The 144,179-nt window shown below is 42.7% G+C and overlaps 1 protein-coding gene and 2 pseudogenes across 1 annotated transcript; 2 read left to right on the top strand and 1 right to left on the bottom strand.

Annotated features, from left to right (window-relative positions):
• The first annotated feature begins 27,557 nt into the window (after positions 1–27,557).
• LOC123628168 lies at positions 27,558–28,025 on the top strand (annotated as a pseudogene).
• A 53,487-nt stretch (positions 28,026–81,512) lies between these two features.
• KIAA1210 (KIAA1210 ortholog) lies at positions 81,513–125,242 on the top strand. Its single transcript, XM_045537818.1, has 14 exons — positions 81,513–81,573; positions 87,250–87,421; positions 93,950–94,073; positions 94,394–94,519; positions 97,713–97,868; positions 111,124–111,324; positions 114,063–114,153; positions 115,931–116,800; positions 117,005–117,556; positions 117,773–118,182; positions 118,612–120,025; positions 121,109–121,272; positions 123,030–123,135; positions 124,971–125,242. The coding sequence occupies exons 1-14, from the start codon at positions 81,513–81,515 to the stop codon at positions 125,165–125,167; spliced, it is 4,644 nt and encodes a 1,547-aa protein (XP_045393774.1). The 3' UTR covers positions 125,168–125,242.
• A 14,245-nt stretch (positions 125,243–139,487) lies between these two features.
• On the bottom strand, positions 139,488–143,847 carry LOC123628166 (annotated as a pseudogene).
• Between the last annotated feature and the right edge of the window lie 332 nt (positions 143,848–144,179).

The following is a 144,179-nucleotide window of genomic DNA, read 5'->3' as shown; positions in this document are numbered from 1 at the left end:
ATTACAAAACTGCAACATTTAAAACAGTGTGATAGTGGTGCAACAAGAGACAGATCAATGGAACAGAACAGACAGCCTAAAACAAAACAAAGCAAAAATATGTGTATGTACACATGTATATGTACATATATGTGAATTTATAAGACAAAGGAAAGATCACAATTCAATGGGAAAGAGAAGGAGTATTCAACAAATCATGCTAGGATGATTTGTGATCTGGGAAAAAATAATCACATAATACACTGAAATAAATTATCATTTAATTCTCCTAACTGCAACTTTGTACCCTTTGACCAACATCTCTGCATTCCCAAACCCCCCTCTACCCCCAGCCTCTGGTAACCACCATTCTACTCTCTGCTTCTATGAGTTTGTTTTGAACTCCACATATAAGTGAGAACATGTGGTATTTGCCTTTCTGTGCCTGGATAGCAAAGATGTTTTTAAAATCATGACCCTAACGCACTTTCATACTAGTGAGGAGGACAGATTGTTCTGGCCTTCCTGGATGGCAATTTGGCAAGATGTATCAAGAGCCTTAAGAAAAGTTTAAGCCTTTTGTTCGAGAAATATCACATCTAGGAATTTTTCTTAAGGAAATACTAGTAATACTGATGGAGATTTGACTACAAAGATATTATTCATTTCAGCCTTGTGAATAACCAGAGGAGAACCATTAGGAGAATGGTTAAATAAATTATAGGACAGCCATATAATAGAATGTTTTGTAGCCTTCAAAAATGATGTTTACAAAGACTTTTTACTGACACAGGAAAATATAATAAATTAGATAATCTAGATGAAATGAATAAATTCCTAGAAACACACATATTACCAAAACTACCTTAAGAAGAAATAGAAAAGCTGAACAGATCTATAACAAGAGATTTAATCAGTGATCAAAAACCTCCCCTTATCACACATGCAACCCTTACTCCCCATCTGCACCTTTTATAAAGAAGAGTCATTTTGTGATGAAACAAACTATAAATAGTTTGAAGTTCAGGTTCTGGACCAAGGCAACACTGGAGGTGGGTAACGTTTGTCTTCACCTTCCCCTTTATATGCTGTTGATTATCTCAGGGGTACTGTTTTTTCTGTCCAATGGCCTCCTGGTATCATCACTTTCCCCTCCAGCAAAAGTTTCTCTAAGGCAAAGAGCAAGTAAATTAATTTATACTCTATTGTAGTTGCCTGATAATATATACTTTTTCCTAGGAATATATACATGTTAATAGAGGCCAAAGCTTTAGCCAACAGAATAAATATCTACTGGCCTGGCATTCAAGGATATTCACTATCTCCCCCACCAGTCTTCTATCTCACTGCTCCCCTATATAAACTGAGCTACAGATACAGTCTCTTGCTCTTCTAGACAAATGACTCTACTTTCTGTCCCCTGTGCCCTCCATCCCGCTCTCCAGCTTCTCAGGTTTCTCAGGATTTCCCTCCATTTAGAAGCTTTCTTGCCTACCTACTCAACTCTTACCCATCCTTCGGGCCCACCTAAATCCCACATCCCCCTGAATTCTTCTTTTTATTTATTCATTAATTCCATGACTATTTATTTTTTTCTCTCTCTTTAAAAAAATTTTTTTTCTTTTATTTTCTTTCTTTTTTTTTTTTGCTGTTGTTTTTCATCCATAAGAAGCAACCATGACTATTTCTTGAGCACCTACTATCTTCGTGGCACTGTTCCAAGGTACAGGAGATATAGTGGTGGCTAAAAAAACATGGGCCCTGGCCTCATGGAACTTAGTTTATTGGGAAACATTGACATCAAATAAGTAAACAAATATATGTAATAATTACACATTGTGACATGTGCACTGAAGGAAAAGAACAGGGTGCAATGAGAGAGAATAATGAGGTCAGAGGAAGCAGCTGCCTTGAGTAGCCCAGCTGTTCCCAACTTCTTTCTAATTTAAACCCCTAAAGCCTTACTGTGTTCAGATACCCACTCAAATTTGTATTTGGTATCCTCTATGTGCCAGGCCCTGTGCAATAATGATACTAGGTACCACTGATCGAGCAACTGCTATATGTCAGGCACTGTGCTGTGCAATATATGTATATATTTTGTCATTTAATCCTTAAAATGACTCTTTGAAAGGAGTATTATTAATATTATTATCCCAGTTTTACAGATGAGATGACTCAGTCACACAGAGGTTTAGGTACTTTCTCAAGGTCATTCATTTAGTGACAAAGCTGGGACTCAAACCCAGGTTGTCTGAATCCTGAGTTCACCCCTTCACGACAATACTTTATTGTACTCTGAGATATGTACATGCGGTGTATATTTGTGTTGGGGAGGAGACACGGTTGAAGAGATTAGCCTAGCTAGGGATCTACCACGCACACACTGACCACATCATCCCAGGCAGAAAGGGAAAGAAATCCACTCTTCTGGGAGGAGGTAAGTGGGGTGCATGGGCAATAGGGTTCACAAGATGGATCTTGGCTGAATTTGTATTTGTCTGATGGAGCAGAGAAAGGACACGAGAGGCTTTGAGAACAGCCTGTCCAGAGACACGGAGATGGAAAAACCATGATATATTGGAAGACTGGGCAGTCTACTGTGACCATGCTTGGGGCTAGGGCTAGGGCAGCAGAGGAGGGAGGCCGGGCTGTGCTTAGTTGGCTTCTTCCTTCTATTTTTGGAAATATGTATCCTCTTTCCCCAGAGAAGGTGACCATTTCTTCATGTTGAAGGCAAATCCTGGCATTGAGGAGGCACAGAGACAGAAGGTCACATGCCACCCCTCTGCTTTCCAGAGAAGTAAAAGATGGTACTTGTAGGAAGCATGATAAAATTGTTAAAGGCATTCTCAATCTCCTACATAAATAGTGAGAGACAAGTCATGGCTGTCTTTGTTAGGGGACAGTACAAAAATTGAAAATTTGTCCTCAATTAATGGAAAATGGAAACTTACCACTAGTGAGCAATCTGTACCCCGCCTCGGCTCCTGAAAATCTTTTTAGTGACTTTATCCTGGATACTTGACATGATTTTTGTTAACAGAACTGTTCCAGATTTTAGGGAATATACTGTCCCATGACTCTACTTTCTGGTATCTTCCCCCACAATAGTTTCCACAGATGTGCTGAGCACACACTAGATGCCTCAATTTCCTCATCGGCAGGAGATTAAATGGGATATTGGAGGGAAATAGCAATAAACATTTGTTAGCACAGAGCCTGGCCCGCAGTAAGCCTCCCTTCATTAGTGTTAACATGATTACGGAGATTTGTTGGTTGGGCTGGGTTTGTTTGGTTTGATTTGGTTTGGTTTTGCAATAGCAAGCTGGGAAAAGAGGTATTTGATGGGGTTGGGGCGGGGCAGGGGGAAGGAATCTTCCTGTTCCCAATGCTCCTAAACACACACAGCTTCTAAGGTCAGCCTCACTGGGGTTACTTTAACCATTATGAACTTAAGAAACGTTCCTAACCAGACACTGAAACAACAGCCATCTCCCCTGGCTTGCTTCTTAATCCAGGACAAGCATAAGTACCCTCAAATCACTGGCTTATTTCTCTGTGGAAATCAGCCTATATACACTTAAAACTGAACCGGCCACACCTTCTTGCTTCCTGGCCCTTTTTTCTTGGCCTCTGGAAGTATCCCACTGATTCTAGATCCTGGTCTCACCATTAACCTCCTCCTGGCCCTGCTCTTCTAAGATGATACACCTCATTAGCTATGGTTCCATAAACTATAAGATGACCAAACTGGAAAGAGCCTTCCATAACAATCAGTCACACCACTTCTCTCCCTCATTTTACAAAGGAGAATGCACTAGAAAGGAAGGGGGCTGATTTAGCCAAGGTCATACATTGAGTTTGTGGCAGAGCCCTGCCTAGGGCCTGGAGGCTTTGCAAATACAGTACCGCATGAGTTCTCTAGGTTCATGAGGCAGACAGCCCCCAGTGTTGACAGCAGTGTTGAAAAGATTGGCTAGGCACATCTCCTGGGTATAAATTAAAACCAAGTCATGAGGGTGGCCAAGCACGACTATGAACTATTATCCCACTATGACTATCCCATAGAGGTGTTTCAGGATTCCCAGCCTGACCCCACAGCACAGCTAACCTTGGACAGGAATGAAGCCTGATTTTGCATGTGCTCATAACACCTTTCCCTTTTCACTGGAGGATTTTGGCACCCAATAAACATGGCTCAGGAGAGTAATTACACAGTTGGGGGAGAAGACAGCCTGAAGAGCTGTTTTGTTCTTCCATGATGCCTTGTGCGTGGTAGGTACTCGATAAATATTTATTGAACTAAATTGCATATAGCTCTGAGAGGACATATTCACCATAGTGTGGATGAAGATGTGTGTTGAACTGTGCACTGAGAACACCCTTGATGCTCATTCAAAATGGGGAGGTGAATTCAGTGTCTTCCAGATGTTGAGGAAAGACATGCTCATGAATCCCAGGGAAATAAGAGGAGCACAGTTCATCTTTACGTCAAGGTTCCTCAGCAGTACTGCCAAAGCCAGTGACACCTTAGGTTATCTGAAATGTGTACACCAACACTTTCATGGGATTTGTTGGGCTTTTGGTTTTGTTTTGGTAGGTTTAATTTAAGCCTTTTTCTCTCACCCTATAGCTTCATCATCAGAGAAAATAGCCTTCTACCCACCCACTTTTGCCCCATCATCAGGGTTTCTTAGTTTTAGCAAAGGATTTAGAAAACCTAAAAGCTATTGCTAAATATATTTGACAGTGAAAATGCAGCTACCCCTCAGTGTGTATACATATTTATGGGCTCTGTATGAGACATGAATGCAGAAATCTCCCTGATCATTTTTAAGATAACAGTTTTACTGAGATATAATTCACATACCGTTGAGTCCACTCCTTTAAAGTATATAATTCAGTGGTTTTTTTAATATATTCACAGAGTTGTTCATCCATCACCACTGTCTAATTTCAGAATGTTTTTATTGCTCCAAAAAGAAGCCCTGTACCCATTAGCAGTCACTCTCCATTCCCTCCTCCCCAAACCCCTGGCAACAACTAATCTGCTTTCCATCTCGATGAATTTACCTATTCTGGAAAACATGTGGTCTCTTTGATCTCTGGGTCATGTTCCAGTAATGAGCCCTCTGTGTTTTCTTCTGAGCACTTTCGTCCACATCATCTTCTAGGCAACAAGCACAAGAGAAGCTGCCATCAGGACACGGGAGCTAGGAATGTACCCAGAATAATGAAGACCTGAGAAGTTGGTATCACAAAGCTCATCACTCTCTCCCCCAATCCAGGCTTCAGTGCTCAAGCAGAACTGGGATGGTGGAGTCATGGTGCAGCCCTCAGGGCTAGTGATTACCAGGCAGTGTCATGTAGCTGAGGCCTTCCAAATCTATTCCCATATCCCATCTGGGTGCAGCTGCAGGTATATCCCTCAGACTATCAGGCAAACAGAGCTATTCAGACCCTTTGTTAGCAGGCAGTGTAAAGGCACATAACCTGAAGATACGGTTGACGGTAAAAGCATCACGTTCCTCCTGGTTACCATGGCAATCTAGACAGTCCCTAATCTCAAGTAAACATTTAAAGTCACGCTCTGCTTCGCCCTCTCTCCTTTAAAGCAGATTTCTTCTGTTGAAAATGCTGGAGTCTCCCATATAGGATTTCAAAAGAAAAAAACAAAGAAAATGCTGGAGGATGAGAACACTGGGGAGCTGGCCCAGTGTGATCTACCCAATCTCGGGATCCCCTACGGGTATTGAATCTTTCCTTTTATTTACAGGAATCAGTCTCAAGCCACCTACTCCAGTTGAGTGTTTTGCTTCACTTAGGTGTCTTGCTGTCCCAAGGACACAGCTGGTACATACCTCCTTTTCTCTCCCCTCCAAACTGGGCCCCCGTCTTGTTCTTTCTCTTAAAGGCAGTATCATAGCTCCAGTTTCCCTGGCTGGAAACTCTTTGGTCACCTTTAACTCATTCTTTCCTTTATACCCAACAAGGTAGTTCTCAGAATCTGTCACCTTGATGACAGTCCTTACTGGACTCCCTGCCTCTAATTCTGCCTCTTTACATACGAGCCCCCACACTGCTCCCGGATGAATCCTGTCAGACATTGCTTTTAGTATGTCATAATCATGCTCATACACTGACAAAGATCCCCCACCCCATTTCCTGCCTTAGCAGTCAGCTGGGAAGCTCAACCCCATGGATTCAGCATCAGCTAACATGTGTCAGTAAAGCCTCCATCTTGTCCCTCTCCCTGACCCCTCCCTGCTCATGTTCCTTAGAGCTTGTGGACCTGTCAATACCCCTCCTCCCATCACACACACAAACACCCTACAAATGCACACACGTGCATGGTATCCTTGTGGCCTTAATTTTCATGTAGTTTCTCCTACAAAAAGTACAATCAACCCACTTACTAAGCACCCACTGTATGCCGGGTGCTGCATCTTCATCATCTCATCCAATCCATGGTAGCAAATGATACTCTTATATTACAGAGGAAGAGAATGAGGTTCAGAGAGGTTAAGAGAATTGATCAAGAACCAGAGTTGACATTGGAGCCAAGATCTACTCTGACTTCAAAGACATTTAACCACCAGGTTACTGAAGACCAATAGTATTGAGGTCAAACTTCTCCTGGCGTTGAAAATTTTCTGTAAACTAGTCCCATGAATCCTCAATGGACTCCATCTGCTCTAGTCATTTGTTTCAGATGGGTAGTCTTGTCTCCCTAACTAACAAAGAGGTTTTCTCAGGGAAGTGACAAAGGCTTTATTCAGCTTGGGGTCCCTGACAGGGCCTAGAGCAGGATGCAAAGCATTAGTTCTTGTGGGATAGAATCAAAATGCTTCAAATGCAGTCCAAGAGATGGCAAGCCTTGCAGAGCAGTGCTTTGTAAACGAAAGACCTGTTCTGTGACCTCTGATTACAAGCGAAGCGCAAGAACTTCTGTGTTTGCAGGAACAAACTAGAAATCCTGCAAAAAAAAAAAAAATCCCAATCCAAACTTTGAGAGGAGGCAATAAAACAGAGTATCAGTGGAAGGATATAGAAGAAACTGGTTAATAGTGCTTGCCTCTGGTGAGGGAACCTGGGTCGGGACAGACATGGAGGGAAGATATTCCCTGAATGCATTTTTGTACTTTTTGAGTTTTGAACCATGGAAATACCCCAATAATTTAAAAAGTAAATGAAAATAATTTTTAAAAAGGAAAAGTGCATAGCTGAGTGAGATGTAGGGTGGTATGGTTTTCAGCTCTTGTCCTGAAGTGGTTTTATTTACTATATAAAAAGGATCCCATTGTGCCTCACACGGCTCCAGGATCTGAGGCCAGTACCCCAAGGTGAAAGGAATATGTCTCAAACATTCCAGGGCATCAGAGTATCCAGCTGATTCCCCCCAACTTGACCACAGTCTTTGTTTATCCTTCAGAGCCACTACAGCACAGAAATCTGTAGGTGGTAAAAGACATGGGCAGGAATCTGATGTAATACCCAAAGAATCTACAGGAAGATGGATACTTCTGTCACCTCCAGAAGTACCTCCAAGCCCCAGGAGCTGGAACCACTTGTGTCCAACTATCTGGGAATCTGGGTCTGAGCAGCAGTCTCATGCCTGGGACAACAGTTGCTGAATGATCTGGACATGGCAATGGGAAGAGATAAATGCAAGTCTGGCCCTGGATCTCACGTAGCCACAATCCTTGGGATCTCCCTGAAAAAGTGCTTACCAGGCTGACAGATGAGATGGAGCAGGAGGGCTGAGTCAGGTTTTTTGTTCCCTTTGCCTGAGAAAACAATCAAAGGATTTTCTTGGTTGAGAGACCCAGAGATTTATCAGTTAAAGGGTATAAAGTAAGTGACATCATAACATGATCTGTTTTGATCTTGAGGTCTACTACATTTCCCCCATGGGGTAAATATAAGTTACCTAAACAGGTATTCAGACTGCCTACCATGCCCTCTTTTTCTCCCCTCACCACCCAAGCCCAATACACTTGTAAGTGTTCTAAGTTCCCTTGATGCTACAACCAAGTTCAAGTGTGCAGCACACTTTCACCCTTACTACTTACCCCTATATCTTACTTTGCATAAATCTGCAGCCACACAAGTTACCCTAGTCATCACACTCCATCTCTAGGCATAATGATACCCAGAAAACCAATCCCCAGAACAGCCCATATGGCTAAGGACTGGAAGCACAAATTGATGAGCTAAAACGTGTGCTGAAGGACATGAAACTAAGAGAAAGAATCATTCTTTGGTGATCAAGGGCTAGGTAAATATCTAGTGTTATGGCCTTACTGTCTGGCTACTGTCATTTGCCTTTGGATATAACAATAAGAAATAATCTAACCACTCAAGAAGACAGAGGGGATGCTTTGGAGATTAGAGAGAAAAGAGGCTTTCTGTCATTTGAAGGGGAAGAAGGACAGATAATTTGCCACTTCCTCTGATTCAGAGGTTCTTAGAGTCGGGCCCAACAACTGCTCCTTGGGAGTTACAAGCACTCCCAAAACTGAAGCCATAACTGTGGGCCCATCTGAAGGGCATTTTTTTTTTTGTCTGAGAAGATCCAAAACTATTTTATGAAATTCCCAAAGGGCTCTAGGATCGATTGATGCTTAAGAACCACTGATTTTGACTACTTTATTTTCTTTCCCCCTCCCACTGGGCCCCCTTAGAAGTCCCTAGCTTGATCCAGCCATAATTTGGGAGGTGGGGGCAGGAGAGAAGAATGAGGAGATCTGGCTGAGAGAACCTGGGTTTCTCTACACATCCCCCACCCAGTTCCTTGTGCCTTCACCTCACCCTGCTGCTCTGAGGGAAAACTGCAGCTGGGGGTGCAGGTTTGGGGTCACACAGGGCCCAGGCACAGGTGTAGGCAGGAGGAGAGGCCAATGTGCTCCTCGCTCCGATGGAGCAAACAAACATTAGTAAGAAATGGTGGTCCTTACTGGCACTGCCCCAGGGAAGAAAGAAAGGCAGATGCCATCCTCCAGATCAGTTATCTTCGAGGCTGCCTGGCCCCTAGGAACTGTACCCAGATGAGCATGGGGCTGGGCAGGACCAACCTGAGGCAAAGGTGTGGGCTGTCTCAGTCAAGGAACTTCAAGGTTTCCTTCATCCCCATGTGTCCTATAGGAACTTCCAGCATTCTGCGAGCCTTCATGCCAGGCTCCCACAGGCCCACAGAGCCAGGGGCTGGGCCTAGGCAAAGTTGTAATAGAAACAATTATAATGCTTCCCCTGCTTGTGCCTCATCCCCATCAAAACTCTCTTACAGACCAACCTATCTCAACATCCTGCTCTGTGGGTGGAAAAGACATAATTAGCTAAACATATCTATTCCAGATGCCTCCTCCCAGAGAACATGGAGCTTGAGGTTAGTAGAAACCCTCAAGTTCTACACATGTGTATGGGAGAGACTTGAAGTTAGGGACCCAAATCAGATTTTCACCATCCGCTACTCAGTCCCCAGAGCAGCAGGTATTAAGTGAGGGCTGCACTTCATTTCCCCAAATCTACTTTAAAATGTAGATGCCTGCGACAAAGTCAGCAAGGGTTATAGGTAAACTCAACATCATCAACCAAGTGAGATCTAATTGACATTTAAAGGACACAATCTACTATAGCAAAATACATATTCTTTTCAAGGGTGCATGGGACATTCACCAACATAGGCCATATCCTGAGTCCTTGTAGTAGTCTGTTTTTTGCTGCTATAACACAACACCTGAGACTGGGTAATTTATAAGGAACAGAAATTTATTTCACACAGTTCTGGAAGCTGGAAAGTCCAAGATCAAGGCACCAGCAGGTGTGGTGTCTGGTAAGGGCCTGGTCTCTGCTTCCACGATGGTGCCTTGAACTCTGCATCCTCTGAAGGGTGGAACACTGTTCCTCACATGGCAGAAGAGCAAGGAGAGAGGGCAAGAGGTAGCTGAACTTGTCCTTTCATAAAGGCATTAATTCCACCAGGATGGCAGAGCCCTCATGGTCTCATTGCCTCTTAAAGGTCCTCCTACCTCTTAATACTGTTGTAATGGCAATTAAATTTCAGGCCAGGAGCAGTTGCTCACGCCTGTAATCCTAGCACTCTGGGAGGCCGAGGCAGGAGGATCACTTGAGCTTGGGAGTTTGAGAACAGCCTGAGTAAAAGCGAGATCCTGTCTCTACCAAAAATAGAAAAAAATTAGCCGGGCATGGTGGCGCGTGCCTGTAGTCCCAGCTACTCAGGAGGCTGAGGCAGGAGGATCACTTGAGCCCAGGAGTTGGAGCTTGCAGTGAGCTATCATGATGCTACTGCTTTCTACCCAGGGCGACAGAGAGAGACCCTGTGTCAAAAAAAAAAAGACTTCTAATCCATGAACACAGGATGTCTTTTCATTTATTTGTATTTTCTCTAAATTCTTTTAGAATTTGTTTTTAGTTTTCAGTGTATAAGTCTTTCACTTCCTTGGTTAAATCTATTCCTGAATACAAGTATTTTCTTCTTTTTGATGCTATTGTAAATGGACTTGTTTTCTGAATTTCCTGTTTGGATTGTTCATTGTTAGTGCAGAGAAACATAACTGATTTTTGAATGTTGCTTTTGTATCCTAAAACTTTGCTGAATTTTTTAATTATTATAATTCTAACTCTGTCTCAAAAATAATTTCAACATGAATTTTGGAGGGGACAAAAATTCAAATCATAGCAGTTATAAAACAAGCCTCAACAAATTTAAAAGAATTGACAGCCAGGTACAGTGGCATGTAGCTGTAGTCCCCAGCTACTCAAGAGGCTGAGTGGGGAGAATCACTTGAGCCCAGGATTTCAAGTCTAGCCTGGGCAACATAGCAAGACCTCATTCTTTAAAAAAATTATATATATATATATGAAATTTAAATTATAGAATATATTCTCTGATTACAATAGAATCATGCTAGAAATCAATAACAGAAAGATAACGAGAAAATCTCCAAACACTTAGAAAGTAAACCACACATTTCTAAGTAATCCATGGGCCAAAAAGAAGATTCAAGGGACATTAGAAAATATTTTGAATGAAAATGAAAGTACAACATATCAAAATTTGTGGGCTGCAGCTCATGCAGTTCTGAGATGGCAATTTATACTGTTGGGGTTCAGGAAACAATTCCCCACAGTATGGCACTTAGGCATGCTGAATGCTTTGAGAATTAAAGACCTCAGAAACAAGCCTCAGAGTCAAGATTTCTCTCTAACCTCCTCACCCTCACCATCTCCATGTCTCTCTGATCCTCTTTCACAAAATACTTGGAGGGACTTACTCTGGAATTTCCTTATCTGACCAAAAAAGATTCTTTCCAAAAGAAATGCAATTGTCTTAAGACCCCACCCCTAGGAATCTCATCAAATAACCAGGAAAGACCAACTACCAGAGAAGAGAAGAGACTGGGAGTCATCACCATGCCCAGACAGACTTTTCATCTGTTCTTCTGAGGGCAGCTCCAAGAAATTACCTGGGGGACTTTATCTGCATAGTAAGACAACCTTTATTCCTGTGCAGTTCTGCCCCTCATCTTCCCAAAGAGAATCATTTATTAACCATTGTCTGAGCATTGGATCTATCTATTCCCCCACTTTCCTCTCCACTATGAAGAAGGAATTTAAGCCTCAACCGTCTAGCCCCTCTTTCAGTTCATATTTTGTATGAGTCCCATGTACATGTGTGCATGTAATAAATTTGTTATGCTTTTCCCTTGTTAACCTATTTTTTGCTACAGGGGTGTCAGCCATGATCTTTTATAAAGGTGGAGGAAAGAGATCAACCCCTTTCTGTCCCTACAATAACATTAAGTGCTTATACAAGAAAGATCTCAAATCAATAATCTAAGCTTCTCACTGGAGTTAGGTGATATCTCATTGTGGTTTTGATTTGCATTTCCCTGATGATTAGAGATGTTGAGCATTTCTTCATATGTTTGTTGGCCATTAGTCTATCTTTTGAAAAGTTTCTGTTCAGGTCCTTTGCCCACTTTTTGATAGGGTTGTTTGTCTTTTCCTTGCTGATTTTCCCGAGTTCTATATAGATTCCGGTTATCAGCCCTTTATCAGATGTATAGCACACGAATATTTTCTCCCATTCTGTAGAATGTCTGCTTGCTCTCGTGATAATTTCCTTGGCTGTGCAGAAGCTTTTTAATTTGATCAGGTTCCATCTATTTATTTTTGTTGTTGATGTGATTGCCTTTGGGGCCTTCTTCATAAATTCTTTGCCTAGGCCGATGTCTGTAAGAGTTTTTCCAACATTTTCTTCTAGAATTCTTATAGTTTCATGCCTTAGGTTTAAGTCCATTACCCACTGTGAGTTGATTTTTGTGAGAGGTGCAGATCCTGTTTCAATCTTCTACAGGTGGCTATCCAGTTTTCCCAGAATGATTTATTGAATGAGGATTCTTTTCCCCAGTATACATTTTTGTCTGCTTTGTCAAAGATTAGATAGCCATATGAGGATGGTTTTATTTCTGGGTTCTCAGTTCTGTTCCATTGTTCTATGTCTCTGTCCTTGTTCCATTACCATGCTGTTTTGGTTACGATAGCCTTGTAGTATAGCTTGAAGTCTGGTAAGTTGGTGCCTCCCAATTTGTTCTTTTTGCTTAAGGTTGCTTTGGCTATATGGGGTCTTCTCTGGTTCCATATGAAGTGCAGAATTATTTTTTCTAGATCTGTGAAAAATTATGTTGGTATTTTAATAGGGATTGCATAGAATCTGTAGATCACTTTGGGTAGTATAGACATTTTAACAATGTTTATTATGTCAACCCATGAGCATAGTATGCTTTTCCACTTGTTTACATCCTCTGCTATTTCCTTCCTCAGTGTTGCCTTTATCAAAAAGTCCCAAAACAGTAAATGTTGGCATGGATGTGGAGAGATAGGAACACTCATATACTGCTGCTGGGACTGCAAACTAGTACAACCTCTGTGGAAAGTAATATGGAGATACCTCAAAGAGCTACGGGTAGAACTGCCATTTGATCCAGCAATCCCATTACTGGGTATCTATCCAAACGAACAAAAGACATTCTATAGAAAAGACATCTGCACTAGAATGTTTATAGCAGCACAGTTCACAACTGCAAAAATGTGGAAGCAACCCAAGTGTCCATCAATACACAAGTGGATTAATATAATGTGGTATATGTATACCATGAAGTTCTACTCAGCCACAAAAAACAATGGTGATCTAGCACCTCTTGTATTATCCTGGATAGAGCTGGAACCCATTCTACTAAGTGAAGTATCCCAAGAATGGAAAAACAAGCACCACATGTACTCACCATCAAATTGGTATCAACTGATCAGCACTTATGTGCACATAGAGTAGTAACATTCATTGAGTATTGGGCAGGTGGGAGGGGGGAGGGGGAATGGGTATATACACATCTAATGGGTGCGGGGTGCACTGTCTGGGGGATGGACATCTTTGAAGCTCTGACTCGGATGGGGCAAAGGAAATATATGTAACCTAAACATTTGTACCCCCATAGTATGCTGAAATAATAAATAAATAAATAAATCTAAGCTTCTACCTCAAAAGCTATAGAAAGAAGAGTAAAATAAACCTAAAGCAAATGGAAAGAAGGAAATAATAAAGAGCAGAAATCAATGAAATTGAAAACAGAAAAATTATAGAAAAAAGCAATGAAAACAAAAGCAGTTTCTTTGATAAAGATCAATGAAAATAACAAACCTCTAGTAACACTGACAAAGAAAAAAAACAAAAGACACAAATGATCAATATCAGGAATGAAATGGGATATCATTATAGATGTTATAGACATTAAAAATACTAAGGGAATATTTCCAACAACACTACACATAAATTTGACAATTTAGATGACATGGACCAATTTCTTAAAACCACAAACTACTAAAACTCACCCAAGATGAATTACATAACCTGAATAGTCCTATAATTATTAAAGAAATTGAATTAGTAATTTAAAACATTCCACAAAGAAAAGCCCAGGCACAGGTGGCTTCATTGGTAAATTCTACCAAACATTTAAAGAAGAAATAACACCAGTTCTACATAATTTGTTTCAGAAAACAGAACTCATTTTATGAGGCCAGCATCACCCTGATATCCAAAACCGACAAAGCCAGTCCAAAAATCAGTGAATTAATCAAACTACAGACCAATATCCTTCATGAAAATAGACTCAGAAGTCCTCAACAGTATATTATCAGATAGAATTCAGCAACTTATAAAAGGAATAATACACCATGAAAAAGTGGAGGTTATTCGGTGAAGTTTCTAGGGGTGCTTCAAGATCCACAACACTTCAGGATAAAGAATGCCATTATTAACTTGGTGTGTAAAGCTTTCACGAGCAGGCCTCAGCCTAGCACTCTGCTCCCATTGCTTATTGTTCTTGTCCTGAAGCTAGGGAAATACTCAACAGCTTGGGGTTACCACTGCCCTCCACACACAGACAATGCTGTCCCATCTATCTGTTCCAGACCCCTCTCCTCCATTGTAGGAGGCTGATTGGAGGTTTATTTTGAACCTCCTCCTTCCAACCATGCCTTGGTTTTAGGCTGCCCTTTCATCTGCATGGAGGCAGCAATAGATTCCAGATGACTCTTTATTATCTATTTTAAGGAAGTGGGGAAGGAGAAGCAAGAGAGATTAAAAGTGCAAGCCATTCAGCAAAACTGGGGGATTAGAACAGTGATTCTCAGCTGGGTGTTTTTGTCCCCCCCCAGGGACATTTGGCAAAGTCTGGAGACAATTTTGAGTATTATGACTGGGAGAGTGGTTGTGCTACTGGTTTCTAATGGGTAGAGGGCTAAGGATGCCTCTCAACATCCTACAATGAACAGGACAACGCCTCCCATAGCAAAGAATCATCCAGGCCAGAATATCAATAATGCCAAGGTTGAGAAACCCTGGATTAGAGACGTGTGAAGGGTGGGTCCCAGAACTGCCCTGAATGGTGAAGAGATGTGCTATGGTCTGAATGTGTTCCCCAAAAATCATGCCTTGAAAGCTAATCCCCAATGTGATAGTATTAAGAGGTGGGGCCTTTAGGAGTTGACTAACTCATGAGAGCAGAGCCTCATGAATGGGGTTAGCCTTGTAAATGAGGTTACAGGGAGAGCCCTAGCTCCCATTTACCCCCTTTGCCCTTCTGCCATGTGAGGACACAGCATTTGCCTTTTCCACTGTGTGAGGACATGTGAGGCGCCCTCTCCAGACACCATGCTGGCATCATTATCTTGAACTTCCCAGTCTCTGGAACTGTGAGAAAACAAATTTCTGTTCTTTATAAATTACCCAGTCTCAAGTATTTTGTTACAGTAGCAGAAACAGACTAAAACAAGGTGGTAAATTACTTTGCTATTAATAAGATGGCCTGAATAACTGTATTGACTCATGTGCCTTTGCGTCATGAATCAAGTGGAGCCCTCTGATGGTATGTGATGGTCTTGCTGTTTCTAAGCCATTAGCAGGTAAAGGCCCCCTACAATAGTAAGAAATCGGATTCATAGGCTCTTTAAAAGTAAGTTATTTTCAAATAAAACAGTAACCTCAACTAATGCCAAACAGGATGTAACTAAGTAGAGGTTCCCTTGACCTTTGTTAATGAATAGATAAGGTAAAGTAATTAGCACATAATTAGCACGCAAACTGATGCTACATTTAAACTAGTTGAGCTGTCTCCCAGCCATTTTTATTCCGGTGATTCATCTTCATAGCGTGCTCTTTTTTTATAGTTGGGGCAAAGGTAAACTTCAGCTGCCTGTAATGGTACTTAGCAGATATTGTGAATTGTGGCTTTTTCAGTTAATGAGACTTCACTCTGTCTTTCAGAAGCCCAACCAAGGATCCATTTTAATGTTAAGAGTTTAAAACTAAGACCAAAACATGTAGAAAAAAGATATATGTGTGTGAAATACATCTATCTACCTATCACACACACGTGCTCAACAGTCTCCAGCAGCAAAGAATAATACACACTATGGGGAACCATGGGCATCTCAAGGAGAGTGTTAGAAAGCACTTATTATAGGATTGGGGCTTGTGTTTTGTGGTTTTGGAAGGGTTTAAGGAAGCTGGGGTTTGCTCTAGACTGGATGCTGTTAGCAAGCACAGCCAATTCTGTGATTGGGTATTTATTTTAGTAAATCTTATCTAGAGAGAGGGCAAGTAGTGAGGCTAAACCTGTAATTGGCAAAAAAAAAAAAAAAAAAAAAAAAAGCAGCAAAGAGGCAGCAGTCGCTCTTATTAGCCAGGAGAGGGAGATATTCGTTTATTTATATTGTTTGGACAATGTCCATGTTTAGTCTGTTAGAACAGTATTATGGGATTATCACTGGCAATCTGCAGATGCAAACAGGAAAAAGCAAAACCAGGGCATTCACATCACCCCAAACTGGTGGGTAGTGGAATCCTTTTGGCTCTTTCTCTCAATAAAACTGGGTTATTCATCTTGTGTGGCAACAAAATATGTTGTCTAGGCAGAGAAAGACAGTCTCTAAAAAATAATATTTATTATGAAATGAGCAATGCAAAGGGAATACGTACAGGCATTTTCAGGGAGGTAAAGGAAGACAAGGGTTTTGAAAGGAAAAAATGAGGAGGATTATGTAAGTTGTAGCATAAAAATCATCCTTGGCTATAAGGATCAATACCAGGGTGGCATCAGTCCAATGTTGGACAGATTCTGTGATCTTGTTTTTGCCTTTGTTGATCATTATCACAGAGTGGCCCTGTCTGATGTTCCTGTTTTGTGAGATTGTTCATGCTCAACAGGAGATCACCATGGCCCAGCTGTAAGTTCAGGGCCAACTTCTGGCAACATCAAAGTCTAAATGATAGCACTAGGCCAGCTCCTAGATGTCAGGGGATGCCTCCCTTTCTTTTTATATATATTATTGTACTATATTATATTCATATATGCATATATACGCACATACACAGCCATATTCCCATAACCCAGAATCAACTACAATTAATATTCTTCCTTCCTATTCATTTTTTCAGTGCCAGGTTCTCATTTATTGGTTTTCTTTGCATCAGAACTTTAAGGCTGTTGTTTGGCTACCTCAAGAAACACTGATTTTCCCCTCGGAAACATCCACAAAATTAGTACATTCAACTGCATCCCCCCTGTCATTCCTCATCCCTGCCCTCATCCTATGATAGTCTTTCTCCCTGGCAACTTGCCCAACTCTCTTTATCTGCACATCTATCAAAAGCTTCTGTACTACTTGAGATTCACTGTGAGAGCACTATGGCATGCAGTCTCCCCTGGAGAGGTTTGCATTTGGGCAGCTTAGAGGACCTAGCAGGTCCATACCCCACACAGGAGACAAATGGGCCTTAAGCTAAAGGAAGGATGGAAGTTCCAGTATAGCAAATGAGGGGAGTGGTAATCACTGAATCTACACTGTGCAGATTTTAGGCCTCCTGTGTTTGTGGGTGAGGGGTGGTGGGTGCCCAAAGTGATGGAACAGGTTTGAATCCAAACACTTGACCAAATTGGGGTTCTGATCATCCCCTGGCTCTTTATCTGATCTTCATCTTACTGCCCGTCACCAGGAAAACGGGAGCCTAACAGCTGTGTGTGAACAAGAGCTGGTTGACTCCTGAGGAAGGAGAGAGTGCCTTTCCTGACTCCTCTGTTGGATGAGGTCCTCCCTATTATGGTCTCTTTCAAAGTGAACATTTGGGGCAAGACTAGACCTGGGTTCTTAACCCAGCTCTGCCAAGCTTCTTGACCTCTCTGAAGCTGTTTCTCCATCTTTAGAGAGGTGCTAAAAATACTACCTTCCTTGTAAGATTTGTTGTGAAAATTAGAGAAAATGTATGCATAGTTCCTGGCACGTAGTAGGTACTTAAAACAGGGTAGCTCATATCATCTTCATCATCGGCTGGCCTGCTCTGCCCTGCTGAACTGAGCTCTCAGCAATGAATAAGAAGGGTGAAGGATATGTCCTGACATGATAAGTTGTCCACACAGGCCTTGGTAGACTTACACAGAAAGGAGAGACTTCTTCCTCTTCTTACCCATGTTCCCTTATTCCCTCACCTAAGAGCTGTTATAGTTTCACCCTATGAAAATCTATTCTTAGATAAGATTAGGGTTGTAACAGCGGGTCTGACCTTAAGATGGAGGACAGAAAATCTAAGGGGGAAAGGCCAAGAATCAACCAGTGGATGGGAAAGAACTGGATGAGGAATTATTAGCCTCAGTGTCCCCCAAATCCCAGCCTACTCTATACACAAGAAAAAAGCGAGTTTGGGGGCAACTTCCTCAACATGATAAATGACATATTAAAAACAATCTTAATGGTTAGAAACTTGAATCTTTTCTGCTAAGATCAGGAACAAGGCAAGGATGTCCCCTCTCACCATTGTTTATCATCACGTACCAGAAGTCCTAGCTAATGCAATAAGATGTAAAAAGGAAATAAAAGGTATACAGATTGGGAAGGAAGAGAAAAACTGTCTCTGTTTCCAGATGACATGATTGTCTATATAGAAAACCTGAAACAATCTACAAAAGTTCCTGGAACTAATAAGTGTTTATAGCAAGGTTGAAGGATACAGGTTTAATATACAAAAATCAATCACTCTCCTGTTTACCAGCAATGAGCAAGTAGAATATGAAATAAAAACACATTATTTACATTAGCACCCCCCAAAATGAAATACTTAGGTATAAATTTAAGAAAATATGTATACAATATATATGAGGAAAACTATAAAACTCAGATGAAAGATATCACAAAGAACTAAATAAATGGAGAGATATTTCATCTTTATGGATAGGAAGACTCAATATTAACAATTTTCCGATTCTTCTCCACTTGATCTATAGATTCAGTGCAATCCCAATCAAAATCCCAGGCAAGTTATTTTGTAGATATTGACTAACTGATTCTAAAGTTTATATGGAGAGGCAAAAGACCCAGAATAGCCAACTTAACATTGAAAAAGAACAAAGTTGGAGGACTGACACTATCTGACTTCAAAACTAACTACAAAGTAATCAAGACAATGTGGTATTGGTGAAAGAATAGACAAATAGATCAATGGACTAGAGTAGAGAGGCCAGAAATAGACTCATAATAAATATAGATAACTGGTCTTTGATAGAGGAGTAAAGGCAATACAATGGAGCAAAAAAATAGTCTTTTCAACAAATGATGCTCAAACAACTGAATATTCACATGCAAAAAAATGAATCTAGACACAAACTTTATACCCTTTCACACAAATTAACTCAAAACAGATCACAGACCTAAATGTAAAGTACAAAGCTATAAAACTCCTAGAACATTACATAGAAGAAAATCTTGATGACCTTGGGTACAGCAATGACTTTTTAGATACAAAACCAAAGGCATGATCCATGAAAGAAGTAATAAACTGGACCTTATTAAAATTTAAAACTTCTGCTCAGGGAAAAACATTGTTAAGAAAATGAGAAGACAAGCCACAGACTGGGAGAAAAATATTTTCAAAAGACACATCTGATAAAAGACTGTTATCCAAAATATAACAAGAATTCTTAAAATGTAACAATGGAAGGAACAACCCAATTTTAAAATGTGCCAAAGATCTTAACAGACACCTTACCAAAAAAGATATACTGATGGCTAGTAAGCATATGAACAATGCTCAACATCATATGTCATTAAGGAATTGAAAATTAAAAAACAATGAGATATCACTGCACACCGGTTACAGTGGCCCAAATTCAAAACACTGACAACACCAAATGCTGGTGAGGATGTGGAACAACAGGAACTCTCATTCATTGCTGGTGGGAATGCAAGATGGTACAGCTGCTTTGGAAAATAGTTCGGTAGTTTCTTAAAAACTAAAAGTAGCAACATTTCATCGAATGCTTTCTACATACCAGGAACTGTGTTTAATCTCTTTTTTCTTTCAAATTTTGAAAAAATTTTGGAAAAAGTGTAGGTTCACAGGAAATTTTGAACATAACATAGAGAATTCCCATGTACCCTTCACCCAGTTTGCCCTGATGGCTAAATCTTATACAACTGTAAGGGGACTTTAAAAAGTTCATGGAAAAATGGAATTAAAAGATAAAAATAAAAAAATATAAGCTTTATTTCTCCATCAAGTTCAAGACACTTTTGTAAATGATGACACCAGCCATTTAGTCCATCCCTAAATAACTGAGGTTCCTGGGGATTTAGCCATGTTAATACAGTCTTTTCTACATTATTAACAAGAAAAATGGGTGCCCTTTACAGGTTTTTTAAGGTTAGGAAACAGAAAGAAGTCAGAAGGAGCCAAATCAGGACTGTAAGGTAGATGGCTAATGATTTCCCATCGAAATTCTTGCCTAATTGCCCTTGTTTGATGAGAGAAATGAGCAGGAGCATTTTTGTGGTGGGGAAGGACTCTCTGGTGAAGCTTTCCTGTTTTGTTTTGTTTTTTTACAAAAGCTTTCACTAGCTTTCTGAAAACACTCTCATAATAAGCAGATGTTATCATTCTTTGGCCCTCCAGAAAGTCAAGTAAATGCCTTGAGAATCCCCCAAAACTGTTGTCATAACCTTTGCTCTTGACTGGTCTGCTTTTGATTTGATTGGACCACGGCTACCTCTTGGTAGACATTGCTTTGATTGTGCTTTGTCTTCAGGATCATACTGGTAAAGCCCAGTTTCATCTCCTCTTACCATTCTTCTAAGAAATGCTTCAGGATCTTGATCTCACTTGTTTATAATTTCCACTGAAAGCTCTGCTCTTGACTGCAGCTGATCTGGGTGCAACAGTATTGGCACCCATTAAGTGGAAAGTTTGCTCAACTTTAATTTTTCATTCAAAATTCTGTAAGCTGAACCAATTGATATGTCTATTGTGTTGGCTATTGTTTCTGCTGTTAGTCATCGGTCCTCTTCAATTAGGGAACAAACAAGATTAATCTTTTCCTTGCAAATTGATGTGGATGGTCTGCTGCTGCAGGCTTCATCTTCAACATCATGTTGTCCCTTCTTAAAACAAGTTAGCAATTTGTAAACTGCTGATTTCTTTGGGGGAATTGTCTCTATAAACTTTTCATAAATCATCAATGATCTCACCATTCCTCCACCCAAGCTTCGCCATAAATTTGATACTTGCTCTTCCTTCAATTTGAGCAGAATTCATGTTGCTCTGACAGGGGCTCTTGTTGAACTGATGCTTTATCCTTCTTAGTGCCTCAAACTGGATCCTGTTCAGATGTGTTATAACAAGTTTATTTTGGTACAGAAAATTTTTGAACTCCATGCATAGTTTTTTCAAAATATGCATTTTCCATGAACATTTTGAAGACCCCTCATATAATACAATATCAAAAGAAGGAAATTGACATTGGTTTAGTGTGTATGTGTATAGTTCTATAACATTTCATCACATGTGTAACCACCTCCACAATCAATATACAGAACTATTCCATCACCACTAAGATCTCCCTTGAGCAACTCCTGTATAGTCACATCCACCCTCCTCCCTTCACCCTAATCCCTGACCCGTGGTAACCACTAATCTGTTCTCCAGCTCTATAATTTTGTCGTTTCAAGAATGTTGTATAAATGGAATCACACAATACGTAACCTTTGGAGGTCAGGTTTTTGCACTCTGCACAACACCCCTGATAGCCATCCAAGTCTTTATCAAGCCCTCAGTTCAGAATATTTTCTCCTACATGTTCTCAGCCCCACTCTAGAGAATGGGAATGAATCCTCCCTTCCCTGAAGATCCACAGGGAATCCATCCCAATGTCCTATTGATTCCATTTCCTAAATGTGTCTGGACTCTGTCCACTCCTCTCCACCTTCACCACGCTACACTAGAAGCTTCTGTCATCATCTCCCACCTGGATAACCGTGGCAGCTTCCCAGATGTCTCCCTATTTCCACTCTGGCCTGCTTCCCAAAGTCAATGCAAACCTCAACTGGCCTCCTGCCCAAAGCCCTTCAGTGGCACCCCAAAGTTCTTAGCATGCAACCCAAATTCTTTTTTTTATTGATACATAATAATTGTACATATTCATGGATTACATGTTACATCTTGATACAAGCACACAACATACAATGATCAAATCAGGGTAACTGGGACAAGATTCACCTGAAACATTCATCATTGCTTTATGTTGGGAGCATTTGAAAACTTCTAGCTAATCTGATATACAGTAAACTGTCGGCAACCATAGCTGCCCCATTGTACCACTGAACATCAGAACTTCTTCCTTCTAGTAAACAGAATTACCCCTTCACCAACATCTCTTCATTACCCCTTCCCACCACCCTGACCAATCTCTAGTAGCCACCATTCTATTCACTACTTCCTTGAGATCAATTTTTTTTTAGGTCCCATATTTGAGTGTGAAAATGAAATATTTGTCTTTCTGTGCCTGGTTTATTTCACTTAAAATGATGTCCTCCAGATCTATCCATGTTTCTGCAAATGACAAAATTTCCTTCTTTTTCATGGCTAAATAATATTCCTTTGTGTACATACACCACATCATTTTTATCCATTCATCCCTTGATAAACCCTTAAGCTGATTCCATAATTTAGCCAATGTGAATAATGCTGTAATAAACACTGAAGTGCAAATATCTTCTGGTTACATTTTATGACTTTGCCTCACCCAAGTGAGGTTTAGAGGCATGCCCTTCCCCTCTACAATGCTCACTGTGTCTGTGACCCTTAGTTGTGAGTTTGTCCCCCCCCAACCACCTAATCCCTGGAGAATATTACTACCATGTGAGCACCATAGTGTTGATCAGTTAGTACCAATTTGACGGCGAGTATATGTGTAGACTATTCCTCTGATCTTGTGAGACCTCACTGCGGATAATGGGCTCAAGCTCAATCCAGGAAAATATAAGAGGTGCTAGATCACTGTCATTTCTTATAATTGAGTAATATTCCATTGTATACATATACCAAATTTTAGTAATCCGCTCATGAATTGACGGGCACTGGGGTTGTTTCCAGATCCTTGCAATAGTGAATTGTGCTGCCATAAACATTCGGGTGCAGATGTCTTTATTATGGAATGTCTTTTGATCTTTTGGGCAGATGCCCAACAGAGCTATTGCTGGATCAAACGGTATTTCAACTCCCAGCTCTTTGAGGTATCTCCAGATTGTTTTCCACAGAGGTTGCAGCAATGTGCAGTCCCACCAGCAGTGTAAGAGTGTGCAACCCAAATTCTTATCATGGCATGTGAGGCCCTGCCTTTGGCCCCTCTATGCCTCTTTCCCAGAACTCATGTTGAGCGTCTCTCCTCCTACCTCACTCAGCCCCACCCCCTGGCCTGCTCCATATTCTTTCCGAATACCCCACCATCTGGCCTCTGGGCTTCCACATGCTGTGTCCTCTGTGAGACAGTACTTTCCACATCCTACCTTCTCACCTGGCCAAATCCTGCTCATCCTTCAGGTCTCAGCTTTATTTATTTTTTAAATTTTTATTTTGTTTTAGAGACAGAGTCTCACTCTGTCACCCAGGCTGGAGTACAGTAGTGCAATCATAGCCCACTGCAGCCTTGAACTCCTGGGCTCAAGCGATCCTCCTGCCTCAGCCTCCCCAGCAGCTGGGACAGGCATATGCCACTATGCTTGGCTAACTTTTTTTTTTTTTTTTTTTTTTTTTAGGGACAGGGTCTCACTATGTTGCCCAGGCTGGTCTTAAACTCTTGGCCTCAAGTGATCCTCCCTCTTCAGCCTCCCAAAGTGCTGAGATTATGGGGATGAGCCACCACACCCGGCCCACTCTCAGCTTTAGATGTCACCTCCTTAGGAAAGCCTTCCCTGGCCCCTTCATTGAGTGAGGTCCTCCCTGTTATAGTCTCCTTCAAAGTAGTTAACACAATTGTAATTAATTAGTTATTCATGCAATTAATTAATCTCTGTCTCTCCCATTGACTAGACTGTAAGCTCCCAAGAGGCTCTGGCTATCTAGTTCACCCTTGAATCTCCAGCTTCCAGAGAAGCGTCAGCTCTTTGCAGCCGTTCAGTAAGATTCTTTTTGAGCACAGGAATGAAGGAAAAGTAAAGCCTAGTGGTCCTAAGTCACTGTGCCTTTAAGACAGGGAGGAACTCTAGGAGCTGTAGGGAGTAAGGGATTACTGCATGACACACTGACAGAACAGCTGGGTGTTCCAGAGCCCTCACTGCAACGTCCCTCCTCCTTCCCTGTTCAAACCTCCCTGTGTGCTGGTGAGAGGCCTTGCAAGGGGGAAGGTTTTTACGAGGTGCTAGGGACCCATTTTTGAGTCTTGCATGTCTGCAAAATGTTGGCAGTTTCTTCAGGATGCTGTTCAATTTTGGGTTTGGCAGCGCTAACTGGAAAGCAGCCGTGGATCTTTAAGAGGAAACTCTTACAGTGTGACTTCATAGTAATGAGAGGCTTGCTCCCTATCTAAAGGAGCCCTCTCACCCCTTCCTTACCTGGGTCTTCTCCCCCATTAGGCTGTAAGCTCCAGAAGGGCATCATCACTGTATCTCCAGGGCCCACAGCACATAATAGGCACTCCATAAATATTTATCAAGTGAAGGAATGGTCAATGGGTGAATGAATGAATGAACAAATGCATGGTTAGGCCAGTTGCTGAGGGTCCCACAAGTTGACTGGAAGCCAAAACTAACAGGCCTGAGTATATGCTCTTGGCATCGTACCTTTTGCCTCATGTCCCCTCTGGGAGCTCTGTCCCCACATCTGAGAGCAACTGGAGGGCAGAAGCATTGGCCCCGGGGACACAGCACGGGGCCAGACACAGGGAAGGCGTCAGTAAGGGATTGCCAAATGACTTGCTGACTGAAAGGCTGAATGCTCCTGACCTCTCACAGCAGCCTCAACCCCCCTCCTCCCCCATTCAAACCGTCCTGACCTCAGAGCTCCTCTCTGCTTTCCAAATTGGCAACCTACAAATGGATGAACTAATCGGAGGAAATGGCTTCTGATACTCCCCCCTGCCAAGCGGCATTTGCATTTTCACATTTCTGTTTTATCCCAGAGCTCTGGTGGGGGCAAGCAGTGGAGAGATGGGGCCCCTGGGGAAAGCATCCTGGCCCTGGTGGGGACAGGGTGTGAGGCAGGGGGATGCTACCTCCTCCTCAGCCTGCCTTCCAGGGAGGCCCTGACTTGGTTCTCTTCTGTCTCTGGGGAGTCTCCTAGAACATTCTGGGCCTTCAGGGACAGGTGAGAAGAAGAGCTGCTCTCCCTACCCCACCTGCAGCTGTCACTACTGAGGAAAGGCTGGAAGAGCATATTAAGGCCAGGCCTCAAGGTATCTTTATTTTAAATTTGATGCAGTTGCTACTACGAAAAAGCTGGCCTTCTACAATTTCCAGGAAGCCCCTGTTGAGATATAAATGAAAGGTGGAGTAATATCAGTGCCTCCACTACCACTGACACCTCAGCAAGGATTACTATAGCAGGGCACAAGAGAAGGGGATAAGGAAAGGCCCTGGAGTGCCTGTTCTGGAGAGACCCAAATCCCAAACTTGTCTCTCTGCCGTTAAGTAGGTCACTGAAAGCTCAGAGCTGGGAGGGAGAGAAGCCCTCTCAGGCAGCACCCCAATACTTCTAGCCTGCTGTGATAGCAGCTCCTTCAGACAGGAGGTTGTGTGGAGAGGCCTGGCTACAATTCCCTGGGGAGAGGCTCTGCGTAGGGGCAGGGGAGGGCTGCATTTTCTTTGTCTGAGCTTTTCCATCTGGACACCATCCGCGCTGTGGGAAATATCTGGCCTGTGAGTCTGGCCGTAGCTGTGCCATTGATTCATTTACTGTGTGAACCTTGGGCAAGTCACAGCCCCGTTTAGCATCAGTGTTTGCAAATGTAGAAGGGGGATGATCCATGCATGCTGTGCCTGCCTTGGGAGAATGGAGAAGAGCAGAGGAGATAATGGATACACAAGTTCTTGGTCAAAGTGAGAAGCTTTTTTCTGCTCGCCATTCCTGTTTGGTCCCCCAAACTGGCAGGTGGCCTGTTCCACGGCCCCTGGCTCTCGGTTCCATGATGTTTTTGAGTGAAAGCACAGGGCAGGGAGGGAGCTGTCTACATGGGGTACTACGAAGGGCTCTTCAAAGTTTCACCACTAGAGGCTGAACCTTCCTTCTGTTAGAGCCAAGCCCTGGCTTTAAACCTGCCATTATCAGCATTAACAAGCACTGTTAGTAAGCACCTCCTGGGACTGAGGCTTGGGCTAAGCCCTGGGGTTACAAGAAGGCCTAGGACACAATCCCTTCCTTTAGCCAAATTAGTGAGGACTGGAAAGGAGGAAGAGAGGGGAGAAGACCTTTCTTTTGTGTACTGCTTTACAATTTACCAAGTGTTTTCACTTAACACTCCAAGTTTTTTACAGGTGGATGATAAAATGAAATCTCAGAGAGGCTAAGCAATTTGTCCAAGGTCACAAAGCATATTAAGGCCAGGCCTCAAGGTATCTTTATTTTAAATTTGATGCAGTTGCTACTACGAAAAAGCTGGCCTTCTACAATTTCCAGGAAGCCCCTGTTGAGATATAAATGAAAGGTGGAGTAATATCAGTGCCTCCACTACCACTGACACCTCAGCAAGGATTACTATAGCAGGGCACAAGAGAAGGGGATAAACAGAGGAACAGAAAGACCTTTTCTTTTTTAATTAAAACTTTTATTTGAGTCAGGTTCACATGCAGTTGTAAGAGAGATCCTATGTACTCTTTACCCAGTTTCCCCCAATAATAAAATCTTGTAAAACTATAGCACACTATCACAACTAGGATATTGACGTTAATACAATCAGATGCAGAACATTCCATCACTATAAGGATCTCTCCTGTTGCCCTTTCAATAGCCACACCTACTTCCCTCCTACCCCATCCCCTCTTTAACCCTTGGCAATTACTAATCTGATCTCCAGTTTTATAATTTTGTCATTTCAAGAATGTTATATAAATAGAAACATATAGTATGTAATCTTTTGGGATTGGCCTTTTTCACTCAGCATGATTCCCTGGAAATTCATTCACGTTGTTGCATGTATCAATACTTCATTTTTGTTGTTGTTGCTGAGTACTAACTAGTCCACGGTATGGATGTATCACAGTTTGCTTAACTGTTCACCTGTTGAGGACCATCTGGCCTGATTCTAGTTTTTGGCTATTATGAACAAAGCTGCTATGAACATTTGAGCACAGATTTTTGTGTGAACATAAGTTTTCACTTCTCTGGGATAGATGCCCAAGAGTGTAATTGCTAGATCATATGGTAGTTATATGTTTTAAGAAACACACTTGGCCTTTTTAAAATTTTATTTTTAGAGACAGGGTCTCACTTTGTCACCCAGACTGGAGTGCAGTGGTGGGATCATAGCTCACTGCAGCCTTGAACTCCTGGGCTCAAGCGATCCTCCCGCCTGAGTCCATGTTTGGCCTTTTAAAGAAATGGCTAAATAGAGCTGTCAGAGACGAGCTAGGGGAGGACGTGGCCAGCGTGGCTCTCTCCTCCCCCTCAGCCTGAGCCAGGGGAGGCTGGGTGGCCCGGGTGGGGAGTCCGCTGCCTGAGAACCACAGCATGAAGACTCTTCAATCACCGGGAACACAAAGGTAGGGCTGGATAATGCAGAGAAAACTATGACCCTTTTCCAATTTGCTATGAATAAAGTTGTACATACATCCCCTATAATAGGAAGTAATATAGAAGAGATAATGATTAATAATATATCTCTCTCAATGTGGAATATTGGTGGCCAAGAAGCTCTTCGTCCTTCCTGGAACACTTACTATACTAACGGAGTTTGCGACAGTTGTGGACGGTACAGAGAACATTTCTGTAACTAGAGAAGAACTCTATGTAATGTTAGTACACGAGGACTTAAGGAAAGCTGGATTGCTGAGTTTTGTTAATAAACAAGATGTTAAAGAATGCATGACTGTAGCAGAAATCCCCCAGTTTTTGAAGCTAACTGCCATTAAAGATTACTTACTAGTGGCATAGACAGGCCTGCTGTGCTCTTACAGGCGAGGGATTGTGCCAAGGCTTGAATGAGTGATGCTACGATTTAAGATTAGGTGATCTCTACTGACCTCATAGACTTTATATAAATAAAGTGCTGGACTCGACCTGAAAGCTGCAAAAATTAATGGTCTAGGTATATTTATAATAAACTGATTTAAACTTTTTCTGTAAGAAGAAAAATTAAGACCACGTATTTGGAAACAAAGGAGAAATTTTGCTTTCTTATTAGTCCCCTCCAAAGTAAGTTATTAAAGCTGTGAATAACATTTTGCTCATAGTGAATCCTCTCAGGACGCTGTAGACTGTTAAATACAAAGGGAGAGGAAGACATTTGAACTTTAAGAGATGTATTACCCTCGCTAGTTGAATGTTGTTCTCTTCTTATTCCATTAGTAAGTCAAAATACAATTGACACAGATATTCCGTTTCCAGTATTTTAAAATGTAATGTTACTTATGAAAAGTATTGTGTATGTATTGCATATATGCCTAAAGTTCAAGATAATGGCTGTGATTTATGTTCTAAAGAAAAGCAAATAACACAAAAATTAATAATATCCTTAGTTATAACCATAATGAGACAAGTACTGGCATTGGTGTTGTGACATTTTGTACTTTGCCCCATGTTCTTTAGACTGTTTGTACTAACCAGATCATTGAGCTGCTCTAAAAAAAAAAGGAAAAGGAAAAAGCTTGACATTTTGTACCTGTTTTTTTGTTGATCAATAACACATGGAAGCATGTAACCCAGTTGAGTGGAATATCTATCAAATTCTTAGCTCAGTATTACTAATGGGCAGAATTGCACAATGAGCAATTACCGTAATATTCCTTTTATTGGTCCTTATGGCATTTACATTTCTGAATAAATTACTAATTCATTAGTCAGTCATAAATTGTGATTAAAATTATCAAGTCATTTCACCTCACCATTCATTGAAAACTGTTGTGTGAAACACATCTACCCAGAGAAGTAACACCCTATACATATTATTAAATAATTTAGCTACAGCCTTTTTTAAGTACTAAATTAGATGTAAAGCAGTTAAAATGAATTTTAGAGTAAAAGTAAGCCATATTTTCTAAGCAATGTTGATAATTTCTTTTTTTTCACTTAAAGAGCATGTTTATTTGATCTTTAATATACAATATTACCTTTCATTTATAAAAATCACACAATGGAGGACAAACTGAAAACCAGTTCAGGAGTAGCCAGTGGGTACCAATTTAGGAGGTTATACTTACCCCAATTAATGTAACTGTAACATTTAATATCTGTCAGCATGTTTTTACAAAAATAAATCCTAAATTACTAAGCTGCATTCATATGTTCTCATACTTCTAAAAATCACTATAAGGAATTACTTGTTGTATATTAAAAATTCCCTTAATCACCCACCCCACAAAAAGAATAAATGGCCAAACTGTTTTTCAGAGTGGCTGTATCATTTTATATATCCACCAGCAACATATGAATGATCCAGTTTCTCCAAATCCTCACTAGCATTTGGTGTTGTCACTTTTTTTATTTTAACCTTTTTGATAGGTATCTCATTGTAGTTTTTTTTCTTTATTTCAGAATATTATGGGGGTACAAACATTTTGGTTACAAGTAATGCCTTTGCCTCGTGCAAGCCAGGGCTAGAGGTGTGCCCTTCCCCCATACAGTGTACTCAGTATTTAATATACTTATTTGCCATCTATATATTTTCTTTGGTGAAATGTCTGTTCATGTCATTTGGTCATTTTCTAATTGGAATGTTTTTCTGTTGTTAAGTTTGAGAGTTCTTTATATATTCTAGATACTAGTCCTTTGTTGGATATGTGGCTTGCAAATATTTTCTCCCATTCTGTAGCTTGTCTTTACATTCTCTTAACAAGGTCTTTCACAGAGCAAAAGTTTCTATTTTGATGAAGTACAATTTATCAATTTTTCCTTTTATGGATTTGAGCTTTTGGTGTCAAGTCTATGAACTTTTGCCTAGCCCTAGGTCCTGAAGATTTTCTCCTATGGTTTTTCCTAAGTCTTCTAGTTTTACCTGTCACGTTTAAACCCACCATCCATTTTGAGTTATTTTACCTTTTTTAGCCTATAGATAGATGCCCATTTGTTCTAGCACCATTTGTTGAAAAGGCTATCTTTCCTCCATTGAATAGCTTTTTTGCCCCAGCATATTATGGGGGTACAAAAGTTTAGGTTACGTACAGTGCCCTTGCCCCTCCCCTGAGTCAGAGCTTCAAGCGTGTCCATCCCCTCGACGGTGCACATCGCACTCATTATGTATGTATACATGCGTCCCCTCCTCCCCCAACTGCCCGACACCCAATTAATGTTATTCCTATATGTGCTCTTAGGTGTTGATCAATGAAACCAATTTGATGGTGAGTACATGTGGTGCTTATTTTTCCATTCTTGGGATACTTCACTTAGTAGAATGGGTTCCAGCTCTATCAAGGAAAATACAAGAGGTGCTAGATCACCATTGTTTCTTATAGCTGAATAGTACTCCATAGTATGCATATACCACATTTTATTAAGCCACTCATGTATTGATGGGCACTTGGGTTGTTTCCACATCTTTGCAATTGTGAATTGTGCTGCTATAAACATTTGAGTGCAGATGTCTTTTTTATAGAATGTCTTTTGTTCTTTTGGGTAGATGCCCAATAATGGGATTGCTGGATCAAATGGTAGGTCTACTTGTATTTCTTTAAGGTATCTCCATAATGCTTTCCACAGAGGTTGCACTAGTTTACAGGCCCACTGGCCGTGTATGAGTGTTCCAGTATCTCCGCATCCACACCAACATTTATTGTTTTAGGACTTTTTGATAAAGGCCATTCTCACTGGAGATAAGTGATATCTCATTGTGGCTTGATTTGCATTTCCCTGATGATTAGAGATGTTGAGCATTTTTTCATGTTTGTTGGCCATTGTTCTGTCTAGAATAGCTTTTGCACCTTTGTCAACAATCAGTTGGGCATATTTTTGTGGGTCTAGTTCTGGCTTCTCTATTTTGTTCGTTAATCTATATGTCTATCCTCTGGTAATACCACACTGTCTTGATTACTGTAGCTTATATAAGTCCTGAAATCAGATAAACATTCCTTCTGCTTTGTTCTCTTTCAAAATCATTTTATCCATTCTATTAATGGTTCCTCTGCCTTTTCATATAAATTTTAGAATAAGCTTGCTGGGATTTTGCATTAAACCTATACATAATTTGGGGGAGAATTGACATCTTTACTATGTTGAATCTTCCAATTCATGAACATCTATATGTCTCTTCATTTATTTAGATATTCAGTTTCTTTCATCAGCACTTTATAGTCTTCAGCAAGCAAGTTCTGTATATGTTTTGTTGGATTTATGTTTAAGTATTTTCATTTTTGCAAGATTGTAAATAGTATTGTGTTTTAAAATTTTGTGTCCATGAATTCATTGCTAATATACGAAAATAGAATTGATTTTTCTATGTTCTTGTATCCTGTCACCTTGCTGAACTCACTTATTAGTTCTAGGAGATTTTTTTGTAGCTTGCTTGGGATTTTCTATGTAGAGGATCATGTCATCTACAAATAGGGACAGTTTCTCTTCTTCCTTGTAGATCTGTATGCCTTTCTATGTGGCCTCCATTGACATCTTGGGACAGAGGGACCTCATTACTGCTGGGCTGCAGTGAAATTCCTCATTTTCCAGTAGGACTCCTCTGACACCACCCTGGTGAGAGGCGGGAGGACCTCTTACACCTTCATGAGGGTGGAAGTCGAGGCACCCCTCTAGAACTCTGCTGGCAAGGGTAGGGGTTGGAGCCATAATTTTTATGTGGTGTTTGGCTAAAGTAGAGCAATTATTTTAAAAATTCTGTCTTATGGACTTCCCCTTTTTTGGTCCTTTGCCTAGAGAAAGCAGGCTTTTCTCAGGGCTTTTTGTGACTGCATCTCTTGTCCTTTCTCAGTTGTTGGCTTGTTTAGCCCAAAGTCTGAGATACATGAGGCAAAAAGAAAATCCAGGGAACGCACCACTGTTGTTGTTCCTTGTGTCCTGAGATCCCTAGTCTGCCTTCTTCTCTCCACCTTTGAATCTTATTTTTTCTTTCTCTTCTTTTTTTAAAAAGTAGGCCGGGCACGGTGGCTCACACCTGTAATCCTAGCACTCTGGGAGGCTGAGGCAGGTGGATTGTTTGAGCTCAGGAGTTCGAGACCAGCCTGAGCAAGAGCCAGACCCCGTCTCTACTAAAAATAGAAAGAAATTATCTGGACAACTAAAATATATATATAGAAAAAATTAGCCGGGCATGGTGGCGCATGCCTGTAGTCCCAGCTACTGGGAGGCTGAGGCAGGAGGATCACTTGAGCTCAGGAGTTTGAGGTTGCTGTGAACTAGGCTGATGCCACGGCACTCACTCCAGCCTGGGCAACAAAGCGAGACTCTGTCTCAAAAAAAAAAAAAAGTAGATAATATATGTAATATATATACTGTCCAGCATCCTTATTTGTATTTAGTGGGAGGAATGGGGAAAAGTACATCTCTTCCATCTTCCTGGAAGTGGAGGCCTTCACAGGAAGGCTTTGTTTGGGAAGGGAGAAGGGAGAGGAAAAGATCCAGAGTGCAGATTTTACAACCCTGCCTATGTATGGCATCAGGTACCACCACAGGTCCAGTTTAAAGTCATCCCACGGGTCCTGCCTGCCTGAGGTAAGAGGCGTTAACAGAGATGCATAAAGGGGCAGGTGGGAGGCCCCAAAACATGGCCCAGACCCTGGTCACCCATTAGGATTGCAATGAGGCTCCAGGAGGCTTGGGGAGGCCCTACAGCAGCAGCCTTGGCCAGGATTCTTAAGTGCATCAGCCAGACTCTCAGCAGCCTGTAGGTGGCACCTGGCATCAACAAATTCAGATGTGTGCCTTCCAGGCAGCCCAGTAGCTGTGGCCAAGGCTGGATGATCCCAAGGGTGAGCTTAGCTGGTTCAACCAGTTCTTATTCTTCTAAGCCCACAGGGCTCCACAGTGAGACTGAGCCCCTACCTCAGAATGCAGTCAGTGACTACCCTGGACATGGCTGCTCAGAAAGTGGTAGGTTCTCATGAAACTTTCTTGGGTAACTAGTGGGCAAGAAGAAACAGCTTTTTATTTCACTTTCTGTGAAGGTTCGTTTGAGGAATATTCTGGTTCATTGAAAAGTAACTCATGGAGCATCACGAGTTTTTGGTGCTGGCCACCATTCATTCATTCATTAGCTATTACTGTGGACCAGGCATAGTTCTAGGAATCATGGGTATAAAATCCCTTCTCCCAAGGAACTTTCTAGTGGGATTATTTTTGGGAATCTTTCCCTTCCCAATGAATAGCACTTAGAATAGGTTTGGTGGTTGGAGCAATGTTAGAGGCCTCAGGGTGGGGGTTCTGAATTACTGTAATCCAGGGGTTTTCAACTGGGCCTGTGTTTCAGAATTCCCTGGGGAGGGGGACACTTGTTAAAAATGCAGTTTCCTGGCCCTTATCCAAGATCTACTGAAACTAACTCTCTGGGCCTTCTGTCTGTCTGTCCTTCTGCTCTTGAATGAATCAAGTACATTTTGATCTCAGCAGGGTCTCTGCACTTGCTCTTCTTTCTGATATAACGCCTTTTCTGATATAACGCCCCGTTATATCTTTCTGATATAACGCTCCTTTTGTCCATTCAGGTCTCAGCTGAATGTCACCTCCTCAAAGAGGCCTACCCTGATTACCCTCTCTACAATCACAACCCCACCCTGGTCTCTCCATATTATATCTACTTCATAGCACTCATGGATACCTGCAATTACCTTCTTTCTTTCTTTCTTATCTTGTCCACTAAATTGTAAGCTTCTTGTGGACAGGAACCCTGTCTTTTTCACTGTTGAAAGCCTAGTGCCTACAAAGTGTCTGGCACATAGTAAGTGTTCCCTGAATATTAGTTGACTATCCAGTTGAGTGACTGGAAATGAGCTTGGGACTATTCCTGTTAAGCGAGCACCCCAGATGACTCCTGTGTCCATTAAAGTTTGACAACAAATGACCAAGAGCCAGAGATAGAGAAGTAGAGACTGGGTTGAGTGTGATGCGCTCGAAATGTTCCCACTTCAAAATATTTCTCACTCTCTTGTGATTGGCTCATTTTCCTATAAGGGGCTGAAGCAAGGCAGAAGAAAATTGCTGGTTATTTGGGGTCACCTATCGAGAAGGTTCAAGTTCATTGAGGTTCAGGTCTAGCTCCAAAGGAATTGAAATATTTTTATATTTCAGCCTTAAAGGTGATTACAGCACATCTATCTGTGCCTTTTCAATCCATTTCTGACACACTCATAATAAAAACCAGTGTGAGCTCCCTGTGTGCACAGCAGTTAGCAGTAGAGATTTGGGAGTCAGAGTGAAGCCAATCTAGAATTGTTGTTTTTAAAATTCATCACAGCAATCAGCAAAGCATATGATTCCCACATGCCTGAGGAAAAATGGACTTTGCTGCATTTCTTGTCCAGCTCTGTGCCCTCCCTCATGACCCCCGCATTCATAGCTGGATCCAGATTGCCCAGAGGAACAAGCTGCTTTGCTAACATGTGGATTCCAGGTTCTGTCCCACAAGCATGGCTACTGCTGTGGCATCTGGCATTAGGCTGAGGGTAGAGCAGCTCTGACATCCAAAGGGATCCAGAGGCATTGGACTGCCCAGTGGTAAGTTGGTGGCAAAGGGGCTCTTTGGACAATTCCTCAAAAGGCAGGGTCCTGCTCTGCTCCTGTGGTGGTCAGATGGCTGGGTGCTGAATACCCCTGCTGTGATGGCCTCCATAAGTGTGGGCCACAGTGCATATGCCACCATTTCCCATTTGTGGTTTCTCACAACTGAGTCTTGTGAGCCAGAGCCTGTACCTGAAACCCTGGCCCTGGGCAGACCAATGGGACCAGTAGAAAAATAGGGCCGGTGTTAGCAAGAAGGGCCATTGTTGGAGAGATATTAACAGGCTCTTTGGACTCTTGTCCCCCACACAATTTGTTATCTGTTGACCCCTGCTTACCAGGCACCCAAAACCTGTGGCTCTTTGCAGATGTGGTCTCCAGGGTCCTGGAGGAATGTGGCTGTGACCAATGGCACCAGAGGTTTGTTTTGTTGAGTAGCTATACTTGCCCTGAGCTTGCTAGTTACTCTCCTTATGGTTTTTGTTACATCCAATAAAGAAGGATTTGTTTTTATTTTAAAAACTTTATCCAAGAGACATTCAAGATTCTATTTAGGGAAAATCAAATTTTCCATGTTGCTCATTTACCAGGAGTTCTGGAGGTTTCTTTTGGTCTTGTTTGTTTAGGTGCTACTCAGCCGGCATCCTTATTAAGTACCACTTGCAGAATACCAAAATAAGGAGCAGGGTGTGTGCTTAAGAGCAGATTACAGGGCTCCCCTTACAGTGTTGTAGACTGGCTGGACTTCAGAAAGCATCCTTTAGAGGGCTGGACTGGTTAAAAATGCCTTCATGCCCTTCTGGATAGAAAAATTGTTTAAAGAAATAGCCAAAGTTATTATAAAAAATTAATTAAAACAAGAGAATAGAGGAGTAGGTATTGGGAAGGATGGCCACCACTTCTCCATTTGCTGCTAACATGATGCTAAAAGTAGGACTTCCATTTGGAGATCAATTACCCTTTGAGTAATGAGGAGCTGACTCAGTGTAAACCATTAGAGGTGAAGTCATTCCTCTTAATGTTAACAAATCAATGGCCAGCCCTGGGTGAAGACTGGAGGAGGGCATCACACTCTGTGGTCACTTCCCCTGTGGCCTAGTACACATCCAGATGAAATCTGGGGAGAATGCACATCGAGGACAGTCATAGAGCGGAAAAAGAAGGCATGGAAATGTTACTAATGGGGATCAAGGAAAAGAGAGGCTGGGCAACCCACACTAGTGTGTGTGATTGGACAGAGCAGACTTCTAGGTCTTTCTAAGCCCAGCTAAATCTCCACTGCCTTCTTATCTCCACCTCCCTTCTACTTTCCCCTCCCAACCTGCTGCCCCCTAGATGGCTTTAGCAGCCTAGTCCCATGTAAGCCCAGTAGGAGAGGAAGGGGCCAGATGGATGCTGTTGGCTATTGCTCTGCTATATTCCAAGGAATGGCCTGGCTTGTACTGCAGTGATCCAAAAAAAACAACATGAATAAGAATAACATTTACTGAGAGCTCACTGTGTACCGAGGCCCTGTTCTGAGGTCTTTATCTGGAAAATCTCATTTAAATCTCACATCAACCCTCTGAAGCAAGGACCAATGTTACTGCCATTTTACAAAGAAGTTACAGTGGCAGAGGGACATAAACTGTAAAACAATGAAGGTGTGATTAGGCCAATTCTGCAGATGGCTGTAGGTTTAGTCACTTCCCAAGCAAGGGTCACAGTGTTCTGGGGGCTCATGGGAGGCCCTTCAGAGCAAGAAGGGAGGAAGAGGGGGCCTCTTTGAAGATGTTTGCACACAAGCAGGGATGTCACTCTTCACCCTTCACCCCCATATCCCTCTGTATAGAAAACCTGTTTGATTATTCCAGAGTCTGTCTTGCTAATGAACCTCATTACCAATTGCTAGTTTTAAGAACTGTTTCAGGCCAAGCGTGGTGGCTCACGCCTGTAATCCTAGCACTCTGGGAGGCTGAGGCAGGTGGATCACTCGAGGTCAGAAGTTCGAGACCAGCCTGAGCAAGAGCGAGACCCTGTCTCTATGAAAAATAGAAAGAAATTATCTGGCCAACTAAAAATATATATAGAAAAAATTAGCTGGGCATGGTGGCGCATGCCTGTAGTCCCAGCTACTCGGGAGGCTGAGGCAGGAGGATCGCTTAAGCCCAGGAGTTTGAGGTTGCTGTGAGCTAGGCTGACACCATGGCATTCTAGCCTGGTAACAGAGCGAGACCCTGTCTCAAAAAACAAAAACAAAAACAAAAAAAACCCAAAATTGTTCCCTTTAAAATCCATTCAGGAAACATCTTTTTTAATTCTAAGCTTTAAACATCAGGGAAGTAGGCCTGTTAATGGGATCTCTGATACTTTTTTTTTTTTGAGACAGAGTCTCGCTGTGTTGCCCGGGCTAGAGTGAGTGCTGTGGCGTCAGCCTAGCTCACAGCAACCTCAAACTCCTGGGCTTAAGCGATCCTCCTGCCTCAGCCTCCCGAGCAGCTGGGACTACACGCATGCACCACCATGCCCAGCTAATTTTTTCTATATAGATTTTTAGCTGTCCAAATCATTTCTTTCTATTTTTGGTAGAGACGGGGTCTCACTCTTGCTCAGGCTGGTCTCGAACTCCTGACCTTGAGCGATCCACCCGCCTCGGCCTCCCAGAGTGCTAGGATTACAGGCATGAGCCACTGCACCTGGCCCTCTGATACTTTTTTTTTTTTTTGCTTCTTGAGAGGGTATTGGTAGCTTTCAGTTAAGTGTCTCTTTGTGAAGTGCTCTGAACATGGAATGTAAGTGATAATTATCATTATTGTGCTATTAGCAGAGTAATGCCTATTATTAGAGGCAATTAGCCCTTGTGCATAGGGCCCTTCATATATAGCAACTAGTCTTCTCAACTCCCCAACGAGGTGATCTGCCATCTTAGTAAGACTAAGAGGTTTTGACTAACTGTTGTGACTTTGAGGAACAGCAGGCAGGACAGTAAATGATTCTCTCTTGGCCTTTAGTATATGTCAACTGGCAGATTTAGGCAGGTCTAGATAGTGAGGTTAATTTTTTAAAAAGCAGCCTTATTGAGATGTTAAATAAAATATATAGAAGGCCATTGGTTTGGACTGAGCTCCTGCACTAGGCCCAACAGACCAAACCAAAATGGAGTCACTCATGCTAAAGTTCCATGTCATCAAGCCAAAACTAAATTGTTTATCTTCCCTTCTGAGAAATCAGGAGAGAGAGAGAGAGAAACATAATAGCCAAATCCCCAAACAGACCAGTTTTAGCTGGAATGATAAGGAAGTCTCTTTGTTTTCACCTTTACAAGGAAAGTAACTTTTAAATCTGCTTTTTGTTCTCTGTTTCTGCTTTCCTCAGCCCTTTTCTGTCTGTAAAACCACCCTCCTCCGCTCAGCTCATTGGAACACTGATTCTATTTTATGGAGGTGCTATCCAATTCTAGAATTGCAAATAAAAGCCAGTTAAGATCTTTAAACTAAATTTGCTATAATTCTGTTTTTTTGACAGAGATATAATTCACAATTCATATACCATGCAATTCACCTTAATTTTTTTATAACTTTTAATTATGGACATTTCCAAACATACACAAAAGCAGAAAGAACAGTAGAATCGATTCCCATGTGCCCATCTCCCAGCTTCAACAATGATCAATGCATGGCTAATCTTATCATTTGTATACTGCTTCTTCCAATGCCCCTCATCCCCTCATATCTGGGAGTATTTGCAAACAAATCCCAGACAACATGTCATTTCATTTGTAATACTCCTGTATGCATCGTTTTTTTTTTTTTTGAGACAGAGTCTCACTCCATCCCCTCTGGTAGAGTGCAGGGGCATCACCAAAGCTCACAGCAACCTCAAACTCCTAGGCTCAAGCAATCCTCCTGCTTCAGCCTTCAGAATAGCTGGGACTACGGGTGTGTGCCACCATGCCCAGATACTTTTTCTAGTTTTTGTAGAGACGGGTGGCGGGGGGGGGGTGTCTTGCTCTTCCTCAGGCTGGTCTCGAACTCCTGACCTCAAATGATCTTCCTGCCTTGGTCTCCCATAGTGCTAGGATTATAGGCATGAGGCACCCTGCCCAGCCCAGTATGCATCTTTAACATGGAAAGGATTAGGAAACAACATAACCACCTAACTTGATTTGTGCTCATAGTTTCATGAAGGGGCTTCAGAGGATCTACGTACTCCCTGAAAATATATTCAAAAGGTTTTACGTGTATTTTGTGAGGGAGGCCACTGAAGGAGTGTGAGCCTCTGTGTGTATGTGTCTGTGTTGTGGGGAGGCAAGATCCAGAGCTTTAAACAAATCCCCAAACCCATAAAGGCTAAGAGTTCCTGGTTTAGATGAAGGAACTCAGCTGTCCTGGTCCTGCTAAGAGTCCTGATTTTCAATGACTAGACCCAGGTGGCAGATTTGCTGGGAAAATTGCTGAGCAGTGTCCGGCCTGGCACGGAAGCTCTAGCCATTCTAGGTGGCACTGTATGCCGAACTCAGGAGGCCACATAGTGTCACCAGGGCCCTAAAATTTCTGAGTGCCACAGAACTCCCTGTTGTGGTGTTAAACATGGATTCCTGGGTCCCAACTTTCAGGATTCTCAGGTGGGGCCTGGGATTCTGCTCATGTTTACCAAAATCCTGGTTTAAGAAACACAGCCGCAGTGGTTAAGAGCGTGAGCTTTGGGTTTGAACCTAGACTCTGTGTCACATTAGCTGTATGACTCCAGGCAAGTCATTAAACCTCTCTGTGAAGTGGGCCCACTTATAGCACCTCTGCCTTAGGGCTGTTGTGAGAATGAAGTTAGGTAGTTTAGGTAAAACACACACATCATGCCTTGAATGAAGAATAACACTCAATAGGATGGTAGTTCTTTTACTCTTGTTAAAAATGTCCCAGGGTGACAGACCGTGAAAGGGCTCCACTTCCCTTCCTCCAGGATTATAAAAGTTTATTGTCCTCGTGGAACTGTAGAGATTTTTAAAGTATCAGAAAGTTAATATGATTCATGGATCCTCAGGGCTCCACTGACTTCAGCTAATAGGAATAAAGTTCAGAAAACTGATGGGCTTAGATCCTATCATCAAGCTGTATAAGCTGGGATGAAACTGGAATATTTCTTTCCTTAGGTGTCATCAGGCACTGGCAGTCAAGTTTTATCAGTTGTTTGGAACATGGTGCATCAGTCTGGAAACTCTTGATAGTGAAGCCAGACTGATTTAGCAAATATATTTCCTTAGCCACACTGAAGACTGGATGAGAGAATGTAGCTGACTCAGGGTCGGTCCATCTCACATGTAGGAAAACAACTCAAAGCCCATATCCAGCCAGTGGGGGAATACGGAGCAGTGACACCTTCCCACATACAGGAGGGTCCACTCTAATAAAATGACCTTTTCTAGCTTCAACACTGTGGTGGCCTTTGAGGACCCGAGGCTGGGAGACACCAGTGGTAGGTCCGGATTTCCTTCCTTACATGAGGGAGAGGCCCTGCTAGACTACAAACGTCCTAAGGGGAAGGTCTTGTCAAGGGCCCGCCATAAAACTGTAGCATCCCTCCAGGGCCCCATGGCTTTAACTGAGAATGATCTGCCCATGACCCTGAGGCCTGTGGTTATGCCTCAACTCCCCACCCCTTCCCCCTACCAAGGTAACTGGACTTTCTCACTTTGCTCCCACCCTTGTTTTTCAATCCTGCCTCCATTCTAGTGTCTACCTGGTATCTGACTTTTCAGGTCTTATCTCTTGTTTCTGGCTCTGCACTAACCCTTGGAAATTAACAACTGAGTGTGATCTTCCCCACACTGACCCTCTGGTCTCTCAGGAAACAGCTTGTACTTTTGGGCTGACTTCAGGTAATTGTCCTGCCTGAGTATATTCAGCCCTCAGGCATCGTGCTCAGGGGAGCTTGCCTGGTTGCTTTGATCCCCAGAGGGGTGACAGGACAAGCTATGTATGCAAATGAGATTAATGGGCTCTACAGAGGACTTGCTGCCCAGGCCACTGTGAGTGGGATGACTAGTGACACAAGTGAACAAGTGAGCAACTAACCCTTCCTTCCTCTAACCGGGGCTCCTGCCTGTCCTTCTGAGCTCAAAGATTCAGGGACAGGGAAGTGGCCTTTCAGTATCAGAAAGAATTTGAGGGCCAGGCTGGGGCTGATTCTGTGTCTGTTCTCTGATAGGTAACAAGCATACAGGCCACTTTTCTTCCTAGAGGATTCTGGTTGCAGGGACAGTGGAGTCAGTGGGGAGCTAGGCGTGATGTATAGATATCTCTGGCCTTCTCAGTGGAGCAGAATTGTAGCTGGTCAGAATATTGGGGGAGGGTCCTAGTGGGAATTTCTGAGAAACTAAGGCATAAGCAGAAAGCCTATTTTGTCATCCTCCTTGTTGGAAGAGTTACCAAAATGTCTGAGGCTACCTTTCTTCCTTAATGAGCTCAGCCTAGTGACAGTAGTGAATCTTTATGTGGTGGCTGATCTTGATTATCTAGGATTGCTGCCCAGGCTGGGGATAGAAACCAACAAAGTGTAAGATTCATAGCAAATAGGTAAGCTGCAAGACATATAGTAATCAACCTGGCCAAAGTCAAAATGAAGGAGAAAATTCTGCAAGCAGCAAGATGAAAGCATCAAATAACCTACAAGGAAAACTCATCAGGCTAACTACAGTCTTCTCACTGGAAACTTTACAAGCCAGAAGGGACTGGGGCCCCATCTTCAATCAACTTAAACAGAACAACTGCCAGCCTAGAATTCTGTATACTGTAAAACTAAGTTTCACAATCAATGGAAAAATTAAGTCTTTTCCAGACAAGCAAACACTGAGGGAATTTGCCATGACCAGACCTGCCCTGCATGAAATACTCATAACAGCATTGTATACAAATCAGCACAACAGATACCCACCAGTGTAAAATCACCTAAAAAAAACCCCAAACTCACAACTCTTATAAAATGGTAGAACAAGAAGTAAAACAAAGCAATAAGGGACTACCGAACAGGATGAACAGACCAACATCCAACATATCAATGCTATCAATTAATATAAATGGACTGAATGCTCCTCTCAAAAGACATAGGCTGGCTGAATGGATGAAAAAACACAACTAAAGTATCTGCTGTCTCCAGGAAACACATCTAAACCACAAGGATCCACACAGACTCAATGTAAAAGGATGGAAAAAAATATTCCACACAAATGGAAATCAAAAGAGAGCAGGCGTAGCCATTCTGATATCAGATAAAATTGACTTTAAACCAACAAAAGTATAGAAAAATAAAGAGGGTCATTATATAATGGTAAAGGAAGCAATTTAACAAGCAGACACAACAATCCTAAATATATATGCACCCAACACAGGAGCTCCCATATATGTACAGCAAATTTTACTACAGCTAAGTAAAGAAACAAATAGCACCACTGTAATTGCCAGGGACCTCAATACCCTACTGTCAGAGCTTCATAAATCATTAAAACAGAAAATAAATAAACAATGGACTTAAACCAAACTCTAAATCAAATGGACCTAACAGACATTTACAGAACATTCTACCCCAAAACTACAGAATATACATTATTCTCAGCAGCATGTGGGACAGTCTCTAAGATGGATCATATCTTAGGCCACAAAACAGGTCTCAATAAATTCAAAAAAATCAAAATCGTAGCATGTAACTTTTCAGAGCACAGCGGAATAAAACTAGAGATTAATCACAAGAGAAACTCTCAAACCTACACAAAGCCATGGAATTTAAACAACCTGCTCCTGAACAATCCTTGGGTCAAGAATGAAATTAAGATGGGAATCAAAAGATTCCTCAAACTGAATGACAAAGGGGACACAAGCTATCAAAATCTATGGGACACAGCAAAAGCACTCCTCAGGGGAAAATCTATAGCCTTAAACGCCTACATCAAAAAGACAGAAAGATCAGAAAGATCACAAATTCACAATCTAATGTCACACCTCAAGGAAATAGAAAAGGAAGAACAAAGCAAATCCAAAGGCAACAGAAGAAAAGAAATAATGAAGGTCAGAGTAGAACTAAATGAATTGGAAAAAAAATACAATGAATTAATGAAACAAAAAGTTGGTCCTTTGAAAATAAAATTGACAGACCTCTTGCTAGATTAACCAAGAACAGAAGAGAAAGTACCCAAATAAGCTCAATCAGAAATGAAAAAGGTGCCATTACAACTGATAGCCCAGAAATACAAAACATCATCCATGAATACTATGTAAATCTCTGTGTACATAAACTAGAGAATATAGTGGAAATGGACAACTTCCTGGAAACACACAACCACCCAAGACTCAACCAGGAAGAAATAGAACCCTTGAACAGACCAATAACAAACAGTGAGATCAAAACAGTAATAAAAAGCTCCCAACAAAAACAAACCCTGGACCAGATGGATTCACAGCCAAATTCTATCAGACCTACAAAGAAGATCTAGTACCCATAATACAGAAATCATTCCATAATATTGAGGAGTGAATCCTTCCCAATTCATTCTAAAAAACCAGTATCACCTGGATACCAAAGCCAAGAAAGGACACAAGAAAGAAAGAAAACTACAGACCAATATTCCTTATGAATATAGATGCAAAAATCCTCAATAAAATACTAGCAAACTGAATTCAACAGCACATCAAAAAAATGATCCACCCGGACCAAGTGGGCTTCATCCCAGGGAAGCAAGGATTGTTCAACATATGTAAATCAATAAATGTGATTCACCACGTAAACAAAAGCAAAAACAAAGACCAAATGATCATCTCACTAGATGCAGAAAAAGCATTCAACAAAATCCAGCACTCTTTCATGATCAAAACCCTCAATAAACTAGGCATACAAGAAATATATCTCAGGATTAGAAAAGTCATACATGACAAACCCACAGCCAACATCATACTGAATGGGGAAAAGTTTAAAACATTTCCCCTGAGAACTGGAACAAGACAAGGATGCCCTTGGTCACCACTTCTATCCAATATAGTGTTGGAAGTCCTAGCCAGAGTAATCAGGCAAGAGAAAGAAATAAAGGGTATCCAAATTGGGAAAGAGGAGGTCAAACTATTGCTCTTCACTGATGATATGACCGTCTATCTAGAAAACCCCAAAGATTCCACCAGGAGTCTCCTGGATTTGTTAAATAAATTCAGCAAAGTCTCAGGATACAAAATCAATGTACATAAATCAGTTGCATTTCTATATACCAATAACAGCCAAGCTGAGAGTCAAATCAAAGATTCAATACCATTCACAATAGCCTCAAAGAAAATAAAATACCTAGGAATATACTTAACCAAGGAGATAAAATATCTCTACAAGGAGAACTACAAAACTCGGAGGAAAGAATTCTCAGAGAATACAAACAAATGGAAAAACAAAGAATCCTTGTTCTTAAGGATGCCTGATCTGCTTAAGAAAGCTGTTTAACTGTAATTGCTGTTGTTTTTTTGTTTCAGAAAGTCTTCTAGATTTCTTTTGTCTTCAGTAAGTAATTGCCTGATTAGTCAGCTAGTGAATCAGTAGCCTGGATTGCATACTAGTTTTACAAGGAAAACTCTCCTGTATGTTGAGGGTGGGATGTGAGACAAAAGAACTAGAAAGCATGGTTCCTAGACTCAAGGACCTACCTAGCAAAAGGCATGCATGAAATGATTTGAATGTGATTATGCAGTCTAGAGCTAGGATCGGGTGGAATTTATAATAAGACAAGGCTACCTGGAGGAGGTGAGCGCTAGCTGTTTGCCTACCTAGAAGGGAAAGAGACAGATGCAGTGATGCATTCTAGGCTTCCATTAGGAGAATTCAGAAGTCGTGAGAGCTGGGAGGGTCCAGAGATAATACCCCGTTACGATATTGTAGCCCGAACTTCTCATTTCCTAGATGAAGAAGTGTAGCTAAAGAAAGGTGGGGACCTGCCTGGGTTATGGGTCCTGACATCCCAGCCATTTTTCTCTCTGTGCGGCAGGAGAGGCAGGAGACCAGCAAGAGCAAAGTCCTAGAAGTCTTACTAAGAGGTCAAGTTCAGGGAAGAACCAGGCCAGGCACAGCCACAAACCCACCTTGTTCAGAGTGCATTTCATCAAAGTTTGGGAAGTTTTGCTTTGATTTCCATCTATTTGGTGGGCTTCCTTTGACTCTGGCAACAATGTGCAGCTTGCTCTTGCCCTGCGCCCCTGCAGCCCAGACTGACAGTGTACATTTCATTGACCTGCCCACGCTGAGCCACACTGTCAGTGGAACCTGCTTCTGGGGTCTATTTACCCAACACAGAATATTTCCAATAAGTAACTAAAGCTGCTTTATTCCAACAACAACATACATATTTTCAAACAAAGAAACCATAGAGTCTTAATTTATAAACTTCTGGCTGCCCTGGTGTTTGGTCAGGAAATACCAGTTTTTTATATAGTGTCAAAAATTAATCAACTTCCCATTTCCTCCCACAAAAATGTTGCTCTTGCAGATGTAAAGACATGGGGGTTGGAATCCCATCTTGCCTGGCTCCCAGACTACCTTGTCATACAGTCCTCATAAATCAGAAGGCAACCCTTTCTTCTAGGTCTGTATTAACCTTTGCAGATGAACAGAGGTGCCAAGTTATGGAGGAAAAATCTTTTTCTGACTCCCATCTGGTATCTGTTGTAAGTTCTCTCCTGCCTCCAGTTAGGCAGGGCTTAGGGGCTGGGTGGATAGCAGGGGATGTATATTCCTTGACTCCAGAGTGGGTATTCTGGGTGTCTCCTTCTCTCCTCCCAAGGACTGAAGCTTTTTCCCTCACCCTGAACTTTTTACTTTCCAGATACCCAGAACTTTGCCATTGCAGCCTTGGCCTTTAACCTCTCAGCCCTAAGTAGGGAGCTCAAAGGAAATGCCATCCTCTTGCTGTAGCTGTACTGATTCTGGATCATGAGTTTTGCCTACTGAGCTAAGGGGTTGCTGGACTCTGGTTGGGCATGAGCACCCCTGATGCATGGGGTGGGGGAACTTGAGGACCATAAAACCAGGAGGCAAGTTGGGATATGGAGGGAGAGGAGAAGATACATTTTCTATAAACCTGTCCCACCTAATCAGAATATGTCATCTTAAGAAAAGGGGCTTAGAGGAGCTCCAAGATGCAGGGAAACACTCCACTGCTTTCATTAGGGATATTTAAGATCAGAAATCTGTACTTTGGAAATTTGACTGTATACCAGTTTATTTTTTTGTAAATATTTCGTTTTGTTTGCCATTCATTCTTTCATTTATTCAATAAATATTTATTTTTATTTATTTTTTATTTTTTTAATTTCAGCATATTATGGGGGTACAAAAGTTCAGGTTATGTATATTGCCCTTGCCCCCCCCCCCGCCCCCATCAGAGCTTCAAGAGTGTCCATCCCCTAGATGGTGCGCATCGCACTCATAAATATTTACTAAGCACTCTACTATGCCCAGGCAGTGTGCTGGCTATAATGATGAGAAAAACCACACATTGTCCCAGCCCTCATGGAACTTATAGCCTAGTTGGCAAGCCAGACATTAATCACATTATCACAGACATGAATTTTAAAATACAATTGTGAAAAGTTCTAGAAAGGAGAGGTATGTGCTATAAGAGCACATAATAGGAGGGTTTGAACTTTTCAGGAGCTCAGGGAGGGCTTCCTTGAGGCAGTGAGGATATTGCTGAGATAAAGGGATGAGTAGACTCTAGGCGAAGAGTGGAGGGAAGGAACAAGAAGTACCAAGGCCCCGTGGAGGGCCTGCAAGGACTCCAGTGCGGCAGAACAGAAGATCAAGGGAAAGCAGTGTGGGAGTTGAGCCTGGCAAAGTCAGCAGGCCTTCAAGGCTAGACTATGACAGGCCTTGAAGGAGTTTGTTAACAAGTTTGATTTTAACCTTAAGAGCCATAGGAAGTTTTTGGTCAGGTTCTCTTTGAAAATATCAGACTGTTGGAGGGGCAATTTACTACTTAGGAAAGGGTGGTTTTCTTTCTTTGAACATACGTGGGTGTATTAACATGTAAGTAATCTCATTTCCTGCTGTTTTGGGTTTCAAGGGGAAAAATCTTTCTGAAATTGATCAGAAATCTTTAGGCTGGGAAGAGCCTAATAAGATGATGAGAACTGTGGCATGCTGGGAAGTGTGGGTCTGGCACTGTTACTTTAACAGCATTTTCCCAATTCTGATCTCCCTTTTATACTCTGAACCATGTCTCTATCTCTCCTCCAGCCACTGTACTAATTTTAAAATTAAAGAAAAAATTTTAACTTGTGGTAAAATACATATAACAATGTTTACCATCTTAAAACTGTACTTTTAAGTGTACAGTTTAGTGGCATTAACTACATTCACATTGCTGGGCTACTGTCACCACCATCCATCCATGGAACTCATTTCATCTTGCAAAATAGAAACTCTGGGCGAGGTGCAGTGGCTCATGCCTGTAATCCTAGCACTCTGGGACAGGCCAAGGAGGGAGGATAGCTCAAGGTCAGAAGTTCGAGACCACCCTGAGCAAGAGTGAGACCCCCGTCTCTACTAAAAATAGAAAGAAATTAGCTGGATAACTAAAAATATATAGAAAAAAATTAGCCAGGCATGGTGGTGCATGCCTGTAGTCCCAGCTACTCGGGAGGCTGAGGCAGGAGGATTGCTTGAGCCCAGGAGTTTGAGGTTGCTGTGAGCTAGGCTGATGCCACGGCACTCTAGCCGGAGCAACAGAGTAAGACTCTGTCTCAAAAAAAAAAAAAAAAAAGGAAACTCTGTAACCATTAAACAGTAACTCCACATTCCTCCTTCCTCTAAGCTCCTGGCAACCATAGTTCTACTTGCTGAGTCTATGAATTTGACCACACCACTAGGTGCCTCAAATAAGTGAATTTGTATAATATTTGCCTTTTTGTGACTGGCTTATTTTGTTCAGCATAATGTCCTCAAGGTTCATCCATGTTGTAGTATGTGTCAGAATTTTCTTCCTTTTTAAGAGTGAATAATATTCAATAGTATGTATATACCACATTTTGTTTACCCATTTATCCATTGATGGACATTTGGGTTGCTATTATGAATAATTCTGTGGCTATTGTGAATAACACCATGAATAGGAGTGTACAAATAACTCTTCAAATTCCTGCTTTCAATTCCTTTGGGTTTTTTTTTTTTTTTTAGACAAGGTCTTGCTGTGTCTCCTGGACAAAAGTGCAATGGCATCATCATAGTTCACTGCAACCTCAAACTCCTGGGCTTGAGCCATCCTCCTGCCTCAGCCTCCCGAGTAGCTGGGACTACAGGTGCACACCACCACAAATAGCTAATTTTTCTATGTTTAGTTGAGACAGGGTCTTGGTCTTGCTCAGGCTGGTCTCCAACTCCTGGCCTCAAGCTATCCTCCTGCCTCAGCCTCCCAGAGTGCTAGGATTACAGGCATGAGCCACCATGCCCAGCCAGTTGAATTGCTGGATCATAAGGTACTTCTATTTTTAACTTTTTGATGAACCTCCATATGGTTCTCCATAGTGGTTTCACCATTTTACATTCCCACCCACAGTGAACAAGGGGTCCATTTTTTTCCACATCCTCACCAGTACTTATTATTTCCTGTTTTTAAATGTTAATCATAGCCATCATAATGGCTATAAGGTGGTATCTCACTGTGGCTTTCATTTACATTTCCCTGATAATTAGTGATGAGCATCTTTCCTCATGCTTTTTGGCCATATTGTATATTCTTTGGAGAAATGTCTATTCAGTTCCTTTGCCCATTTTTAATTGAGTTGTTTGTTTTGTTGTTGAATTATGAGTTCTTTGTATATTCTGGATATTAATCCCTTATCAGATATATGATATTGCAAATATTTCCTCTATTCCATGGGTGTACTCATTTTTATGGAATGACTTTTCTTAGAATAAGGGTCCCATTTCTGTTCCCCTTCTTACAATTGACTAAAATGGGGATAACATACACCGTCCTGCCTGAAAATAACAATCACAAAAATTTATCAAGTACTTATTAAGTGCCAGGTACTGTTTAAGTGTTTACACATATTAACTCATTTAATCTTCCCAATAATATGAAGTAGGTACTATTTTACTTTCATCCTTATTTTACAAACAAGGAAACTAGGTTACAGAGAGTATGTGATTTGCCTAAGGCCATACAGGCAGCAAGTGCCTGAGCTGAGACATTACCAAACAGCCTGGCTTTAAAACCCACACATTCATCCATTCATCATACCACCCCTTACTCTGCTCTTGTGAGGAGCCAAGGTAGGAGGAAGGCCTGCAGACTGTTTAATGCTGTATACAGACAAGAGAGGGCTTTCATTTCCGAGCATATTCAGAGGAGAATGAGAGATCATTGACATAGAAGAACAACTTCAGGGAAACACTAGGATCGTGAGGACCCAGGGAGTGGCCTTAGCAAGGGGCAGGGCCCTTGGGGTGAATTGCGGGCTCTGGGGAACAGTTACAACAGCAAAGAACCATTGCCCTTCTCATTTGGGCTCTCTCTGCCAGGACTCCCATTGCAAACATATGTTCCTGAAGAATAGTTTCTTGCAACTGTACTGCACTTACAAAATAAAATGTGGCTTCATATTCATTATTCCATCAGCTTTTCATAATGATCCAGTCATTCAGGAAAGGTGGGGGTTATGTTACAGATGGGGAAACTGAGACTCAGGCAGCTTAAGTGGTTTACCAAAAGCCCCAATGTGTGGCTAAGTCAGAAGAAAACAAAGACCCTTGGACCTTTCCATTCGTTCCTCAATAAATCTTTTTTGCATATCCAATGTAAAAGAAAATAAAAATCTCAGGACATCCCCCCAACTCCTTATGCAAAAGGGAAGGTAAAGGCCTTAGGCACCTGTGAAGAACTGGCCCCACAGATCATTCATTAAGGAAATTGCTTGCTGGCCTCCCATAAGGAAGGACATGCAAATTGTAACTTTAGGTTTTCAGGCTACCTCTAGTTCCTAAAACTAAAGTCTGTTTAATTCCATGCTCATGAATTACAAATTTATCTTCCCAGGTGCAGAACAGAGACAAGATAGTATCAGACATTCATCCACCTACCCAGGGACACCTACATAATTGATGCTTCCTTCACTTCCTTTTTCTCTTCTAACATTCACCTTATTTTATGTAAAATGTAGATTTTCCTGGGTTTTACCAGAATGTAACCATTTTGTCTCACTATCCACCCTGCCCCTGCCATTTTTTTCCTTTCTGTATGCCCTATCCCTGGTTAAATACTGAAACTCCCAAATTCTCTTTTGGAAAAATTGCCACAGATTTTTCTGTGGTTTATGTTTTTCCTGGGCATGCCCTCTACTTTGGCTTAATAAACCTCCATTGATTGAGACTTTTGCTTCACTTATTTTGGATCAACACCATCAAAGGAATAAGCATTCTTTCTCCCAGCTGTGGGCCAGATGAAGCAGGAAAAGCCAGGTGTGCTAACCTCTTAGTGACCTGGGCCAGAGCCTGACCCATGATTCCCACATGAAAGCTTTGTGGGTCATTAAGTGTTCCCTTCTCAGCCACTACTCAGCACTGGGCACTTGGTTAGGACCATTTCTCTGAGGGAAAGAGACCCAAACATTTGGAAACCTCTCTAGGTCAACATTTCCTCCCTCCAGAGATGCAGTAACAATTCTATGAAAGAGGCCCAGAGGACATTATAACCTCCACCGGACAGATGTGGAAACTGAATTACAGTAAGTAACATGTCTGAAGTCACGCAGCTAATAAGTGTTGGAGCTTCTGGCTTCAGTAATATTCACTACACCAAGCTACCAGTTCTCCAAAAGGCAGGGAACGGGGAGCACTTAACCATGAAAGTGCTGTATTCCAATGTGCTTGAGACAGTTAAGTGTGCTGATACGGACATTGTGGGCGGCCCTGGCCAGTGGCAGGTATGTGGTAGGGCATTGTGAAATAAACTAAGACCGCTCAGATGAGAACAAAAACAGGCTATTTATTCAGAGCTTGCTATAACAAAGGAGTCAGCCACCATGATTTGAGTTGGCAGAGACTCAAGTGCAGGCTGGGGAGTGGCAAAGCTTTATAGTGCAAAAAAGGGAAGGCTTCACATTTGCCCTGATTGAAGGTTGTTGACCTTGGGAAGATGGAGGTGGGCTAATTAGAACTGGGCATCCTATGTGATTTGTATTCGGGGCATATTTGGCTTTCTCTGGTTATGCCTGTGTTGGAAGTGGGGAGAGGATGGGATAGTGACAAAAATAGGAAATCTGGCTCGTGAGATTGACCACATCCCAACTGTTCTGGGGCGATTGCTGAGAGGTTGTGGTTTGGCTCCCTGGCTGGTGGCTGTAGAAGATGTAGGTCAGAGTCCTTTTATCATACATGGTCTGGCCATTGTCCATTTGTACATTCAGTCTCTTAATATAAGGAGTTACAAAATTGCCCTAACTGAAAAATCTACTGCGGTGGCTGAAATGTCCATTATCAGCATTAAAAGAAAAAAAATGAAAGGATTTTCTGGGGACTTTATGTCTTTCTTTCCCCACGGGTTTATGGTACTGTGATTCTGAAGATTTTTAACATCAACCCCAACAGAGTTTTCATTATCTGACTGATTATGATTGAGCACATGTGCCTTTCATCATCACACATCAGAAAGCAGTTTCCTATGTGTGGGAGAAGAGAGTGCAGGTAAAAAGTTGTGTTTGGCAGGATAAGGGGTGCAGCTTCTGGGGTCCTGAGGCTATGCTCAGTCTACTAAGACTAAGATGGGGGTTGGAGGAGGGCACTCAAAAGTAGGTGCCTCCCCAAATTTAAATGGGGAGGGAGTGAAGGAGTGTCCAAGACATTTTTCAACTGGGGCTCTCTATTCAGAGCACCTTTGCAGCCAATCAGTTGTTTTTATTCCCCCATTCCATCCCCCCACTGTGACTTTTTTAAATTAGTTGTTTTAATGACAAAAGCAGAATATATGCTCTTTGGGGGAAAAAGCATCTGATCTAGAAGTACATTAATTTCTACTCAGGAGGCTGAGGCAGGAAGATCTCTTGAGCTCAGGACTTGGAGGCTAGCCTGGGCAACACAGTAACCCCTTCTCTCAACAAACTTTTTTAAAAAAGGGAAGTACATTAATTTAAAGAGGAAAGATACCATCCACCACCTATTCCCACCTCAGAGGTAATCACAGTTGAAACCAGCTCTCTTTAAATAGGACGTCACTTAGAAGTGAATCCCCCTCCCCCATCTTGCCCAAAAAGTCAGAAAAAAATGTGCTAGAGGTTTCAGTTTTGGCAGAGGTTCCCCTGCCCTGAGACATGGTTGCCATTTCATTTCTTTGGTTGCTTTAGAGTCCAGATTCCAGTTTCTGAACAAGACTGCCTGCCTCCCTCCCATACCCTCTTATGAAAGCATCTGTTAGCCTCACTGACCTGATGGGCAGATGAAGTGCCCAGAGCTTTGGGTGAACTGTCAGTTTCTGAGACTCAGTAGTCTGTGGGGATATCGCTGGGATGTGTGCTTTTGGACTCTGCTTCCGCCTCGGAAACTGACAGGTTTGATGTTCTTTTCGTGAATTTTCAAGGAAACTTTTTCTCCCATCTGGATGGAGCCTGGCTGTAAAGAATTCATCTGTGTTTGAATGGGTGAACAGTTGAACACACTGTGATACATCCCATACCATGGATTACTACTCACCAACAAAAAAGAATGAAGTATTGATACATGCAATGACCTGGATGAATTTTCAGAGAATTATGTTAAGTGAAAAAAGCAGTTCTAAAAGGTTACATATTATATGATTCCATTATGTAATATTATTGAAATGAAAAAAATTGTAGAAATGAGGAATAGATTAGTGGTTTCCAGTGGTTCTGGAGGGGGTTGGGTGGGAGGGAAGTGGGTATGGCTATAAAAGGGCAACATGAGGGAGGGATCCTTGTAATGATGAACTATTCTGCATCTTTTTTTTTTTTTTTTGAGACAGGGTCTTGCCCTGTCCACCCAGGCTGGAGTGCAGTGGCATCATAGCTCACTGCAGCCTCCAGCTCCCGGGCTCAAGTGATCCTTCTGCCTCAGCTTCCTGAGTAGCTGGGAGTATAGGCATACACCACCACGCCTGGCTAATTTTTCTTATTTTTTGTAGAGATGAGGTCTTTCTAATTTGTCCAGGCTGGCCTTAAACTCCTGGACTCAAGCAATCCTCCTGCCTCAGCCTCCCAAAGTGCTAGGATTGCAGGCATGAGCCACCATGCCTGGCTATGTTCTGCATCTTTTTTTTTATTGCTCAATTTTTTAAAAAATTTCAGAATATTATGGAGGTACAAACGTTTAGGTTACCTATATTGCTTTTGCACTGCTCGAGCCAGAGCTACAAGTGTGTCCATACTCGAGACAGGCGGTGTGAATATACCCATCCCCTCCCTCCTGCCCGGCACCTGACGAATGTTACTTCCATATGTGCATGTAAGTGTTGATCAGTTGGTACCAATTTAATGGTGAGTACATGTGGTGCTTGTTTTTCCATTCTTGTGATACTTCACTTAGGAGAATGGGCTCCGGCTCCATCCAGAATAATACAAAAAGTGTTAGTTCACCATTGTTTTTTGTGGCTGAGTAGTACTCCATGGTACCACATTTTATTAATCCACTTATGATGTGATGGGGACTTGGGTTGTTTCCACATCTTTGCAATTGTGAACTGTGCTGCTATAAACATTCTAGTGCAGATATCTTTTTTATAGAATGTCTTTTTTTCCTTTGGGTAGATGCCCAGTGGTGTGATTGCTGGATCAAATGGTAGTTCTACTTTTAGTTCTTTCAGGTATCTCCATATAACTTTCCATGCAGGTTTGCAGTCCCACCAGCAGTGTATGAGTGTTCATGTTCTGCATCTTAATGGTATTAATGTCAATACTCTGGTTTTTATATACTATGGTTTTATAATATGTTGTCATTGGAGGAAACTGGGTAAAGGGTACATGGGATCTCTCTGTATTATTTCACACAACTGCATTTGAACCTATCCCAAAATAAAAAGTTTAATTGAAAAAGAAAAGGCCTCTCCATTCCTTGGTTTGTCCCCTTCTCTTGGGCCCTTGTGTGGGTAAGGATTGAGGTATAAATGCTAAGTCATCTCGAGGCTGGCAGTAACTCAGCAGAGCAGTTAAATTCAGCAGTTGAGTAGGTAGCATACAGGAGGTGGCCTGAAAATCTACACCTTTTCCCCACACCACTGCAGTTCAAATAGCCTTGGCACTTCACCCACCATGATACTTGAACCTCCCGCTGTTAACATCATTCTTTGCGACCCTCTATTAGTAGGCCTATGCTCTTTGTGACTTGATACAGGTAACCCATTGGTTCATTGGCTTGATTGCTATTACCAGCTGTTGTCACCAGGTACACAGCAAGGCTCTAGGGTGCTGAGGAAACAGGACAGAGACCTTCAGGTTGAATATAAGAGAGAGGCCAGTGTATCCGTTCTCAAATTTTCATTCCCAAGGATCATCTGAGAGCCTGTTGGTGTGCAGAAGGATGAGGGGCATCTTTTTGGTCTGTGAGGAGGAGATTGCCAAGATAGCAAAGAACAATGTGTGTGTGTGTGTTTCCTGGAAGGAACCCAAGCTGGTGGTGAAGGGTAGAGATGGGTTTGCATGTTTCATCATTTTGTGCCTTTGTGTACTGTTACAATTTTCTTTTCTTTTCTTTTTTTTTTGTTACAATTTTCTAACTAATTTTTTCTCTTTCTTTTTTTGAAGTTCTTGGAGGCCAGCTGCCCTGGCTACATGCCTCTACTTGTCCCACTGACCAGTCAGTCATCCAACTCAGGATGCAGTGACCCAGGAGGAAGGACTAGGAACTCCTTCTCCAGGATGCCAAGGAAGGAAGGAAAGAAAGAAAAATGACAGCAGGAGGCTATTTGGGTAGGCTGGTGTGAATCACTGATTCCAGGCCCAGGGGGTCATTTTCCTCTCAGCTGCTGGGGCAAGGAAGCCAGAACAATTCTCTGCCTGGCTAGGTGGTAAAAAAAAAAATCCCATTTACTGTGCCAAGCAAGTCTCCTTCCTCCAGTGGGGGAGGCATCCCTGGCTGGGCCCTTGCTCCCCGGACTGACGATGGTGCAGGCTTTGGATAGGGCTGCCTGTGAGGGGGGGAGTGCAGCTTGGCTGTTTCCCACCCAGAGGTGGCAGCTGTGGGGCCACCTCTCCAAGCTCAGGGCTGAGTGAAGTGTGAGTGATACATGTGTGTGCTTTCCCTTTCCTGGTGATTTTCAAGTTGGAGATCATTATTTTGGCCAAGGCTGGAGGTGAGGGAAAAGAAAACTGGATTCCCCTTCCTTCCTGAGCACTCTTCTAACCCTAGGCTCTTGAGGGCCAGGGAGCGGGGAGGAGTGGAGGGAATTATCTCAGAGTTTCACACAGCCAGGAGAAAGGAAATGAAGGCATTCAGCAAGAAACTGGCAGGGGCCTTTACTCCCAGTGCCACTGACCCCATCAGAGCTCTAGTCTCCACTTAGAAAGGGACAATCCGAGATACAGGCAAATCAAACTGGCAGGCAGATAAATGGGTGCACATTTAGAAACATTTCACAATGTCTAGCTACAAACTCTTCTCATCTCTGCTCAGTCAGGCGGGTCCCTTAGGACCACACCTGGAGCCAAGTTTGTGTTATTGGATATATAGCCTGAGAATAATAAAACTGTATTTAAAACATTCTATGTAATACAGACTTCCTCCAAATCTGATTGCTCTCCACCACCACAAGGACAGGTAAGTGATGGTGACTTTCCTGGTGGTCTGCTCCCCCTCTTTCCCCAGCCAAGGTGTCCAGGTGGAAGGAGATGCTTAATGACTATGAAGACTGCCTGATGGAGGAGGAGGAGGGGGGAAGAAGGGGAGGAGGAGGAAGAAACAGTCAGAACTGAGAACTACTATTAGTAAATGCCTATATCTGCATCCTTATGCAAGCATTCCTTCCTTCCAGCCCTCCAACCCCAGGGAGGCATCCTCTCCCCGACCCCCACCTCCACCATGGTATCTTATTGGCTTCCCCCTCCCCATGCCTACCTCCTCTGTCCATACTGTGAATTCATATCAGATCTGACCTGTTTCCAAACACTAGAGGTCGGGGGAGGTCCCTGCCCCACCAAGTGTACTTTTCTCCAGTCCAGCTCCCTTAGGGGTGGCTCTGGATCTGGTGGTCCCACTCGCCCCCAGACTCCCTAGGGTGTTGTAAGGGTGGATATTCGGAAGGCACTCTGAGATACTGGCAGAATGGCTCCACAGAAGCCATAACTCAGCTCTCTAGCTCATTGTCCCAGGCTTCGTGAGATGTCATTCCGAGATGCTCTGATCAGCAGGGTCACATGGATTCAGACACTAAACTGCTTTGTCTGTCTCATTTATCACCCCTTAACCTATCCACTCTTTGGCCAGCCTTTAGTGGGAGCTCATTCAGTGACCCCCAGGAGATAGGCTGAGGGGAGAGGAAAAGAGGGAGGAGGGAGACAGAAGCCAAAAGGAAAAAGAGGAGAGACAGAGACTGAGAGGAATGTTCTGGAATGGTTTGTGCCTGCTCAGAAGTGAGGGAATTTCACCAGTCTCCATTTTTGGATCTACCGACTACAGAGATTTTTCAAGAGCCAGATGTTTAAAAGTCCTGGCAGTTTTTGAATCAATCCTAAAGATTTCAGTCGAATTTACCCTGCATGTTTTAGACTCACTGGAATTGTTGGTTAGAGCAAGGAAGATAAGAGTCCCTCCAACAGTAACAGATGCATTTATCTAGGAGCTGGGTACAGGGAGGTGTCACTCACAAGGTTTGTATCTTTTGCTGGGAGGGAGCAGCTGAGCTCTGCTACCCCTGGAAATCTGCCTTATTGGCCTGCCATCCTAAGGATGTGCCCAACTTGCTTAGTAGAGGTCATTCCCATCCTAAATGCCAAGTCATGGAATATACGCCCTTTGGGGATTCATAAAAGATGGACACTTTCTCAAATCTTGGGTATGCATGAAGGTATCCATCTTCAGTTTTAAGAATTAAAAAGAAATCTATTTCTCAAATAGTTGTTTTTGTAGTCTTATCCTCCTATCCAGCTTCCACCATGTTATGCTAATAGTTTCTTCTACTGGTCTGTCATAATGACATGTGATTATTTTCAAGTCAATGTTGTGATAACAGATCCTACAGAGCAGTAACCACAAAGTCACTCAACGAAGTATTCTATTCACTATCTATGATTCACTCAGCACCGTGCCAGGTAATACAGTAGATACAAGAAAAAAATGTAAGAAATGTGTCTTGCCCTCTGGAGGCTTAAGATCTAAGTTAAGGAGACAAGATATATGCATTTGAAATATCTTGAGAACAGTAAAAGATAGTATATCACCAAATATGAAATTAAAATGGCACAATAGCAATTCCTATCAGTTATTGAAGCCTTCCTAAGGGACAGGCACCATGCTAAAGGCATCACACTTATTATCCATTTTAATCTTCATAACAACCCTTTGGAATAGGTTCTGTTCATGTCTCCATTTTAGAGCCAAGGGAACTCAGGTTTAAAAAAAGTACATCATTTGCTGCAACACAGTTGATACGGACAGGCAGAGCTAAGATTTTATCCCCAACTGTTTTATTTTGAAAACACTTCAAAACTACAGGTAAGGCAAAAAAATACCGTAATGAAGACCTATATATGCCTTACCTAGATTCACCAACTATTAACATTTTACCACATTTGTTTTATCATTCTCTCTCTCTCTCTCTCTCTCTCTATATATATATATATATATATACAAGCACATACCTGCATACATACACATACACTCCTACATATTTTTGGACGTATTTGAGCATAAATTGCAGGCATCATTACATTTCCCCTCTAAATACTTCAGCATGTATCTCCTAAGTAAAAAAAAAGACATTTTCCTACAAAAATCACAATGCAGTTATCACACCTCAGAAACATAACCAGAGTCAGGATTTGAACCCAACCCTGACTCCAGAGCCCTGCCCACAAGTGCTGTGAGAGTTCAGTAGAAGGAGCCATCAGTGCAGTCTGGGAATTCTAGGATGGATTTTCTGTGGACCCTACACCTGATTATTCGAAGCGATGGAAGGAAGGGATTGGGCAAATAATCACAAAGCATGCATAATCAAACAACAAAATTCCATGGTTTTCAGAGTGTGTTCTATTTGGGTGGGAGGGAATGATACAGATTTGCCTTTCTAATTAACTTCTTCTCTGGCCAACATTAACATTGGTCTTTCGTAACCACCCACTGACATTACAACTGGGGTAGATACTCCAGGAGTTACTCTTTGATTAAAAACATAATTTTAGAAAATCCACTAAGTGGGTAAGCCACAGCCACATATAAATCATGGAGAATAAATCACAAATTCTAGCTAGAAATTCTAGGCACAAGTCAGGATTCAGCATCTACAATATAAATCCAGTCCTTTTTCAGATATGTTCCCCCTCCTGAAAGTTAAGAAGAAAGGATCCCATGCACTGCCCTATTCCAGAGACCCCAGTCTACTTACCCAGTGAAGTTCTAGAAGCAGGGTGTTGCCTATTTCAGATGGAAGGAAAAACAGACCCTCTGGTACCAGACTGGCCAAGACCCCCTGAAAGGCCCTCAGCCTGGATTTATTCTTTCTTCCTATTCTTATTTGGGTCAGCCTGATTAAAAAAACCTGTGAGATTAGGCCTGGACAGGCAGTGTTTAATAGCCCCCACCAATGCATGCACGGAAGAAATCTTAACCTTTTTAGACACTTGATTCCTCAAAGTCATTCTAAAAAGCCAAAAGCCTGCATCTGCATTTCCTTTGTTTTTCACATTCCCACTAGACGCTTCAAAAATCAAAATACTGCAAATCTGTGTCTCAGAGGCCAGGGTAGAGACACACACCCCTCTATGGAACTGGGAGTGGGAAAGATTCCCTACTGGGCCTTCCGGGCAGCAGATATTAGGTCACATTTTGCATTCTCTCTCTCTCTAGTTCTTTAGGTTTCCTGCAGACACAATCTGATCAGCAACATCTCTGAATCCAGGTAACATAAGCCATGTTATAACTGGGGTCCACTGTGTATACACAGTCTTTGGTAGGGACTTTCATCTCAGGGCAGGAAAGATTTCACAACTTTAAGGAAATTCTTGCTTTTTTGGTTTGTGGCCCCTGACTGGCTTAGGGAGTAAATCGTTTTGCTTAGGATGGAACAAGAACAATTTAGAGCGCTGTCAAAAACAGTGTTCAGATCGAGGTGGGAATGCTTGCAGCCTTGCTATTTAAATTTCCTTTCTGTCCTAGCCTCTCTTTTCTCCCCTCTGCTACCTGCTCTGCACAGCCTGCACAATCTAAAATGCCAAAAGGCGACTTATTTACATTTCCTTCCCAAAGCCCTTGAGTGTCCTTCCTTGCCCGGATGAAAGCCTCTACTTTCTCTTTAGGGTTTCCCCTCCAAATTACTTCTTACACTCGCTAGCCCTGCAGGGACACAGAGAGGCTAAGAAAGAGCATCTGGTATTTTGCACTAAGGATGCTGTGGTCGCGGGAAGTTGGAGGCAGAGGAAAAAGGGGAGTTAGTTCCTAACCATGTAAGGAACAAGGCCAGCCCTTTTTGGACCCAGATCAGAAGACAGCGAGAGGTCTTGGAGAAGAAACTTTATTTGGCTGGTTACATCTTCAGGCAGCGGGTCTGAGGCTGCGTACGTGTGGGCGCTTGGAGTGCAGAGCTGCCCCCACGTGGCAGCCACCAAAGGCCTGCCCGCAGCGCGGGCTCTCTGCACCCCAGCAGGCAAGGCGCGCAACTGGCCGGCGGCTCCCTCCGAAGCACTGTGGCTGGCTTTTATGCTTGGCTCGAGACTTCAGAGTAAGTGGTGGGCGCAGCCGACCTGCTCCCACTAGATACCACGGAGTGGAGGGTGGCAGAGCGCTGGCTGCCCTTGCCGGAGGCCCCCTACCCGCCCAAGTGGGGCTCTCGCCCCAAGAGGGGCAGGGAGGAGCAACCCAGGGCTGGGTGCCGGGCACCGCGCTGCCTCTGGGGCTCGAACTCGCGGCCTCGCTGCCGGTGCATCCACCGGTTGGAGGCGGTGCGCTCCGGGAAGGGCTCGTGCAGGTGTGCGTGTGGGAGCGCGTGTGCGTATGCGTGTGCGTGGGAAAGCTCGGCGGCAGGGGCGCCCTCAGCCCTACTTGAAGGACTCAGCGGGTTGGGGGCACCTACAGGTCCACCCCACGTGGGGCACCGCGGGCATCTGGACGCCGCGAGCCTTCCCCGCCTTTCAGGTCACCTCTCCTTCCCGCCGGCGCCCCTGCCTGGCTCGCCTGAGCCCCAGGGACCTAGGGGCCTGGCCCGGAAGGCGGCGTATTCCCGAGGCTGTTGCAGTTTTGTAGATTACTTGCAAAGGCGAGAGGGAAGCACCGAAGAAGGGGAAGCTTGGCCGAGCTGTAGTGACTGGTGTGGAAATACCGGAGTTATGCCTGGGGTTTCCAGTCGTGTGCATCTGATTCCCGACCCCTTGGTGCAAGGGTACTTTGTGACACTCCTGCAGCCTTGGCTGGCCAGAGTTTGTAAGAAATGGCTCAAGCGTCTGAGAAGGGAGAGCTACACGAGGAGGATGTTTATAAAACAGGCTAGGGAGAGAGATGGGGACAAAGCTATAGGTTCTGACTTGCATGTGTCAAGAAACCTAGCCAGCGTCGGCTTAAAATAAAGCACCCCACAAACCTGGATTTTGCAAGGTTAATTCCACTGGCTAATAACAACATTAAAATAACGTTTGCAGTAATAATAACGTCAAATAATGTGGTTCCATTACACCAGGACGTGGTGTTCTGGCCCCAGTCCAGCAGCCAGCGTGACTTAGAATAAATGATCTCGTAGGGAGACACAAGGGAGGGGAGCAGAGAGAGGGGAGTTTGGATGAGTGGAAAAAAATCACCTTAAATTTTCTGAGTTGTCTTCATTTGCTCAGTTTATTTCAACCTGTACTGTACCTGCAGTCTCCCAGTCACTTGATGGGGTATTACCTTCAAGAGGTGTATTCTCACTGTGTGTCCACAGTGTTGTTTTTGGATATGTGTGCATATGTGTGCCTATTTAAAGCAGTGCCAACAGGAAGACAGTAACCCAAATGGATTTAGTCATATGGTTAATTAGTGGGTATGTGATAGTGTACATGATTATTTCCCGTTTTCATTCATGCAGCTGACACTCTTCAGCTCCCTTGGCTATTTCAACCTGGAATCACAGCCAGAAACCCCCCACACTCATTGCAGGTCTCCAGTAGTTGAGGGTTGCATGGGTTCGCCTGGCCTTGCAGTTCGCTCCCAGCACGGAAACATACTGTATGGACCAGGGCTGGCAGCCTCTGGCCTGCAGGCCCAAAGTGGCATTCTGTGGGATTTTTAGGGGCACTCCATCTGGTGGTTCCAGCATGGAGGTGTGGGTAGACTGTCCCTTTATGTTCCTTTCTCAGGATCAGCACCACACAGCATGTTCCCACTCTTCTGGTGGTGAGTGGGCCTAGACTCTTGAAACACCACTGATTCTCATACAAAGGTGTCATTGGCAACTATTTTAAAACCCCGTCTCCACGGCTCTCACCTCACTGTTGTGCCCTCAGTATATGGCCTTGCATGGGTGCTATGGAAATTACAAGGCTTTCTTTTTTTTTATTTCAGCATATTATGGGGATACAAAAGTTGAGGTTACGTATATTGCCCTTGCCCCCCTCTCCCCCCGAATCAGTGCTTCAAGCGTGTCCATCCCCTAGATGGTGTGCATTGCACTAATTCACAGTAGCACCAGATGACAGAGAGATTGACAGTGAATGCTTTGGGAGGATGAGGGGAGATGATAATGGCAACCTTCTTGCTTCCAGGTATTTCCAGATCCTTCCTCCCTGGGGCTCAGTGCTATGCCGGTTTGTGTTAGATTCCATACTTACAAACGAACAAGGCGCCCTTCCTTAGGGCTCCTTCACCCTAATGTCTGCTTTCTGTGGAGGGCATCTGGGGCAGCCTAAGGTCTTTGGGGTGGGAAAAGGAGACACAGTGGACCGAAGGGCTTATTTTCATGGTCTCAGCTGAAGAAGTCTTGGCCTGAGCTCATCTGATGGTTTACTGAATCCAGGCTGAAGGACCAGGAGAAATGATAAGAGGGCATTCGAGGAGAATAAGGAGCCAGGGCCTCTATACAGAAGTGACATGGAGGCCCTCGCAGGACCTACAAGGAATAGGAGACTCAGTAAACATCAAAAAATAGTGTGTACCTACTCTGGCTTCCTAGACTGTGGTCTTCCCCACCTCCCCCCAACACGTTGCTTCCTGTGCCCCAGGGCCTAGCTCTTGATCAACTGACCTTCCATGCTAGGTTCATGGGCATTAACAGATTAACTCCTGACAGTGTGCATCTCAATAGAACCTGGATGCTTTTGTGTCACTCCAAGGATTGGTAGTCATCTAGGGGCACTGGCCAGGTTCGTGGGCCATGAACACCATGCTAGTCAGCTTCTCCTACTCTAAGAACAGAATTCAGGAAGATGAAGCTGAGACCTTCTGCAACAGGCACCTGACACCTGAGCAGGGAATAACTATTGCAAATTATGTGCCAGCCTACTCCCCTTGGCTGTGAAACTTCCCTGATGCCCCCCGAAGCAGTGTGGGTTGCTATTTGAGATTAGAGGCCACAAATGTTGACTCTTAATGAGCTCCAGTTGCAGATATTTGGAAGGTCTATGCATTCTTTTTTTTTAATTTCAGCATATTATGGGAGTACAAAAGTTTAGGTTACGTATATTACCCTTGCCTCCCTCCTCCCCCCTGGAACCAGAGCTTCAAGTGTGTCCATCCCCTAGATGGTGCGCGTCACACTCATTATGTATGTATATATGTATACCATGGAGTACTACTCAGCTATAAGAAACAATGGTGATCTAGCACCTCTTGTATTTTCCTGGATAGAGCTGGAACCCATTCTCCTAAGTGAAGTATCGCAAGAATGGAAAAATAAGCACCACATGTACTCACCATCAGATTGGTCTATGCATTCTTTCTTGGCCCTGGGTAGCTCCCTGGAACCCAGATGCTACAGAATATGCAACCCTGCAGGTCTCTCCAGTGGCTGACAGTCTTGGGGCCATCTCCCCATCGCATCTGCAACTGGTTCGCCTAAGCACAAAGTCTAGCTGCATACCTAGCTGTGCCCAGGGAACAATGATGGACATGAAGTCTGGAAAGCAAATTTTGGCTGTCAGAAAGCACCAGAAATGTGTAGCTTCAGCTTCTCAGCCTGCCAGCTCAGAAACCCAATTTCTAGTCCTCACTGTAGTTAAGAATGTTTAATGTGGTCATTAGAGATCCCTTTGGCACTTGGCTTCCTTCTCCCTCCCTTCTTCCCTGTTTGTCCGTCCTTCCTTCCTTCCTTCCTTCCTTCCTTCCTTCCTTCCTTCCTTCCTTCCTTCCTTCCTTCCTTCTTCCTTTCTTCGACACTCATTCTGGAACCTGTTTTTTGGTTTTTGTTTTTACTTTTTCTTTTTCCTTACTTTCAGAAGAAAGGCTGTTAATTCAAATTTCCTGGCGAGGGGCCCAGTTTGGGCATTGCATTTTGCTAACCAGAATTCACCCTGTGGCATCTGCCTGTCGCACTTTTCACTCCTGAGAGCAATAGGAGAATTAATTGGTGGGTGCTGAAGGAGTGGCAGGTAGTGTCCCAGGCCCCCAGCCTCACCCTCTGAGGAGGTGTGGGGGAAGGATGGCTCTCTGGCAATTTCTTGAATAAACTATTTGCCATATTTACCAGTTTACTTAAAGTTTCTTTCTTTTGACTATTGACAACGTAGTAAAAATATTTAAGTCTTTACAAAAATTCATTTAGGAGAAAATGGTTTTAAAAGCTTTCAGAGATTTCTCTGAAGGTGCAGTTGACAGGTTTCATTTGGTCTTTAGCAGCATTCTAAGGAGTGTTCCATTTGTTGTAGGGTGGTTTAGTTTCCCTGGGAATATATTAAACATGCATATTATAAAGTATATTATTTCATCAGGACCGAAATTTCAGCCTATGCATAGAAATTCTTACACTAGCTTCTTTTAAAAATTTTTATTATTTTTTAAGTTGACAAATGAATATTTATGTATGTTTATGGTATACAACAGGATGTTTTGATATCTGTATATATTGTGGGATGACTAAATTGAATTAATTAACATATCCATCACCTGAAATACTTATTTTTTGTGCACTAATTTTTCCTGAATCCTTTGAAAACACATTTTCTGTTATGCAGCTTGAGCATTTTGGGGATTCTGTCAACAATTTCTCAAATAGTACAATTTTTTTTTTTGTTGTTTGTTATTTCTGGAAATTAGTAGCCAAAATGTAGTATATGGTGTAATTAGTCCTGTCATTTCCTAATTGATTTTCTACGTTAACATCTTAGCTTTTAAACCAATCTATTTCTTATCCTTCCTTCACAATTTCATAGTTGTGGTTAACAGATAGCAGATTTGAGGAACTAATTCTACAATACATTATAGTAATCCCTTCCTGGCATGTTCACTCTTGGTCCTGCTGCTTTAAATGGTTTTACTCCTTCACAAAATCTTCAATAGCTATTAAAGGCACTCATTCAGTACAAATTGCTGTAAGCTTTACAATTTGCTAGAAGAAATGAGTTTCAGCGAATTGGCCTGCTTTCAGAAGGCCAGGTTGAGTTAGTGAAGACTTGCCATTTGATTACTTCAAATACATATATGGGACTAACCTTAACTCAGGGGTTCTCAACTTGGGGGCGGGGGGGGGGCAATTTTGCCCCTAAAGTGACATTTGGCAATGTCTGGAGACATTTTTTGTTGTTAAGACTGGGGACAGTGTGAGCAACTGACATAGTTGGTAGAGGCCAGGGATGCTGCTAAATATCTGAGGATGCACAGGAAGAGCTGCCCCCATCCACCAACAAAGAATTTTCCAGCCTCAAATGTCAATAGTGTCCCAAGATTGTGAAACCCTGCCTTTAACATAACATTTTACCAAGGTAGAGGTCTGATGAGGACCAACCTTAAGATCACAGCTCACTCCAGCCTCGAACTCCTGGCCTCGAGCGATCCTCCTGTCTCAGCCTCCCAAAATGCTGGGATTACAGGTGTGAGTCACTGCACCTGGCCCTTAAGAGTGTTTAGACCAGCACTGTTCAATCGAAGTTTCTGTGATAGTGGAAGTGACCTCTATCTGTGCTGTCTGTGATAGCCACTGGCCATGTGCAGCTATTGAGCACTTGCAGGTGGCTAGTGTGACTGAGGAACTGAGTAATTTTATTTTACTTAAATGGCTAGTGGCTTCCATATTGGACTCAACTTTAGAGGCACTATAGTGGAGCATAGTCCTTGCTTTGTGTCTACAGTCTACCACTTCTGAGCTTTATGGCTTTGAGGATGTCATCTAAGCCTTCCCAGCCTCAGTTTCCTCAGCTGTAAAATAGGAGGTAATAATGGTACCTACTCTTCAGGATCGTATCAAACGACATAATGCACAAGAAATAAAGCATGTAGTACAGGGCCCAGCACAATAAGCATTTGAGAGATATCCACAATTATTACCAGAGATTTGTGATTAGTATAGTAGTTGTCACTGTGTAAATGGGGCTTCTGCGAGGCTTAAAAACAAGACCTCCCCTGGGATATTGTTCAAAGGCCACTCCAGAGGCAGAGCCCTCTCAGCCAGCATAGTATTACTGTAGGCATCTCCTCATGCCTCTTTGGACCTTGGTTTCTTTTCATCTGTAGAGTGGGAATAAGAAAATATGATAATAATAATAATGCCACTTTCCTAGCTGTGACACCACAGAATTGTTGGGATGCAGAAGTGCTTTGAAGAATACAGAGCCCTCTGTAAGCTATGAGTTTGTTCACCAACCACAGCAGTGCATTCGGCCAGATTCAGTGCAAAAGTCCTGCCTTGGTAGACTTGTCTTAAATTTGGGCTGAGGGTGTCTGGATTGGAGAGGTTGGACTGGAGAGCAGCAGGAAGCAAGGAGCTCCTCCTTGTGATGTCGGGTCCTGCTCTGTCAGTCACTTGGCCAGTAATGTGGCAGGAGAACCCAGGCACCACTTTAAGGATGCACTGAAGCTTGGCATTTGGGGTTGGGAAACCAGAGCACTGTATGGATTAGCCTGTCTCCCAGGCTCCTAATGAAGGAGCGAGGCATCTGGCCTGAGGGGAGAGAAGAGGGCCATCCACAGCAGCTTCCAGTGTGCCATCGAAGGCCATACTGCCCAAGGGCTCAGCAGAGTGTCTGGACCAAAAGATACACACTTACACGTGCTGAAAATATTTTGGGACCATATAATAGAAAGTGCATGGGGCTTTGGAGTCAGACGTGGGTTTGGATCCTCACAATGCTGCTTGCTAGCTGTGTGGCAGTGGGTGGGTGAATGCTTTAACCTTCCTGAGCCTTAGTTTCTCATCTGTAAAATGGAGACGATTTCTACCTCACAGGGTCATCACCAGGATTAAATCAGGCAACTGGCAGGCACACATAGGTTGCCCTCAGTAAACACGAGTTCCCCCTGTCACCTAATGTTGATAAACAAAGAGAAACCACTAACCAACTAATTAGTCATGATCCCATTTCTGTTCTTCTAGCATGAAAGAAAAGGAAATGAAAGTTTCTGCTGTCGACATGGGAAAACTGTTTAGTCCTTTCTTGGGACGAGGAAAGGGAGAAGGATTCTCCTTTCTGTGCCACTACCATGCTTAAAAGAGCAGTCTGAACTGTTTAGCAACAGTCTCGGGTGAGGGAGAAAGCCTGTGGCTCTGGGTAGTCACAAATACAGGTAACACAGTTAATGAGGAGCTTGGACAGCCTCGCCTGGGCTTGCGAGTTCCCCCAAAGAAGTCACCTCACTCTGTGTGCCCAGAGGGAGGCTTTCTGGGAATAGTGCATTTCCCAGGAGTCTGGCATTTAAACTCAAGCCATGTCTGTGGCCTGTTGATCCAGTGGTGGCTAATGAACCAGGGCACAGGTTGGATCCAGTTGGCTTTACCCTCACACAGCCATGGGCCCCAGCCCCTAGTGCAGGTCACCATTTTACAAACCTGTTGGTCACCAGGGGGCTGCTGGAGGGAGTGTGGATAACTGCGGGAAGTCCCATCCCCTACTTTTGGGAAGCTGATGAAGAGCAGGGGACATAGGTCATTAACACCACAGGGAGGACAGTCTTCCCATGGAGAAAGGAGGGTAATACCAATAATAGCTAGCATGCATCGAGTGCTTGCTATGTGTTGCTCACATGCCAAGTGCTTTGTTTCAGTTAGGTCACCAAATTGTCTATGAGAGCAGGGCCCTTCTCTTTTTTGAGCACCATTCTGAGCTCTTCTTAGCACATAGTAGGTGCTCAATAAACAGTTATTAAAGGACTGAATCCTCACAGTTAGCCCATGATAAAGGTACTACATTTAGCTCCATTTAACAGATAAGGAAATTTAGGTTTTGAATAGTTCAGTGTCTTGCCTGAGATCACACACCTAGTAATAGACAAGAGCCAGGATTCAAACCCAGGTTTGTCCAACTCCATAGCCTAACCCTTTTGCAACTATATAATGCTTCCTCTTCAGGTCAATGTGCCAGATTTCTCTTTCTGTGACAAAAGCACATCTGCTTGGAAACTACTAGATCAGAGAATTAAGAGCACTGCAAAAAAGACGTGATATTACGATATCTGTACTTCCTTCCTCCCACCTACTCCCTCTTCCATCTCCCTAATTCTGTCCCCAGACACATTCTATTATCATGTTCACTTTATTGATTGGGAAACTGAGGCATGAAGACATTACATGACGTATCCTAGGTCACACAGCTTGTCAGGATCTGCATAGCTTGAGGTTATGGTCCTGAAAAAACTCCCAGCCTGATAGGGAGAAACAGAGTTTCATTTAATGGGGCCAAGGCTCAACAGGAAAAAAAATTAACAAAGGGCCCCATATTATTAAAACAACTTACTTGAACCTTCAAAAGCAGAAACATAAAGTATTTTGCTCATCTAATTAGAACATTTAGAACATTTAGTGTTGCATTCCTTGTTACAAACACAACAAATTATAACAATATAATTCAGTTAGCTACTTTAACATACAAAGGAGATGTGCAAAATGAGGGCCAGAAATGAGAGAAGACGGGAAGAAGAGATACAGACATGGGAAAGTCTAGATATGGATAAGAAAAAAGAAACAACACAATAGGCGATGTGTTTCAGAAAAAAGATTGCAACTAAAGGTTGATAAAGTCCTATTGTATTTTTACATTAACAAGGTATTTCTTGTTTCACATCCTGTGGACTTCATGGGCCAAGGACAAGCCCATCCTGGGAGCTGAGGGTCATGTCACTTGTCCTTCCTTATTGCATTTAGATCTCCCCTTTCCATAAGCCCAACTGTCCTGGGAAAATGGAGTGGATGGTAAGTCAAAGGAAGACTTTTCTGAGCCTGAGTCCATGGGGGTTGGGGAAAGGAAAGGGTATCAGGAGCCCAGACACATCTGCCTGCCTGCATTTTGAGCAGAGCCTAGTAGATTAGGCAGAGAATGTCTCCTTTCTTGAGCTTGCCATCAAGCATATGAGCAAAGGTTTCTGTATTAGTTCACGGTGATAGTTGGAGGGGTCTCCAGAACACTTTTAAGGAAAGGAGGAGGGGAAAAGTCTCCATTAAACCTCGATACCCTATTTTTGAAGAACATAATTTTATTTTTACATGTGAGACAAGTTTGTTTCTTCTGTCCCTGTGGCTCCAGATGCCAAACATCAATGATCCAAAGACCTTATTTCATGCAGAAATGTCTTATGTTTGCTTATTCAGCATTGGAGGAAGGAGGAAACTCTTTGGGATAGAATAGTTACTAATAGTTTTCTGATAGGGATGAACCCCTGATTTGAAAAGATTTTTTTTTTAAAATAATCTCTTTAGAAGTGGAGGGAAGATTGAGTGGGGGCATTTTAAGTGCAATCTACAACTCAGTGAATTTTTAAAATGGAAATAATAGCTTAGTTTTCTATATAATCTGGAAGTAGGAGAGTATTCTGAAAATATTGACAGGCTTCTGAAGGGCCTGCACTGCAGGCTGGGCTATCATTGGCCAACTCAGTCAGGACTCGAGCTTCTGCAAAATCTGGCTACTCTAGGAAAGATCATCTCAGTGAATCATAGAATCCGAGAATGCCTGGGCTAAAAGGAACTCTAGACTCCAAGTCCAGCTCAACCCCTTAGTTCTTAGGGGAGGAAACTGAGGCTCAGAGAAAGGACTCGATGGGGCTTTGGAGTCAGACGTGGGTTTGAATCCTCACAGCCCTAGGCCTCACAGCTAATTTAATGGCAAAGCTAGGGTTTGAACTCTTCAAAAATTGCTAGAGGCCTCATTGGAGGCTCAGATCTTAGAGATGTTTATTAGGAAAAAAAAATACCTTCTTTCGATCACAATTCTCTCTAGCTATCATTCAAATTGCGTTTTCTTCACCACCCTTGCTCTGTGATCCATTTCTGATGGCTTCTCCATTCATTTTTTCTGGTTTAGCTATGCTCAGTACCTAACACGATCTACAGCAGCGTTTCCTTAAAGTGTGGTGTTTGGAGTCCCTATGCCAAAGTCTCCTGGGAGCTTCTGGAACATGCAGGTTCCTGGGCCCCACCCTCACTGAAGAATCAGAATCTCCGGGGGTGATGGCCAAAGAATCAGTGATTGTATTACATGCCCTTGACTCATGGCCTTCCTCCTTGAACCCTTTACTCACACCTTGCCCTTGTCTATAATGGTAGTTTAAAAAACCCTACTGTTTAAGAACTTCCTTTGTGCCAGGCAATGAGCTGCTTTTCACACGTTGTCTCATTTATTCCTCACATGCTGGGGTGTGCTTCCCTCTCACTGTCAAGTGACTAACAGAGCAGTGTCCCGTTGGGGCCATCCACCTCCCACCCCCATTTAGGCGCTCCTCCCAGGCACTGTGAGGACAGCAGGGACACTTCTCCCAGTGGAGCTTTTTCTTTTCCTAGGCCATTCTGACTATGGATTCTTGTGCCTAAAGTCTAAAGAAGCCAGACAGATTTCTGCTGTCCTGGGGCTCACTGCCACTTTTCTTTTCCCTTCAGGTAGCATTCTCAAGTGGAAAGAGCTTGAGGGATATCATTTACTTCTTAAAAGTGGCAATCCTAATCCTTTCTCTGCCTAGGAATGCTGTGACTTGCAGCGTGAATGAGTGTGAAAATACTTGGAACACTGGCCCTTGGGATCCTCTCTTCTGCTGTGGCCTGAAGTGAACATAGGAGGAGGGAACCAGGACTCTCCTGTCTGCCCTAGGCTATCTGGGCCTCTCTCTCATCCTCCACTAACTGCCTTCTAGTCTGGCCCAGCTCTGGGCTCTCTTGCAGGTGGCTCCTTTTTCCTGCCCTCTTTGTGTCCTATCTAGCCTCAGGCCCTGGGGAACTCCATTTTCCAGTCCATTGCTATCTGGTGTCTCTTGCCCTGAAACTTCCTTCTGTGGTCTGGCAATGTTCCTCCAGAAGCTTCTGGCTTCGGCTCCAGGCCCAGGATGAAAGAAGTACAAGAGTCAGGCGTGAGAACAGCGTTGACCATGGGCAAAAGGGATATAAGTGAGCCAGGTGCCACCCCAGTGTCTTCTGGCCCCAAGCACATGATTCTAGGCCAGAGTCTTCAGGCTCTTCCTGGTCACCCAGGGTTTGTGGCTGACACCTGCTTTCTCTGTCCCCATCTCTAGCTTATCAATACCTACCCTCAGTGTCTTTGTGCCCAAGCAGTCAACAAACCTCTCTGCCTAGGACATGGCCCATCCTAAGTTCTGCCTCCTCTATCGGCCTTTCATGATAACTCCAACCTGACCTGAGGTCCCTTTTAGTCCCTTCTGCTGCTTTAAATGCAGCCATCTGCAAAAGCATCCTCTAGGCCCCCCCTGTGGCTTGACTGCCTCCCATCCCTTGATTTTCCCATCTGCCCTTCCCCTTTGCCCTCATCTTCCTGTGTTCTTTGACCTCATTTATATCTAAATCTCAGCATCCTTGCCTTGCTTTGCTACTCCCTGCCAGCCTGGGCTCTGGGATGTGTTTGGACACCCTTCCCTGGCTTAACCTTGCCTCTGTGCCTCATTTCTGCCTTGGCCCCCTGTACCACACATACAAGCACTTCATCTTCCTGTTCCACAGCTCTCGGGGTCTACAGATCTCTTCCACATCTAGTCAATGCCCTGGAGTTCAACTTTGAGAATCCTTGTCACAAAATGTCTATAAGGGAACACATGATAATTTTGTATCATCTCCTTATTTCACAAATGTGGGAACTGAGAGGCCCAAAGAGGTGCTATGACTTGGGTGAGGTTAAAAGGACAATTTGTTGGAAGAGCAGAATCCAGACCCAGACCTTCTGATTCCTAATGTAGTGCTATTCTCAACTTTTTTTAAATTTTTTTTTATTTCAACATATTATGGGGGTACAAATGTTTAGGTTATGTATATTGCCTTTGCCCCACTTGAGTCAGAGCTTCAAGTGTGTTCATCCTTCCAATGGTGAGCACCGCACCCATTAGGTATGAATATACCCATCCCCTCCGCCCCCCTCCCACCTGCCTGACACCCGATGAATTGTGCTACTGTATGTGCACTAAAGTGTTGGTCAGTTAATACCAGTTTGATGGAGAGTACACGTGGTGCTAGTTTTTCCATTGTTGTGATACCTCACTTCCAAGGATGGGCTCCAGCTCCATCCAGGATAATACAAGAGGTGCTAGATCACCATTGTCTTTTGTAGTTGAGTAGTACTCCATTGTATACATATACCACATTTTATTAATCCACTCATGTATTGCTGGGCACTTGGGTTGTTTCCACATCTTTGCAATATTCTCAACTTTTTCATGTGTATTCTTTTTCTTTGTCATCAAGGAGTGGGTCATTTTATGTAGCACTTATGGCCTCTGAAGTCATATTGGCTGGACTCAAATCCTACCTTCAGAATTTGAACATGCTGTGTGACCCTGAGCGGTTACTTAACCTTTCAGTTTCTTCATCTACAAAAATGGGGCAGGAGCGAGAATAAGTAGTACCTACCTCATAGGATTGCTCTGAGGGTTAAATGAGATGATGGATCCAGGGCACTTCAAACAGTCTCTGCACATATTCAATGTCCAATAAATGGTAACTATTTTATTTTGTCATTGCCTCCATGGCATCTAAAATAGGTCTGAGCACATAGTAGGTGTGCATAAAGACTTTGGGGTACTAAAGAGAGAGGCCCTGGGAAACAATCTTCTGACTTTGTTGTCTGGTTCAAGGGAAATGATTCTGATGGTGCATATTTTAGGCCAGGTAGAGAGAGAGGGTGATCCATGGCTGGGGTAAAAGGAGAGATTTGGGGCCAGAGAAGCTTTGGATAACTTTTCCCACAACTCCAGGCAGGCAGCTGCCTCTTTGCCCAGCTGCAGGGCTGTCCGTGGGGTTAAGGGCTAAGGAAATCTGAGGTCCTAAAGGCCTTGACTGAGAATGTCCAGGGCTTTCAGATTCTTGGAGGCATTTTTATTTTTGTGGGCGTGTGACCTCTGGGGACAACAGCATCACCCCTCCTTATGCCTATTCCCTCCTTGTTAAAACGAAGTTTACTCAGAGACTTCTCTTTCATTCCAGAACTGGGAGACCAAAGGCTATGTATTGTAACCAGGGGTTGATGCTGAGATTCCTTTCCCTGACATCCGCCCTGTAGGCTAAAAGACCTCCAGATGAAAGCAGAAAGGTACCAGTTGCCTTCTTCACAAAAGGCCCAGGTAGTTCAGCTTGGCCCTGAGGCACATTATTGAGGGCTGGTTGTTCTTTCTCCTTTATCTTCCCTGACTCCCCTGGCCAGGAAATGACTCCTGGTATCTCCTTCCCTTGACACCTTTTCAATGCTAAGGGCAGGAAATATCTGTATCAAATTCCACAGAATCTGATGAGTTTTATACAATTCACACCCTGCTTGGGCACCCCCCTTTTCTTCTACTTTTGTCTTTTTGTTTCCTCTTTGGAGATATTACTCCCTCCCCCAACGGATGTATTATTGACTGCTAGGAACAGTAATAACAGCCACCACAACAAAGAAATAATAAAATAAAGAGCCTCAGACACACTGCTCTTGGGATGGACCTGAGAACTGGAGGAGAGTTTAGGGACAGAGCTCTTGGCACCCAACATGCACTTAAAGCTGTGAAATCCATCCTTAGGGCTCCTCAATTCTGGCTTTTCTCCTGAGTCCCCCCAGTGTCCTCATCCTCTCCTGTCCCCCACCCCAGCCTGACCACCCGAGGGTCCCCATGCTACAGACCTATTGCCTTTAAGTGAAGATACCTCATCACAATATATGTGTCCAGTGAGCCCTTTTTGGCAGGACTCAATTCACTTTTAAAACGATCAGCAAATCTCTGCAAAGATGTTAGAGGCTGATAGTGGCCTGGTGAGCTATCCTATTTTCAGGCCCTGTAATAGACCAGTATGGAAGATTCTTTGGGGCAGGAGTGGGTGGGCATTTCTTACTGACCAGAATTTGCCAAGTGAGGTGGGAGAAGAGCATAGCGGTCAAATCATGGGCTTTGAAATCATCCAGAACTGGGTTTGAGTCCCAGCTCTATTACTCACAACTTGGATGACCTTGCACAGATTACCTAATTTCAGTGAGACTCAGTTTCCTCATCTGGAAAATGGGGGTGACAATGATAATAATAAAATAACAATGCCTACCTCATAAGGGCTCTTGTGAGGATTCAATGAGATAATACATGTAAAATCATTTTTCATAGTGCCTGCCTGGCACAGAGTGAGGACAGAGCAATTTCATTAATTGGATTAATTGTATGATATTAATTGCCCCTGACTGTGCAAGAACAGAGCCTTTGATCATAGCATTTGTGGATTGAAAGACGGAATAGGACTCCTTGTCAGCTAGGCTTCCAGGCCACTATACTAGAGAGATGGCATTCTTTGCACTTTCAACTTCCCCCACCCCATGGATCTAAGGTGTTAGGTGGGGCACGAGGTGGGTCTTCCTAAGCTTCCACTGGATTACTCTGGGGGTGAGGTGTGATGGGGAGGAAGGGATGGCAGAGCTGGGGGAGAAGCTGAAGACCTTTTAAACATAAGTGGTAGAGGAAGAAAAGGCACAAGGAAGGAAGAAGAGGAGGAAAAGGAGGAGGAAGAGAAGGTGGAGGAGAAGCTGCAGCCAGTGTGGCTGTTGCAGATGCTTCTCTTGGATAAGGAGTGGGTCTTTCCTGTTGCTCTCTCCTAGTAGTGGAATGTATCTCCAGAGAAATTTTAAGCAGTCTTCCAGATGAGATAACCTATTCTTTTGAGGCTGCCTCTAGACTCCAGGACAAGGACATGCTCCCTGGATGATGACCAGGGTGCTCAGAGGTATTCCTGAAATGGACTTCTCTGTGGCAGGGAAGTGGAGGAGGTAGCTTCCATTATTCTCTGACATACTAGAGTATAAGAAAGGCCTGAGGGACAATTATTCTATAGCAGGTATCTGAGGCAGGAGTCCCCTGGGGCATGTTTGAGTGTCTGCTTAACGGTCCAGGTGGTCAGATGCCCACAGGGGAGGGTGTGGAATGTAAAGAAGTGACCCTCTCTCCCTGGTGTATGTTATTACTGACATACATAGGCATTTTGAGGTTGACTTTGCAAAAGTTACTGCAGATGTCATTTCAAATAACGTGCCACCACAATGGCCAAGATACGGAATCAACCTAAGTGCCCATCAGTGGATGAATGGATAAAGAAAAATGTGTACATAAACACAATGGAATACTATACTATGGCTTTTTATAGCCATAAAAAGAATGAATCCTGTCATTTGCAGCAACATGGATGAAAGTGGAGGACATTATGTGAAGTGAAATAAGCCAGGCACAGAAAAACAAATCTCACATGTTCTCACTCATATGTGGGAGCCAAAAAAGTTGATCTCATGGGGGTAGAGAGTAGAATGATAGATAGCAGGGGCTGGGAAGGGTGTGTCGGTAAGTGGGAGATGAAGACAGGTCAGTTAATGGGTACAAACATACAGGTAGATAGAAGGTATAAGTTCTAATGTTTGATAGCAAAGTAGGGTGACTATGGTTACAGCAATGTATTGTATATTTCAACGTAGCTAGAAAACACAAATTCACTCTCAGTTTCCATGAGTCAAGAATTTAGGCATGGCTTCACCGGGTTCTCTGCTCAGGGTCTCACGAGGCTGCAATCAACGTATCAGCCAAGGCCAAGGTCTCTGAGGTTCACGGTCATCTTCCAAACTGGCAGGTTGTTGGCAGAATTCGGTTTTCTGATGCTGCAGGGCTGAGGTCCCTGGTTTCTTGATAGCTGTTAACCGAGGGGTGCTCCCAGCTACTAGAGGCCACCTGCCATTCTCTGCCATGTGGCCCTCCACAACATGGCAGTTTGTTCTTTCAAGACCAACAGGAGAGCATGTGCTGCAGCTTCCAATCTCTCTGACTTCTATATCTGACCTCTAGATCCCTTTTTAAAAGGCACGCCTGATTAGCTTAGGTCCACCCACACTCAAGGAGAAGGGGTTTACAGGGCATGCATACCAGGGGGTGAAAATCTTAGGGGCCATCTTGGAATTCTATCTACCATAGACTCTGTGAAAAGCATTTCATCCTAGTAGATGGTTTTTTGCACAGCAAAAACATGAGACCAGCTGCTTTCCATTAGCATTCCTCATTCTGGAAAGATAGCAAATCTGTCAAGCAGTCTTCTGAATTTTTGAAGCTGAATCAGGCTGTGGTTAAAAATTTCAACAACCTTGGAAGACAGTCCTTTTTCCCTTCTTTTTTTTCTCTCCTTTTTTTCCCCCTAGAGCCCTTGTTCATCCCTGAAATGAGGTAGTCTGAGAAGGAAAAGGCAGCTGTAGTGCCTAAGCATCTGAGGTTGGCCTAGAGAAGCAAGAAAGCATTTTAATAATGACTCGATAATGAAACTTTATATCTCCACTAGGCCAGACTTCCTGATGACCATTATTACATGACTATTTATGCTCCTTGGAAGTGGTTCTGAAGGCCTCTCATCATTTGCTGGATGAAAATTTCTATTTCCTTTCCTTACTTGGCTTGCTAGCTTTTGCATGGGACTTCATGCAGAGGAGTCCTTTACTGAAAGGGTGTCTCAAAGTGTCTCCATATGTTTAAAGAAGGGGACCATTTTTCCCACTGCCTCCTGTAGGACCACACCCCCAGCTCCTGCATTCATCCATCCATAAACACATGTGTTACAGTGAGCACTTTCTGTGTGCCTGGTATTATGCCAGGTACTGGTGATATTCAAGTAATCAAAAAGTGGTCCCTGTTCTCACGGTGATATCATCTATGACAGAGGTATGTGCAAAGGGCATGGGGGGGTTATCTTTGATCTGGGTCTTGAAGAATCTGTAGGATTTTAAAGATGTGGGGATTAGGGGGATGGTGTTCCAGGCCAAGTGGATAACCTGTGCAGTGTGCAGAAAAAGCACAAGAAAATGGTGTGTTTAGGGAGTGATTGGTGATTCTGGGAGACCAGGGTGTGGGCGTGTGAGTAGCAGTGAGCTGCTAAGAGACTGGACCCCCTCCAAGGGGCAGAGAGCACCAGATTGCAGAGGGCCTTGAATGTTAAGAATTTGGCTTTTATCTTGCAGGCGGCAGGATTTGGTGACCGGGTTTAAGCAGGGGAGCGTCATGGTTGCATTGGTATTTTAGCGAGAACATTGTGACTTTGTAACTTTTTTTGAGATACCAATGAGGTGACAGTAGTTTTTGCTAAATACCGTAAATAAGAATATAGACCAGAGGAGGCAGCCCAAAGGCCACTATCATTGAGTCACGGTATAATTAAGGAACACATTCATTTTAAATTTATATTGGCCATAATGAGACACATGAAAGAAACACAATGATGCCTTTATAAGGAGATACTTGGGAAGCAAAGCTCTGTTTAATAAGGTTGGCCTGAGGGCAAGAGAACAGAAGTTATGTCAGTGGTATCAGGAAAGTGGGAAGAGGCAGGCTTTCTGTTACAGAAACCTCCTCCATGAGGGTCCAGGCCTAGCCCAGCTGAATGGAGTGCCACATGCAGGGTTCACATGGCTGGGACACCTGGGAATGGACTCTATGGACTAGAGGGTCCCAAAAGTGCTTGCTTCTGCACAGGTGAATAAGCCAGGGCGGGGGCCACCTTGCTGGAAGGGAAGGCTGGTCCTGCCAAATTGGGAAACAAGGGGGTTCCTCTCCCAGGATAAGTCTTCCTCTGCCTCCTATAGCATGCCTCTACTTTTAAGAAATTTCTGACCACAAAGGTGGTTTTTTGATTACGTCCTCTTCTTTGATGCAATTTATACATTCATTCAACAACTATTCATTGAGTGTCTGATATCCCCCTCACATGCCACATCTAATCCAACAGTAGTAACTCCTGTGACTCTTTCATTCTAGGTTCGGAGATCCATTAATGAACAAAATAGACAGGCCCCTGCCCTCATGGAATATACATTCTAGTAGAGGAGACAGACAAGAAACTAGTAATTAAATTAACATAGAACGTAAGTTTAGGTAGCAATGAGGGCTAGGAAGATGCTAATAAAGAATAATGGGATGGAGAGAGAGACTAGGAGTGCTTTAGCTCGGATGATCATGGAGGTGCTTTCTGGGGGAAGTAACACTGGATGCTCCAAGGCCACAAAGGAGTCAGCCATGCAACTCTCTGGGAAAAAGCCCACCAGGCAGAGAGAGTGGCAAATGCAATGGTCCTGAGATTGAAAGGGGCTTGGTATGTTGGGGATTACCAAGAAGGCCAGTGTGGCTGGGCAGAGGGACAAAGTGGGAGGGTAGCAGGATTGGTGGTCAGTGGGGCATGGGGGTGGGGCCAGATCACACAAGGCCCATGGTAAGGGGCTGGAATTTTTCTCTGAGCTTGATGGCAAGCCATTGAGGGGTTTGGAACTGGGGGCTGGCGTGACTGATGTGGCAACTTAATGTGGGGGGAAAAAAGAATGTCAAATATATCATTAGCATTATTTTTATAGTGATTAAACGTTGAAAGAATACTTTGGTTATATTGGGTTAAATAAAATATATTATTAAAAGCAATTTCACCTGTTTCTTTTTTCTTTGTTAAATGTAGCTACTAGAAAATTTGAAATTATATACGTGACTTGCAATTGTGCTCACGTTAACATTTCTATGTAACAGCGCAGGTCTAGGAAGTGATTGAAGATAAAGAAGAGGGCCAAGGACAGAGCCCTGCAGTGCTACAACATTTCAAATTCAGGGAGAAGACAAAGGTCCAGCAAACGACACCCAGAAGGAACAGCCAATAAGGTAGGAGGAAAATTAGGGGGGTGTGGTGTTCTGAAAGTCAAGTGATACAATTATTCAAAAAGGAGAGTGTGATCAGTGGTGTCAGACGTGTCAGACGCTGCTGGAAGATCAAGTAACTGGTGGATTTGACACAAGCAGTTTTGGTGAAGAGGTTTGGAAGCAGTTGGGTTTGGAAGCCTGATTGGAGAGCACAAGAGAGCAGGAAGCCAGGACATCGGGACAGTGAGTATAGATAATGCTTTTGAAATGCAGAGGAATGGGGTGGTAACTGGAAGAGGATTTGAAATCAAGGGGAGCTTTGTGTGTTTTTCCTTCAGTTATCCACACTCCCTCCAGCAGCCCCCTGGTGACCAACAGGTTTGTAAAATGGTGACCTGCACTAGGGGCTGGGGCCCATGGCTGTGTGAGGGTAAAGCCAACTGGATCCAACCTGTGCCCTGGTTCATTAGCCACCACTGGATCAACAGGCCACAGACATGGCTTGAGTTTAAATGCCAGACTCCTGGGAAATGCACTGTTCCCAGAAAGCCTCTCTCTGGGCACACAGAATGAGGTGACTTCTTTGGGGGAACTCGCAAGCCTAGGCGAGGCTGTCCAAGCTCCTCATTAACTGTGTTACCTGTATTTGTGACTACCCAGAGCCACAGGCTTTCTCCCTCACCCGAGACTGTTCCTAAACAGTTGTCCTTGCTGTGCCATTACCATGTTTAAAAGAATAGTCTGAACAAAGAAAGAGGGCATCTTGGCAGCATCTGAACCTTTAGAGCACCATAGAACGATTCAGTTTAAGCCTTGAGTTTAGACTGGCCAAAGTGCTTTCTGGCATACTTGTCTTATTTCTCCGACCAAATCCTGAAGGCCCTGAGGCCAACAGCCCTGTCAGTCAATTCATCAGGATGTGTGGAACTGTCTCTCCTCCTAAACATGTGTATTGAGATGGCCACGAACTTACCAGTGCCATGAATGACTCCTATTCTCCCTGTGAATTTCTGAGGGGCTTGTGAATTTCCCTGCCTCTTTGCCCCTGCCAGATCTCTAGATGGAACTTGGAAAAATAGTAGAGGCAGGAGTGTCAAGAGGAAATCCATTCCTTTTAGACGGTGCATTGGGGTGATATGTTTGGGCTCTCCTGATGGGACGTGTATGGTAAGAAAGGGGGTGTAGTTGTGTGAAGTAGAGAGGGTGTGTATGTGCGCATATGTGCCCCGTGTGTGTGTGGTAATTATTGAGCACAATATGGGCCAGGACTCAGTCATCTTTAGGCAGAATTGTTATATTGGCTTATAGAGGTTGAGTGACTTGAACAAAGTATCAATACCTTTCAGCCAGGAACATATCTGTAGTTGTGTTTATTACTCATGGCAGTGAAGGAGAAGACATATCGTGGGGAACCATAGGGCACTCAGTAAGTGGGTCTGAAGCCATCTTGATACCATGGCCTTGTCAGCTCGCATTGTGGTTTGGAACCTTTTGTTCTCCAAGGTCTCAGTCATTCTGGCTATGTGAACTCTCAAGTTCTCCTTAACCTTAGAGCCTGTGGTCATCCCTCTCTATCTCTGGAGATGTATTGGGGATTTACACTAGAGAGCAGGACAGGATGGTCCTGGAGTCCATCCATGAAACAGAAATGGCAGCTTGGCTATGTCTGGAGCAGAGCAGACCTGGGATGGGCAAGTTGGCTCCAGAACTTACTTAAATTCCACTTGATGGTACTTTAGTCACTCATGTCAAGACCCGGGAACGGGGTATCATGGGGGCAAAGTCTCTGCTTGTCTCTCTACAGCTTTCCTGCTGTGTGTGAGTACAGCACCCTTTCTCTGGGTTATACTGCTCATCAGATACCTGCCCCTCCTCACATACACAAACGCCCATCAGGAATGCCAGCATTGATTTATAAAGATTTGATTATCGACTGTCATACTTCCCTAGAAGCATGACATAGAGTCATGGGATAATTATCCTTTTCATGATCACTTTGGTTGTTTCCCATTTTTAGCTATTTAAAACTGTGATCCCCAACCCTTGGGTGGCAGCCGGCTGGGTATTGGTCCCTGGCACACGGTCAGGGGATGAATACGCTTGAAGCTCTGACTTGGGGTGGGGGGGCAAGGGCAATATATGTAACCTAAACATTTGTACCCCTATAATATGCTGAAATAAAAGAAAAAAACTAGGCCAGCATCACCACCTAAGCTCCACCTCCCCCCACCTCTCCTCACCTCCCCCGCGCTATCTTCCTCCTTCCACCCCACCCCCACCCCCTGTCCATGGAAAAATTGTCTTCCATGAAACAGGTCCCTGGTGCCAAAAAGGACCGCTGATTTAAAACAATGCTGTGATAAACATTCATGCTTGCATGTATATTTTTGCATGCAAGTGTGAGTATATCTATGGGGTGAAGTTCCAGCAGTGATGTTACTGGATTAAAAGGTATATGCGTTTTACATTTTGATGGATATTGCCAAATTTCTCTTCAAAGAGTTAGAGCTACTTACTCCATAGTGTATGAGAGTCCCTATTTTTCCCCACCTTGGTGAGCAATGGGATATCATCAATGTTAAACCTTTTTTGACAATCTGATAGATGAAAATGTTAATTTGATATTTTGATTTATATTTCTTTAATCATGAATCAGACTGAGCCTCTCCTTATGTGGTTATTAGCTGTTCATATTTTTTTTTCTGCAAACTGCCTTTGTACTTTTGACCCATTTATACTGAATTGTTTGACTTTTATTGATCTGTATGAGCTCTTGACAAATTAAGAAAATTGGCCCCTATGTCAGTCATATTTGTTGCAAGTGTTGTTTCCTAGTTTGTCATTATTTTGTTGACTCATTTTTTTGGCCAAAAGTTTTAGATTTTTATGTTGTCAAATATCTCAATCTTTTCCTCTATGGCTCTGGATGTATATCAAAGCAATTTTGTCTCCCTGGGCACACCATGAATAGTAACAGGCCTCCAAAAGTAACAGGCCCCAATACAAGACAATAGATCAGCTTTTTAGCATTTGTCTCTCTTTTTTTAGTAACAACTTTCTTGAGATAAATTTCATGCAATGTACAGTTGACCCATTTAAAGTTTATAATTCAATACTTTTTAATATGTTCACAGATTAGTGTGACCATCACAATTTTAGAACATTTTTATCACTTCAAAAAGAAACCCTGTACTCTTTGTCTATCACCCCCCACCCAAAACACCCATCTGTCCCAGTCCTACACAAGACATTGTCTGTCTATGTATTTGCCTATTCTGGACATTTCATATCAATGGAATCAATGTATTTTTTAAGGAAGGATAATTCTCCCTAATGGCAATTCCATTGTATAGCTTTTGTTGAATAGTTTAAGAATCTAGCTGAAGGATAAGGGACAGGGTGAAATGATTGCATTATGCCCTGGCAATCAAATGATGATCTTTTGATTTTTTACTTAGCATTTTATTTTAGTGATCCTACCATGGCTGAATCACTGAGTGAAGTTTCTGGCAGTCTGGAAGTTCTGGAGACCAGTGATGAGGGTAAGTAACCCAACAAAACCTTGGTAACTAGAGCTAGATTTGTTTACTGTGTTTAACCCCTAGGACAAAGAAGGAAGGCATAAGAAAGCAAATCCAGATAAAATTTCTAATAACATTAGACTCAGTGCACATTTACTTTTCAGGTTTCTAACTTCTTTTCTGTCATCTCCAACTCTGACAGTGAAAAGGTTTTGTCCGAGGCTTTGCGATCTTCTTTGGTCATGGTTACCAGGTCCTGGCTTACTAAGGCAGGAGAAGTATTTCTGCTTAATCAGGCAAAAACAATCAGAACATACCACGATCTGACAGATTCAAATGAGGTTTTACTGGAGATAGTAATACAGATCTAATCAACAGGTGAATTTGTAATTTGAGGGGTAAAGGGGACTATAGAAACAAAAGATGCCACCACAAGTGTCTGTTAAATAGGATTCAATTCACAAAAATTCTCTTTTGCAAAACTCACTCAGATGTGTATCCATTGCCTAATTGTGGTGCCATCTATGAGTTACAGGTGATCATGAGTGTAATAATCGTAAGGGAGGCAAAAGTCACTAACAATAATAAGCTTCATTGACACACAATAAAAAGGAATCATAAGACATGAAGTGAGACATTGAGCTTAAAGACAGGACAGAACTTAACAGGTAATTGGGTTGTTCTTCAGTTGTTTTGCTGAGATTTCTGTAGTGATATATGGTACAGAAGACTTGGTTTGGAAGGACAGAGAGAGGGGAACCTCCCTGTGGCTTCCTGGGGGCCTGACCTCACTGATGATGAAGAGATGGAGATGCTGAGCCTGCTCATGGATCCTTGGTGGTAGCACTTGGGTCTTTTTCTTGACCTCTGTTTAGTATTGGATCTCAGAGACAGTGATCAGGCACTCCAAAATATTTAACAAATGAATGAATGAAGGAATGAAAGGCCTTGTCACCAAGGCAGATACACCTACCAAACCAACTGATTTATCTTTTTGGGTATGAGCTAGACAGATGCCTACAAAAGAAGGTGGCAATGCAGTGCATCTTGATGAAGAGTGGAGGTAAAGAAATGCCTTTTGTCTGTTCTCAAGGGTTTTTTTTTTTTTTTTTTTTTAAGACCAAATATTTGGGTATGTTTTTAAAACTAGTCAGTGCTAGCCAGAGAATAAAGTGGCTGTTGCGGGGGTTAAATGGAAGAAAGTGTAGTTGGAAATGTTTTCCTTCCAAGCAGCAATGCAAGAGAACAAGATCATCATTATGAGATGGATTTTTAAAGCTCATTAAGTTCAACCCAGATGGGCTGTGTGCATGGTGCATAAGCAAATATACAACCCAGAAGCAACAATTTCTTCATTGGATTTAACTGTGTTTTCCTCTGGGGGAGGGGGCAGCTGCCTTCAATGGGCTGTTTTCTGGCATGGGACACATTGCAGCCCCTCATTGGGCGAGGATTTTGAAAGCTACTTGCTGTTTGGAAATGCATAGTCCTTGGGCTTGGATGGGGAAATCAATGGCTTTGTTATAGCAGAAGTCCAGACAGCTGTCAGCTCTCAGCTGTCAGCTCACTGACCACAACTGCTGTACCTTGTGGTAGCATAAGTTACCCAGCATATAGGTGACCTATATAAACATTGCGGGGTACAAATGTGGGTTTTGACCCATACCCACTGTCTAGGTCTCTCTACTCTCTGTGCTTTTAGTAGCTTTTGAAAACCAGCCTGTGGAGGGCTCAGCTGCTGGCAACTTAAAGGCACCCCTTTAAAAAAGGAAAGCTTGAAAGGCCAGTTTATGTACTTCAATACATGGCAACCATCTCAGATTTCATTAGGGTTTCAAAAGTAACATAGCACGTAAGCAGTACCCAGCTTTGTATTTCACTCCCAGGGCTGAGACCAGGGCTTGTCTCCATACATCAGGGGTAGGGAAATCTTGTAATCCAAAGCAGGCTGAAGACTAAGTTGTCGCTGACACTGCATGTCTGGCAATGGGTTGCTCACTAGGGCCATGTCTAGTTTCCAAGTCACTGCTCTAGATCAACAAGCAGCCAGCCCACCATCTTTGACAGTTACCATTTCTTGGTATCTCCTCAACTCCCTGCTAACAAAGCTATACTGCTACCATACTCAGAGCCGCCCTACAGGGTAGAATGTAAATATATTTTTCCTTCCAGTGCCCATGGTTAAAAGAGACACACATTGCTTAAGCTATTTTCAGTCCTTATGGGAAAATAAGTTGTTGTTTCTACCCAGCAAAGAATGGAAAATTGGGAGAAAATTGGAATATATGCATACTTAATTTTTAGCACCTGTTACAGTTCCAAAGTTGCTAGTCATTTTGTTAATTTAGGAACATAAAAATATGGTAATGCATAATTTTGTCTGCTCATGCAATGATTATATTTGTTAAATTCAGTTTTACAGCCTGAAGGGTTTATTAGATGTGTTTTTATTCAGCTCTTCAGTGTTTATAAATTGTGTCACAAATGGAGCTACCAGCTGCCAACTGTCTCTTTGTCTTTGCTGGTTTATGAGAAGCAGGTTTGCAACTCCAAATTCTCTAGCTTTGCCTTCCTCCCTTACATTATGGGATTTTGAAGCAAAAGGAGCAACAATCACTATGTTTGTAAACTTTCTGAGCATTAAGTTGTTCCCCTCTCAGAAGGCCAGAAGGAGATCCATCTGTCAAGAATCAATACATGTTGTTCCTTGTTTTTTTTGGAAAATAGCAATGTTTCCAAAGGCCAAAAATCTTGCTCCTTCCTGTTTGTGAGAGAACTCTGCCCAATTTGTCCTCTTGGAGTGGGAATTATTTAGTGGTATGTCGGAGCTGGCTCATGCTGGCTTGGGAGGCTGGGCACATCTCTTCCCAGACATCATGTTGGTAGCTTCAAATTGGCCATGGTGACTGTATTTACACCACAAAAATAGGCAAACACTACAGATCAGGGCATTTCCCCCAGAGAACCAGTTGTTAAACATTTTCTAGCACAAAACTGGTTATAGCAATCAAGATTTTACATTCAAAAACCTCACAATTTAATAGGTCTCACAAATCATTTGGGAATAGGGAGATTGAGAAGGCCAAAGAGCAAAATAAAGGTGATTTTAGAGCCAGCCTACTCTGTAATGTGTATTTCTCAGAACTTTCACGTCAATTCCTCATTGTAGTTTCGTAAGGTCAAACATCATTTTAAATATTTTAATTTATTATCATAGAAATTAGTTTAATTTTTCTGCAAAAATTTAAAAAGGGAGCTTGGGGAAAACATATGTTTCCTATTATATTGTCATTTTCTATTCTACCTTTAGGTAGAATTGCCAAGTTTTCCCAGCCATGACCCTACATAGGTACAGCCTAGAAGATAAGAAATTGCCCAAGTCATCCAAAACAGAAATTACTTAAGTAGCAATTATTAAGCAAACAGTCCTATGATCTTTCATGGACCTACCCCACGCTCACTTCTGCTTCTAATCGTGCATATTTTAGAGTTCACTATTCAGTTATAGATGTGGGGCTGCTTCTAATAAACACAGATGGAATTGAATCTGGCCCTAATAAGCAAGTAATTATTGAGTCCCTAATACTAGTTCACATTTATTGAGCACTTACTACATGCCAGATCTTATGCTAAACTCTTTACCTACATTATTTATAATTTACATCAACTCCTATAAGGGTCACTGTTTAAATTATAGGATGCTGAAGGATGACTCTGCTCAGTGGTTGCTATTCAAGGGAAGTGACAAGCTGTGTTGACATTCTGCACCCCTCAATGGACTCAGTTGTCTCTGAAGTGTTACTATATACCTTACACTGTGCTAGTTGCTAAGGGGGATGCTAAAAAGGGCCTGCCTACAGCCTTGATGTGGGGGCAGTAGCTAAGACCCAGGGACTATATATTGTTCCTTTCTCATTGATATCCAGAAAATAGTAAATGCTTGACCTTAGCAAAGATTTATTGAATACATAAATGAATGAATGAATGAATGAATGAGCAGAGTAACGAATATTCAGATGCAAAACTTGTGGTGCTAACAGTCAAGTTTTAGGTGTTCAGAGAAAGGAAAGAAGCATGAATTGCACTGACTTTCTAATAGGCAGGCCAAGGAGTAATCAGTACACAAATAGGTCATGGCATTTCAGAGCTAGAAGGAACCCTAGTTCAGCATTTCCCAAAGTATGCTTTGCCAGAGATTCCACTTACGTGCATTGGGAGACAATATTGTTGCCCAGTTTCTTGGAACTTCATGATACACGTAAGCATTTTGAAGTTTCATAAAAGTTGGAAAGCAGGTCACAGAACTTTATCTAATCCAGCATTTCCCATATTGACTGGACTGCAGATCCCTTTATCATGCAACAAACCTTGTAAGCATCCCTCTGAACATACTTTGGGAGATGCTGATCAGGTGTAATGCCCTCATTTTCCTGTTGAGCCCCAGAGAGGTTGGTTGAGTGACTTACCCACGGTCACAGAGCTACTTGATAGCAGACTGAAGCCTAGGATTCCAGAATTTTCTGACTCTTGGGTGGCACTTTCCGTCTCACCATCTAGCCTTTCATAATGGCTGCTGCATTGGCAACTCCATTGGCTGGGCCCTTCACTGCCAGTGTAGCATTGCTGTGCTGGTGAGGCCTTCTGGAGACCAGACAGTTGAGAATTGGAATGCAACACCTGAGTTGGTAACTTACTGCATAGGAAATCAATAAGAGCTAATTCTTTCCCTCCGAAGAATGCAGCGTGAGCCCGCCATCCCCTTCTCCTCTTCTACTGAGGACATATGTGTTTATTAGGAAACTAAAGAAGGCAGAAACAGACAGAGCCTCAGGAGCATTTAAAGCTCACATTCCTCACTGGTGCCCTGGTAATCCTTATAGATAGAGCAAACTTTCATTTACTTGCATGAGCAGAGGGCAGCAGCCCTGTAGATAATCCAAACCAATTGGCAATAGTTGAAGAACACACACAATTCATCACACACACACACACACACATGCACACGCACACACCTTGAAAAGCCCTTTGCTATCTGATTTTGACACGCCTTTTGCACAGACAAATTCTTTACCTGGGCAGCCCTTTCTTCTTTCCGATTCCCAGCCCTCTCCCTTGCTCATAAATTCTTTACTCGAGGAAGTGTTCCCCGACTGCACCGACCACCTGCACTCACACTTTGGGTCTGCATCCTTTCAGTGTGCAGGCTGGGAAGTATCAACTCCCACTTGGACTTGGATTTCTAAGGGTTCTACAGTGCTTTTCACATGTGGAAACTTGGTTCTCCCACTCTATTGCAGTGACTCCAGCCCCCGGGGTGGGGTCAGGAGAGAACCAAGTGCTTACATTGACTCAATAATTGCTTCACAGGAATGAACTTCTTAGGACAAGGAAAGAGGTGTGTATGTTGATAGTTGAAATTGAGGGGCAAACGAATGCCCAGTAAGTTCGGCCTGAATAGAGGCTGCCCAAAGAGCAGAAGCTGTGGCCTGGGCTTATGCTTTCACCAGCAACTAAGACCCTTTGTTATTGAATGACTAAGAGGGGAACAAACCAAATGGATGGTGCTGTAGGGGTGAGGGCCAGGTTCTGCAGGGCACCTGGAATCACAGTGCTCATTCCTGCCATGAAGTCTCTGTATCCTCTCCTGTCTTCCCTTGTACTGTTACTCTCTGCCTCACTTCCATTTCTCACCTCCAGGAAAGAAGAAATTCAAATTTAAAGCCTTCAAGAGCTTTTTTGGCAAGAAGAAGAAAAAAGAGCCTGGAGATGCCCAGGGAGGGACAATGCTAAAGGCAAGCTTGTCCAGCAGCAACATTAGCATGTCTTCTCTGAGGCCAGTTCTGGAAGATCAACAACAAACTGAGCCTAGGTAAGCTCTGATGGGGTGGAGGGGGATGGGGACAGGGCAAGGGGCAGGCAGCTAGACCTAGGTCTCCCTTTGGCAGCCAAATCACTAGTGGACATTTGGTCCCAGGGACTCTTGGCTTCCCTGCCTGTGGGGGCTGAGCTGGCAGTCACTGCTAATGCAGCCATGTCCACGGGCCTTTTTCTGTGTATATATGTGTGTTTGTTGTCTGGGCTGCACAGCTCAGTGGGTTGGAGCATGGCAAATGCACACCCCATTCCCCAAGAGCACTAGGTGAGAGGGCGCAGATAGATCAGAGAAACCCTTCCTGTCACAGCTAAAATAACTTAAGATGTAGGGCCTACTGCTAATGAAAAGTTGGACACTTGTTGCATATAGCGAGAAGGGCCTGTGTCATTCAGGAGGCTTGGTCTGGTTTGCTTGCCTGGTCATCAGACTGCAGATCTGGCCAAGGGGAGCCAGATCTCATAATGAGTGATTAAAGCTTCAGATGGTAGAGCCATCTAGCTGGGGGTGGAGTGGGGCGGGACATAAGCATGAAATCAGTGTGTTGCCATTAAAAACACATAAGCAACCCCAAATCCCTTTCTCTCTCCACCCCAGGAGATGGGGGAAAATGCTAGAACGGGTTACAGAAGGGATGGGGAAGACTGTTTCCAGCCCCCACTGGACACAAATTTTCATCAGCAATGACCCAGTTTTCATATTCTATTGTGCTATCTGGACACCCAGTACCCCAGCTGTCCCCAGATCAGTCAGGTCTCCTTCTGTGGAGTTCTACCTGGGCCTGTTCTCCTGGCCTTAAACTCCAGACTTATCTGGACTCCCCACAGAGCTCACCCATGCTGCTACCCATTCCCTCAAGGCTTTGCCTGGTGGGCATGGGGCAGTTAGCTGACATGTTTTGCTGTCTTCAATACCTCCTCACAATACTCCCTGTAACAAAATGGCCTGACAGTTATCATATATGGCTCCTTAAGGACAACCTTAATGACTGCATTCAGTGTGAGGAATTACACATGGAGGGAAGATGGTTTTGGTTCATTATAACCCATCACCTTAGAGCTCTAAGACTAAGACTAGCCCTGTTAAAAACCAGGGGTGAGGGGTGTTTGGACTTATGCTGCATTTTCTCTACAAATTGGCAAGGACCATCTCTACTACAGTTCTACAGTTCTACGTTTCCCTCTCTTGTTCCTCCCCCTCCACAATAGTCCATTTACTCTGATATATTCTCCATACTAAGAAATGTGTGTGCCTGCTCACCTGGGGGAGAGAGAGAGAGAGACAGAGAAAGGGGGAAGGTCTTTTTTTTTTTTTGCAAGGAGCATAGATTAATTGAAAGAATGTACCTTAGGGGGTCTGAAGATCACCCCTGATCCCAGTCTCTTGCTTAATGTGCTAGGGGAGAAACCCTGGAGGATGTCACTGAAGAGTCAGGAAAAAAGATCAGCTTTTTTCATCCATTGAAGCAATCAATCATAACCAAACTTACAGCCAGCTTTCCCCTCGCCTGTACAGTAGGAATAGTATCTGTTCCCAAGACTGTATTAAGCTGTATCTGATGAACAGACAAATCCCATTCCTTTATTTGATTTCTTAATGGGTACTGTTGTAATGTATTTTATTGCCCTTAAGGCTGAAATTTTGTTTGAAGTTTTGGATTTTTTCTTTAAATTTTTGCCTCCAGGGAGCAGATCAATGAGCATTAGATATGTTCAGTGGACAAGAATTTTGATTTCTGGCAAAGTTGGCCACAACTGGTGCTAATGTAATCCTTTGATCAGGGAAGGCTTGGCACTATGGAGCCAATTCAGCTATTTTCTGGCTGATGCACAGTGTGGAAATGAGAGAGATTTCTAAGCCCACTCATAGCCCAATGTTTCCTCTTAGTTTTTCTGCACAAAGCAGGGGAGGCAAGGTAGTCCCAGATGCTACACTGGTTCCAAGCATGGTTTGAGCCAGCAGGTCAGGAGAGCAGCAGTGAATGAAAGTGTGTGTGTGTGTGTGTGTGTGTGTGTGCGTGCATGTGCACGTGCGCATAATGAGCATGTGTGTGTACATAGAGATGTCTGGAAACATTGCTCTCTCAAAGCTGGGTCAATCATTTACGCCCATTAAGTGTTTATCTAGAGAATCACATTAAGTTTCTGCTGGACTGCTGTTTTATTAATAGTAAAGCAGTATGTTGCCTTCACCACCAGGGCCACCTGGATAGCAGAGTTTTATAGGGAAAAGGTAGGTAGGAGTTTAGTATAAAGTAGCAGACATCTGCCTCCTCTCCTCTCTTGCTGGTCACAGCCACCTTAGAGTGGTTCCATTTTATTCTTCGTAACATGAGATTGTCCTTGGAGTGTGTCATGATCAAATACACTCATGCACAGGCCCTGCAGCCAGACATGCTCATAATGATGGGGCAGTCTCTAGCCCTACAATGCCCTAGCTGCTACTCTAGTTACCATTTAAAGATTGTTTTTTAAAGTGCCAACATGCATGTATTGTTTTGTAATAAAGGTAATACGTGCAAAAAGAGTATTTAAAAATTTAAATTTATTTCATCTAATTTTAGAACATTTCCATCCATCTCTAAAAGAAACACTGTACCCATTATCAATCAATCCCCATTCCCCTCTACCTGCTAAATAACCACTAATCTACTTTCTGCCTCTATAAATTTGCTTATTCTGGACATTTCATGTAAGTAGAATCATACAAAAGTCATGCTTGTTTCACTTAGCATGTTTTGAGGGGTCATCCAGGTAGTAGCATGTATCAGCTTGCTGGCCCTTTCCTTTCTTTCTCTCTCTTCTTCCTTTTTTTCTTTCATGTTTAATCTCATCTTTTATATACACATACACAATTTTTCCTACCTAATAGGAATAGCTTTATAATTTTGTATCTTAATGTTTTTATATAACAGCTTTATTGAAATATAATTTGCATACTATAAAATTCTACCTTTTAGGGTATGCAGCCATCACTATTATGCAATTTTAGAACATTTCATAACCCTAAAACGAAACCCTGTACCCATCAGCACTCATTCTCCATTTCCCCCCTCTTCTTGCCCACCACTTAATTTGCTTTCTGTCTCCGTGGATTTGCTTATTGTGGTCATTTCACATAAATGGAATCATATAATATGTGGCCTTTTTTGACTGGCTTCTTTCACTTAGCATAATGTTTTCAAGGGTCATCCATGTGAAATCATGCATCAAGCACTTCATTTCTTTTTTGCTAACAGCTTTATTGAGATATAATTCACATACAATACAATTCACCCATTCAAATTGTACAATTCAATGGTTTTTTTTTTGTGTGTATCCACAATGTTGTGAAACCATCACCACAATTTAAGAACATTTTCATCATTGTATCCATTGAACAGTCCTCCGTATTAACCTCTCCTTTCGGCGCCTGGAAACCATTAATCTGATTTCTGTCTCTATGGATTTACCTCTTCTGGACATTTCATATAAACAGAATGTCATCTTTTGTGACTGGCATCTTTCACTTAGCATAATGTTTTCAAGGTTCATTGATATTGTAGCATGTTTCAGAAATTCCTTTTTTCTAAATAGTGTTCCATTGCATGAATATACCACATTTTATCCATTCATCAATTGATGGATATTTGGGTTGTTTCCACCTTTGGGCTATTATGAATAATGCTGCTATGAACACTTGTGTACAGAGTTTTGGGTGGATATGTTTTTATTTCTCTTGGGTGTATACCTAGGAGTGGAATTGCTGAGTCAAATGTTGATAATATATTTAACCTTTTGAGGAATCTCCAGACTGTTTTCCAAAGTGGCTGTACCATTTTACATTCCTGCCAGCAGGGTATGGGCATTCCAATTTCTCCACAAGCTTGCCAACACTTGTTATTATCTGAATTTTTGATTCTAGCCACTCTAGTAGGTGTGAAATGGTATCTCATTATGGTTTTGATTTGTATTTCCCTGCTGACTAATGATGTTGGGGATCTTTTCATGTGCTTGTTGGCCATCTGCATATGTTCTTTGGAGCAATATCTATTCAGATCCTTTGTTCATTTTTAACTGGGTTATCTTTTTATTATTGAATTCCATAATATGAGTTCTTAATGGTAATAATTCTTTATATAGTTTAGATACAAGTCCCTGATCACATATATAAATTGCAAATATATGCTCCCATTATGTATGTTGCTTTTCATTTTCTTGCTAGTAACCTTTGAAGCACAACTGTTTTTAATTGTCAGGAAATTCATTTATCTATTTTTTGTTGTTGTTGCTTGAGCTTTTGGTGTCATATCTAAGAATTCATTGCCAAATCCAGAATTATGAAGATTTATCCCTATGTCTTCTCCTGAGTTTTATAGTTTTAGCTTTTATATTTAGGTCTTTGATCTATTTTGAGTTAATTTTTATTTATGGTATGAGATAAGGGTCCAACTTCATTGTTTTGTGTGTGGATACTCAGTTGCCCCAGAACCATTTGTTGAAAAGACTATTCTTTCCCCATTGAATGGTCTTGGTATCTTTGTTGCAAAATGGTTAACCATAGATGTATGGATTTATTTCTGGACTCTCAACTCTATTCCACTGATCTATGTTTATCTTTATGCCAGTGCAACACCATCTTGATTAATGTAGTTTTGTAGTAAGCTTTGAAATCAGGAAGTATGACTTTTCCAAGTATGTTTTTTTTCCAAGATTGTTTTGGCTGTTTGTAGTTCTTTACATTTCATTATGAATTTTAAGATTACCTTGTCCATTTCTGTGGGAAAAAGGCAGCTAGAATTTCAATAGGGATTACATTAATTCTGTAGACTACTTTGTGGAATATTGCTATCTTGACAAGATTAAGTCTTCCAATTCATGAAAATGGAATGTCCTTCTATTTATTTAGGCCATCTTTAATTTTTTTCAGTAGTATTTTATAGTTTTCAAAATATAAGTTTTATACATCTTTTGTTAAATTTATTCCTAAGTATTTTATCATTGTTGTTGCTATTGTAAATGGAAGTATTTTCTTAATTTCATTTTCAGGTCATTCATTGCAAGTGTATAGAAACACAATTTTTATATACTGATTTTGTATCCTTCAACTTTGATGAATTCATTTATTAGTTCTCATAGTTTTTAGTGGATTCCTTAGGAATTTTGTATACAAAATCATGTCATCTGTGAATAGATATAATTTTTCTTCTTCCTTTCCATTCTGGGTATCTTTTATTTCATTTTCTTACCTAATCTCCCTGGCTATAATGTCCAATTCAATGTTGAATAGAAATGGTAAGAGCGGTCATCATTATCGTGTTCCTGATCTTAAGGGGAAAGCATCCAGTCTTTCACCATTAATATGACAGTAGCTGTGAGTTTGTCACAGATGCCTTCTATCAAGGTTGAGTACATTTATCATGAAAGGGTGTTGGATTTTACAAATGTTTTTGCTACATCTATTGATATGGTCATATGGTTTTTGCTTTATTCTATTGACATAGTCTATTACATTCACCGATTTTCATATGTTAAACTAACTGTGCATTCCTTACAAATCCTACTTTGTTGTGGTGTATAATTCTTTTTACATGCTGCTGGATTCAGTTTGCTAGTATTTTATTGAGGATTTTTACACTTATATTCATAAGAGCTATTGGACTGTAGTTTTCTCTTCTTGTGATGTCTTTGGTTGAAATTTTTAAAAAGTAAAATACATTACTGTATCCCCAAAAGAGTCTTTCATGCCTTTAGCCCTTCACTGGTTTCTAATTCCCCTGATTTGTATTATCACATAATTTTCATCAACCTGGCTCCAGTCCTAATCAGAAGATATTTTCCTCTGGGGTTAGCAAGCTGGAGGATAGAAGGGGCAGGTAGTACACAAGATGACTTTGAAGATAGGATAGATGTCTCACAGAGCACTTGTGTGAAAGAGAAGACCTGATGAATGAAAGCCTCCTACATCTGGGCAGGTCTTTGATATTTTAAAACAGATCAAAACAAAAACACAAAGAGACAAAGTTGAGTGTGGAAGATCTTTCATAATTCTCACAATAATAATAGTAAGACTCAGGCAGGGCCTTCCCTCCCATTCCCCAGGGTTGCCACTATTGGATAAAATGGGTGAATTGTATGGTATGTAAACTGTGTCTCGATAAGAATGTTATATGAAAAGATGTATGTTCATAATTTTAAAAATTAAAATTATATAGAAGTACATAAAGTAGAAAATGAAAATCCCTTTCCTGTCCCTAGTGTCATTCATCAGAGGGAACCACCACTAACAATTTGATGGATATCCTTCTAGACTTTTTTCTTTGAGCATAAACTGTATATGTATGTAATATGTGTGCATATATTAAATGAGACTATACTATTCTTTATTTTTTCACTTAATATCTCATGAACAGCTTTCTGTGTCAGCACATATGCATCACCACCCTCCTTCTGTGGTATGTATGGTAGGCCACATTGTGAATATATGTTTGTCTTCAATTCCTATGGCCCTTGGGCTGCTTTTACAAGACCTTTCCTTTCTGTTTAGGCCAAAGAGTGGCATGGGGAACAAAGCCCTATCCCATGATAGCATCTTCATGTTGGAACCTGAGCCTGAAAGATCAGCAAGTATGTGTCCCTCTACAGAGTCCCAGAGAGGCAGAACTCGGCAGGTAATAGTGGACTTGAGCATCAATGCTTAATTGGACTATTCTTCTTCCGTTCCCTACTCCAACCCTGCTGAAAAAAATGGAGGGAGGAATTTGGCCCTGCTTCTCAGCTAATTCTACCCCACAGGATGTTGTAAGCATTGAATGAGAGAACATATAGATATATGACATGCCTACCTATTGCCCAGCACACAGTGTTGGCCAGTATTACTATATTCCCTTCTCTTAACACACCTCAAGAATACTTGAATTACTTTGACAATGACATTCCATTGTTTATGTGCTGGCATACCAACTCCCAAGTTTTTCTCTCTCTTCCACAGAGATCTCGTGTTTCCAGAACCCTGCCTAGAACTGGGAGCAGTAATGTGCATGGAGTTGTGTCTGAGGCCATGTTTGGAGTTGTGCCGGGAAATGAAGTCTGTTCTGAGGATTCCAGGATCACTGAGGTAACAGAGTGGAATTGTTCACAGCTGAGTCAGATAGACATCTATTCTTGAAATCTTGCTCTGCTACTTACTGGCTGTGTGACCCTGGGCTAGTGGCTTAACCTCTCTGGTTAAGCCTTCTTTTCCTCCTCTACAGTGGGCATAATATAATATCTACCTTAAAAGATTGCTTATGAGGATTGAATAAAGATTCAGAGAGATTAAAGAAATTCCTCAAGCTCAACCAGGTAGTAAGTTGTAGACTTGGAAATCTGATCCAGATGTGTTAACCTCAAAACCCATGGTCTTTCCATTACCCCAGTCTCTAAGATGCTCAACCTCTTTTTACCTGCCAGGACACGGAGAAGGGTACACCTTAGCCCCCATAAAATGCAGCATATACATAGGACAGTCTCTTACTTCCTGCTATTCCTAAACTTATGGGAGGTATCCATTGCTCAGTCAGACCCTTCAAGAGCTCTGATCCAGAAATGCTCCAGGGGGAGCCGGAGATACCACCAGCCAGATAGTACATTCCCATCATCAGTGCCTTCAACCTTGACAGCTGCCTTCCTCCTCTCAGCCTGTGGGTGGGATCATGCCCAGAGGTCCCTGGGTAAATGGAAAGTCCACATAAGGAGGAGACCCTTCTCCCTAGAGAGATGATTATTTTGCATTTGGCAAAAGGTAAGAGGGGCTTGTTTCTGACATGTCTGCCTGGGATCCAACATCTCTCACTCTGATTTTGATTCTGCTGGGTCCATTAGCCATGAAAGATGGAGGTGAAAACACCAAGACAGTCAGTAGTGGTGCTGACCCTATGGTTGTAAAGCAGCCCCTAGGGTCAGCAAACTTTTGCCCTCTTGCATGACAGCAGGCAAAGTCACTTCTGTGAACTTTTCAGTCTTCAATTTTAAACATCAACACTGGCTTTCATTTGCCTCCATAGCTACACTCCCTGCCAACTCATGACTGTGACCGAGTGCCACAGGGTTATTTCTCATATCCGGAAAAAGGAAACCTACTTTCGGGACTCCTCCCTCTTTGCCTTCTCTCTTAGTGCCAGCAACACAGAGACTTACAGCAGAGATATTCCATTTTTAAAAAAAGATTAATTTTTTGTGAAAACTAAAGGAAAATATTCTAGGGGCATTGCTTCTCACAATGAAGGAGGCAAGGCAAGCCACAATAGCCCAAAGGCAAGTTTTTGAAAGTGTTTGGTTTGGCCCTACACCTCACACCTTTGGCCTGATTCCTTAGTCCTTACCCTGGAAAACAGCACTGAAGACAGCATAGGGTTTTAGTAGGAACTGAGTTGTCAACAACCAGATTGACGTTTACATGGGAAACTTCCCTTGAGTACCAAGGTGACAACTCTAAATGTCAGGGCAGTTGATAGCATTAAGTCAACGGTCCCAACACCCAGTGCTACCTAGAAGCTGGGGCAAGTACGAAATTGGCCAGTGGCTGGGTCCTTTGAAGGGGCAGGATTCTAATGGATTAAGTGACAGCTAGGAGATTGTGAGAGGAAATCCAGGTATATAGTTGTATCAATACTAAGACTGAGCCAATTTTATTCCCTGACAGATTTTCACCTAATGTCCTATGTGAAATGTGAGAAATGTGGGTGCCTAGATTACTTTCCAAGACATTTTATGTTCCTTTTATTTGAGCACAAATATTTAAGAAGATGTGACAGCAGATTATTAGCATGTTCCTGTTGTTGAATCAAGTTGAATTCAGTCATTTAGGAAACTAAGACTGCAAAACAGTTTTTCTTACTGCTCACAGGCCCAAGTGTTCCTCTGTGGCCCTTCTTAAGGGAGCAGGCATACCATCTGTTCTGGTTATTGCCTTGTATTTCCTGAACTTGGCCTTCAGTATGGGACCTCCCTTTCCTGGGAGATAGGAGTGCATGGTGGTTAAGAACATGGGCCATCAAGCTGGACAGAACTTTCAAATGCTTTCTCTGCCACTGGAAGAATTAGGGCCAGTTACATCATCTCTCAAACTTTGTTTTCCCCATCTATAAAATGGAGACCACAATAGCAAATACTTCAAAGAATTGTTGTGAGGTTTAAATGAGATACATCTATGGAGATCACCCCCTACCTTGCACATTGTAAGCCCTCAGTGAATGTTAGTTGTCATTATTATAATTATTATTAGAGCTGGCCTTGGAGATGGTTGATCTGGCCTCTTCCTGAAAGCCTCCAATGGGGCCTGGTAGTTAGGATACTGGAGACCCTGGCCAGGAAGACACCAGGAGCAAAAGCTTGGCAAGCCTGCATTGTGGCCCATTTCTTTGGTTAAAGTGCCTGAAGGCTATCTGTCCTGAGCTGAGCAGGTCCTAGACGAGATCAGGCACATTCAAGGTGGTATGGCCATAGACTGAGCAGGGCCTATGACAGAAGCAAGCATGTCAGCTCCATGACAGCAAGTACTTTGTTTTGTTCATCGTTGTAGGCCCAGTTCCTGTAACAGGATGTAATTCATTCTAGATGCTTAACCAATATTTGTTAAAGTTAAAATCAGGAATTCTGATCCATATCAAGAGGACCATGGCAGGGACCAGTGTCTCAAAGTCAAGTGCACCATGTTCTTCAAACTGGAATTAACTAAATTAGTCTGCTGTACCCCAAGGAAAACCCAAATGATCAATTTTATCCATTTAGGAGACCGGGACTAATTCTATAGATTTTCTTAAAAATCCCAGAAAATTGATCTTGACCAGATTAAGATAAGAAAACAACACAGACAAGATCCAATCCAGACAATCCCTGGACTAAGAGAAGCAAAGATTGTAGTTTGGATGACAATTCCAGATCATAACATAAAGATTCACCTCTACAAGAATTGGACTTCCAAAGACATGGACAAAATTAAAACAAAGATCGGAATTAAACAAAATTTGTATCATAGCTAGCAACAGTAGGGAAATAACACCAGGGTTCTGCTTTTCCTCAAACAAGCAATTTGAAGTTTCTGTCTGTTTGGGGATTGACAAAAGCGTGCAGCAACCAATCAAGATTATTAATCTTTGGTTTGAGTAGGTACTAAAAGTGAAGACAGGGAGGTAGGAGATTCTTTCCTGGGCCTGTTTTTCTCACTTTTGGTTCTTAGTCTTTCAACCATTAAGGAACAAAAGAACACCAGCAACTTGGGGGAAAGCACATAGGTTTTAACTTGTTCCTTCTATCCTTCCCTTTGACAGATCCCACCATTTCGCCCATGCCAACCCAACATCAGCCCACCCCTTATCCAATCTGACACAATTTATAAGGACTTGGTAGAAATCCCTATTGATGATGAGTCACCTAAGAGCCCACAAAAGAAGGCTTTGCCTCACAAGACGTTAACAGCAAAGAAAGTATTAGCTCCATCCTAAGGGCTAGTTGGAGGAAGTGTCAGAGATCAGAGGCATAATTTCTTCTTACGTTCTTTTTTCTCCTGCTGTAGCTCAACACTAGAAGGGTATTTGAGGAAGGAGCTGACATTCTTGGCATGGTGGTTCACATTTTTCATTCAACTCTACAAGCCAAATAATTACCATTTTAATTTATAAACAATGGAAGATAGTATTTTAGAAAAAAAAATAGTTTCCAGATGTTTTTAGTTATTTCATGAAGATAAAAATAGAGACTTTTACTCAAGCAAAGCTTCTACACTTTAAAATAGAAAAATCTCAAAGTTTAGGGCATATAGTATTATTTGATAGACACATCCATGTGAAAAATCAGTTGACACGTGAGAGGGCACGTATTTGTATTTCATATGTCTAGGTTTGTCAACCAAATAATATCCATCGATAATTGGTAAATTAGTAGATTGTGCCCATGTCAACACTTTCATTCTCAAACTAATGTGTGTTTAATTTAATTGGTTGTTATTGAACTTGAAAGGGCTCTTAGAGAGCAGTAGAGTTTGGAACAATTAGCCTTTGGAACTAAAAAGTAAATAGAAACATAATTTATAGTCAAGATAATTGACCAGTCAGAACAAAACTCTGTTTTGATGTTTAAAAATCCTGTAAAGGGAAGCAGCCTTCAGTCAGATACATCAACAAAAATACAATTAGGTTAGGACCAAGTTAAAGCACAGGCTAGTAGTACATGGATGGATGCTCACTGATTTAAGGATTTGGGCTATGACTATATTTTCTGCAGAATGCTACTAAATCAAATGAATTGGGATGGATAGTCTGAATTGGTAGAAGGATTGAATTAGATAACATTTTTTATTGTGGCAAAATACAGATAACATAAAATTTACCAACTTTACCATTTTAAAGTGTACAATTCAGTGGCATTATGTACATTCACAATGTTATGCAACCATCACCAATATCTAGTTTCAGAACTTGTTTGGTTCTCCCAAATGGAAACCCAGTGCCTATTAAGCAGTCATTCACCATTCCTATCTCCCATCAGCCTCTGACAATTATTAATCTGCTCTCGGTTTTTGTATTTGCCTATTCTGGATATTTCATATAAATGGAATCATACAATATGTGGCCTTTGTGTCTGGCTTCTTTTGCTAGCATAATGTTTTTGAGGTTCATCCATGTTGTAGCATGTATCAGTACTTCATTTCTATTTATGGCTGAATAATACACCATTGTATGGATGTACCACATTTTGTTTAGCCATTCATTCATTGATGAACATTTGTGTCCTATCTACTTTTTGGCTATTGTGAATAGTGCTATTATGACTATTCAAGTACAAGTTTTTGTTTGAACACCTGTTTTTACTTCTCCTGGGTTTATACCTAGGGGTGGAATTTCTGGGTCATGTGGTAATTCTATGTTTAACTTTTTGAGGAACTGCCAAATGGTTTTCTCTAGCAGCTACACCACTTTACGTTACAGTCCCACCAGCAGTGTATGAGGGTTCCAATCTCTCCACATCCTGGCAACACTTGTTATTTTCCTTTTTCAAAAAAGTTATGGTCATGCTAGTCAGTGTAAAGTAGTATCTCATTGTGATTTTGATATGCATTTCCCTATCAAATGATGTTAAGCATCTTTTCATGTGCTTGTTAGCCATTTGTGTATCTTCTTTGGAAAAGTGTGTATTCAATTCCTTTGCCCATTTATTAATTGGCTGTTTGTCTTTTTGTTGTTGAGTTGTAAGAGGTCTTTATGTATTCAGGATACTGGACCCTTATAGGATGTATGATTTATAAATATTTTCCCCCATTCTGTGAGTTGTCTTTTAACTCTCTTGATAGTATCCTCTGATGAACAAATTTTTTAAAAAAAATTGATGCAGTCCAATTTGTCCATTTTTTCTTTTGGTATTTGTGCTTTTGATATCATATCTAACTGTCAAATCTAAGATCCTGAAGATTTACTTCTATATTTTCTTCTAAAAGTTTTAGAGTTTTAGCTCTTATATTTAGGTCTTTGGTCCATTTTGAGTTAATTTTTGTATGTGATGTGAGATAAGGGTCCAACTTCATTCTTTTGCATGTGGATACAGTTGTCCTAGCACCATTTGTTGAAAAGAATATTCTTTTTCCATTGAATTGTCTTAGCACTCTTGTTGAAAATCAGTTGGCCATAGATAAAGGGGTTTATTTTTGGACTCGTAATTCTATTCCATTGATTTATATGCCTATCTTAATATTAGTATTATGCTGTTTTGGTTACTGTAGTTTTATAATAAGTTTTGAAATTGGGAAGTGTGAGACCTCCAATTTTGTTCTTCTTTTTCAAGGTGTTTTGGCTATTCAGGGTCCCTTGCAATTCCATATGAATTTTACAATGAATTTTTCCATATTTTCAAAAAGGCCCATGGGGATTTTGATAGGGATTACATTGAATTTGTAAATCACTTTGAGGAGTATCACCATCTTAACACTAATTTTTTAAATCTATGAACACGAGATGTTTTTCCATTCATTTAGGTCTTTTAAAGTTCCTTTCAGCAATTTTGTGTAGTTTACAGTATACAAGTCTTCTACCTCCTTGGTTAAATTTTTTCTTAAGTATTTTATTCTTTTTGTTGCTATTGTAAATAGAAATGTTTTCTTAATTTCCTTGTGGGATTGTTTATTTCTGTATATATAAATACAATGGATTTTTGTGTGTTGGTCATATGGCCTTCAACTTTGATGAATTCATTTATTAGCTCTAATAGATTTATGGGGATTCTTTAAAATTTTCTCTATATAAAATGTGTCGTTTTTGACTAGAGATAGTTTTACTTGTTGCTTTACAATGTGGATGCCTTTTGTTTCTTTTTCTTGCCTAATTGATCTGGCTGGAACTTCCAGTAGAATATTGAATAGAAGTGGCAAAAATAGACATTTTTGTGTTGTTCCTGATCTTGGGGGAAGCTTTCAGTCTTTTGCCATTAAGAATGATGTTAGAGTGAGATGAGGAGCTTGAGATAAGAACATCCAGGTGGGCCCAATGCAATCACAAGGACCTTTATATGGGCGAGAGGGAGGCAGATTCTAATGTACCGTAAGGAAAGAGGTGGATTCAGTTTGCGTATCCTCTGGATGCCCTAGGGTGTAGACAAGATGAGCTTTGAGCCTACAAACAAGGCTTGGGACGGGATATTATGATGAAGAAATCACTCAGCCTCGGCCTGGCTTTGCAAGGACACCACTATGGATGGATTGCTTGGCAGGAGCCTTAAAAGAGAAGCTGGGAACTGTCAAGTGGAAGAAACAAAGTTTGAATAAATGTCTATTTATCCTTAGACATACTGACTAAATAGCAAAGCCATTATACAGTTTGGCCAGAGCTGAACCCACCAAAGATGCATGGAGACCATTTATGATATTCTCACCTTATTTTTTCAATTTAAAGATCAGTTTTTTAAACATATAGATGGATGGTGAAAATATCTTTTTTTGCATTTAGATATGGTGATATCTTAACTGAAACCACAAATGTCAGAACATAAAAATAATTTCACGCATTCTAAGTGTAAATATAGTGCTTTCAAATACAAAAGGTAGCTTTAATATCTGGTAAATGTTTTAAAAATTATGCATATGTTATGTATACACACACATATCTAATTCTTATTCATGAAACAATTTAAGAACATGGAACTTGTGAATCTTGATCTTTTCTAAAAAGATTTCAGCCACATGTAATTCTATATATTTAAAATGGAAATTTGACCTTGAAATTACTCCAAATACAAAGATATTGTACATTTTACTCAGTTAAATACCCTCTTTGATAAATATTCTACATAATTGAATTGTAAATATGATTGTATGAGTAGAGAAAATTCAAATAAGCAATCTAACTATCTGCAGTTTAGTCTCTTTTTCAATATTAAAATTTCTACACATAATACATTAGTGGTCTGAAAACAGATTTTTTATGCCTTGCAAAAACCAGTCAACAACAGCACTGTATGACATGGTTGAATATTTTATTTCCCTAATATTACTAGACTATAATCAACAGCAAAGAATTGAAAATGTAACAAAACATCTTCTGACACATATTTTGTCAGTGTGCTCTGTGCAATGCAACAATCAAATAGCACTGAACATATTTAGAAACTGACATGGAAAGAAAAATATTTTGTCTAATATTTCCATTTCTCTAATACTTTGACACTTGATCTAGTGTGCCTCAAAATCTCTTCCTTTGCTCTGGGAACGGTACAGTCCCTTAAAAGTTGTTTGTGGTTATGTTGTTTATTGGATATGTGTGATATGACATTTTCCTTTATGTGGGGTGGCAGCACTGGTGGTTTGTCATCCTCCGTCGGCATTCTCACATTTTAGCTGTTTCAGCTACACTTGCTTTAGAATCTGGAATTTATGTCACTGCAGCTACTTGTTCAACATGCAAAATAAACTCTATGCTTCAGACAGAAAAAAAAAATGATGTTAGCTGTGGATTTTTCATATATACATTCTATCCTAGTTTGTTAAGTGGTTTTTTTTTTTTTAACCATGAATGGATGTTGGATTTCATCAAATGCTTTTTCTGCATAAATTGGGAATATCATGTAATATTTATCCTTTATTCTATTAATATGCTATATTACATTTAATGATTTTCATATGTTGAGCCCTCCTTGCAATCCTGGGATAAATCCCAATTGGTCATGATGTATAATTACCTTAATATGCTGTTGGATGTGGTTTGCTAGTATTTTTGCATGTGTATTCATAAGGATATTGTCCTATAGCATTTTTTCTCGTAGTCCTTTTATCTGGCTTTGGTATCATGTTAATGCTGGCCCCAGAATCAGTCAGGAAGTATTCCTTCTTCTATTTATTTGGAAATGTTTGTGAAGGATTGGTATTAATTCTTCTTTAAAAGTCTGGTAGAATTCATCAGTGAAGCTATCTGGTCCTGATATTTTCTTTGTTGAGAGGTTTTGATAGTGATTCAATCTCTTTACTTGTTATAGTTTTATTCAAATTTTCTGTTTCTTCTTGAGTCAGTTTTGGTAATTTGAGTATTTCTGGGAATTTATCTATTTCATATAGATTATCTAATTTGTTGTCATATAAGTATTTGTAGTACCATCCTATAATCCTTTTTATTTCTGTATGGTAATATAATGTTCCCATTTTCATTTCTGATTTTAGTAATTTGTATCTTGTCTCTCTTTTTTCTTAGTCAGTCTAGCTAAAGGTTTGTCAACTTTGTTTTCAAAGAACCAACTTTTGGGTTTGTTGGCTTTTCTCTGTTGTTTTTCTGTTTCCCATTTCATTTATTTCTGCTCTAATCTCTATTATTTCCTTCATTCTGCTAGCTTTGGGTTTCATTTGCTCTTCTTTTTCTAGTTCCTTAAGGTGGAGAGTTCAGTTATTGATTTGAGGTCTTTCATCTTTTTTAACATAGACATATACAGACATATATTTCTCTTTGAGGATTGCTTTTGCTATCCTATAAGTTTTGTTATATTTTATTTTAGTTTTCATTCATGTCAAAGTATTTTCTAACTTTCCTTTTGATTTCTTCTTTGACCCATTGGTTTCTTACGAGTGTGCTATTTAATTTTTACCAATTTGTGAATTTTCCAGTTTTTCCTCTGTTATTGAATTCTAGTTTCATTGTGATCAGAGAAGATACTTTGTATTATTTCAGTCTTTTTATTTTTTTTCTCCCCCTCCCCGACCTCAGTCTTTTTAAATGTATTAAGACTTATTTTGTGGTCTAACATATGGTTTATTCAGGAGAATGTTCCATGCGCACTTCAGAATAATGTGCATTCTGCAGTTGGATGGAGTGTTCTGTGTATGTCTGTTAGGTCTACTTGGTTTATAGTATTGTTTCAAGTCCTCTGTTTCTTTACTGATATTCTGTCTAGTTGTTTATTCATTATTGAAAATGGGATACTGAATTCTCCAACTATTATTGTAGAACTGCCTATTTCTCCCTTCAGTTCTACCAATTTTTGCTTCTTGTTTTGGGGGGTAAGTCTGTGGTTAGATATGTATATGTTTATGATTTTTATATATTCTCGATAGAGTGACTCTTTTATCAATATATAGTGTTAATCTCTATCTTCTGTAACAATTTTTGACTCAAAAAGTCTATTTTGGCTGGGTGTAGTGGCTCGTGCCTATGATCCCAGCACTTTGGGAGGCCAAGGCATGAGGATTGCTTGAGGCTGGGAGTCTAAGACCAAGACCAGCCTCTGCAACAAAGAGAGACCCCATCTCTACAAAATTAAAAAAAATAGCTGAGCATGGTGGTGTGCACCTGTAGTCCCAGCTACTTGGGAGGCTGAGGCGGGAGGATTGCTTGAGCCTAGGAGTTTGAGGCTGCAGTGGGCTATGAACACACCACTGCACTCCAACTTGGGCCACAGAGTGAGATCCTGTCTCAGAAAAAAAAAGTCTATTTTGTTTGTTATTAGTATAGCCACCCAAGCTCTTTTTTTCTTACTATTTTCCTGGAATACCTTTTACCATCCTTTCAATCTATTTATGTCTTTTGATCTAAAGTGAGTCTCTTGTAGACAGGATATAGCTGCATCCTATTTTTTTATTCATCCTGCCAATCTCTCCCTTTTAATTGAAGAGTTTAATTCACTTATATTCATAGTTATTACTTATAAGCAAATAATTCTGCCATTTTGCTCTTTTTTCCCTTTATGTAAGCAATTTTCCAAAAAATTTGGAAATTTCCAAAAATTGCTTACATAATTTTTGTTCCTTAGCTCCTTCATTACTACCTTCTTTTGGGTTTAATTGATTTTTTCAGCATACTGTTCTCATTCCCTTCTTATTTTCTTTTCTGTACATTTAAAAATTATTTTCTTAGTGGTTATCTTGGGGATTATAATTAAGAAAATTAGATAACATTTTAAGACATGTAGTTTTCTCTTTCTATTAATTTGAGTAGGCTAACCATGTATATTCTAGGTTAATGAATAACGTTAAATTATTTATAGTCAACATTTCAAAGCACCAGTCTAAACATTTGTCCTGCTTCAATATAAACCCTCTATTAGTAAATTCAATAATTGAGTCATGTTAATATAGGTTACATGTTGGGCTGGCAGATATAAAGTCTAGTTTTGGGCGGTACATTCAATTTCCTACCTCCCCCAGGCCTGAGGGTTTCTTAGCTATTTCTACCATGCTTCCAGACTTACTAGTTCACTGTGGTGAACACAAGGTAGGCACGTGGCAGCAGCAGAGCAATAGGAGCAGTAGCAGTATCCCAAGAAGCTGCTAGAATCACCATCCCAGCCAGATGTGCTGGCCTGGATGATTCTCTGAGATGCTTATAAATTATGACCCCCCCAAATCATATATTCTCAGATGCCTCCCCACAAACCCAGCTCCTAGTGCCTTCTCATTGAGCAGCAAATAGGGAGCTAAGCAGAGAACCAACGCATCCAAGTTTGCTGTTTTATTGTTTCTTCTCTGAGCTGCTGCCGCCTACTGGTGGAAGGGGGAAACACATATTATCCTTTATGGACCCAGTAGAACTTTTCCTCTAGGCATGCTTTTTCCTCAAAAATCCCCTGGGACAGAATTGGCAGGACTGTCTTAAGCAATTGCTGTCTCAGCCTATTGCTTCCACATTTCTTTGGGTGAATAGTTGGGTGCTTTGTCTCTTTCGGTTCCAGTTAGCAAAGCTTATTGCTTCTTCCCTGCATGATCTTCCTCTTTAGGTCTCATAGCCCTCTGATCTGGTTCCGTGGCTTCAGTTCTTTGAGTATAGGTGAGACAGGCAGTGTGGATGAACAGGTATCTCTGCATGGTATCTGTGACATAATTAGCCACTGTGACTCTCTGTCTCCAGCTTTTACCACCCAGAGGGACAAGCCCAAGCCTCCCCTGGTAGGCACTGTCCTAGCAGGGCCTGACTAATCCACCCACCCTTGAAGCAGAAAATTCTCCTGCTTAGTGCTTCCCTGACCCCACCACCTCCAAAGCCTGGGTCATTCCATCTGTATTCCATAATGAGTCCGTAGAACATTTTTCTTCAATATTGCTTTTAAGGGTAAAAACAACAGTATAGAAAAGAAGTCATACACACACCACCAAATCAGTTTTCACTCCTGAGAAAGGGGTATATCAGCTTAAAGTTTTAGCTGATGAAACACCCTGGCCTTAGTCCCATTGCAGGACAAATGTTGGTATTTAGCCTGTTGGGGGTTAAGTAGCTGTGAATTATTCCGTTATATTGGTTGATGAAGAGTTAATTTAGATTGCTGCAAGGTTGCCTCTTTCTTATCGTGTCTCTAGCTTTACCCAGTGGCTTACTCCATAATTCACCATTACAGTTTAACGAATAAGTCTCTGAAGCCCAGAGTAATCTTTTTTTTTTTTTTTAATCATCTGCCTGTCCAGGCATGCCTGTAGTCTCAGCTACTTGGGATGCTCAGGCAGGAGGATCACTTGAGCCCAGGAGTTCAAGGCTTCAGTGATCGATGATCTTGCCACACCAGCCTGGGTGACAGAGTGAGACCCTGTCTCTAAAAAACAATAAAAATAAATCCTCTGTCAAAGGAGGGCATAATGCCCCCCTCCCCATTGTTGCACAGAGATTTGCAACTTACAAAGTGATTTTGCATATATAGGTGCATTTGATTCTCTCAATGACTCTATAAGGTAGATAGGAAAGATACTGTTACTCCCAATTTAGATGGAAAAAACCTGAGGTTCAGAGAGGTGAAGTGACTTCTCTAAGACCACAGGGCCAATCAAAGATAGAGCTGGGACGTGATCCCAGGACTCTTGACCAAATCTATAGCACTTTTCACCGGAGCATGTGGCCTCTAGCAGTTCTCTAACTTTGTGCAACCGATGCCCAGCAATAGCGACAGCAGCTAACATTTAAGACTTTCTTATGTGAAAGGCATAGTGCTAACTAAGAACTTTAGTATCATTTTATTTAATCTTTACAACAATAAACCAAAGTATGTACTAATATTATTCTCATTTTACAGACATGAAAACTGAGGCTCAAAAAGCTTAGGGAACTTGTTCAAGGCCAAATAGCCAATAAATGGGATGGCTAGAACCTCAAATTCAGGCCTATTTAATTCCAAAGTCCATGTTCATATTCTCTCTGCTAGCTAAGAAACTGAAGAGATTGTGATTGAGGGGAAGGGGCTGCAGGGAATATCTGAAATTCTATCTCCTAGAACTTTCAAGTTGGCAAAAATGTTGGCTGCAACAGTTTTTATGTAACAAGGATTCCGAGTGAAGCAGCAGCTGTGCAGGAACTCTCAGGAATGGGCACGTAAGCCATTTTGGCACACCCGGGGAATTAAAATCCTAACAGCCATTATTGGGTCTCACACCCTGTGCCAGTACCTCTTGGTACAGAAGCCTCCCACCAAGAACCCCTTTTCCCACCAAGAGTTGCTTCTCCTTCTGGAGACATTCCAAAGACTGCATGCCTTTCTAGCTTTTGACTGAATGGCTCCCACAGAGCCCAGCTCCCTAGCATCTCAGTGTCAAAGCCTCCCAGACAGTTTCAGAGTGTATTTTTTCCCCAGGGTGACAGCTTTCCAGGCCACATGCTTGATGAAACCTGGGCCTAAACAGCCACCAGGTACTGCTTTTATGTAAGACGTAACCATCAGGGCTTTCCTTTGCTCTAAGGCAGCAGCCAAACTGCTCTGTTCCTACTCAAAAGTGGGAAACCCTAGCATCAAACAACAGAAAAAGAAATCATCAAAAAGGTGATCAAAAGGTGCATTTTTGACTGAACTACTTTGCACTGGGTCTAGAAACTTGAGAGGAGGGGAGAAAAAAAAGAAGCTAAAATGTGTTTTAATTTTCCAAAGAGCAGCCCTTAACCCTGCTAACAGCAAAGGCATGTCTAGCTCCCTACTAACCAGCACTAAAGGATCCCTTCCCTGGCTCAAGGCCCGAACCAGGGTCCTTCCCCAGGAAGATTCTAGGTTACTAGGTACCAGGCCTGGCACACCTCCCAGATGTTGAGGCAAAAGGAGCCCATTTAACTCCAGGTGTTAATCAGAAACTGTCTGTGCTAAACCCCCTCTACAACACAGGAGAAGAAATGAAAACATCTCAGCCTTCCTTAATGATATGCACATTGGGTTCAGAGAGGGCACGTTGGCTCTCCGAGTTCAGGGAAGGAGGAGTCGGGTTGGAGGGGGTGAGGAAGCAGATGTAGAGAAAGGAGTGCCGTTTCCTCCACTCTTCTTTCAGAATCTTGCCAGGAAGGGATTTGATTTGCTTTTTCTGGGTAACCCATAAAATCCTGTGGTTGGCTCTGTGGTCACTTTTCTAGGTTGCTCCTAACCAATAGGGCCGAGGGAAAGAGTAGGGCCTAAGAGGGAGCCCCACTTCCCAGAGGGAATCTATGTGTTCCTGGCTTCTCTTCTAAGGCAACTGATGGGATTATTTAGGAACTTGCTGCACTATTTGAAAATGGGAGCCTTTCTCTTCATGATCGAGGTCTAGGCAGTGGTTCTCAACCCTGGCCCCTGGAAGACTCACCTTTTCAACACTCATTCCAGGTGATTTTGATGCTGGGGTGTTCCCAGACAATACATTGAGAAATAATGGCCGGAGTTCCAGAGAGCGTATAATTAGTTTATTTAATTCACTGATAAGTTTAAGGAAAGTCATAGAATATACATTTGCTCTATACCCACACAACATACTTTAAACCCAGGAACAGAGATCCTCTTGGGGCTGTTTTAAATCACACATCGAAGCTTGAGCTCCATAGTCAGGTGGGGATAATGCTTGATGACTTTGCTCTCTAATTTTTAGCCCGGGTTTGAGGATAGCTGTGGGTTTGTGTTTAGGTTGTTGTCTAGAGATTCCTTAGTGAGGGTGAAGCTAACACAGGGAGACTAGAGGCCATTATTAAGTTCGATGGACTCATGGCTTAGGCTGGGATTGGGAACAGATAAGACCTCTCCTGCACATACCTGATCTAGAAATTGCCAGATTTTTGCTGAGCCTGATTTTTCTATTATACTATAGAATGAATTTCACTAAAGTAAACAATGCTATTGTCTGTAGTGTTTATACCACAAGATTTGGGGCTCCAGCTGAATTGAAAATGTTTGTTTATTAAATGCATATTTCCTTGCTGTGTAGGCATCATAAGTTAGCTTTCATGCAAAGCAGATTTGGGTGGTTCCTTTTAGGGTTTCCAGATCCTCAGACCTCCTTGTCTTTCTCCTTCTACCTTTGGCTGGAGCTAGTGAGGGCTCAGAAGGAATAAGTAAAATGATGCAGGGAATAGAAGGGCTTGTTCTGATGACCCCTCAGAAAGGCAACATCTGTTGGAAGCTTTTAATATATTTAATTCACCACTTCAAAGCGTTTATTGAACAACTGCTGTGTACCAAACACAGTTTGAGGTGCTGGGGATATAGTAGTAAATAGAACAGATGAAAACTCTTCTTCATGGAGTTTATATTGTAGTGGGGGATATGGACAATAAATAAGATAAATAAGGAAAACATATGGTATGTTAGATAGTGATAAAAGTGACCAGGAGAAAAGCAATGCAAGGAAGGGGATTATGAATTATCAGAGCTAAACATTTTAAATAGGTTGGCCATGGAAGGCATCTCTGAGAAAGGTGGGTTTTGAATCAAGACCCAAAGGAAGTGAGGGAGAGCATGACCAGCAGAGGGAACAGCAAGTGCAAAGGGCCTGAGGCGAGATCATACCTCGAGTGTTTGAAGAACAGCAAACCAGCAGTGTATCTGGAGCAGAAAATGGCAGATGATGTGGTCAGAGACAACAGGGAGACAAAGAATGTGAGGTTAGTGGGAACATAGATGTCGTCATCCAGTCCCAAAAAACCAGAGCTGTGAGACTACCCTGAAGCACAAAAAAGGTTAGAACAATAAAACAAGAGCTTTTACTGTATACATTGAAGGTTAAATTTACAATTGCAATAGATAACACAAGCCAAATAAACAATATCAGGAAGAGGTGGTATATAAATTCATGGATGACAGTTGCATAAAGAAGTTAAGGAAGGCTTGGGACCACTCCTAATTTTGTATGATTGACCCTACAAAAGACAGTGTAGCATTCCTGACTTTTCCAAGAATCAAGAAAAGAATGATGAGCTGGATTTATCATCAGCCTGACCCATTAGCTCTGTGTTAAGTCCCCAGGCATTGGAATCACAGGCCATAAAAGGACATGTTTGGAACTATGATAGTAGCTAAAGTTCCATTGTATGTCAATCACTGGATCAGCATACAGTAGTGGAGGGAAATATGAAAGCTGCAAGTACCAGAGGGGTCCCTGGCACTTTGCAAAGCTAGATTGAAAAGAACTTAGTGGGTAAACACAAATGGAAATTCTGTCTACCTGCTAAATTACATCATTTGCTACTGGCATCCAGGAGAGAGATGGCTTATCACCTGGTCTTCAAAGGGGCTTCCCTTAACAGAATTCTGAAGCTTCTTAGGAATGGAAGGAGCTCTGGGATGGCTTTTTGAGATGTGGAAAGTGTTCTTCCCAGAATCCCAGAGGAGACTATTTTGAAACTCCTGCAGGGGAATTCAACTAGTTATCCTAGAACCAAATAGTTCAGAGAGATGGAGACAAGCCATAAGGAGGGCAAGGTTCCAGGCTCCATCCCCACCCCACTGGAGGTGGGAGCACTCAGCTCCTGAGGGGCCTCCCACCAGCCTTGCTCTCAGGAACAGTAATTATGAATAAAGGCAGTGTGCTCTCTATGAAAACGCAGCTTGCACACAGGCCCTCTTCCAACCTGATTTTCTTCCCTCCACCCAACCCTTCCATGTAGAAATCGCAGAGCCTTGCTGGGTTTCACTGACACAGATTGTGCCTCTCACCTCAGCCAATAAGAAGGGGATGTGGGACAAGAGAACATGCAGGGTTTCCTCTGGCCTTGTAAATTCCATTAAGTGGTTGTGATCCTATCCCAAGGGCAATGGGATGCCCCTGTATGCTTTCGCAGCAGGAGAGTAACTCGAACTTCTTCCTGTTTCTTGTTTTCATCTGCAAGGGAACCAGTACAAGTGTGGAGCTTGCCTCTAATGAATGAGCCTGTTGACTGGGAATGCAGGAAAAAGGGACAGTAGTTCAGGAAGGATTTCTTATCTAGGAATTCTTCAGCCAGAAGAATTTCCAACGTTTGAGAGCAGTGGCAGCATATGGGTTGACTTGTTTATTTTCCTTACCCTCTGCAGAGCTCTGAGACACCATCCGGACCTGATGACTCCCAGTCCCTGACTGCGTTTGCCACGCATGCCTCTCCCAGCAGCACCCAGCTGCCCGTTGGTTTCAGCACCCCAGCCACCACCAAGGGCTGTTTGGATTCTTCGGCTGCTCGACACAAGATGGCCTTAAATCCTCGGAAACAAAAGAAGAAAAAGAACCTTCAAGTGACTGTAAGTCCTTGAGAGACCCAGGAATAAACTCCTATATATAAAAAATGAAAATGAATTCCAGCCTTTGCAAACTGCTCCTAGGGAAATGGTATGGTTTAGGAGACCCATACCCTAAGCAGAGATGGCAAAGTTGAGGGCACTGTGCTGGGCTTGACACCCTCAGAAGAGTGAGCAAGCTTGCATCCATCAGGTGGGGTGTACTATTCATTTGGAACTTATATAAAAGGGATTAAAGGCAGCAGAAACACTGAGTCACTTAAACCTCCAGAAACCGCTGATTGGTTTAGCATCGGGGAATTCACTCAGCCCTCTTTGTAGAGGATATTCAACCCTCACCCCAGATCAGGATTCTTCTCGTTGTTAATCAGATGAGACCCATTATTGATGAATTGCAGCACTTTTCTACTCATTTGGAGGTCAGGCTTCCAGCAACTCCAAACATTCAAAACTCAGTTGTTAGCCCCTCCAGAGATCTCCAAATAGATGTCACAAAGTTCTGCCATATGACTTTCTAGGAAGCAGACCTACTATGTTAAAAGCATGGCCTGCCAGGTGTGGTGGCTGATGCCTGTAATATTAACACTCTGGGAGGCTGAGGCAGGAAGGTCATTTGAAGCCAGGAGTTTGAGACCAGCCTGGGCAACATAGTGAGACCTCGTCTCTACAAAAAATTTTAAAAATTAGTAGGGTGTGGTGGTGTGCACCTGTAGTCCTAGCTATTCAGGAGGCTGAGGCGGGAGGATTACTTAAGCCCAGGAGTTTGAGGCCACAGTGAGCTATGATCACGCCACTGTACTCCAGCCTGGGCAACAGAGCAAAACCCTGTCTCAAAACAAACGAATGAACAAATAAATAAAACATGGCCACAGATCACACTTAGAGACTCAACAGTAAAGAGAAGTGACATCTAATAGCAGAGAGAGATGACAGGAACAATCTGGGGCCATTTAGTATTGGGGCTTAAGAACTTTGCCCACCTCAGTACATCCCTCAGGGCCACATTATATCATAATCCAATGTAATGGATCGTGTTCATTATTTGTCTGAGTCAAGAAAAGGTGGATTATGTTCCCTGATCCCCGTTTAAGAAGTTAGGGAAGTAATGCGTTTAGAAAAGGTTTTTACTAAAAGTTAAGAACTAAAAGATGCTGGTGTTTAAAAAGGGTGTGTCAGTTAGCTGGAGAGTTCACTTTGGTCAAACACCCAATTCCCTAGCTTATCAAGGAGTGATCTAAAAAACAAAAGCACCCAATTCCCCAGTGATTCTGGGCTAAAAATAAGAGGCTGTAAATCAGAGCAGGAAGAAACTAAATGATTGTGTAGTACAAGCATTTTTGCAGGGGAGGACGTTAAAGCACAAATAATTCAAGTACATCCCCAAAGTCCCAGGTGGCAGCAGGTCTAGGGCCTGAATCCAGTCTTCTGACTTCTGGCCCAGTACTTTTTTCACTCCACCACGTTGCCTCTAGCTTAAACATCTCAATTTCACTTTGGAATGTGAGCAAAATACAAGTTGAATAGTTGGAGAAGCAGGGGGGCTGAGGAAAGCTCTCTGGTGGTCCTGAGAGGATCTCCTTAGTTTGGTGTCAAGGAAGGGGTGACCAATTACTAGGTGCCCAACCTTATATATGCATTATCCCCTGGACGCCTCACCACAAGCCTAAGAGACGGGTAATGTTGACTTTCTCCCTTATTCATAGCCTAGCTGAGAAAAGGCCTGGGCAGCACCCTCTGAGAAGGCTGAGACATCTACTTCTTCCCTGTCACTCTCTCCCTGACACATGGGTGAATAGAAAAAGGTCCGAGATAATTTATGACACAGGGGCTTCTACCATTTTCTTACTGCTCTGGAATTTCTTAGACCTGCAAGTCCCACAGGAGGCTTCTCCTCATCTCACGTTTATAGATGTGGACACAGAGATTCATAGAATAACTTGCCTAAGGTCACATGGCAAGTAAATGATGAAGAGATTTGAATCCAGGTCTATCTGCCCTCATTTACTCAAAAGCAAATGATTTTGAGCTGAGTCTGTTTGCACAGGCACTTTGAGTGGGAGTATAAAGAGTTGTATGTATTTCTTTACATGCATCCCATAAAGGGATTGCACTAAGCAAATTCCAGACACTGTTCAGTGCAGTGTTTCTCTGACATTTCCAGAGCTGCACTGTAATTATCTAAAAACCTTGTTTATACTAAACCAATTTCAACTCATTCAGTATAAGGGCTGAGCCCTTCATCTTTTCCTTTCTTCTCTCCCAACAAAACCCCAATCCTCTTTCTTCTTTTGAACTAGAAAGACATAATTTATGCTTTCACTAAAGTCCCTGAAAAGAAGCCAGATAGGATTTGGATTTGGCTCGCAAGTCCGGTGAAGCAAATCTGAGAATTCCAGTGTCACCAAAGGCATGATTGCCATCAGGCCCAGCAACCCTATTTTCAGATTTCTGGCCTTCCAGTGTGGTTCAGTAGTGTCTGGGTTGTTTCAAAGAGATCCCTGCAGCCTATCACTCAGAGATCAGAAACCCCAAATGGGGATGAACCACTTCCAATAGGTAGAATGATTCCCAGGGATGTCTCAATGATGGATGCCATTGGAAATGACTTCCATTTTTAATACTATTGTTAGGCACCCAGCATCAAGGACCTTTTTCCTAATTTTTTTTTTCCTTTCACAACCATGAAGGGATAGGCGGAGGGCACATCAGCCAGATTCAAGCTCTTTCTTTCCCTATTTTAGGTGAAACTGAAGCAGGAGGAGTCTGAAGAAGAAAAGATTACAACCAAACCAAAAGAAGCCAACCAAAAGGAGCTGAAAAAAGACAGTGCAGGTTGGCACATCTTCACTTTCACCCAGAAACACGTGTGACAGGCTTCATTTCACAATGCTATGTGACAGGAGCTATACACAAGAATTAGCCAGGACTGCTACCCTCAGTCTTCAGAGCTTTCCATTTAAGATGCAGATGAAGGTGGTCCAGGTTTCTCCATCTAAACTACCAAATTAGTACAGTTGCCACTTGGGTGGGATTTAGGTTAAAGGGTCATACCTGGATTCCTATTTTATCTAAAAGAATTTTCAGCCAAAGAGATGTTTCATGTGTAAATGTGTTTAATCCTCTCTCAGGCTAATGTACATGCTGAGTTCCTCAATGAGCCCAGATAGGAGAGTGCTAGTCAGTGACTTACCCTTTAAGCATTCTTCTTCAACAGCAGAACCAGACAAGAATAATAGAATTGGCCCCCCAAATCATTTTTTAAAGTAGCCTTTCTCTTCCAATAGAGAGAAAAGGTCTTGTGTTAACAGTGAGACCATTTCCCATATCCAGGGGCAGAGAGAGCTTGGGCAGCTGCAAACAGATGTCCTTGGCAGCCAACATCTGTCAAATCCCCAAACAACAAATACCACCCGAGTGAAAATCTCTCTGTGTGTTTGTGTGTGTGCATATGTGGATGTTGGCTCCAGCTGAAGGCAAGCTAATTTCAAGCAATATTTGATAAAACAAAATCCAGTTCCACAAATTAAGTTGAATAGTTATTCATCTTTTTGCCACAAAGGATTTCATATGTGGGTTCAAAGACAGGATATTCCCAAACACATTTTCCCACGAAAACTAACAAAACCACAAAACTGTCCTGCAAAAAAATAGAAAGAAAGATTAAATGAGTAATATTTTATGTTGTTTTCAGATTTATTTTTTTAATAGTTGTCTCTTTTACACACACAGGCTAGAACCAAGTCAATACCCTTGGGGCAGATACTTTGGTTGGTTTTCCATATAATGGGAGTGGTTTGGAGCACAACCAGCTATTCCAGCACTGTATGCTGGATGTGAGATGTGCGCTGGATGCGATATGAAGCCACTAGATGGAGCTAGGGATACAGCAGATGGTGAGGGAAGGAAGGCAGCAAGGAGTCCTTTCACCTGGGGATCAAATTAAGTTCCTTAGACAAAGTACTGGAAAGCACTAGAAAGGAGAGGAGCAATCTATATAACTGCTACCTTGTGTTTGACCAGAGGCCTGTTAAGGTGTTCCAAGAATTGCTTTGCATGTATATTACACAGGATTATTTTAATACAAGAGAGGAGAAATTAGAAGAAAAGAGGGCCATAACTCAACCTCCCAGATAACTCCTATTGATACCTTTCCAAAAAAATAAATTAAAATAAAAGCAATACATGCATACGAAATGAAATTTCAAGCAGTTCAGATAAACATTAAGTAGAAAATAGAAGAGCTAAATATAAAGTAAAAATTTCCCTTCCCCCTGCCCCAGTCAGTTTCCTCAAAGGTAATCATTGTTATAAGTTCAAATTTTGCCTTTTGATATTTCTCACACCCAATGGTGGACCAGACTGTTGATAAAATGGTGATGAGCCAACCCAGGAATCAGTTCATAAAACTGGCATTTCCTTCTGATTTAAAAATGTCCGAACTGCAGAAGGCTAATAGTGACCAAGTTACTCTCTGTCTTCTGAACAGCCACTTCTCCATACTAGGGAATTCAGTAGCAAATAGGTACCCATTGGGCCAGGGCATAGTATTCTTATTTTAGGAAGTCAAAAGCACATATGTTTCTCCTTTCCTTATTTGTCTTTGGTACAGGTCTCTCAAGCCAGGAACAGAACAACAAAACTGAGATTTATGATAAGAAGATAACAGATCAGGCTCTAAACACAAATGCTGCTGCAAGTCTGGGCTATCCAGTATTAGCAGCATATGGAACAAGATGGAGAGGAAAAGGATCAAGTACTTCCAGGATGAGTGAGTGTGGATCCAAAGGAAGAAGATTTAAACAATCCAGTAAAAGGTACAGCCTGGGCCACAGAGCTGGGTACTCATCTACTGATAAGACTGACAGAAATTTCTGCCATCTGCCCTTGGAGGAGCAAGTCGTGGAGAAGCCTACAACTGCACAAGCAGAAACCATCACTTCTCAGGAGTTTCTTTCAGATAAAGATGACACAGGCAAGAGAAATGTCGGCATAGACTTCGAAGCCAGAAAAGCATCAGCACAACCCATTCCTGAAGACGTGGAAGAGTCCATGGCTAGTGGTTCACTACCATGCCATGAAGAGGAGGCTTCTGGAGCTACAAAGACAGAAGCCAGAGCTTCTCTTTTACCAATGGAGAAAAGCCTTTTTACAACCCAAAAAGAGGCCATTCTATCAGTGGCAGCAGAGGCTCAGATGGTCACAGATCCTTCTCATATCCAGCCGGAAGAGAAAGAAGCTTTCAGTCTTTGTTCACAAAATGCCCAATACAAAATGCAGTCAGCCCACAATGTCCCAAGTATCCACAAAGGAAAGCTTCCTAGAAATGCTCTCCAGGCCTTTGCAACAAGCATTTGGGGTATGATGGGTGCTACCAGTACTACAGCTGAGGGAGGCATTTCTGCCCAGAGGCTACTTCCCAGAAGCCTTGCCCAGTCATTGAGGAAGCCTGAAGCTGAAGAAGTCCCCTCAGATTCGGAGAGTGCTTCAGAGGAGGGGAGTGGTTCTGAGGAGCAGCTGGCTCCTGGACACGCTTTCCAGTCCTTGGGGAAGCCTGAAGATGAACAAGAAGTCTTCCCAGAATCAGAAGGTTTAGCTGTGGGATTAAGCCATTTTGAGAAGCGGGTGCCTCCTGGATGCTCTCCCCAGTCTTTGGGGAAGCCTGAAGCTAAAAGAGTCTCCTCAGATTCAGAGAGTATTCCCAAGGAGGAGAGCGGTTCTGAGGAACTGGCTCACAATCACTCTTCCCAGTCCTTGGAGAAGCTTGAAGATGAACAAGAAGTTTTGTCAGAATCAAAAAGTTTTTTTGTGGACTTGAACAGCTCTGAGGAGGAGCTGGTCCCCAGATACACTTCCCAGTCCTCACAGGAGCCTGAAGATGAAGAATTCTCCACAGATTTCGATAGTTATGTTGAAAAGTACAACAGTGCTGAGGATTGGAGCAGCTCAGAGGAAGATCTGCCCCTCAAACACCCTGCCCAGGCCTTGGCGAAGCCCGAAGACCAAGAAGAAGTCACTTCAGTTTCAAAGAACCCTTCCAAAGAGGGGAATGCTTCTGTGCAGCAACTGGCTCCCAGACACCCTTCTCAGCCTACTGGGAGGCCTACTGTTGAGCAACAAGTCTCCGCCATCTCAGTGAGCACTGCTGCAGAATGGAGCAGTTCTGCGGAGCCTATGCCTCCCAGACGCCCTTTCCAGCCAGGGGTGAGCCCTACCTGGGAGCAACAAGTCTCTGCAGGTCCAGAGAGCATTGCTGCGGAGTGGGGCATATGTATGGAGCCGCTGCCTCCCAGAATGTATTCTAAGCGCCTGATGAGGTCGAAAGTTGAGCAAAAAGTCTCCTCCAGTTCAGAAATTACAAGTATGGAAGGGGCTGTTTCTATGGAGCTGCTGCCTACTAAATGTCCTTCCCAGCCCTTGGTGAGGCCAATGGTCAAGCAACAAGTCTCCGAAGGTGCAGAGAGTGCTGCTGTTGAGGGGAGCATTTCTATGAAGCCTCTGCCTCCTAAACTTATTTCCCAGCCCATGATGAACTCTAAAGTTCAACAAAACGTGTTCTTAGGTTCAGAGGGTGTTGCTGAGACAGTCATTTCTGCGGAGCCTCTTCTCTCCAAATATTCTCCCCAGCACTTCACAAATCCTCAAGTCCAGCAAGTCTCAGAAAGCACTGCCATTGAGGAAGGCATTTTTGTGGAGCTGCCGCCTCCTGGATGCCCTTCCCAGCCCTTGGGGAGGCCTAAAGTGCAGCCACAGATAATTACCCTAAACTCAGCAAACACTTCTGCAGGATGGAGTGGTCCTGTGGAGCCAGTGCCTCCCAGACACACCTTCCAACCATGGGTGAACCCTAAATTTGAGCAACAAGTCCCTGCAGGTCCAGAAAGTGCTGCGGCTGAGGGGAGCATTTCTATGGAGCCAATGCCTGCCAGATGCCGTTTCCAGCCATGGGTGATCCCTATATTTGAGCAACATGTCTCTGCACGTTCAGTGAGTGCTTCTGCAGAATGGAGTGGTTCCGTGGAGCCCATGCCTCTCGGACGCCCATTCCAGCCATGGGTAAACCCTAAATTCAAGCCACAAGTCTCTGTAGGTCCAGAGAGCTCTGCTGCTGAGGGGAGCATTTCTATGAAGTCAAGGCGTCCCAGACCTCATTCTCTGCCCCGGATGAGATCAGTATTTGAGCAAGAAGTCTCCTCAGGCTCACTGAGCACTTCTGCAGGAAGGAGCACCGGTCCCGTGGAGCCAATACCTCCCAGATATGCTTTCCAGCCTTCGGTGAACCTGAAATTCAAGCAACAAGTCTCTGCAGGTCCAGAGAATGTTGCCACTGAGAAGGGCATTTCTTCAGAGCTGCCAATTCCCAGAAGTCAGTCCCAGTCCACTGTGAAACAGAGAGTCCAGCAAATGTCCTCAAGTGTTAACAACGCTGCTGTTGAGGCAGGCACTTCTGAGAGGCCACTGCCTCCCACATATCCTACCCAGTTCTCGGTGAAGTCTAGAGTTCAGGAAATGTCCTCACGTCTAGAAAACACTGCTATTGAAGAAGGCATTTCTAAGAAATCTCAGTGTCCCAGGGCTCCTTCCCAGTCATTCGTGAAGTTTATGGCACAGCACGTCTTTTCCGAGAGCCCTGCTGTTGAGGGAGGCATTTACATGGATCCTCTGTCTCACAATCCTTTTAAATCTTCCTCGAAGCCTAAAGTCAAGCACCAAGGGTTCTCAGACTGGGAGAATGCTGACCCTGAGCGAGGCATTTCTGTGAAGATGCTGCCTGTGAAGCACCCTTTCCAGTCCGCGGGGAGGCCCAAAGACCCACAAGAAGGTTTCTCATATTCAGAAAGTACTCCTATGAAGTGGAGCAGTTCTGAAAAGAAGCCACCTATGAGACAGCTTTCCCAGGACTTAGGGAAGCTTGAGCACCAGCAACAAATCTCCTCAGTTTCTAAGAGCTTTTCTGAAGAGGGCAAGAAATATGAAGAGCAGATGCCTTCCAGATGCCCTTCCCAAGCCTTGGATGGGTCTGAAATCCAGCCACAGATTTTCCCAATGGGCTCAGTGAACATACCTGTAAAGTGGAGCAGTCCTGAGGAGCACCTGCCCCCCAGTGACCCTTTCCAGGCTTTTGGAGACCCTGAATATCAGCAACACGTTTATTCAAGTTCTGCTCCTGCTGAGGGAACCATTTTTGAGAGCAGTGCTGGCAGCTGGTCCCTACCAAGAGTCTCAGCTGCTCCAAACAAAACCAAGAAGCACAGCCAAGGTTCTGAAGACCTCACTAAGAGCATCCTGACGCCTGCTACCAAACCTGGGAAGTTTACCACTGATCCTGCCTGGCAAACATCCATTTCTGGCGGCACTTACTCTAAGGAAGAAGTTCTTGAGAGTGATGGTAGAAATAATAACCACCATTCAGATTTATCCAATGAGGCTGATGTTGAAAAGCTTTTTGGAGTTCGACTGAAAAGAATCCCTTCCTCACAGAAGTATAAAAGTGAGCAACAAGATCACTTTACCGAGCTTCCTTCCTTGCCCTTGGGTCCAGTCTCATCCTCTGCAGGTAGGGAATGTCAGATCAGAAGCAGCTCTTCCCAGGGGCTCCTGAACACTGCAGAGAACCTCACTGCAATATCTGGCTTTGCAGAGAAGCAAAATAGCAAGTCCAAATCTGAAGGCATGGCCAAGAAGAAACCTGCTTACAAGACCTCAGGTGAGACTTTTATCTCTGCAGATGGCAAGTAGGTACCAAGTAGAAGGAAGAACTGGAAACAAAGCCTTAAATAGGCCTTAAAGTTTCTCCTAGCCTCGCCTAGTAAGTTGAAGCTTTGTTAGGGCTGGCTTGTAGATTTGGCAAGATAGTGCCCCATTCTAGATTAATAGATTTGGAAGTAGTTAATTTTGAGTCTTCTCCTCTAGACACACATCCACATTCCATAATGGACACATGACCATCTCCCCATTCCCTCTTCCTCCACTCTGTGTACACCTTACATTTGGATGGAATTTTATGCTTTTCTCAAAATACTTTTACATGTACTGTGCTCCTCCCCAGCACCATGTGGATTTTTAAAGCCAACTTATTAATAGAGCATTATGTTCAGACTCTCAGCCTGAAATCTTAATTTACTGTAAATGTTTGTACTCTCAAGTTTCTTCATTTACCTGAAATATCTAAGAATCCAGAGCTAGGTGATCTTTGGTGCACTCTCCCCAAACCTTTGTACATTCACACTCACCATCACATAGTCTTGTATATGCCTGTAACCACACCTCTGTAGCCACACACTTGCGTGAGACACTGCAATGTTAAAAATATTCCAAGATTTTCCTTGGAGTGAGAGGAATGACATCAATGGACTGAGCCTCTGGCTTCCTAGGAATTTTCCCAGCCACCTAGCAACCATTGTCCTACCCTGATTTGGGGGTGGGAAGAGGGATGGACAAGGAAAGGAAAGGGCCAGTAAGGGGACAGTATGCTCACTTTTAAGTACAGCTTCTAAACTACCCAAGGAACACCTACCTTGCCAAGGTGTGTGGGGGGTGGGCACAAAAGAAGGGGCCCCTTCTCTACTTGATATCTGTTTATTTTCGTTTGGCAATTAACAAGGATTCTATTTGGGACATTATTATTGGTAAGCCCCAGCCAGGCTCAGGACCCTGCCTACCTCCTCCCAAAGTGTATTTGAAGAGCATGTTTCTTTTGACTATCCATAGGAATTAAACAATAGTCAAATACAACAACAAGACCCTGACTACCTTGCTTCAGTTCTAACTCCTTTCATTCCTTTCTCAGCAAAGCATCCTGGTCGACAGTCAGATGATGCCGTCTCAGAGCCAGCTTGGATAACCATGGGAATGCAGAAGCAGAGGCATTTCCAGGCCCACGATCCTATGAAAGAGCCAAAAACCAAGAGCAGAGCTGGAGCCAAGGCTGAGACTAAGGAGCCTAAATATAGGGTAGGACCTAGGGCGGTGCAGAAAACACTCCGAAAGGTTGCTGGAGCCAGTGATTAAGCTTCCATTGGGAACTTTGCCAGACATGCAGCTCCTCCTCTCTTTGGGAGCATTTATCAAGGCAGGAGGACTCTTTGCGGGGTGGGGGAGGAAGACTTGCTTTGTACTTATAAAAACGTGCCCCACTTTATGCTCTTAAGGGGTTTGTAAAAAGTAGTGGATATGTAGAGTCTATAAATCAAAGCCTGCCCTAAATATTCTAGAGAAGGCTTCCATGATATTGATTGAAAAATAAGGAGTAAGTCATTTTAAAAAACCCAAAGGGTAACCACTGGGGTAAGAGTTGAGTGACTATCCTTTACAGATATTTTACGCCTATACATATGAATATATATTTTTATAAATGGAATCAAACCATAAATACTATTTTTTTCATTTAACACTTTGTTTCTGGGCACCTTTCCATTTCAGTACATAACAATTTCCCTTTCTCTGTTTGATGTTTGGATTTCTACATATTGATTTGGTTTGGAGTGGCACCTACCTGTAGGTTGAAAAATATGTTCCATGGTGAACTAGGCTAATAGTACCACATGTAGGTCAGGGATGATGGGATGATGCCTTGCTCCCCTCTTATCAAAAGTGCAGAAAATTGACTCAAGAAAACATATCACATTTACATATCAAGAGATGTATCTAAGTTCCTATACTTTTAAGTGCTTACTAAATTTGTTGAGGGACCACCATTTGTTGTGAGGACCTGTTTAATTCTTTGCTTTAAAGATCTTTTCTTTCTTTCTTTCTTTTCTTTTTTTTTTTTTTTGAAATAGAGTCTCGCTCTGTTCCCTGGCTAGAGTGCAGTGGTGTCTTCATAGCTCATAGCAACCTCAAACTCCTGGGCTCAAGCCATCCTCCTCTCTCAGCCTCCCGAGTAGCTGGGACTACAGGCACACGCCACTGTGCCCGACTAATTTTTCTATTTTTAGTAGAGACGGGGTCTTGCTCTTGCTCAGGCTGGTCTCGAACTCCTAAGCTCAAGCAATCCTCCTGCCTCGGCCTCCCAGAGTGCTAGGATTACAGGCGTGAGCCACCATACCCAGCCTAAAGATCTTTTCTTTTTCATCATTAGTATCTACATGGGAGCAGGATCATACAGGGATAAAGTCCACCTTGGTTTAAGCTTTTGTCGGGAGGAAATACACTAGTGTACATAAACTCATGAATTTAGACCAGTTATGGAGAGGTTAATTTGAAAAAGCCTAAACTAAAACTTTCAAAAGATCTACAATTATATCACTTTCTAATACAGGCAGTGCTTCAAGTCATATGTCAGCAAATTTTGAAAAGTACAAGTAGAAGCCCCATGGAACTCACATCAATGAGCTGATCAGATTTGTTTGTAACCACCACATTCTGTTAGCTTGCTGTTAAGTGCTGGTAAAGTGCTAGGGAAAAGATTGTTCTCTAGTTAACTAATTCTCATGTTAACCTGCTTACACTGTTTGTATAATTAGACAATTTTCTTTCAGGCCTGAAAAGTGATAAACTTGAGCTAGCTTAGGTTTTGTGAACCTAAATTCCAAACCAAGGGGCTAAGTGCTATTTCTTTCCTTAACTATATCTATATCTAATCTCTTTCCTTTCGATTACTTTTGAACTCATAATACCCAGGACAGGGCTTGCAACCTCTGGTCTTCTGAATAATTTGCTGTTTTTATGTCAGGACTTACAAGCTTTCTGTTTTCATTTTTGTATTAAAGGGAACTGACCCTGCAAATGAAAACCAGCCAAAAATGATTTTAACTTCTGATGTCCGTAGACAGGGGAAGACAGCACAGATGAAGCTACCTAAGTCTACCAAACCAGGTAAAAGCACACACCCGGACACCCTCCCCACCCCCCAAAAAAAGAACAGCCCTGGCAGAATGTTGTGAAACTTTTGCACTTTCAAGCTCAGGTAATACATGTCTCTTACCTCTCAAATCAGCTTCATGATTCTCTCGTGGCTCTTTGATTAGCTACAGATATCAGCTTGTTTTAGGAAAATCCAATTATTATGACTAATTTAAGTCTAATGTGTAACTTTCAGAGGGTTTTCTAGTCTTTCACTTCATCAAAGAAGCTGTCTAGGCACAAGACTGTGGTCACTAAAACATTCTTGTGCCTGGGTAAGCGAGAGGAAAATACCAAGTCACTTTCCAGTTCATAGCAAAGCAGTATTTTCTCACCTTCAACATCCCCAATTAAGCTGTTGAAAATAATTCACTCTAAAGGCCCAATGGTATTGAATTGTATTTAATTATTTAAAAAGCTCCTTTCAGTCCCTCTGTATTCTGAGCAGGGATGTGAGAGGTGGGGAAATGTTGATGGCTAAAAAAATACTGTGCTGAGATATAATAGAATATGATCTTATCAGTAAGAGTTGTGGGCCTGAGGGACTTTTTTCACCCAGAGCAGGGATGAGGGGAGGATGGATTTATATTGAACCATCTTTTCTCTCTCCTTTAATCCCTCTCATGAAGAAATTAGACTAGGAATTCAGAACCCATTATATGAAATAGCAGCAGCTGACCTGCTTACAACCATTAAAGGCCTCACAGGCACTATACTCCTGTTGTTTTTCAACTCCCACTGTGCATTAGAATCACAGTGATTTAAAAAGCAATTAGAGCTTTTTAAAAAGTGCCTATAGGCCAGGCGCCTGTAATCCTAGCACTCTGGGAGGCTGAGGCGGGCGGATTGTTTGAGCTCAGGAGTTGGAGACCAGCCTGAGCAAGAGCGAGACCCCGTCTCTACTAAAAGTAGAAAGAAATTATATGGACAGCTAAAATATATATATAGAAAAATTAGCCAGGCATGGTGGTGCATGCCTGTAGTCCCAGCTACTCGGGAGGCTGAGGCAGGAGGATTGCTTGAGCCCAGGAGTTTGAGGTTGCTGTGAGCTAGGCTTATGCCAAGGCACTCTAGCCCAGGCAACAGAGCGAGACTCTGTCTCAGGAAAAAAAAAAAAAAAGGCCCTGGCTCCATCCATAGAGATTCTAATTCAGTTGCTTCAGGAAATGTCAGGGACATTGTTACTTTTAAAAGAGCCCTAGGTGGGTCTAATGCATAGCCAGGATTGAGAACCTTTGGTTGAGTCTGAGCCACTGAGTAAATCAACCCTAAAGCAGGATGAGGAGGAGGGAGTGGAATTGGGTAATAGGGTAGTAGTCAACTTGGCCAAGGTAGGTGGTACGATATTGTTTAGCATAGACTTTTACTGGGTGCGTCTATTGAGTTATCAGTCATTTCATTTCACATGACATCATGGATTGGCAAAGCAAAAATAATATTGCTTTATTTGAAATTTTAGAAAATGAGCAGATACAATATGTTTCTCCTCTGGTCTCAGTTCAAAAGTATAAGACAATCCAGTAGTAACTGCCCAAAGATTGGCAGTTCCATCTCTAGGTATTACCTCTCAGGCCCTCCCCTGTCCAGGTCCCTGTGGCCACAGCTGTGTTGACTTTACCCATTTGACATTGCCCATGCACTGACTTTTAGAAGCCTAGCAATGAAGGGAAAAGGAGTTGGAGATCTCTAAGAGCCAAGGGATCAGAGGAAAGCTGAGAGGAGGAAACATTTTATTGCATCCCATAAACAACATACCTCAATATCTCCGGGTTTTCTCACTGCTTGTGTGTTATTTGCTGTGGTTCCAGTTGGATTTGAAGATCAGAAGATACCACAAGTACCTACCATGGGGAAAGAAACCAAAGGATCTTCAACTGTCCCAGCTGCATCCCAACAGCTGCTGGTTAAGCCGGTTAAGCCGGTTGAGCCGATTGAACCTGTCTGGTTCTCCATGGCCAAGAAGAAAGCCAAAGCATGGAGCCACATGGCAGAGATCATGGAATAGCTCCTGGGTGGAGTCTCAGCATTTTAAACGATAATTGCCAATAGCTGTATTAATTCTATGTAGTGATCTCTTTACTGTTACCGCTTTTTATTAAGCAAAAAACCCCTTAGAAATGGGAATCAAAACATAGTTATTTGAATGAAATAAATGCCATGAATGCCTAACCTTCAGTACAGTCACTACCAGCATCCGGAAACCCAGCATTTCCTCGATAAAAACCACGGCAAGTGTTTGCACTGCTGTAGAATTGCAAAATCTTTAGCTTTGGATAATGTGCTTTAGAAGGGAGAAAGCAAAAAACATTTTGTCAGAGCAACTAAAAGGTGGTCATTTCCCTTGACCAAATAAAGCAATTCTGATGGGAACATCCAGATGATTTGGCTCAAGAATTGGCTTTTAAGATTTATAAGCCTAGATAAATGCTTCAGTTACTCGGTTGTTGCTCCAGGCTTTGCAAAGGCTCCTAAAAGAGGTGGTGCAAGTGAAAATTCTGGGCCTCCAAGAAAAATTTTGCACAGCCATTCCCCCAATCAGTTTGCTACCCCTTGAAACACCTTCCCCGAATCCCTGGGAGCACCTCCTCACCCGCAATGCTTTCACCTTGGGCGACAATAACACACAGAGCACTTATACAGAGTGCCCTCTTTGCACATGCCCCACGTCAACCTGTTGCTGGCCTGGCAGCAGTGAGCACCTCCCTATAAGACAGAATGCTTCCAGGGGATGATTGTACTCCTACGGATGGTTACTCCTTCAGTGTTTGGCCTCTTGGCCCAACACTACTGTGACCCTCTCCAACTGCCCAGAAATTACTCCTTGTACATATCCTGTTGTTCTACAGACACCAGAAGCTGTCCTTTCCATCAGGCAGATAGATGGCAAGCTCACCGCCTTGATGCAAGTCTGGAGCCTCCAGAGAGCTCCGTTCCCTCTGGCTCCAGCCTTCAGGGCGATAACTCCCTGTAGCCCGTCTTCCTCAGGGTCTCCGCTTCGTAAAGTTTTAGCCCAAAGCAAGACTGCAATCCCAAAGCCACAGAGAAACGAACTTTTTGCTAACTGGAAGCCTTTGGTGATCAAATCAGTCTTTCCCCACCCTCATTCTTAGAGGCTGGAGAGCCCCCACCTCTCTGTGACCCACTCATCCCCAACCATGGGAAGAGGGAAGGCCAGAAAGGGATAGTGGGAGGGGAAGGTTCAGAATGGGAAGGATGATCAGCTGTGAGGGGAGAGGGCAAATCCCAGGAAATGTTAACTCCTTCCTTTCCATCCTGCCATTCAGTCTTTTTCTTTTGTAGCACTGCCTCCAGTAAAAACTCCTAGGCTGCTTAGTGATGACATAGGCACCTTTACCCCCAGAGTCAGTTCCTTAATTGGCTGTCTTTCCGAGTTGCAGACCACCCGAGATTCTCATCTAGGTTCACTGGAAGTTACTTAAATCCTCCTTTCTACATCCTCCTCTTTATTCCATCCCCCAAACCCACCAAACACTAAGGGAGGGCTGCCTGGGCAGTAAAACTAGCTCATTTTCCTAGGAGACCCAGAGTGAGTTCTCAGCATCCCTGTGTCTGCCTCTGTTACCTCCGGGCTACTTTGCTAAAACAGAAATGCAGGCCTGGGCACCTAACTGTGCCTTTGCGTTCTGAGTGGGGTGCCGCCCCATGCAAAAACGCCCAGAGAGGCAGTGAGGGGCCGGAGCTAAACACTTGGTGCTGGGTTTTGCTGATGATGGTATAATGTGACACCGTACAATCGCTTGCTGGATTTTGCATTTTCTCTATAAAACATTTATTTATCCTGATATGCTAATTTAGTCTTTTTGATAATGCTAGATTTTCAATTGACTGCATTTTATTTCCTTTGTATTCCCATAGTGAACAGTTCGTTTAGGTAGATGCCCTATACCCAGGGAATCCTGGTAGATTAGCTGCTACACCTCCCTTCCCCCTTTTCTCACAGTGGACCTCTATTAGGTTATTCTCACTCTGAGAACTCTCCATTAATAATTTCTTTTCCACAGCTAACAATAAAGCTTTTTTTAAATGAAGAGGTTAAGTTCTTTTTAAATGCCTAAAGGCACATTCTGACAAGTTTTTCGCTTCTTTTCACTTTCTTGACTTTTGATATATGCAAAGCAAATAAATTGAATAAAGCCTGTTCTGCAGTCTGTCTCAATCTGTGACATGGGCAGGGATATCAAATAGGTTATTGACAACTCAGACCTGAAGGTTGTCAGAGAAGCAACATGTTCTTAAGTGGTTGTGCTGCACAGGACGGGCCTCTGCACAGGTGTGCCTGGCCGAGCTGATGGCCTCCAGGTGGGCACTGGTACCAGAGGTGCTATTGAAGAGGTTTGTGTATGAACACCTGGGGAGCAAAGCCATCTGGGTGGAGGGGGTGCACCTGGGGTGAATAGATGCGACAAGGTGGGTGGTGGTTGTACTCCAGCCTGGCTCGGGGACTGGGTCCAAGTGCTACAGCAAGATGGGCTGCCGGGACAAGCCCTTTTCAGAAGCAAGTGGCTCCCCCGTGCTCAGGTAACAAAATGTGACACAGAGAGGAAGAGAACGGGGTTATAGACCAGATATGTAGCCTGGCCTTCCTGTAACATTTGTAACATTTGTAGGGTTCAGAACAAGAGTTCAGTTCGGGATACTTATGTCCAAATATTTGACATATTTAAATCAACTAATACAACATGTTTTATTTACTGGTTTATATCCTTCCATGACAAATGTACCTTCAAAATGACCTGAAAGACAAGGTTAGAATTTGGAATTCTCAGACTTCTTTAAGCCTGTCCGAATGGTGTGAGAAGAGCTGACCCCCTTCTTCCCTCCCCCGGCCATGGCCTGGCTTCTAGACCAGGCCTCCTGCCCTGTCCTGGCCATACAGCTACCCCTTAGGCCTGGGATCGCATATCCTGGTAGGACAGTCAGCCCTCCCAAGGACAGCCCTCTTGAGAACAGCCCCAAGAGGAGCATGCAGGCCCTGGCAGCAGGCTTGGGACTGTTCAGGGGTCCCAGGTACCTGGAACAAGGCCTAGCAGGGAGGTGCCCCTTGTTCCCACAGGTTCCTGGTCCTGTAGGGAGAAGTGTGGCTGGAAGACGGCCAAAGTGGGGCCTCTAAAGCATGGCTGTCAGGACAGAGGTCCTTCTTCTTGCCCGAATCTAAGAGCAATACTATATTAACAACTTATGCAACACAAACACTAACAAATCAGAGCCAGTTTGAAGCCCCTCAAATCACACTATATGGAAATCTATGTATTGGCTTGCCCTTTCAGTTTAGGTAATGGTGACAAGGGGCCCTGGGCCTCCATCTCACGATGTGGTTCTAGCCATAAGGAAGACTATGTGATAGTACATTTTAAAACATTAATACTGGTATAAAAACGAAGGTTGTGGAAGTGGTAAGTTTACTTCACTTTAACAGACTTTAACTGAGCACTTACTAGGTGGAAAACTCAGTGCCTAAGGCTTTGAGAAAGGAAGATAAATGAAACCCTTTAAAGTCCCAACAAATCAGAAGTTCACAATGCAGAGAGTAGGGAAGGGGGAGTAAATGCACACACATATAAATCATGCACAAAGAAATACTTGGACACGAATGTTCATAGCCGCACTATTTACAGCAGCCACAAGCTGGAAACAACCCAAGTGTCCATCAACGGAAGAATAAGCAAATTGTGGTATATACATACAGTGGAATATTATTCAGTCTTCAAGAGGAATGAAGCATGGATACATGCTAACATGTGGATGAACCTCGAAAATATTATGCTAATGAAGAAGCCAGATGCAAATTCTGCTTATGTGAGATGTCTGGAGTAGGCCAGTCCACAGAGATGGAAGGCAGATTGGCGGTTGCCATCAGCTGGAGGGGAAAATGGTTTGGAACTAAATAGAAGTGGTTGCACAAAATTATGAATGCACTAAATGTTACTGAAATGTTCACTTTAAAATTGTTAATTTTGCTTTATGACTTTCACCTCAATTTAAAAAATGGTAGTATCAATTTGACTATAAGGTGTGCTACCACAGAATATGAGAGAAGCTATCAGTGCTACCAAGAGAACAGCTAGGAAGCCTTCACTAAATGCAGAAATGAAGCTGTCTAGCCTCAACCGCTGCACCCCTCCCCTTCTCTGATCCTCTACTCTGGTCACATATGACTTCACATTTTCCCCCCTTAAACAGAGTCTAGAGATCAAGCCCATCGTCTCCCTTTCCTCTTTTTCCTTGTCTCCTTTGGTATTAGGAAATATTTCAGATCTACACAAAGGTATAGAGAATACTGCTATAAACATCCATGTATCCACCACCCAGCTTAAGAAATACATTACAAACAGCAGAAGCCCACTGCGGAGCCCTCCCCAATAGAATCCCCCTCCCTTTCTTTCCCTGAGAGGTAACCACCATCCTAAATGAGGTGTTTATCTTTCCCAACCACACCGTTCCCCGTGCTACATTTGTATCCATCTCTCACATGCGTGCCTTTTAGTCTCTCTGTATGTACCCACAAATGTGGCAATCATCTGTATGTTTTCTTAGACTTCACATACATGGTATCATGTTTGTATCCTTCTGGAACCAGCTTTTTCCCTTATGCATTTTTCTGCTGCCATCACCCTGTCTTTGCCCCTCTGTGTCTCAGCCCCTGTGAGTTCTAGTCCCCTCCCCAGCCTAGTCCTTGCTGTCCCATTCAGTTTACCTGCAACAGTCCCAAGCCAGGGAATTAAGGCTGGTCTGACAGTAGGTGAAACTCATCTTCCTCCGCTGATCTAAACCTGTGGTTCTTAAACCTTGGTGTGCTCATCAGAGGAACCTGGAGGGCTCGTTAAAACACAGATTGCTGGCCCCACCCCAGAGAATCAGTTTCTGATTCAGAGGTCAGGGATGTGGCCTGAGAATTTGCATCTCTAACAAGTTCTCAGGTGATGCTGCTGATGGTGGTCCAGAGACCACGCTTTGGAACCACTGCCCTAAGTCAAAGTCTGGCCCAGGCTCAGCAGCACCACGTGACCTCCAGGGAAGCTGGGCCACTATGAGGTTTCCTTTGAAACCATTCTCGAGATTAGTGCTGTCCAATAGACATATAACACGAGTCACATGTGTGTTCTAGCGACCGCAATTAAAAAAGAGAAAAGAAACTGGTGAAAGTAATTTTAATACTGTATTTTGTTTAAACCAATATATTATCGTTTCAACATGTAATTAGTTATTACAGAGATATTTTACATTATTTTTCACTTACAGCACATCGAGATCGAACTAGCCACATTTCAAGTGCTCAGTAGCCACACATGGCTAGCGACTAACGTAGTAGACAGCGCAGCATTAACTAAAAGCTTGAACTCCATCTCTTTACGAAAACTGTTTTAAAGTTGATATTTTAATTACTTTGGCTGCAATAAAATCATTTAAAATAAGCTTACAAATGGTGACCAATGATCCCTTTCAGTGGAAGTTAAAGGGGGCCAAAACAAAAAGAGGTAAAACAGAGATTTGAGTGTTATTTATCTTGGAAACATCTGTCTATATTTCAACTTATTCATCTAAAACAAACTTGTGTTTTTAACTTGAACAAATTCTGTCAAACATATCTGTAAAAGGTAAGAGAAAACTCAGGTATCACTTTTTGAGTGATGAATTTTGGAATGAAATCAGTATTGATGAAAATCGCTTGAGCTTCTAAAAACCAAGGACCCTAAAAAGAGTGAAGAACAGATTCTTTCTTCTTTCTCCATCCTTTTGTTTCTATTACTCCAAACTATGGAATAAAATGAGAGAAAATTACCAATTATAGAATACTAACCTGCTTTCTAAAACTAAGAAAATCGTCAGTCCCTTTGTATATCTGCTGCATTTGTGTGTCATATCTGAACACGTAGAGAAGAACAATATATTTTCCTTTTGTAACTTAAATCCTTGGATATCAGGGTGCTGATGACCAATGGCTTCAATCATGTGATCACACCAACCTTGTTTCCCTCTTGCCTAACACCAGAAATGCTCGTTGTTTTTCTTTTTTTCTGGAGAGATTTAAAGAAATCTCTCTGACTTAAAAGCCTGTGCTCCTTCCACAAATAATATTCCCTCCCTCCCAGTCCCTGGGTTTCCATATCTACCATGTAGTTATGAGGCTGTTATTATGAAATACACAGCTGTGAAAATGTGGGGGGAAAAGGAAAAGAAAAAACAAAAATGTTAGTTTATCATTTCAGCATACTCAAAGATATACCTTGAGACTTAATTATCAATTAATTGATAAACAATCATACTAGGACTAAGTTTCTTTACTTTTGCCTGTCACATAAAATACAAAAATCTACAACAAATATTTAGGTATTCATCACTAAATGTGGTCCTACTTGAAAGTCTTAACTTTTTGCTATTTGTAAGTAATCACATTCCAAAAGGCGTTGTGTTGTCTTCTAGTTAGTACGGGAGACCGTATTTCTGTGGCCAGGTAATGAAGGCCTAACTAGCGCATGGCCCAGGCCATGTTAGCTGCTGCTTCTGGTAACTGTTTTCCACACAAATATTGGTCTCAGGTACTAGGTCTATACATTTACCACTTGTTAGTAGTCGTACGGCTAGAGGACAAAAGCCCTCACAAGAACAAATTAGTAGGCATGAAGTACGTACTGAATTTTTATATTATTAGGTACATGAACATTCCAGTAGCATAAGTAAGTTAAATTGATTTCTAAACTAATCTTGAACAACCTTTTTCTTAATTAATTTACCGGAACAATTAAAAAATAAACTGTCGGTAAGAAGTAAATGCCAGGAATAGTCGAGCAATACTCAACGTATACACAGATACCTGGATGCTGTAGGCTTCCCCTCTCCTGGGTCCAGGTCCCTTTGAGGTCCTTCCTCTTCTTTGTTTTCTTTCTCTTTTTCTTCTGCTTCTGTTTCTTCCTCCCCCATAAAATCTATGCTGTCATCTTCTTCCAAGTTGTCATACTGATATCTAGTTATTTCTTTAGTGAAAAATAACACAGACTTTGGGAAAATTCATTCATGGAAAAAATAGCCCAATTTAGAAACAATAGTGACATCCAGTCCTCTGCCCTCAGGAGAAGCAGGAGGACAGAAGTGACTAAGAAAAGAATAGCTGGGCACCTTCCTACTGGTTGAGACAACAGTTCCATGGCTCTCAACTTTCTGTTGCTTGATCGTTTCGACAGTGACACTATTTCCCTTTTTCTAGTAACTCCCCCACCCAAAGCCGCCGATTACTTCTAGTCCTTGGGAGAAGAAGGGATCAGAATCATCGGGTCTGATCCATTCTACATGTTTCGGTCAGAACTTTGTTGGGAAAATAGTTGTTTGTCTCAAAGACAAATTGTACGGAGATGCTCACTGGATCCTCAACCCCCTGAATATTTCATTTTACCAAAGGCTCCTGTATCAGTTCATCATTTTTGGGGATCAACTTTCTAAGAATCTTTACAGTTTTACAAGCCATGAACGGAAAATGAGACGTGCCATTTGCTGGCTGTCTTCCTTCAGGCTTCCCTTCCACTTCCTCCCAAGCTCCCTGCGGGACACCTGTCTGCCCCTGACATTCCTCTGTCGGCTCATAAAAGGCACGGATGACCTCGGATCCCTTATCAAACACAGGCCGGTAGAGGGTAGAATATGCTTTTGCAAAACTGTAAAGGCCACTAGGGAATTGGGTTTCCATTCCTTGGGGCACATTCGGCCCCAGGTGGGGGGAGGGCGGGACCGCTTCACCCCCCACCCCGGCCGTGAGCCCAGCAGGGCCCCGAGCGACCCCCCCCCCAGCGCCACAGCCCTACCCCGAGCCGCCCCGCGGGCCTCGGCCCCTCCGTCCCTTCCTCACCACGGGCGCTCAGGATAACAGGTTCTGCTGCCTCCGCCGCCGCCCGGCCTGCCGGCTCCTGGGGCTGCGGCTCTCCGCCTGCCGCGCCCGCCGGGAGGCGCTCCGGGCCCTGGCCGCCGCCGTCGCCGTCGCCCTCGCCCTCGCGGGCCGCGGCCCTCGCGCCCGGCGTCTCGGGCACCTGGAGCACCACCGGGACGTGGCTCGCGCCACTGCTGCTCGCGCTAGCGCTGCCGTCGCGGTTGGGCGCCGGGCGGCGGCGTGCCGCTGCCGGGCGGCGGTCCTGGGGCCGGATCAGGATGTGGTCGTTGTTGTACATGCGGCGGAGAAGGGTGTGGACCGTATCCAAGATCATGAAGCGAAAGGCCGCCATGGAGAAACGACGGGCGTCCGCCATCCTATCCAGGCCCGCCGCCTCCTCCTCTTCCTCCTCCTCCGCAGGCCCAATGTCGGAGTCTTCCTCAGCGCTCCCGCCCTCAGGGGCTCGGGCCGGGGCTGCCGCCTGGCCACCCTCCTCCTCCCCGAGGCCTCCCTCAGGCCTTTGGACTCCGGCCGCCTCCACCGCAGGTGCCATGACACCGTGGTGGGGGCCGGAGTGGCCGCCCACCCCGTCATCGGCTCCAGCCCACGCTCCCGCCTGGCTCACCGGGCCCGCTTGGCCCTCTTGGGTCGGGCCTCCGTCGCCCTCTTGGGTCGGGCCTCGATCCCCCGTGGCAGACATGACGGCAGCTGGTGCCTCAGCCGGGCGGCGATCGCGCTGGGCCGTCGACGCCAAAGATGGTGGCTTCGGAGCTGGCTGCCGCTGAGGGGAGGCCATTGGCAGTGCGGCCTGAGGCGAGGCAGAGCGGGCGGCGGAGGGCCAGCTGTTGAGGGGACAAGACTCTATAGTGGAGCCTGAGGAGACCCCACGACGGGAAGGGCAGGGGGTTAATCCCGGGAGGGGCCCGCCAAGGCTGCACCTGAGACGGTTCCCACAAGTCGGGGGAAAGAGGCGCTTGTGACAGTTGACGGGAGGTGGGCCGGAAGGGCCAACGAAGGCCGGTGTCCCCTCCTAGCGAGCTCTGAGCTCATTTGCTGAAAGGTGAAGATTGACATGCCCTACGTCCAATGAATGATCAAGGCACTCCGCAGACTCCAGAATCACCCTTGAGGCGTTGGTGACCCGCCCTACCCTTTAGGTGCACGCAAGTCCTGCCCTTTCAATGTTGGCATTGTTAACAAAAGTATAGTGGTGCGCTGTGGAGTTACCCTGGGGTATGTGAACTGCAAGGAGTTCAGAGTTTGTTGATTTCCCGCTGGTGATGGCTCATGCAAGTTGAGATAGGGTCATCAAAAGGTCATATAGCTCAGAGCTCAGCATTACTAAAAACCTCCCCAGAAGAGAGAAGAATTTTGACAATTTAACTTGGCTGGAATTACTTAGCAAACAATGGGCAAAGCCGAATTGGATGCATTCAGATGTGAGTGTTAAAGAGGTGGTAAATCACAGGTGTTGGAAGGTGTTTAATGAGTCCTGCCAAATTCACCACAAGCCTCCAAAGAATGAAAAAAAGATTTTTTCTGAAAGGATGAGGTCACCTCGTAAGAGCTAAGCGTGGCCGACAACAAAGTGGCAGGCTTCCTAGGACGGTTCTGAGGCAACAGCCCAAGACTTTTTGTTTGTTTCAAGACCCTTTTAATCTAGACTTCCAGTGCAAGTAATTCTGAAAATTTTGGAGAAATCAACTGCTATTTTATATTCATTCTATAAAAAATGTTTTGGCATACTAAAACTATTTTTGAAAAAAAATTTCAAGTAACGTATTTCATATATATTACATTTAGAAAAAATATACCATTAAATCCCTCAAGTTAGGCAGGGATTTTTTCCCTTTCCTAAACTCAATCAAATTTCAATGTTTTTATTTTTCTTCTGGTCCCATCTCAAGAATGGAGCATGGTGTTATCATATATCATTGCTTCAAATCTGGAAGGCAATGTAGAAATTTTTTATTTCAATAGTTTTAGGGTTACAAGTGGTTTTTGGTTACATGGATGAATTGTATAGTGGTGAAGTTGGGGTTTTAGTGTACCCCTCGCCTGAATAGTATACATTGTACCCAATAGGTAATTTTTCATCTCTCAACCCCCTCCCACTCTCTGCCTTTCTGAATCTCCAATGAATGATCAAGGTGTTAGGTCCGCAGCTGAGAGAGAGACACGAAGCCTCATGTGCAGCAAAATGCAGTTTATTTTTAGTATCTGGGTGCAGATGGGTGGAGGCCAGAAAGCATCCACCCTGAGGGAGGGGCAAGCCTTGGGTTTTATAGAGGGTTTCTCAGGGGGCAGTGAGTACCTGAGCCAGAACTGCTGCTGCAATAAAAATTTTTTTAAACAACCAATTTCTGGGACCCCTGCGTCAGTCTCATCCTGCAGAGGTAAGGGAGGGGGGTAGTTCCATCCTTATCAGGGGAGATAGGAGTGCCGCAGCTGTCTGCTAGATTTTACAACCTCCTTGGACTCTCCAGACTCCTGGGGCTATTGTTTCACAAACCTCAGTTTTCTATTAACCATATACATACTTTTTGAGTTCCCACCTGGAACAAACCTAACACAAAGAACTACTTAGAATCCAGAATCACCTACCTTTTCTGTGAAGCCATAGTGACCAGCACTACCCTTCATGTCCATGCAAGTCTTGCCAATTTAATTTTACGATTATTGGCAAAAGTATAGTGGCCCAATGTGAAGACATGCTGGGCTGGGGAAACTTCTATAAAGGACAAAGAGTAAACATTTTAGGTTCTGTGGGGATGACTGGCAATATCGAGGCTATTATTTAAGTCTCAGGATACAAAATCCATACACACAAATCAGAGGCATTCATATGCGCCAATAACAGTCAAACTAAGAACGAAATCAAAGACTCAATACCCTTCACAATAGCAACAAAGAAAATAAAGTATCTAGGAATATATTTAACTCAGGAGGTAAAAGACCTCTACAGGGAGAATTATGAAACACTTGTTAGAGCCGGTTCCCCTCGGCCCCGGGAACAGAAAGACAGAGTCACTGAGGCTGCAAAAAGGCAAAGGAGTTTTATTGACTAGCTCGAGCTAGGGTCCAAGCCCCAAGCACCAACGCAGTGATCTCTTTCCATGGGCAGGGACCCCGTGCAGTGGGGGCGCATGTCTTTTATACTTTTTTTAGCAGAGTACATGCACGGGGGGCGATGGATCCCCCCTCCCTCCCTTAATTAATTTGCTCTTTCAAAAGTGGCTGATTGTCTTGGCTCCTGATTGGTTGGTTTTCAAGCCACGGGACTGGCTTTTGATTGGTTGTTTTTTTTTAAGTTGTGGGACAGGCTTCTGATTATGCCTTGCCCTTCTTATCTGGTTAATTGGTTGGAGGGCCCCGGGACTCTCCAGCCCTTTATCAGGAAGTAACTTGTGGTTATCTCCCCGGGGCCTGTTACCACCGTGGGGGCTCCACTAAGCCAGCAAGCCATATTTACAGAAGCAATTAGCATCCGTTAGAATCAAAGAGAGCACACTCTTTTTTTTTTTCCCCCTTTTTTTTTTAAACAATTCCCATTCTTCACACTGAGGAAGGAAATAGCAGAGGACGTAAACAGGTGGAAAACCATACCATGCTCATGGGTTGGCAGAATCAACATTGTTAAAATGTCTATATTACCCAAAGTGATCTACAGATTCAATGCAATCCCTGTTAAAATACCAACATCATTTTTCACAGATACAGAAAAAATAATTTTACGCTTCATATGGAACCAAAGAAGACCCCGTATAGCAAAAGCAATCCTAGGCAATAAAAACAAAATGGGAGGCATCAATTTGCCAGACTTCAAACAATACTACAAGGCTATAGTAATTAAAACAGCTTGATACTGGCATAAGAACAGGGACATTGACCAGTGGAACAGAATGGAGAACCCAAATATAAAACCAGCCTCATATAGCCATCTAATCTTTGCCAAAGCAGACAAAAACATATACTGGGGAAAAGAATCCTTATTCAATAAATGGTGCTGGTAAAACTGGATAGCCACATGTAGAAGGCTGAAACAGGACCCACATCTTTTACTTCTCACAAAAATCAACTCACAGTGGGTAACAGAATTAAATCTAAGGTGTGAAACTATTAGAATTCTAGAAGAAAATGTGAGAAAAGCTCTTATAGATGTTGGCCTAGGCAAACAATTTATGAAGAAGACCCCAAAAGCAATCACAGCAACAACAAAAATAAATAAATGGGAACTGATCAAATTAAAAAGCTTCTGCACAGCCAAAGAAACTGTCATGAGAGCAAACAGACAACCTACAGAATGGGAGAAAATTTTTGAATGTTACACATCTGATAAAGTGCTGATAACTAGAATCTATTTAGAACTCAGGAAAATCAGCAAGAAAAAAAATCAACCCTATCAAAAAGTGGGCAAAGGACATAAACAGAAACTTTTCAAAAGAAGACAGAAGAATGGGCAACAAACATATGAAAAAATGCTCAACATCTCAAATCATCAGGAAAATGCAAATCAAAACCACAGTGAGATATCACTTATCTCCAGTGAGAATGGCCTTTATCAAAAAGTCCCAAAACAATAAATGTTGGCGTGGATGTGGAGAGATAGGAACACTCATACACTGCTGGTGGGCCTGCAAATTAGTGCAACCTCTGTGGAAAGCAATATGGAGATACCTCAAAGAGATACAAATAGAACTTCCATTTGATCCAGCAATCCCGTTACTGGGCATCTACCCAAAAGAACAAAAGACATTCTATAAAAAGGACATCTGTACTCGAATGTTTATAGAAGCACGATTCACAATTGCAAAGATATGGAAACAACCTAAGTGCCCATCAATACATGAGTGGATTAATAAAATGTGGTATATGTATACCATGGAGTACTATTCAGCTATAAGAAACAATGGTGATGTAGCACCTCTTATATTTTCCTGGATAGAGCTGGAACCCATTCTACTAAGTGAAGTATCCCAAGAATGGAAAAATAAGCACCACATGTACTCACCATCAAATTGGTTTCACTGATCAACTGCTAAGTGCACATATAGGAATAACATTTATTGGACGTCAGGCAGATGGGAGCAGGGAGGAGGGGGTGGGCGTATACATACATAATGAGTGCGATGTGCACCGTCTGGGGGATGGACACGCTTGAAGCTCGGACTGGGGAGGGCAAGGGCAATATATGTAACCTAAACATTTGTACCCCCATAATATGCTGAAATAAAAAAAAACTTTAAAAAAGTACATAACAAGAGCAAAAACAAATCTCTACAGATATTTGATTGCTGAAACTAAAAATATAATAAATACATAAAATTTTTAATAATCTTGATTTTAAATGTTCCTCTGTTGATCTGTTATGAGGTTTTACATAGTTCATCTTTGAAAATATCGTTCCACACAGATAGATATGGGCAAATACTGATATCAATCCCTGAGATAGGTACTTTTACATACTGATATAAATCCACAAGCATATGATTTTAATTGAGCATATTCATCTCTTGGAAGGCATTTGTAGAATTCTATTAGAGTCTTCTCTTGGTATTTGCCTTTTACCATGTTATTACATTGCAGATTAATCACTTCCAGTTAAAATTTAGGTGGAAGCTCCTCAAATGCACAATTAAGTGAGTTTGAAATGTGAACATTTCCTTTGCAATTGCATAGAGGTCTGGAAAAAAAAGCTGGTAGAACTTTAGTCTGAGCTCAGATAATATATCCACTGTACGTTTGTGTAAGAATGGAGACTCTTCTTGTTTTATCTTTTGACAGCATGGAAAGCACATAAAGCAGCCTAACATGACTTTGATTCAAACAATGTTATTAAATAGTTGCCATTCAAATGACTTTTGCACAGTATAAGTTTCATATGTAAGCACTATTCGCCTTGTAATTTTAGGTTGAATTCATCAAGAAGCATTATCAAACTTACAGCAAGAGGTAATTTCCAAAGCCATTTAGTGTTCAATAGTGATAGTTGAGAGAGATTTTTCTTGATCAAAAATAATTCAGTCTCAGCTCTGAGATCAAAAATCATACAAAAACAAAAAACAAAAAACAAAAAACCTGTACCACCATGCAGTCACAGAATTGCTGTATGGAGGGGCAAATTGGGATATTCAGCTTCTATTTCTGACAAAAGTTCACAGAACTGCAATGGTTAAGTTCATGAGTACTGGCTCAATAGCACATGAGAGATTAAAATATTTTCTGCAATGTAACTGATAAATAATGTGGTAAATAACTGTAGGAGTTAAATACTTTCTTTTTGGGGAGGTACCAAATTTCTTTATTTGAAGGAATGGTACAAATGAAAGAACTTAAGTGGATGTTTTGGTACAACTTACAGAAAAGGTAAAGGAAACTCCAACATGCATGCAATGCCTGGGGGACAACGGAAGTCACCCTGTGGCTATGGGGAAGTTTAGCCTAAGGCTTAGCTCTTATTATCACTGTCTCCCAGGGTGTGCTTGTCAAAGAGATACTCCACTATGCCAGCCTGAGGCCCTCCCATCTTGTGCAGGTTGGTTACGTGGTCACCCAATTCTTTCAAGGATTTCACCTGCTCATTCAGGTAATGTGTCTCAATGAAGTCACACAAGTGAGGGTCAGTTTTGTCAGTGGCCAGTTTGTACAGTTCCAGTAGTGACTGATTCACACTTTTTTTCCAAGTGTAACACACACTCCATCGCGTACAGCCCACTCTTCCAGTCACCATGGTCTGGTTTCTGGATGTCCAGAAGGAAGATTCGGCCATCTTGTTGGTTCTGCAGCTTCATCAGTTTCTCAGCATGTTCCCTTGTTAGAGCCGGTTCCCCTCGGCCCAGGGAACAGAAAGACAGAGTCACTGAGGCTGCAAAGGCAAAGAAGTTTTATTTTGACTAGCTCGAGCTAGGGTCCAGGCCCCAGAGCACCAACGCAGTGGTCTCTTTACGAACCAGGACCCCGCCCTGGGGTAAAAACAAAGCTTTTATACTTTTTTTTGCTGGAGTCTGTTGCTAGTTATTTTTGATAAGAGACTCTTTCCCAAGAGATTCCCTCCCAGGAGATTCTCTCTCCCAGGACACTCGCCCTGCACAGCCGGCCTCCCTATCAGGAAGCCACCTGCGGTGCGGGTTTTTTCTTTTTTTTTTAGCTGCATTTGAGCATGGTTTTAGCTCTTTATCGTAATCAAGCAATAAGCAAGCAAGCTTTGCATACAGAAGCGGAATTTGGCTGTTAGCTAAGAGCAAAAAACAAGTCACCATCAAACAAACTAAAATATTGTTTTAGTCCTACTCTACACCCTCTCCTCATGAGATTGGTGAAGAAAGTATTTGGCAAAATTCTTCAAAGCCACATTGTCGTGGTCAAAGTAGTAAGACATGGACAGGTAGACGTAGGAGGCCTAGAGCTCCAGGTTGATCTGGTGCCTGACGGCGCACCCGCGAGGGGGACGCGGTAGTCAGGGCGGCGGCTGAGGAGAGGCGGCAGCGGTTGGGAAGCCCTGGAGCGGCTGTGGGGACCTCGGGGTGGTCTGAAGGCCCGGTGCGGAGGTGGCAGAGGGCTAGCTCTGAGCAGCTGGCCCAGGTTGGGGTCGAGTGCTGGTTCAGTCCAAGCACTGTAGAAGCAGGAAACCGCGGTGATTCTCAGCGAAGAATGTCTGGCTAAATACTTTGTTTTTTCAAAAGTTTTGTATATTTGTTTATTAACTCTTTTTCTGTGCCATACATTTTTTTTACCACCATCATTGTAGCACAGCAGATTCCACTTTAGGTTATGCTAAATTGGTGTTTTTTCAACTTCTTTGAAAATACTCTCTGTAGTTGTTCCATGCAGACTATTCAAAGAGACTAATTCTTCATTCACTTTAAACAGTATTGACTCCTCAAATAAACCACCACCACCTAGCAATATTAATAGCATCGAGGAGGAAGCTGCAGCCTCAAGGCCACATGTGGCCCTCCAGATCCTCAAGTGTGGCCCCTCAACCAAATCCAAATGTCACAAAAAAAATCCCTTTATTAAAAGGATTTGCTCTGTAAAAATTGGATTCAGTGAAAAGACTCTACTCCAGTATCCAGAAGGCCACATGTGGCCCCAAAGCCACAGGTTCCCCATCCCATTCACTGGGCACGTATTGAGGATCTTACTATGGCTAGAAGTTGTGCTAGTGGCTATGAACTCACAGGTACCTAAGGCCAATGGCTTGCTCTAGTTCGTGGTCTAGAGGGGAATACAGACATCTGGACAATGATGACACAAGTGTCAAGTTCTAAAATGAGGATGAGCACATAGTGCTATGGGAACACAGAAAAGAAAATTATGAGCTAGGAGTAGGGGAGAAGGTAAGTGAGTTGGTGCCCGGAAAGTGTTCAGGAGGAGGCATTTCAGCTGGGTTCTGAAGATCACTAGGAGTTTAACTGGTAGTGAAGGATGGTGGGGAGGGAGCTGCTTCTTTGTGCAGGGAGATAAGATTGGGCACTTGGTTTCCTTGGAGCAAAAGGAAACAGCATGAACAGTGGCAGAGGTGTGTGTGTGGGGGGGGTGTTGAGAGTTAACTTTTTGTGTCAACTTCACTGGATCATGGGATACTCTGACATCTGGTTAAACATTACTTCTAGGTGTAACTGTCAGGGTTTTTCCAGAAGAGACTAACATTTGAATTGGTAGTCTAAGTAAGGTGGATTTCCCTCTTCAATGTGGGTAGGCATCATCCAATCTATCAAGGGTCTGAATAGAACAAAAAGGTGGAGAAAGGGAGGATTCATTCTCTCTCTGCCTGACTGCTTGAGCTGGGAAATTGATCACCTGCCCTCTGCATTCCTGATTCGCAGGCCTTCAGATTCAGACTGGAATCTCTATCAGCTCTTTGGTTCTCAGGCCTTTGAACTACATGACCAGCCTTCTTGGATCTCCAGCTTACAGAGGGCAGATAATGGGACTTCTCAGACTTCTCAGCCTCCATAATTTTGTGAGCCAATAACATATAATAAATCTCTTTGTAGATATGTATATATCCTATTGGTTCTTTTTCTCTGGAGACCCCTGACTAATATAGAGTGTGTGTGTGTGTGTGTGTGTGTGTGTGTGTGTGTGTGTGTGTGTGCGCCTGTTTGGGGAAATGGTTGCAGCAAGGAAGAGTAACAAATGGGCCTGGAAAGCAGATTGGGGTTATAATTACTACTAAAGATAATTATTACTAATAATAATTATTGCTAAGTAGGTTTTCTGCCTTCCATACAAGCACTGTTTGTGTCACCATTCCCTTCCACATTTGTCTTCCATCCTCTTCATCTCCTACCTATACTGGTCAACTTTATTCATTAAACCATGTATTTATCCATTTATGAAATTTATTTGGTGGCTTCCATGTACCAGTGCGATGTCTCCTTGGAACTGCCATTTGTACCTATTGCTTGTTTGGCTCATGAAATCCAAAATGACAGACTGTCCATGGTCCCCATTTTAGTGCATCCTCCCCTGTCATTCATGTGCCCTTCAGAGGAAGGGTGTTCAAGACTTCTCCAAGACGTCTGGAAGCTGAGCCTTCCCACCTGCAAAGAGTGTCAATATTCTGATATATTTGTCAATATTCTAGTTTATACTCAATCATTTCTTCTTCAGTTGCCTCCTTCACTTATCAGTGGGTCTGAAACACAACATGATGACTACTGACAATCTTGAAGTCTCTGGCAAAGAAGTGCTCACCAGAAACTTCTTCTTTATAGTAGGCACTGGGCTTGCCATGGTGCAAGTTGTTGTGAAGGAGTGAAGCAGATCATGGAGGAGATGGTTCTATTGCAGTGGCAGTAAGCTGTCTCACCAGGTGGTTGGAATTGGCTCCAAGTCGCTGGGAGGGGGAAGTGATTGGCATCAGCAAACAAAGGAGAAAGGAAAAAAATGAACAAGTGTGCTTTCAAGAAGTGAAGTGGCCCAGTGCAGTGGCTTACACACATAACCCTAGCACGTTGGGAGGCCAAGGTGGGAGGATTATTTAAGGTCAGAAGTTTGAAACCAATCTGGGCAACATAGCAAGACCCCATCTCTAAAAAAAATTTTAAAATTAGCCAGGCATGGTGATATGCAACTATAGTCCCAGCTACTCAGGAGGCTGAAGCAGGAGAATCACTTGAGCCCAGGAGGGCTGCACTGAACTATGATTGCACCACTGCACTCCAGCCTTGGTAACAGAGTGAGGCCCTATCTCTAAAAAAAAAAATGTGAAATGAAACTACCTGAAGTAAAACTAAGGGACAGTGTCCTCCCAGGTCCTACACTGGGGCTGCCTTCATGGCAAGTATGTGATCCAGGAGTCCACAGAACAGTCTCCATAGCCTCAGTCATCTGCCTGAGCCTGCCCGGGGATGCAAACTCATCCAGGGGGTCACACTCCCGATCTCTGCTGTGTGATTGGTGCCTTTCCTTCATCTCCAGCCATCCTACCCATGATATCTGACATTCTCCAAGCCAGGAAGTTGGCACAACCCAGGATTTCAGATTTCCTCAGGGAAAGGTGCTGTCTTTCCCCACCCCACTCTGTCTGTCAGTCAAAAGAAGTGGCCAAGTCCTTTCTATCTGCAGACTCATCATCAGGGTTAGGGGGGGCCAGGGAAAGGACCAGAGGCCACAACAACCTGAAGAGGTTTCCACTTAATGTTGGGAATGGCAGAGAACAAGAACAACAGCCCTGGGAGGCCAGTCCAGAGCTCTCCTTTACAGCCTGGCTCAAAACTCACCGCCTCCAGGCAGTCTCCTTTCCTGGACCTGCTCCCCATCCCCAGGCCGTCCTGAATGACAGTGATATGTGTGGACATGGTTTAGCTCCTCTGCGAAAGCACAGGTGCTTTAGGTGGAATGTCCAGGCCTTCCTCAAGGTTGTAACACCCATGGTGCCTGTCACAGGGCTCTGCACAGGGTAGGTGTTTGATAAATGTTTGTTGAATGAATTAAAGGGCTTTGGAATCACTCTCACCGTTAATGGTGTTTCCCTTCTACCTGCCCAGGGCTTGGCTGTCTACATGGGCCTTCCCATGTCATCGTCCTTTCTTTCTTTGCACCCTCTCCATGGCCCCCCATGAGGTTTCTGCTCCCGTGGCCGAGTGTGATTCTGCAGTGATGCTGGGGATGAGGAGGGGTTGCACCCTCA

This window comes from Lemur catta, chromosome X, assembly GCF_020740605.2.
Source record: "Lemur catta isolate mLemCat1 chromosome X, mLemCat1.pri, whole genome shotgun sequence".
Taxonomy (NCBI): Eukaryota; Metazoa; Chordata; class Mammalia; order Primates; family Lemuridae; genus Lemur; species Lemur catta.
The sequence above is the reverse complement of the archived record's forward strand: the minus strand, read 5'-3'. Positions and strand labels throughout refer to the sequence as shown.

Bases quoted from the DNA above. Each gene is read 5' to 3' on its own strand.
- KIAA1210 (XM_045537818.1), top strand. From the start codon at position 81,513: ATGGCTGAATCACTGAGTGAAGTTTCTGGCAGTCTGGAAGTTCTGGAG. The intron at 111,325-114,062 runs GTAAGTCCTTGA...TCCCTATTTTAG, and splicing joins AAAAGAACCTTCAAGTGACT to GTGAAACTGAAGCAGGAGGA. The intron at 116,801-117,004 runs GTGCTTCAGAGG...GAGTCTCCTCAG, and splicing joins AGTCCCCTCAGATTCGGAGA to ATTCAGAGAGTATTCCCAAG.